This window comes from Malania oleifera, chromosome 11 (genome assembly GCF_029873635.1).
Source record: "Malania oleifera isolate guangnan ecotype guangnan chromosome 11, ASM2987363v1, whole genome shotgun sequence".
In the NCBI taxonomy this organism is placed as follows: domain Eukaryota; kingdom Viridiplantae; phylum Streptophyta; class Magnoliopsida; order Santalales; family Ximeniaceae; genus Malania; species Malania oleifera.
This window is the reverse complement of record NC_080427.1, coordinates 88457292-88601470: the sequence shown is the minus strand read 5'-3', so window position 1 is coordinate 88601470 and position 144179 is coordinate 88457292. Positions and strand designations below refer to the sequence as shown.

Genomic DNA, 144179 nt, shown 5'->3' with positions numbered 1-144179 from the left:
TTATTTATTTAGGAATTATGGCCCTAGGAAGTATTAAATTAATATTTTATTCATGAATAATTTATTGGAATTAGGAATTTAATTTCAGGGTCCGGGTAAGCGCCGCAAGTATTTTTCGGAGTCCCTGTTAGCGTAGTTCAAGAAATCAGGTAAGGGGAAAAATATATATTAAATCAGAATTTTTATGAATTTAATGGAAAAATAAATTGTGTTATATGTACATGTATATGTTTCGATATGGGTAAAATGCCAACTGTTTAAATTATATTTTTTTCTAAGTTTAGGGTTGTTTATTAGATATATATATGCGAAAATGAACTGATGAAAGTGAGAAATATTTTCAGGATAATTAAGTAAGAAATGAAAGGTATTTTTAGTATATAAACATTAAATGTTGGTTGGCTTATTTTACAGGCAATGTATGAATTTTACTGTTAAATTGTGTGGCATGAGATTTTGTACAAATATATATTAAATGTATGAGATGCAGGCTAAGTAAGTAAAGCAATGAAAATAAAATATGATATGGACAATGTTGCCTGTGTATGTTAAATGCAACCACGTAAATGTAAGACAGCTGAAAGAGATCCATGTTAGCAGATCTAGCACACTTCTGTGTAGACTAACTAATGACAGCTAAAAGGAGCTGTGTTAGCAGATTTAGCACGTTTCTATGTAGACTAATTGATGATGGCTAAAGACCAGCTGTAGTACGAAGTAATGAAATGAAATGTTATGCAATGAAATGACTGATGAAATGGCAATGTAATGAAATGACAAAGGCAAATGATGTAAATGGGAAAAAGTCACTTAAAGTGAAACGAAATGCAAAGTTAAGTTATGAACAGGAATGAATGTGCATGAATGTATAATGACAGAACAGAAAGATGTATTATGATATTAGAAGTACGTATGTATGTAAAACATGTTACGATTGGGCGAGGCGTACCTTTCGCCTAAGGGCTTGCTGAGTAAGGCGAGTGCACTAGTAGTTACAGATATGGCAGTAGCCATATAACGTACTAGGGCAGAGGGAACCTACTTGTATGGGCCCGTAGAATTCCCTATCCTTAGGGCCTTTGCCGATAAACTATTGTTGAATGCGTGAGTACGAGATTAATTTATCACTTGAGGGCTTACCGAGTAAGGTGAGTGCCCTGGTATGCTTAAATTGTGACCTTCGGGTTGCCAAATGTATCAGAGCAGAGGGGTGCTACTTGTATGGGCGGGTAATCACCCCTATCCTCGGGAAATCTCGTGGGTTAAACATTCGCATGTGTTTGATTAGGATCAGAGAATGATTTCGAAAATTATGTTAAGGATTTTCAAATGTTAAATATTATGTTATATATAAACTCATGTTGGCCACACACTGCTTTAATATATGGTTTCTTCCCTTACTGAGATGTGTCTCACCCGAATATGAATGTATCTTTTTTTTCAGGATTTCATCAAGATCGAGCTTAGAGAGCTCGAGGTTCTATAACATTATTGGGAAATAGTAACAGAAAATGGTATATTTCTATATTAATTATGAGATGCAAATATTTATGTTTTACGCCCTTATATTTTAAGTCTGTGGAGAAAAAAAAGTTGTGAACATACTGAAATGTTTTGGAGATATATGTAATTATGGAAATGCAAGTGTTTGATGATTTATTATAGATTATAGTTAGAATTAGTAAACTCTGGTATTATGTTATATGGAGATTATGATCATGTTTTTCCGCTGCGTATGTTTTGGAATATGATTTATGAGGATATGATCAGGTATAACGCGTCGGACCCGGGATTAAGGGTTCGGGGCGTTTCAATGGGTCTATTCCAAGATCGACCTCAGGTCAGGTTATCACCATGTGAAAGTTAAAACTGAGGACATCTCAAAGGCAGCTTTCAAGACCATGTATGGGCATTATGAATTCCTAGTTATGCCATTTGGTATGATGAATGCTCATATTATATTCATGGATTTGATGAATAGAATCTTTCACCAGTATTTAAACCAATTTGTTGTGGTTTTCATTGATGACATACTGGTCTACTCAAGGAGTTTTGAGGAGCATGAGATGCACCTAAGGTTAGTACTTTAGATGTTCAGAGAAAAGAAATTGTATGCCAAGTTTAGTAAATGTAAATTCTAGTTAGAGAAAGTTGCATTTTTGGGGCATGTAATATCAGGGGATGGAATTTCAGTAGATTCCAGCAAAATAGAGGTAGTGGTGAATTAGGTCAGGCTGAGAAATGTTCAAGAAGTTAGGAGTTTCTTAGGGCTAGCAGATTATTACTGACGGTTTGTAGAAGGATTTTTAGCATTATCAAGGCCTCTGACATGATTGACTAGAAAGAAAGCCAAGTTTGAGTGGGACGACAGTTGTGAACACAACTTCTAGGAATTGAAACAGAGGCTCATCATTGCACTAGTATTGATTATTCTATCAGGAGGTGATGGTTATGTGATCTACTGTGACGCATCTTTAAGGGGGCTCGGATGTGTGTTGATGCAGCAGGGAAGAGTGGTAGCATATACCTCTAGACGATTGAAAGAATACAAAAGAATTATCCCACTCATGATCTAGAATTGGTTGCAGTGGTTCATGCACTGAAGATTTGGAGGGATTATCTGTACGGCGAGAAATGTGAAATATTTTCAGACCATAAAAGCTTTAAGTACTTCTTCACGCAAAAGGAGTTGAATATGCGGCAGAGAAGATGATTAGAGCTCATCAAGGATTATGATTATACTATCAACTACTATCCATGTAAATAAAATGTGGTGGCTGATGCACTGAGCCAAAAATCCATGATAATAGCATTGTCAGTAGTAGAAATTCCGCGCCCAATCTAGATGAACTTGGAGAGGCTTGGCATGGAGTTAGTAAAGAGTGATCCCCAAGCATTGATTGCCAACCTGGTGGTGTAGCCTATGCTATATGAAAAGATTAAAGCAACCCAGAAGAATGATGTAGAGTTGATGGGGTTAATAGAAAAGGTACAAGCAAATAGGGGGAGGAGTTTAGTATATCAGATGATGGAGCTCTACGGTTCCGTACTTGATTGTGACTACTTGCAGATGAGGATATCAGAAAGGCGATCCTTGAGGAGGCTCACAGGTCTCTATACATGCTACATCCCGGTAACACTAAAGTGTATAAGGATCTACGAGAGTATTTCTGGTGGAACAACATGAAGAGAGAGATAGCTGAATTTGTGCAGTTGTGTTTGATGTGCCAACAGGTTAAGGTTGAGCACTAGAGGCCAGCAAGCCAGCTACAGCCACTTTACATCCCATAATGGAAGTGGGATAATATTTCTATGGACTTTGTGATGGGTTACCTCTGGTGCAGTAGGGACGGAATGCTATTTGGGTGGTAGTAGATCGACTGACGAAAACCGCTCACTTTATTCCTATTAAAGTCAACTACTCCATGGATAGAATGGTAGAAATATATTTTCAAAAGATAGTACGATCACATGGTGTGCTAGTATCTATCGTATCATAACGAGATCCACGCTTCATGTCACGATTTTGGAGGAGTCTATAGGAGGTTCTGGGGTCTCATTTATCATTCAACATGGCATTTCATCCTTGGATGAACGGGCAGTCGAAGAGGAAAATTCAGATATTAGAGGATATGCTACAGGCATGTGTGCTGGATTTTGGGGGTAGTTGGACCCAATATCTACCGTTGGTAGAGTTTGCATACAATAACAATGATCAAACTAGCATCAACATGGCACCTTACGAGGTGTTATATGGTAGGAGATGTCGTTCTACTCTATACTGGGATAAGGTAGGTGAGAGGCGAGTTTTGGGACCAGAAATAGTGCAATAGGCATACGATAAAGTCCGACTTATTAGAGAAAGAATCAGTGCAACTCAGAGTCGGCAAAAAAGCTATGTAGATAATCACTGCCGGAAACTAGACTTCAAAGTAGGAAATCATGTATTTCTGAAAATAGCACCATTGAAAGGTACTATGAGGTTTGGGAAGAAGGATAAGCTGAGCCCTAGGTTTATTGGTCCTTTCGAGATACTTGAGAAAGTGGGGTCAGTTGCCTACCAGCTAGCCTTACCACCAGTTTTATCCAAAATACATGACGTGTTTCATGTTTCTATGAGCTGAAGAAATACGTCTCAGATCCCTCCCACGCGGTCAGTTATGCAGGGATAGAACTCATAGAATCACTGGCTTATGAAGAGATACTAGTGCAGATATTATACAGGAAGGAACATGAATTGCGTAATAAGAGAATTCCATTAGTAAAAGTCCTGTGGAGGAATCATGCAATGAAAGAAGCTTCATGGGAGCTTGAGGAAGAAATATGACGAAAATACCCGCACTTGTTTAGTGGGGACCAACAATAGACAAAAGGAAAAAGCAGTAATAATTCAAGTAAAGTAGATAAGTTTTAATTTATTTCATGCTAAGCAGGATAATGTATGTATAAGTGTTGTTGTAGATTATAGGATAGGTAGTATTTTGGTTTTGGGAGAATTTTTCTTTTATGTATATTATGTAATCTCCAAGAACCCTGAATATAACAATGGTATTCCTCCACCACAAGTGAGGGTAAGTAATAAAATAAGTAGCTCATTTTCCTTAAAGGATGGTGTTCAATATAGATAATAAATCTCAATGATGAAATTTTAGAAGGAGGGGAGAATGTAGAGACCTGAAGAATTAGAGAAATTAAGTAAATAAAAGAAAGGATAGAAAAAGGATTTTTTAAAAAGAATATTTAGTAGGGTCTCGTCAACGAACGCAGAGCGCTCGTTGACGAGCAGCCTTCTTGGGCTCGTCGACGTGGACTCGTGTGTCATCGACAAGAACTTACCGAGAGGGGTTTAGCAGAGCCTGAACTTTGTTGATGAGGGTTACGAGTTCGTCGACGAACTCTCTTCATGGACTCGTTGACGAGATGACGTGTCTCGTCGATGAATTCGTATTTTATAAATATGTCAAACTTGGGTTTTTAGCGAAGGAAAATTTCATGCAAGGGTTTTTCTCTCTAAAAATGTCTCTCCCACCTTCTTTCTAGATTTTCAACTTCGTCCTTTGCGGGTTCGACGATTGAAAGCCGCCACACTATTCCTATGAAGATTCTCTTCAAGTCTACTGGAGTAGTTCGTTGGTTAAGCCAACTTGGGCACCATCCCAAAATATGGGTAAGTTAGTTATTTTAAGTTTTATAAGGTATTTGGTGTTTCTAGACTGAGGAAAATGCTTTAGATAGAATAATACTGAAGTTTTTTTGGGAAAAAATATAATTTCAGGGTGTCGAGTTGGGGAACACACAGATGTAGGTTTGGTTTAAGTTGTGGGCTTCTCAGTAAGCCAGGTAAGGGGATAAATTAAGTCAGCTTTTTTCATGAAATTATTTATTAATATACAATATTTATTTTTAGGAAAATATGTATGTTATAGAACTATATTTAGGAATACTACTGTTGAACAAGAAAATGATTTTAATACATTTTATAAGAAAATATGATTTTAGAACAAATTATGAATTTAGAAGGCTACTTACCTTTGTGTGGTATGAGTATAATATTCCCATGAAAATTATGTTATTTTGAAATATTATGAGTTTTCCAAGATAAGCATGTTAGAGTAGTTTTCAGGAAAAAACTAAAAACAGTACAAGAACTATGGTTTTAGGATTATGTTAAATAGTGCAAGAATTTATGTTTATTATGTTATGAATTATGTCGGTGTAAATGTCATAATTTTTACGTTATGAATTATGTCGGTGTAAATGCCATGATTTTTACATTATGAATTATATCGGCGTAAAGGCTGTGATTTTTACATTATGAATTATGTCAGCGTAAAGACCATGATTTTTACGTTATGAGTTATGCCAGTGTAAATGTCATGATTTTTATGTTATGAATTATGTCGGTGTTGACACCGTGATTATGTATGATATGTAAGAAATCATGGAATATGTTTATGTCAAAAATTACTCTGAAATAAGAAACAGCTATGTTTTAATATGTAATGTATTATATATTATCGGAACTCAAATAGCTTAGTTCAGTTTTATAAAGCACGATACTTATATGTTCACATTTACGTTAGTGCTACCACACATCTTATGTAGAGTGTGGGAGATGGCAGTCGATGTGGCTTTATAGGAGGGTCATAGTTCACCTGGTAATTCGGCACAGGTGGAACAAGCTCATCGTACTTACACACTTATGTTTGACTTAGTATGGTCGGCTAGCCATTACTAAATCCTGCCTTCGGGCCGCACAATCCTGTCATGTGGGGGGTAAGATGTGACAATATCTAACTAACTATCTATTCTAGGTAATAATTCAAGTATGATATGGTTATATAAGATGATTTTTCAGTATAGGAATTTAGTACGTTGAATTATGTTATGTTAAATAATGTTTTATTCAGATATGATACAACTGTTTTTACCAGATATGAATTATGTACTGTTTATATGTATATCACAATAAATATTCATGCTGCCATATGCTAATATTAGTTTATCTCCCTTACTGAGAGGTGTCTCACCCCAGCCATACAAATATTTCAGGAAATTCAGGTAGAAGGGCGAATAAAGCTCCACAGCAGTAGGAGTTGGTTGATCTACTCTGTCAGAAGGGTAAGTAGGTGAGATAGAGTCAGATGGGCTTTCATGATTATGACCCTAGAATACTTTTTGTGTCTTTTTGTGGATGACTGTACATATATATATATATATATATATATATATATATATATATATATATATATATGACAGATTCAGTAGAACTCTGGTATGGTTTCTGGTGTTGTATGGCATGTATGTAAGTTATGTTTTCCACTGCTTAGGTATCAGAGTTGTATGAGAGGTATATCCCTGGTACCCATGGGTCCAGGTTAATCACGACTATGACAGCTTAGCAAGATATCATGATTATTATGTATGTTATTATGAGGGAAAAAAATAAATTTGGAGAAATAGGCAAGTCATTACAACTAATCTAGCCTTGTTACAAACAACAATGCCGTTTTCATCCTTTTTATTCCTGTAAACCCATTTAGTGTCAATTACCGAATGATCAACAGGTCTAGGAACTAACTTCCAAACTTTATTTCTCTCAAACTGACTTAATTCCTCTTGCATGGCTACCACCCATGAATCATCAATGATTGCATCATTAATGTTCTCAGGTTCCTCTTGAGATGGGAACACACAATGATTACACAAGTTCTTTAGTGAAAATCTAGTGGACACCCCTCGTGATGGTTCACCAATTATTTGGTCCTTAGGATGATTCTTTACAAATTTCCATTCCTTAGGCAATTCAGATTGTTCTAAAGAGTCATCATTAGATGGTTCTTTTGTTTCAATGCTCTCATATTTGATTTCATGAATTGTTAGATCTTATAAACTCTTTCTTATGTCTATATCATCAACATCAGTAGTTTTAGAAGAGAATGGATTACCTTCATCAAATACTACGTGTCATGACCCAAAAAATAATGGTATTTAAATAACAAAGAGGAAGAAAAATGGAAACAAAAACAGAAGGAGGCAATAGACTTTAGGAGTAATAATTGAGGAATTTAATCAAGGACTCATCGATGAATACAGGGGATTTGTCGATGAGGATAACATAGGGTCTCGTTGACTAGGGTATGTTTAGTCGACGAGAAAATACCCAAGAGGATATTTGGGCGACTCTGAATTTCGTCGACGAAAGGTAGGGTTCGCTGACGAATTGTCTCTTGACCTCGTCAACGAGGTGACGTGGCTCATCAACGAGGGCCAGTGTATAAAAAAGGCCAAATTTCATTTTTTTCAGCAGAATTTTGACGCTCAACCCCCTCTCTCTCCTCCCTACGGTTCCTCCCTCTTTTTTCTTCGATTTCGGCCTCGTTAGTCACCGGATCGATGATCTGAGGCCACCATGACGCTCTTGGAGAAGTTCTCTCCAAATCCGCTGGAGCGGATCGTTGGTGGAAGCAAGTTGAAATTCATCCCTGAGTTGAGGTAAGGTTTTTTATTCGAAATTTGATCTTTCCACAGTTGAAGGAAATGATGTACTCGAATAAATACTGACGTTTAGTTCTAGGAGTTATCATTTTCAAGGTACTGCTTCGGGTTTCCTATGGGTGCAAAACCAGTATTATAGAGGGGCTTTTCAGTTACCAAGTAAGGGGATAAATTAAAGCAGTTATTTTTCATTGAAATTACTATTATTTAATAGTAGAATAATTTTCAGAAAGCATGTAATTATATATGAGTATAATTGAGAAAATGTAAGCTTGGCAAAATAATGCAATTGTGCATGAAATGTGATTTCAGAACGGAATATATGGTTTCATTTAATTCATGTGGCGTGAATATTATATTATATATATATTATACCACGTTAAGTTAGATTTACAAAATAAAACATGTTTACAAATATTTTCAGAAATAACATGATAAACACAGTAAATTATGATTTCAAAATATATGATATGGTCGACGCAAGGCCGCAATTACTCATGTTATTTGGCATAAGGCCGCGTTTATTCATGTTTTCGGTGTGAGACCGTAATTATTATGTTAATGTAGGATTCAAAAAGTGCTGTTATTTGATTTACAATAAATAGTATATGTTTATGTACTATATGTTATCGGAACCCGGATGTTAGTTTAGTTCAGTTTTAGGAGCACGGTTGTCACGACCTGCTCATTTTCCACATAAATTTTTTTTTATAATAATATCATCATAAAATCAATACCACACATCTCATATTCCAGTTCAGCAGGTCACAATCCACCTGGACCCGTGGGTACCAAGGATACATCAAAACATGCAACAGAAGCCTACGCAACAGAAAATGTAGAATCATTTACATACCATCATATCATACATCACAATGTACCAGAGTTACTACAATCACTGTACTTCCATATATGCATCCCAAAAATGAAATCTAGGGACAAATCCCACAAAAACCTAGCTATCCCTACCAAAAACTTACCCTTCGCAGAGGGTAGATAGACAACACTAATTCTGCGGGGCTTTTCCCGCTCTCCTATCTGGGGCTCCTGAAAAGTTAATAAGATTTAGGGGTGAGACACCTCTCAGTAAGGGAAATAAACTAATACTAGTGTGTGGCAACATGAGTACACTGTGTTCTACATATACCATACATATCATATCCGGTACTGTTTATCAAATCTGGGAAAACATATGAATATCAAAACATGACAGAACATACTGCATTTCATAAGCATATCTCATCTCATATCATAATAATAATAACATAAATACAATCCCCGTAGGTTAGCTGGCTGTTGTCATGTATTACCCCCACATGACTGGGTTGTGTGGCCCGAAGGCGGGACCTGACAATGGTTGGCCGACCATTGCCAAGTCAATAGTCTAGTCTATAGGTCCGATGGGTCTGCCAGACTTGGTCCGTACACCACGGGTAATAACAGCACACTTCTTGAAAAATAACCACATCGACCATCCAATCTCACACCACTCCGTATAGCGGTGTTAACACAAATATCATGATCACGAATACCATGGACACATAGCAACGGTACCGTGCAAGTGTTAGCCTAGACCAAGCCAACCAGGTTCTGATATCATATACATATACTAAAATCATGATACATGAATATCTCATATCATTAATTATTAAATCAATCATATCATTTGCACATATACGTATATCATGAAAATCATCGGCTCGTACACTGGTATTACATATTTTATCATAGCTCGGCCCGTACGCCGGCAAATCACATTACATAGCACGGTCTGTATGCCGGCAAATCACATCACATAGCACGGCTCGTACGCCGAAAAATCACATAAAAATCTCGGCCCGTACGCTGATTTTCCATCATAAAATTAGTATCATTCACATTCCCAGAAAACAGTATTCCATTACATTTTATACTCATGTCACACTAAACATATTTTCCACGTATTCAACATATCATCATTTAAACAATATTTTCCAAACATAAACCATATATATAAATATATTTATTTGTCCTAAAACCAAATGCTAGATATATATTTACATGTATTTTCTCAAGACAAAACTAGCTTAGTTTATCCCCTTACCTGATTCCTGAAAAGCCCCTAAGAAAACCTTTCCCACACCCGCAGGGTTCCTAACTCAACACCCTGAAAATGAAAAACCCCCAGTAATAAACTTTAGTATTTCTACGTATGTAACATTTCTTATAACTACCATTAAGTCAAATTCGGCTTAAAAAGCCTTGCCTCAATTTAGGAATGATTCCCAACATCCTCAATCAACACCCTTGAAAATGAAAACTCCCAATATTAAACTTTAATATTTCAACGTGTATAACACTTCTCTCAACTGTCACAACTCCAAATATTGAGTAGAAGGCCTTACCCTAGATTTGGAATGAAATCCAACTTCGTTTCCTTGACAATCCGCCCCAGCAGACTTGTAGAGAACTCTGTTAGAATTGTCGTAGTAGCTTCGGATCGTCGATCCGGTGACTGGTGGGGCCGAAAAAGAAGAGAGAAGGGAGAGAGAGTCGTAGAGAGAGAGAGAGAGAGGAGAGAGAGAGAGAGAGAGAAAGAGAGAGAGATTTCTTAAAAATGAAGAAATTCCTGGATTTTCCCTATTTATAAATAGTGGAATTCGTCAACGAGCTCGTCCTTCGCCGACGAGTCCTTCACAAATTTCACCGACGAAATCCACCCCTCATCGACGAAATTCAGTCAGCTCAAAAACCCCTCTCAGTATTTTATCGTCGACAAGCCCCTATGTTCGTCTACGAATTCTCTTAAGCCTTCATCGACGAATCCCTTATATTCATCGACGAAGTCCTGCTGATCCCCTTTTTCCATTTTTCCTTCCAAAGTTCAATGTCGTCAACAAACGACCTCCTTCTATTTCTGGTCTCGATTTCCCTCACTTTATTATTTAAATACCATTCTAAATTCGGGTCGTTACAACGGTACCGTAACTTATAGATCAGATAGCTATGTTCAGATTGGTGCTAACCATCCTATAAGGGGGTGGGAGATGGATAGTCAATGTGGCTTTTAGTGTAGAGTTGTAGACGTCCACCTGACAGTCCGAAGCAGGATGTGATAGGCCCATCGTACTTACAAACATTTTTTACTCGGCAGTGGTCGGCCAGCCATTGTCGAGTCGCGCCTTCAAGCTACACAACCTGTCATGGGGGGTAATACATAACATCAGCTAGCTATACATTCTAGGTAGTTTTCATTATTGTAGATTATATCAGATAATACATTATTAGTATGATTACTTGGAAGTATGAAATTATATGTTTATCTAACCATATTACAATTTATGTTTTATGGTATATGAAATGTACGGTATATGTATTACAACATTAAATATTCATGTTGCCACAAAGTTGATTTTAATTTATCTACCCTTATTGAGAGGTGTCTCGCCCTAATTTTAAATTATCTCAAGAAACCCAGAGAGACCGGCGGATTAGGGCCGCCGCGAGTTGAGCTTCCCTGCTAGAAGGGTAAGTTTTGATCTAGGATCAAGAGATTTTTGTTGTAAGATCCTAGGTTTATTTTGATGTTTTGGAAATTGTATATAAATAGAGTATCTTTGGGAATATAGTAGACTCTAGTATTATGTGAATGTGATTTACATTTACTATTACCTAGGTTGCGCTGTGTATGACAGGTGTCCCTGCTACCCACGGGTTCATGTTGACTATTTTACTTATTATGTTCTATTATATGATTAGTTAAGCAAGTCGTTACACTACGTGTATGGATTCTACAACGAATAGTGTTCTTTTGTTATAAACTCTAAATGTTTTTCTATTTACAGCATATCCTAGAAAGATTCCTTAATCTGATTTAGTGAGCCACATGTCACGACTGCCTGGTGATACGTAGCTCATTCTGGGCCGAATATTTTAGAGGCGATGTGGCTCATTCTCCACCATCCAATCTATGTTTTCTCTAGACGGTTAGATCTTCACCACGTTAGTGATCCAAGTTTCAAAGTATGAGTTAACCGGGCATTGACGCGTGTCAGGGTGATGTCAGCATTTTTTATAAAAAAAAAAAAAAGAAAAAAAAAAGGGAATAACCGGACAATGACACGTGTTAGGGTGACGTCAATTATTTTCAAAAATTCAAAAAAAAAAAAAAGACGTCATGTGTCACCACAGAGGATGGACACGTGGCACCCACTAGCTTGACCCGATTCAAACTAAAACTGTTTTTAGTTTTATTTATTTATTTATTTATTTATTTTAATTTTTTTATTAGTTTTATTTTTAAAAATTAGAGAAAATAGTAGAAAATCATAAAAAATCTAGAAAAATAGAGAAAATTTTGGAAAAAATATTTTTGAAGTTAAGAAAAATATTTTGAGTTACTTTAACTCAAAAAAGATGAAGAAAAATCTCTGAAAAATCATAGAAATTTTTGAAAAAAAAAATGTTAAAATGCCTAGAAAAATTTCTACAAAATTTTGAAAAAATCTAGGAATATTTTTGATGATTTTCTCGATTTTTGTGTAGGTATGTCCCTATGATTTTAAAAAGGGTAATGGAGTATTTTAAGACCTCACATGTATCGCCTTGGAGGAGAGTTTATCTAATAAGATCCCCTCATTTGGAGATCTTATTAAATATTACTAAATCGCACAAAGATTTTTAATCTACTTTTAAATTTGTTTATTTATTTATTTATTTATTTATTCATTCATTTATTTTAAAGGAGTTAATTAAAGGTTATTAAATTCTATTTGGGAATAATTCATAATTAATTAAGTAGGGGGTGCGAATACCTTACCCTCGCATAAACAAACTTTCGATCCCAATTCTGGTATAAACAGACCAAGACTGCTGGTTCCTTGACTTAAGTTTAGTCTAATGACTAATTAAATGAGTAGTAATTAGGTGTTCTAACTGTACCAAGAAAAAATAAGTTAGTGGTGACTCCAAAATCTAAATTTTTAAAATCATATATATTTACTCCCTCCCCTCCCTGGGGCCCTCGCCCCTGGACGTTGCGACAGTGTCCACCTCCAAGCCATCAACATCATCTTCTTCCTTCTTCTAAAATCCTTTTTTTTTTTCTTATTTTAAATTCTTAGTTCTTCTTATGGGAAACCACATGGATGAAGGCTCAACAACTTTGAAATTTATAAAAGCCAAAAAGGAGAGAGACCACTTTCTCTATTGGATTTTATTTATATGAGGGAGACATAAAATTATAAATAATGTATTTGATCTTTCTTGAGCCTCAATTATAGCAATTGGGAAAGGGTTCAATAAATTATTCAATCTTTAATTTCAAAAATATGTGCAGAAATAGTGTAGAAAAACAAATATGTGAGCCCAAAATTAACAACCAAAGAAAGCCAACAAAGATTAAGCCAAAAGAAAAAAAAAAATCATCAAAATAAACAGCAAGCATAATGTTGATGTAGGGACCTGCTTAAGGGTAAGATAACCTAATTCTGTCATTTACAAATATTCCTACATATCTAGATTGGCTCCTACAAAATTTGGTTTTCTATGCAAAATGCTTACTGTTTATTTACTCACATTTCTAAATTCTTAAATTGAACAAGACAAGAACATTACATTTTGAATAGCACATTTGGAGTGAACTCAGTTAATGGGCATTCAGATGTTCATCACAAAATAGCTAAACATCCCTTCAAATTACAACTCTTCATTATGGTTTGCAAAAAAAAAAAAACATAGAAATTAAAACAAAAATATATGCACAAACAACAAATATATATATATATATATATATATATATATATATATAAACACTTAATAAATGCTTAATAAATATAAACAGCGAAAGTAAATAAACCTCAGATATTTTTATTATCAGAGTACTAATTAACTTCATTACAAACATATCTCAACTATTATAATTAACATTTTTAAAAATTCTAAAATACACAAATATAACCAACTGGTATTATATTAATTTTTATTCTAAATAACTCTTTTTCTATTCTCGTCCATGCGCTTGCTATGCTTGATTTATGGTACACTTTTTAAAATTATCTGTAATGTAAAATAATAGTTGGGGTGAGACGACGCTTACTAAGTAAGAAAGATTATTATTAGTGTGTGGTCAAGATGAGCTTTCACAATATTATAACTTCGTAAAATGACATTTAATAATGTAACTTCAAAATTGCATTTAAAATAAAAATAAATTTAAAAATTACTGCATAAAATTTTTACCATCAACTATAGCAGTAAAATTTTATAACCATACACTGTAACTGTTAAACTGAACTTGTTAACTTTAAACTGTAACTATAATACTTAATTATACGTATATACTTATTTTATATAAATCATTACGTTCACTTCTATCACATGTACATATATATATACTATAAAAACCTCCCTTAGACTTGTTAATTGTAAGTCATGTACACTCTCATGACTGGGTTGTGCGGTCCGAAAACTAGACTTAGCTGGCTGGCTGACCAAACTATATCAAACTTTAACTTTTAGTGAAATTTTCCCTATTAAGTCCTGACCTAAGATTAGGCGTGCATTCATATGAAATCTACTGTTCTATAAACCATTCTGTAAGTAGTGTAGGTGCACTCTGATCCCTATAAACTTTAAGTTACGGTACTGAGTATTTGTAATCTTGAACTTTCCTAACCATAAGGATTTTTAAAACATACAATTATATAATTTGTGCAATAAAATGTACAACATCATAAAATTTTTACATATAATTTGTGCAATAAAATAAATGTCATAAAAATTTATATATAGTTTATGCACTAAAATGAAAAACACATAAAAATTTTATATATAATTTATACAATAAAATTAAAAATATCATAAAATTTTTTCCATATCTTAATTGTTTAGTAAAACATGCAACGTAATTTAATAAGCTCATGCGACACGATTTTTGTGTTAAAAATATTTTTTTTAACAAAATATCATAATGCTGTAAATTATCCCAAGAGAATTAAAACATTAAAACTAAACTCGGGAATATTTTAAAAACAACTAACATAACCTAACTTACTTACATTGACTTAATCATGTGAAAAGGTCACAACGAACTTTTAACTCTTAAATGAGATCGAAAATAATGGGTGAGTGAGAATTTTAAGTATAACAAAAATTGTCTCTTCACCACTAATTCTTTCACTCACTTTTCCTTCTCTTCTTCTAGAAAATTTTTATGAAAATGAAAGTTGAGAGCTTCCTATTTATAGGCAACAGTGTGGGAGGGGAGGGGAATTGAATTTGTAATAATTTGGGGAGTGAATGTTGATTTTTTGGGTCATATCCGTTTTAATTATGACAAATATAAAGTATCTTACTTGTACATTGAGTATGTGTGTAGGATTATTACTTTACATGCACGGATGGTGCGAATTAAATAGAAGCCATGAGGAGCTAAAATTCAACATCACCTGACGTATGGCATGGTGATACGAAGTGCAAAAGGAATGAAGACATTGTCTATATTGTGTTGTAAATGCATCTAAGTTTTGGGTCTATAATATTTTAATATGGTTTGTAATAATTGCATCTGCATGCATGATAGGGATGAATGCTCAAGATCATAGATGGATCTTAGGGATCAGTCGACCGATGCCCAACTTTTGGGACTAATTAAAAAGCTTAAAGACCTTAAACTGACCTTAGGTCCAAATATATTGCATGCAAAAAAACCCCCACATATCTTAGAAGTATTAATCATATAAGTAGGGTGACTTCAAAAGGAAGTTAGAACTCAAATGCACAATTTTTATGTGTTCGGTCGACCAAACCTGAAAACACATAGTGTAATGACCCAGAATTAAAATAATTAGGAAATATAATAAATAAATGGATTAATGGATAATAAGGGAAAAATGAAGGATTTTTAGAAGGAAAAGCAGGTCTTATTGACGAATATCCTGTCTTCGTCGACGAATGTCCTTCTAAGATCATCGATGAAGTCAGTTCCTCATCGACGAAGCTAGTTCCTCATCGACGAAGGTGTCACGACGTCCTGGACCCGGCCTAGAGAACTAATCTATGGTTTAAAATGGGTTCGACTTGCGAACTGGGAAAAATGAACATATATTTTGAAAATGTGATTTTCCGTGGAAAACATGTGTGAAGGAGTCGTCACTAACCTTTTGAGTATGGTTAGAACACTTGATTGCTACCCCCGTTAGGGGTAGAATCGGTCTGCATCACCAGAGTCGGGCTCGGGAGTACGGTTACGCGAGGAGAAGGTATCAGCACCCCCTACGCACCCGTTCTTACGAACGGTACCAGATTAATCAAATATTATCCCTGAAATAAACTTGATAAGCCTTTCAAAACTACTCCCTTTCAAAAATCAAAAGAATGAAAATACCTCTTAGGTATTTCCTCATAACCAAGGCAATCCAATACTCCGAAGAGTCAATGCCCTTGGTTGCAATCATCGGGAAGAAAAATCAAAAATAGGATACAAAATACGCTCCTGGAGGTTTTGAAATCTATAGGTTTTTCTAAGTAGGAAAAATACTATTCCAGGAGGTTTTTGAAATTTGCTTGGGACTGAAATGATTTTATGTACCTAAAAAGATATTTTTGTGATTTTTCCTAAGCGTGAAAATAATTTTTGTGATTTTTGTGATTTTTCCCGAACTTTCAAAATAACACAAATAAAATCAATTGGAATCAAAATGTGAAAATATTTTTGGAATTTTTGAAAATTTTGTGATTTTTGTGAATTTTCTGGATATAATAATAGTATACAAGCGAAATGGAGAAAACCGGGGTGAACCGATTTCGGGAATGGTGAACCGATCAAACGTTAACCGATTTGGGGGGAAAACCAGTTTAAGGTCTTGGTCGAGACAATTGATTTTTCAGGGTTTTCCAATGTTCTTCCGAATACAACAGAATTTGAGGCAACAACCATGAAAGTCATAGTTTTAAAGATATGACTTTAAAACGTATTTTTGAAATTTTTGAATGTTAGGAAACAAATCTAACCTTTGCAAAACACATTGGAAACTTTCTTGGATTTTCTTCAAAAGTTTTCAAATGTAAACAAGTTTCAAAGCCTTAAAATTTTTTGAATTTTTTTGAGAATTTTTTAGAATTTTGTGTCTTATGAAATTTTTTTTAACGTTTTTTTATGGATTAAAAGGAAGTTATTTAAAATAAAAACCAAAATAAAATCAAATAAACTGGCAAAAGCCAGTTCGGGAAAGGGGGCGGAGATGTAACATAGGAAGAGAAAGTCCATTAGTTTTACCTCCCGTCTTCCTTTCCTCTGGTCTTCCTTTCCTGTTTGTGAATCTGCAAGGGTTAGTCTACAGCGTCTTCTCGAGGGTGGTTCATGAGTTCTAACTTGAGGCACTATGGAGCGCTTTCTTCAGATAGGGTGACTTGACCTGATAGGAAACAGGATCGGTTGTCCGCTTGATCTTCTAAGAGAATGAAACGTAACCTCACTTCTTATCCACAAAAAATAAATAAATAAAACTTCACAAACTCACAATATAAGACTTCAATATTCGAAATCATCTCCTACCATCAAGAAAAGCCTCTCTCCTTGTGCTTAAAATGAGAAGGCTATTTATAGACTTAGTTTGGGGCAAGCATGGGAAAGAAGACATAGGAGAGTAATTATGGGGGAAACAAAGCATGTGGTGAAAAACGATGGAGTGAATATAGCATGGGATGAATGATAAAAAGAGGGAACAAAGCATGGGGTGAGTGATGATGGGGGAACAAAACATGGGGTGAAGAATGATGAAGGGAATATAGCATGGGATGAATGATAAAGAAGGGAGCAAAACATGTGGTGAATGATGATGGAAGGAATATAGCATGGGATGGAATGATAAGGAGGGGAACAAAACATGGGGTGAGTGATGATGGGGGAACATAGCATGGGGTGAAGAATGATGAAGGGAATATAGAATTAGAAAAATGATAAAGAAGGGAACAAAGCATATGGTGAGTGATGATGAAAGGAATATAGCATGGGATGAAATGATAAGGAGGGGAACAAAGCATGTGGTGAGTGATGATGGAAGGAATATAACATGCGATGAAATGATAAGGAGGGGAACAAAGTATGTGGTGAGTGATGATGGGGGGAACAAAGCATGCTTGCATTTGACAAATTAGATAAATAATAATAATAATAATAATAATAATAATAATAATAATAATAATACAGGGGTCTTAGAGGTCGTACGAAGCCCAACGGAGATGTGCGGGACCCATGCACCATGTGGGGCCCAATGGAGATATGTCAGCCCATGCACCATATGGGGTCCATGAGCCGTGTGAGGGTTATAGGGACCCGAGCCAGCATGCACTGGATGTAGGAATCCGAGTTAGCGTACCAAAAGAGGTAACGTGCCCCAAATGTAGGAATCTAAGCTAGCGTACCAAATGGGTAACGTGCACTGGATGTAGGAATCCGAGCTAGCATACTAAAGGGGTAACGTGCACCGGATGTAGGAATTTGAGCTAGCTTACCAGGAGAGGTAGGGCCCATAAACCATGTGGGGTCCAATGGAGACCTGTGGGGTCCACAAGCCATGTGGGGTCCACGAGCCATGTGAGGGTTATGGGAACCCGAGCCAGCATGCACCGGATATAGGAATTCGAGCTAGCGTACCAAGAGGGGTAATGTGCACCTGATATAAAAATCCGAGCTAGCGTACCAAAAGTGGTAACGTGCACCCGATGTAGGAATCTGAGCTAGCGTACCAAAAGGGGTAACGTGCACTAGATGTAGGAATCCAAGCTAGCATACCAAAAGGGGTAACGTGCACCGGATGTAGGAATCTGAGCTAGCGTACCAGGAGAGGTAGGGCCCACAAACCATGTGGGCTTCAATGGAGACATGTGCGGTCCACGAGCCGTGTGAGGGTTATGGGAACCTAAGCCAGCATGCACAAGCATGTTAGATTGTGGGACCTACAAGCTATGTGGGGTCTATGAGCCGTGGGACCTACAAAGATGTGTGGGGTCCACAAGCAGTGTGGGAAGGTTTGACATAAGGTCTCCTCAAAAAGGCCTAGTTAAAATTGGGATGTCTACAGCTGCCCCTCTTTATAGGTCTTGTTGCTTTGGGGTAACTGTAGGAACTCTCCTATGTTATCTATAGCAACAAGCCTATAAAGATAAAAGACACCTATTTTAACCAGGCCATACAACTGACCACGTGTCGTCTTCTAAGTAAGGTTATGTGTCGACCAAAAAAAAGGGAGATGGAGGGTGACCCAGATCGAAGACATAGCCTGATTTGGTCCGTCTTGGGAAAACATAGATCGAACGGCTCACAAGAGACTACGTAGCATATGATAGTGTGTATGAGGGTATGTCACATGTTAGTAGCTGAGTGGCTAGTCAAATGTGACTCGAATCTAGGCGTGGCGCAATCCTAACCATCCCAGGAGAATACAGATCCAACAGTGGTCAGGGGGGCCACGTAGGACTCTTCATGCGTTGGGGAAAATGAGCCACGTGTCGGTGGCCCGATTGGGGGGTGTATGCGAGTATGGATCAATGACGTGGATCGATCCAAGCCGTCCTTGGAAAAGTGGGATTCAATGGTGGAGGTGAGGCATGCTCGGATTGCTAACGTGGAGAGATCCTCACCATCCCGAGAAAAAACACATCGGACGGTGAGCAGCAAGTGGTACTCAGATTACCAACGTGGAGCGATCCAAACCGTCCCTAGAAAACATAGATCATGCGGTTGAGGAGGGCGTGCAACGTGTTAGTAACTGAGTGGCTAGCCAAATGTGACCTGGATCTAGGTGTGGCACAATCCTGACCATCCCAGGAGAATACAGATCCAACGGTGGTCAGGGGGGCCACGTAAGACTCTTCATGCGTTGGGGAAAATGAGCCACGTGTCGGTGGCCCGATTGGTGGGTGTATGCAGGTGTGGATCGATGACGTGGCTCAACCCAAGCCATCGTTGGAAAAGAGGGATTCAATGGTGGAGGTGAGGCATTCTCGAATTGCTAACGTGGAGAGATCCTCACCATCCCGAGAAAAGACACATCGGACGGTGAGCAGCAAGTGGTACTCAAATTGCCAATGTGGAGCGATCCAAGCCGTCCCCAGAAAACACAGATCGTGTGGTTGAGGAGGGGGCGCAGATTCCTGATGCTGATGTGGAGTGATATGTATTGTTGGTGCTCTGTAAGGATCCATATGGATTTGACCCACACAAATCTCCTCTCGTGGCATAATCTGATCCATCCAATGGAGGGATGATCCAATGGCTTATGGAGATGGCTCACGGGCTTCTATGCGCATTAATGATGACGACAACGTACTTGCCATATGTCACCTGGCGAGTGGAGAATCGTACCGACACTCATGATGGCTTCTTCTTTGAAGGAGGCGATCTTGACCGTTGTTGATCCGTGAGGATCGAACAATTATCCAGAGTACTAACCCGGTGAGGTCTGGGCCGTTAATGGGGAATAGAAATGGATGGACACAAGGGAGCCACATGTCTTCTTCTATCGAACAGATGATGGAATGCCACGTGGTCAAATCTTGTGGCTCTGGAGCTTTAGATACTTAAACCCATTTTTTTCATTTTTTTCATTTTTCCATGTCTCATTCTCTCGAATGCCCTCTCTCTCTCTTCTCCCTTCTCTCTTCTCTAACCCTCTCTATTCTTCTCCTGATCTCCTTTATTCTTCTCTTTCAATCTCTCTGTTCTTCTTTTTTAGTCTCTCTATCCCTGTCTCTCAAATGAACCCCCTTCGAAACTCGACTCTCAGACCACCTATTTTTCCTTCTCGTATTAGTAAAGCTCCCATCCTCCTTATTCCTCGGTTGTCAATGAGCTACCAGACAAACAAGTGTGTTCGAAATTGCACAAGGTTTGTTTGGACGATGACAGACAACTTGTTGGCCAAAGGCGTTTCAAGGAGTCACCCGAGAAGATCCAAAAAGTCTAAAAGCTAAGTACCCTCTGTTCTCCTTTTATTTGATTTTTTTTTTTTCAATTTTTCTCCTTTTTAGATCTGGTATATGTGTGATTTGAATGGGGGTGTGAGTGATATTTGTGATGATATGAAGGGTGTTGTTGTCAAGCTCTGCTTTCAGGGATTAGGGTTTCAGGTTGGTTGGTAAGGTTGAAGATGAGTCAACTCGTCTTCAACTTGATGAGTGAGTATTTGGGTTGACGCATGTGAGTCAACCTACTGAGTGTGTGAGTCAATCCAGGGTTAACTCGTGCAAGTCAACCTGGGTGAGTTGAGTGAATTTGAGGGACCTCGAGCGAGCCACATAGGCTCTATCACGTGTCTAAGTCATATGTGGACTTTGGGACTTATGAGAATGGGCTTGAGTGAACCGGGCCTTGAGCTTGATTTCGAAAACTGGGCTTGGATTGAGTTTTAAAATGGGTCATCCCACTTTAGAAAAAAATAGTGCCTAGGTCACTTTTAAAACGGGTCGGCCCACTTTCCTTTTAATAAAATAAGGCCCAAGTTTATTTAAATGGTTGGGCTCAGATTAAGTTTTAAAATGAGCCGACCCACTTCAAAAAAAAATAGAGTCTGGGTCACTTTCAAAACAGGCCGGTCCATTTCAAAAAAAGTAGAGCCTGGGTCACTTTTAAAATGGGCCGGCCCACTTTCCCTTTTTTAAGAAAAATAAGGCCTAGGTTTATTTAAATGGTTGGGCTTAGATTGAGTTTTAAAATGGGTCGGCTCACTTCAAAAAAAATAGGGCCTAAGTCACGAGCCGGTTTCTTTTAAAATAGATTTGGGGTTTTGGTTTTAAAAATGAACAGGCCTGGGTTTTTTTTTTTTTAATAGTTGTTGGGCTTTGTGCAAAACAATTGGCTTCAGGTTCTTTTAAAGTGGGCCCCGGGAATAAATGCGCCCCGTTCTTTCTTTTTTTCCTTTTTTTCATCAGGTTTAGATATTATGACAGCTCCATGTCTTTCAAAATCTGTCTCGGGATTTTTTCGCTACCTTGCAAACAAAATCCTCCACTAATAGCTGGGGGACTTCTCGATGCACATCAACTCTCTCTTCCTCCTATCATTCACACACTTTAAAACATACACAGCTAGGTAGTCTTAATATTGTTCTATTTAACACACTCCCTCTCACACTTAAACACTATAGGCAAACTCCGCGTGTGACCGCAACCCATTTTTGGCCACCCCCTATTACGACAACCGCGCCTTAACCATTTCAAATTTCTCAAAGCTCTAAACCATTTCTCATGGCAGGGGTTTCATCTTCCAGACAGGTTCCTAATTTGAATGTGGCACCACAGGTCCTTCCAGCTCTCTCTTCAGTTCCAAAAAGAAATCCTAAGGAACAAGACAGTACTGGCCATGATGTCCGATGTCGGCGTAGTCAACCAGACACTCTATCACAGTGCCCAACCAATGACCTCGACATCTCACTTAGCCCATCGTTTGCAGAAATAGAACGAAACCGTGACCCTACTCGGGAATGAAACCTACCTTTTACGAACAAAATACCAAGAGGAACAATAGAAAATGAGGGACTTAAGGCAAGAAAATAAGATACTGAAATGGGAGGTCGAGGATTTGAGAAAAATGGTGGCTGTTTACTCCAACGACCTTGGGTCCAAAATAGCTGAGCTGGAGAAAAGCCAAGAGGACATCTAACTGGAGCATAAATGGCTCAAAACCATAGTGCATGGAAAAGACCAGATTTCTCGTTTCTCAGCCTGAAAAAGGAAGTGGAGAGGCATGAAGAGTCGTGATGTTAATGTGTTTATGTTGCCATACGAGGCGTGTAAATGTACACCCACCCCCCCTTTTTTTTGGAAGAGTTTTGATTTGGTTTTGGGAGAGTTTTGGTTTAGTTATTATAATCTCCCAGAACCGTAACTGTAACCACGGTATTCCTCCATCATAAGTTAGGGTAATTAATAAAATTTGGGTGGTTTTCTTTTAAATGATGACAAGATATTACTGATACACCGACCCAAGCTATAATTTCCTTCAAATGGCTTGCTGTGGATGTAGAAATTTGGGCCATGGGGGTACAATGACCCAAAACCTCTATGATGGTTGGCTGTGGATGTGATAATCTGAGCCAATGCAGGTTTGATGACCCAAGCCAAAACTTTTAGGTAGGAAATCTTGTTGTTGGAAAAATGACTACTTTGAGATTTTTTTTTTGAAACATAGTTGTCCCACTGGGGATGATCAATCAGAAAAGAAATCTTGAGATTCCTTTTTGAAGAATAAGCACATGTGCAGGGTTCTAAGTCCTAAAAAATTGTTCCACTGGGGATGATCAATTGGGAACGAAATTTTGAGGTTCTTTGGCTATCTTTAGATTACCCACTTTGAGACTCAATAACCAATGCCTCAATTAATTCTTGGGGTCAACTGCCATAGTTTGAAAGTATGTCAATCTGTGCATGGGGTCAGCTGCCCCATTTTCGAAATCTATCCTTGTGTTTGGGGTCAACTACCCCAGCTTCCAAGTAACTTTTTGTGCGCCTGGGGTTAGCTGCCCCCAGTTTTCAAAGATGTCAAGACAACAATAGCTCGGTCAAGGATGTGAAAGGATTATTCAAAAGTTTATTCAACCAAGCAAGTATGAATGAATGGTGCTCTACTGTTATATGTATGCATGTTACTAAATTGTGATGCTTGAATGCAGGGGCATATTGTTATATATACATGATGCCTGTTACATAATATGTCTGTATGCTGCTACCTATAATGGGAATGTCTTTCCCAAAATGCATGAAATGCAAGAGGATGCAAGAAATGCATGAGGATGCATGGCCTTTCTTCTTGATCCCGGATCTTGGCCACACTTTTAAGTTCTGGCCTGACACGACAGTACCTGACTTCACCCTAATGGAACTCAACAACTACCCCAGTTTCGTTCATTGGCTACTGGTCTTTACTATGTTTCAGATTCCAAAAGGGTCTCGAAATCTGTCCCAGTGTTTTCTTGTTGCGTCTCTGACCATTTTCGAACTCCCATAGGCACTCAAAATTTGCCCCCGTGTCTAACTGTCGGTACTTTCTAAAAGATACTCAACATTTGTTATAGTGTCTGGCTGTCAGTACTTTCTTCAAAATTCGAAAGATGCTGCTCAATTTCTGCCCTAGTGTCTGGCTGTCGGCATTTCAGATTCCAGAAGATACTCAAAATTTGCCCTAGTGATTGGCTGTCAATACTTTCCATGATTTTCAAAACTCGGGGAGTGTTTAAAATCTATCTCGGTAGTTGATCACTAACGCTTCCAGTGATTCCCAAAACTTGAAGGAGTAATCTGAATCCGACCTAGTATTCCTTCATTACTGATGTTTGACATACTTCAGGTTCCCCATTGGTACCTGAACACCCTCCTGGTGTATTAGGTTCCTGATTTTTGACCTCAATAAATGGGGGACTCCTAACAATGAGAATAATTATGCATTTATGTCATTAATGTGTTAAATAAATACGTCAAGCTGTGCGAAATAGTTGTTCTGTTACGTTCAAAATTTATTCAAGGAAAAAGATAAGTTTCACAACAACATTCCCTGTTCCTAAAGGCATCGACATTAACTTATGAAAACTAAATCTCTTGTTCTTGCGACAATTGCCCCAGTTTCAACTAGAAGGAGACTGGCCCTTTTGGTACTGTAAGGTTGAATGGTGCCCTTAGTTCCATTGTTTGCTCAAGGCTCATTTTGGTGCTTTACTTCACGTTTCGATCTTTGGATGGTCTTTAAGACCCGGGACGAAACGTAGGCTCAGGGATTTAGGTTTTCAGAAGAATAAGGAAACCAAGGCTCAAAAACGCATCTCATGGCAACAAATCCTACCCCAGTTTGGGGTGAGACATTTTTGCAAGAGTTTGACCGAACTCGTTTTTTTGAACAAGCTACCTATGTACATTTTCAGGATCAGGTCATTACATTGTTCAGACTCAACATTGAGTTTGACAAATCATTTGAGACAACAATGTATGCCAATCCGGTCAAGACTTTTATTTGGACCGTAATATAGACTTCGGGTATTAGTTTGAGAAGAAAAGGATACAACAAGGCTCAAACTTTGTTTAATCTTAAAGGGGGTCATCCTTTGTCAAAGATCACATCTCAAGCCTGTCCTTTTTTTTTCCTTTTCCTTTTTTTTCTTTTTACCTTATTATGTATTTTCTTATTTTTGCTTTCCCTTTTATGGGGGACTCTTTAATTCTATTTCAGCTTGAACTCCATTTGGGGACCAACTCTCTTTTAAAACTGCCCCAGCAGGGGGTGTGATCATTTGACGGGTTAGTCAAGAAATGAGAATTTTTAGGCTCAAAGGGGATTGCAAAGGGGTTCCTTCGATCTTCTTTTTGGGTAGTGGAAAAGATGGCTTGCCATCCCATTGGTAACCAATTGTTGTCTCGCATGATTTTCCAAACCCTTGAAAACCCCGACCTGGTTTGATTTTTGGCAATGACTTTTTTGAAGAAGACGATTTCGATTTTAAAGCTCGAAAAGGTTCATCAAGTGATTAAAAACATTGGGTTCTTTAAGGGATAACTGGTGGTCCAGAAATGGCCATCCGTCATTTAATCCAAGCAATAAGCAAAGAGAGAACACATGAAATAACACCGTGATCCTTTCATTGATTTCCTTTGGAAATGTTTACAACCATCAGGCATAATATTTCTTTATAGCATCAAAGTTAACAGGGTGCAATAGGTCGGTTCCGTCCATATTTGCCAACAGTAGGGCACCTTCTGAGAATGCCTTCTTTACCACGTAAGGCCCTTTGTAGTTTGGTGTCCACTTGTCGTGAGAGTCCGGTTAAATCTTTTTCAGTACTAGGTCCCCCTCCTGAAACTGTCGGGGCCACACTTTTCGGTTGAATGCTCTTACCATCCTTCTTTGGTACATTTATCCATGGGCCATGGCGGCCATCCTTTTCTCTTCAATCAAGTTTAACTGGTCATACCGGGATTGTACCCATTCTGCCTCAGCCAACTTTACTTCTTTTAGAACTCTTAGAGATGGGATCTTAACTTCTACAGGGACCACTACCTCCATCCCGTACACCAAAGAGAAGGGGGTAGTGCCTGTGGAGGTTCTGGCTGTAGTCTTATAAGCCATCAGGGCGAATGGAAGCTTGTCATTCCTCCCTGTAAGTTTCTGTCATCTTCTCCAAAATGTTCTTAATGTTTTTGTTGGCTACTTCCACCGCTGCATTCATCTGTGGTCTATACGATGCTGATTTGTGGTGCTTGACCTTAAACTGATTGCATAGCTTGGTCATTACTACATTGTTCAGGTTCTTGGCATTATCCATGATTATTCTTTCAGGGATTCCGTACCGGCAAAACAACTCTCTTTTAACAAAACGACTCACCACATTCTATGTGACATTGGAGTACAAGGCAACTTCTACCCATTTAGTAAAATAATCAATTGCCACAAAGATGAAATGGTGTCCATTACTGGCCATTGGTCTTATCATCTCAATCACATCCATGCCCCAAGCTAAAAAGGGCCAAGGTCCGAAGAGAACATGAAGCGAGGCCGGTGGGACTTGGATTCGATCACCATAAAGTTGTCACTTATGGCACTTTCAAGCGTAGTCAATGCAATCTCTCTCCATGGTCATCCAATAATACCTGCTCCTAAGTATTTTCCGTGCCAATGAGTAGCCTCTAGCATGGGTACCACAGACTCCCTCGTGAACCTCACGCATGACTTGTCGGGCCTCTTGTACCTCCACACACCGTAGGAGGGTCATGTCATGGTTTATTTTGTACAAAACTTCACCATCTAAGAAGAAACTCATGTCCAACCTTCTGATAGTCCTCTGATCATTACTGGCTTCCCCTTCAGGGTACTCATTTTTTTGGATGTATGTTTTGATATCATAAAACCACGATTTTCCGTTGGCCTCTTCTATCTCCCTACAGTGGGTAGGTTCAGGTTATACTCTGATCTGAATGGTTTCGATCTTCACCCCTTCTTCTACCTTGAATAAAGCTGCCAGTGTGGCCAATGCATCAGCCATCACGTTATTCTCTCTTGGCATGTGAGAGAAACTAATACTGTCAAACCCTTCTATCATCTTTTGAATGTACTCTCAATACGGTACTAGCTTGGAATCTCGAGTTTCCCATTCTCTGGTTAGCTAGTGGATGACCAAGGCCGAGTCTCCTCTTACTATTAGTCGCTTGACACCCCCATCCAAAGCGGTCTACAAACCCAGTATTCACGCCTCGTATTCGGCTATGTTGTTAGTACAAGGAAAGATGAGCTTAGCTACCACCGGATAATGTTTCCTATCTAGTGATATGAGCACCACGCCTATTCCATGTCCCAAAACATTAACTGCCCCATCGAACAACATCATCCATTCTTTGGGGTCTTCTTCCCCTTGGGTTAGGGAGTCAATATCTTGGTCTAGGAATTCGAACTCCATAGGTTGGTAATCCTCCATAGCCCTTTCAGCTAGGTATTTCGCAATGACACTACCCTTGATAGCTTTCCTGGTGACATAAGAAATATCATACTCTGTCAATAATATCTGCCATCGTGCTACTCGTCTAGTTACTGTGGGCTTTTCAAAAACATACTTGATTGGGTCCATTTTGGAGATCAACTAGGTGGAGTAATACAATGTGTATTGCCTCAGCCTACTGACCGTCCATACCAAAGCGCAACATGTTTTTTCTAGATCTGAGTACTTAGACTCATAATCTATGAACTTCTTGCTAAGGTAATAAATGGCCCTTTCTTTTCTCCCTGTCTCATCATGTTGGCCCAACACGCAACCCATGGAGTTTTTTGAAATCGCTAGGTACAAGATTAACGGCCTTCCGGGCACTAGTCACACCGGTACTGGGGGGTTCAAGAGGTACTCCTTTACCTTTTTGAAGGCCACATGGCACTTTTAGTTCCACTTTTCTAGGTTGTTCTTTCTCAACAGCTTGAAGATGGGTTCGCAGGTGGCGGTTAATTGAGATATGAACCGGGCAATGTAGTTGAGCCTACCCAAGAAGCTTCACACCTCCTTTTCGGACTTTGGACTAGGCATCTCTCGAATGGCCTTGACCTTGTCAGGGTCTACCTCAATCCCTTTCTTACTCACTATAAACCCCAATAGCTTCCCGGACGTAGCATCGAAAGTACATTTTTTTGGGTTTAACTTCAATTCGCACTTCTTGAGCCTCTTGAACAATTTTCCAAGTTTAACGCATGATCTTTCTCATTTTGCAACTTAATGATCATGTCGTCGACATAAACCTCAACTCTCTTGTGCATTAAGTTATGAAAGAGGGTTACCATAGCCCTCTGGTAAGTGCCTCTGAAATTTTTTAGTCTGAATGGCATGACCCTATAGTAGAAAGTCCCCTATAATGTGATGAAGGTCCTCTTTTCCTTGTCCTCAGGTGCCATCCTGATCTGATTGTATCCTGAGAATCTATCCACGAATGAAAATAAAGCATGCCTTGGTGTATTGTCCACCAGCACATCGATGTGTGGGAGAGGGAAATTGTCCTTAAGGCTTGCTTTATTTAAATCCCGGTAATCGACACAAACTCGTACTTTACCATTCTTCTTGATTATTAGGACAACGTAGGCCATCCATTCAGGGTACTGGGCTACCTCCAAGAATCCCACCTCAAACTGTTTCTGTACATCCTCCTTTATCTTGGGTAACATCTCCGGCCACATTCTCCTCAGTTTCTGCTTTATTGGCTTTGAATCTGGTGAAGTGGGATCTTGTGGGTCACTAAATCCGTGTCTAAACCTAGCATGTCTTGGTACAACCAGGCAAACACGTTCCAGTATTCCCTTAGTAATTCAATCGTTTTGTCCTTTTCCTCACCCTTTAGTAGTGCCCCGATTTTCACCTGCTTGGGTTCTTCATCGGTTCCTAGATTAATCACAATGGTGGGATAACTACTGGTCAATGTTGTTTTCATCTGATTTTAACAGTCTTTCGATTTCATAGGATAAGTTTATTTCTTGATCTTCAACTTTGGTTTCATGGATTAGATTTCCAAAGTTAATGCCACTTACTTGGCGAGGGATTTTGGTGTTGTTATTTTCTTTATTCCTGCATGAAATTAACAAACAAATTTTGACAATTGATTTCCAAGATGCACATAAATGACAAAGAATGCATAATTCATTTTCATTAAGGAGCTTCCCCGATTTTTCAGTGACCGGGGGAATACAAAAGAAAAACTTAACTAAACAAATTCTAAATAAAGATCATTACATGTTGATATCCGGTAAACTAAAAGAGCTCCAGTTCTGAAATTGTATTCCTGGTTGGAGATGATGGATCCACTCTACAGAAGTGCTTGAGGGGACTTTAGCATTCAACACTGATATGCTCAGTTGCCGCAATTCTGCCTCCAGGTTGGATTGACTGCTTTTCACGAAAGTCTGGCTGATGGATGGGAGAAACAGTCCTCCCTTGGAGCTTGTTTCACTGGTGAGTCTTTCCACCCTCCACATCTTCTTCTCTTCAGCTTTCTTCCTCCGATCTGCCACTGTGGGTATGTAGCCAAGGCCATATCGGTCTTTCACTTCCTTAAGCATTAGTGGCTTTTGGATTCCTTGTAGGTATTTTTCGAGCCCCTTTTCCGGATGGTAACCCCGCCTGACCATTTCAGATGCCATCATATATACTACGGTGGAGATCTGAGGGCGTGGGATTGCAGATCCCTCATTATGGTTGCGATATTTACAATCTCGAAGGCTCGGAATGAGTCCTCCAACGCCTCTTCTACAGCTTCCATGTAAGGAGTGGAAGTGGGCTTTGTTATCATAACGTCGGTTTCACTATATACATAGACCAACTGGTTCCCTACTACAAACTTCAGCCTCTGGTGTAAGGAAGATGCGACTGCCCCAGTGTTATGGATCCATGGCCTTCCCAATAAGCAGCTATAGGAAGGTGTGATGTCCATTACCTGGAATGTGATGTTGAAGATGACTGGCCCAATCAATATGGGAATCTCAATTGCCCCTACAGACTCCCTACGGGTTCCGTCGAAAGACCTCACTACCAGATTGTTCTGCTTGACATACGAAGGGTCTACCAGAAATTTCTGAAGAGTGGTCATTGGCAAGATGTTGAGGGACGACCTGTTATCGACTAACACCTGAGCTATCATATGGTCCTTGCATTTGACCGATATGTTCAGTGCCTGGTTATGCCATCTTCCTTCCGACGGGATTTCATCATCATTGAAGGTAATATAGTTGGTTGTGGAAAAACCTCCGATCACATGGTTGAACTTTTCTACACTGATGTTTTGAGGTATATAAGCCTGATTAAGTAGTTACAGCAATGCTTCTCTATGAACCTCTGAATTTAGAAGTAGAGATAGAACAGATATATGTGCTGGCATCTTTTTCAATTGGAGAACCAACTCGCTGTGTTTGATACCCCTAAAAAATTCTTCAGCCTTCTAAGGTTGAATTGGCTTTTTAATGTTCCTGCTTGATTCCCCAATTTGTTTTGTATCCGGATTCCCAGATTGTGCCGATGCATATACTCTGCCACTACGGGTTATACCTGCGACATTGTCTGCATCTTCCACATCCTGGGCTTGGTAGTCATACTTCTAGGGTATCTCCTTGTTATCTTGGTATGGGAATGGCCGAGGTACTGAAATAACCAATCGAGTTGGCACCTCGGAGTCATAGTTAGTTACCTTCACTAAAGGTATAAAGGGCCGATGCGTGCATAGGGGGTGCTCCTACTCCTTGTCTCCTATGGTTGAAATTTCCCCATCTTTTTTACTAGAGCTGACTTTTATAACTCTGTCATCCAACATCTTGTACGGGAACATCCTGAAGGTTTTACAACCCTGAACAGTCCTTTTTAATGGATTATGGCATTCACAACATGCAGCCTCGGGGCAAGTGACCTTTGATTCAATCAGGCCTGCCTCCCCAAGCTCTTCCTATACGCAGTCCAAAGTCATGCAGTCCAGGTTGGCTTCTTGTATCCCTCTGAGACTTGCTTTGATTGTACCGACCTGATCTCCCCCATGGTTTGGTAAGGGGTTTCCTTGGATGCCCACTGGTTTGTCGTCAAAGGCAAGCCATCCCGCATCTTTTAATGACTGGACTTTATATTTGAAAGCCTGGCATTGGTCAATGGAGTGACTGGGAGAGTTCGCATGATAAGCACAGTGAGCATTGGGATCGAACCATCAAGGGGGTGGGTTGGTGGCGGGAATGGCCGATATGGTCGTCACCATTCCCCTTTCATGCAATTAGGGGAACAAAACCGCATAGGGCATCGGGATTGGGTCAATCTTTCTGGTGTTCTTGGGCATATTCCCTTCCCAAGCCTGATCATTTGTTGGTGGTGGCCTTGGTTGGGGGGCCGTGAACTAGGGCCTTGGGCCCATATGTAGCGTCTGGTTCACTACGGGCTCCACATAGAAATTTTCCCCAAGCCGTTGGCTTTGACTTTTCTGGTTTTGGCTCCTGATGGACCCCTGTATCATTTGGGTCTCTTATTCCTTCCTACCTTTGACCCACTTCTTGCTTAGGCCATTATCAACACTACTAACCTTTATCCGTCCAGCCTTAACATCAGCCTCCACTCTGGCCCCCGCTGCCACAATGTCCATGAAGTTATGGGGGGTGGATCCTACCAGGTGTGAACGATAGGGGTCTTTCAAAGTCCCTAGAAACATCGATATTGCTTCACGGTCGCTAACTGGAGTATCTACTTGAGTGGCCACGTCCCTCCAACAGTGCACATATTCCCTGAAAGTTTCTGTCGGTTTCTTCTCTATTTCAAAAAGAGACATTCTATTAGGAGCCATTTCCAAGATATGGCGATATCGTTCCTCGAAAGCATCTATCAAATCTCCCCATGTGCAGATTTGGGCCCTGTTTTGTTGGACATACAATCTAGCCACTGTCCCTGTGAGACTGCTTCGGAAGCAGTGCATCATCAACTTCTCATTGTCGGCATAAGCGGCCATTGACTGGAAAAACATACGAAGGTGGGTTCGAGGGCAAGTGGTCCCATCAAACTTCTCAAAATCTGGCATTTTAAATTTTGGAGGGAGGACTACATTAGGCACTAGGCAGTAATCCGAGGGTCTAGTGGTACTGGAGGCCCAAGTCCCTTTTATGGCCCTTAGCCGTTCTTCCAGCTTATCACATCGGTATTCTGTCGCAGTTTTTCTTGTACCTATGCCCACCATCGCCGATGAAGGCATCCCCATTCCTGTTGCTACTGGTACAAACGGGGGCACACCAGGTGGCGGCCTCTCCGAGGCGAACGGTGGCGGGATGACTGCCCATGAATCGTTGTAAAGCCCTATGGATGGCTAGGATCTGCCTCCTCTTATTGATCTTGGACCATTTTCCCCTATTAGACAGCAGGTCCAGTATCCTTTTCATCTGATTGCTCAGCTCTTCTTGCCCCTGCTCGATCCCCAAAACATGGCTTTCCAATTGTTCTGCCATGGCCTTGGCTTTTCTGCGAGTGTTGTAAGGGTGCGTATTTGCCTCAATTTTGCCAGACCTTAGTCACGTCCGGCCTGTTTCCACCCCCTATTCATGAAAAACCCGCATCTTTTAGGACATGTAATGGATGTTTATGAGTATGCATGAAATTATAGGTGAAAAGTTACAATTATGCAGTCCTATGCGCTTTAGCCAAGGTTCCGAAAGAAAAAACCACATCATCATTTCACACCCTTTAACATTTCTTTTAACAGACAATACAAAGAATTTCTGCATAGTCTAAGTGGATGTTGTATTTTGATTCCTCGGTCCACTCCTATCAAGGTAGATCAAATCTTCTGGGGCTGGTTTGGACTTCTTAAGTGCCACACTGTCCATCTCCTGCTTTTGTGCTTTGTACCGGGCTTCCCAGTAATTAGCCTTTGTAACACACGGCTCCAACTTTTCAAGCACTTTGTTATAATGGTATCTTTGCTTGTCATACCACTTCTCCAATTCCTGTATGTACTGTAATATCCTCAAAATTCATACCATTTATATATATATATATATATATATATAAGTGTATCTACATCCATACCTAAGCAGCGGGAACATAAATCATACAACCATTCACATATATACTATACAATACCAGAATCTAGTATATACAGATCATAGCCATACAAAAATACCCCTCCAGCATCATCTACTCAAAAATATACACAACTCTGTCAAAAACTCACCCTATAACCAGGGTAATCAAAACACTCTCTATCCGCGAGCCTGATCTGCTCACCTAACTGGCTCACCTGAAAAAATGTTAAAGTAATGCGGTGAGTCGACGCTCAGTAAGTGGAAATATGCTATTACTAGTGTGGCAACTAAGTTAAGGATACTTTTAAATGGTAACTGAACTGTAATGCAATAAATAATCTGTAAAGCATATCTTTCTTTCACAATTTAAAATATACTATATCATCTGTATTGTCTACTTCATATGGATAATATCATACGATACTCATCATATATTGTAAAACTATATACATATACATAACTGTGCTCTATCCCTGGGACTCTATACGTCATGATTTAACCCCTAATGGCAGGGTTGTGCGGCCCGTAGGCAGGACTTCATCTGGTCGGCCCTCCAGATAAGTCAATATACTCTACTCTACCTCAGCTCGGCCAAATTGCATCCACTCCTAGGCTCGAGACTGGCTACTACCTCATCAAACCGGCCCCCTCCACCCAGTGAACTGGGGAGCTGCAACCTCTCTAAGCACGACTGACGGTACCCACACACTATCTGAGATATGTGGTTGCACTCTATCTGTATATAGCAATGGTACCGTGCTCTGTAATCTATATCTATACTGTATCTGTCTGTAATCTTTCCACAGGGATCTGATACTATATATATATATACTCTTTTACTGTTTTCATCATGTTTCCAAAATTACCATAACGCTATCTTTCTGTACTGTAAATACTGTTATCTCTGTATACTGTTTATGTAGCATCTTGATGCTACCTCTGTATATCTCTCTGTATACTCTGTCTGTATACTCTGTATGTTATGGTAATAGGAAACATGGCATGATATAACTCTGTATATACTGTTCTATATAAAGCTGTAATATATATACTGATCTGAATAAAACTGTATACAAGTATATGTGTATATATATATATATATATATATATATATATCTGTTTCATGAAACTATTCGTATAAAAGCTGTATATGCATGTAAATTTCTCTGTATAATCTCTGTGAATATGTATCTATATCTGTATATTCTATATAACTCCATATACTGGGAAAAACTATATAAACTGTATATATTGTCTATATCTGTGTATTTAGTATAGTATGATACATTATAAAAGCTATATAAATTTCTTCATCTCATGAAAATCTACTCAGGCCACACAAGCATTTAAACTCATATTCTGTAAATACTGTATAATAAACTGGTATAAATATATGACTATGAAATCTCTGATAGCATTATGAAAACTCCTAGCATAGCATATTTCCTTTACCTTAACTCTGAAAAGCACCTATACAATTCTGCCTCTATACTCGCAGGGTCCTAACTCAACATCCTGAAAACACAATCCCCCAAAACAAAATATCAGTATTTTCTTACCTACAACATTTCTCATAACTGAGGGAAAGACAAATATTGAATAAAATGTCTTACCCTGAAATTGGGACGAAATCCAAACCAACTTTTCCAATGATCAGCTCCGGCAGACTTGCAAAGAACTTCGCCAGGAGCATCGTGGTAGCCTCAGATCTTCGATCCGGTAAGAAACAGGCCCGGAAACGAAGAAAGCAGTGAGAGAGGGACGTAGAGAGAGAGAGAGAGAGAGAAATAGAGAGAGAGGAATCCTGAAATTAGATAAAAATTTGAGCTTTTCACTATTTATAGGGCCAGATTCACGACGAGACACGTCACCTCGTCGACGAGTTATTCAATAATTTCGTCGATGAACTTCCACCCTTGTCGACGAATTTCAAGCTGCCCCAAAACCTCTCTCGGTATTTTTTCGTCGATGAGACGTGGCTTCATTAGCGAAATCTCTTATGCGCTCATCAACGAATCCCCTGTATTCATCGACGAACCCTGTGCAAAAATCCCGGGTTGTTACATGTACTGAGATTTTTCTTTAACTTCTATTTTGGACTCTCTTAGCTATCGAATCCTTTGACTAAGTGCCATCTGGAGTCTTTGCTTTTCCATTCTCAAGACCATCAATTCTTTCCCCAACTGTGAGCTCTTAATCTTTGGTCACTTTTTTGGCTTGTGTCGAGGATCAGCTAAGTCTTCCTTTCCTTGTCCTAGTGACTGCACCCTCAAGGATTCCTTTTCAAATGGATGCATGCTTTCTCTTGGCTGTTCCTTCACTGTTGGTGCTTTTGTCTCCTACCAGACCCGCGGGTTTACTCTGTTACGCCTCCATAGTTCATAACTGTCTAAGGCTCCCGAATTCTGGCTGCTGGATTTGACCATGTGCACATGCCTCCAAGACACGACGAACTCTCGGATCTTCCTTTGGCTATCGTCAGCCTCGTATGTGAACTGAGCATCTGCCAACCCTTGGGTTATGGGTATGAACTGCATTACACCTACTTGCCTTCGAAACATAAGTGGAGCATAGGATATCCCACCCCAAGGGCCTAGCAGTGGGACCCAAGGAAGGTTTCCATATCTGTATATTACTTTGGACTGGTCGACCCATTGTGCCTGCCATACGATCCCCTCATGGACTAGATTCTGAAGCCTGCCCTTCCATTCAGTCCTGCTGGTGTGTTCCTCCCAACGAGCTTTCTCAAATTCTGCTAAAGGTATTTTGATCATTAAGAAAGAAGCCCGAAAGCATCCCTGGATGCATGAAAAATGACTTGTCGTCCAAACATAGAGTAATGGCACACAGCAGGTCAACCTAGCATGCCTCCTGGTCCAACATCTATTAAGAGATCGGAATGTTTCTGCAAAAATACCGTAGACTGGGTTAACCCCTTCCTTCACCTGGGCCACGAAGGCAACAATTGCATGATCGATGGTTCCTAGTTCCTTTGGAAATATAAGCAGGCCACATATGGCTAGTGCTAACAAGTGCAGTTGGGCTTCTTCCTTTTCCTCCTTCTTCACCAACTCTTTCAGGTGTTCCTAAGTGACCTTTGAGTCTTCAAGCTTCTGGACCTTCACCTCAGTGGCTTTAAACAAATCCTTGGTGATAGATGTTCGAGCGGGCACATACGTTTTGTAGGGCTTTGGCAGCTTAGCCAGATGTAGCAATGAGATGTATTCCTCTACAGTGGGAGCCAAATCCATCCCACCCATAGTAAAGCAGCAATACGACAGACTTCAGAATTCCACCAATGCTTCAATCATGTGAGAGTTTACGGAAACATGCAACAGAAAGTCGATGTGTTTGTACATTTGATAAAACGTCAAACGACTCTGAGGCGTCCATCCCTTCCAAATATCTCTCAGCTCCTTCAGAGAATTGGATCGGGTAATGATGTCGACCCTGTCTAGTACCTCAACCACAGATTCTTCGCCTGCACTATCGCCCCACTTTCTTTGTTGACTTTCAGAATATAGTTGTACTGCTGACTCGGTTTCATGATGAACTATTATACTCTCTATAAATGATTCGGGTTTTTACCTGAACCTCGACCAAGCAGATGGGAATGCCTAATATGAAATGCAAAATGTCAGTAAACATGCAACACATTTAAAAGCACAAACATATACATATGAGATTATGAGGAGAAGGATGGAGCCTCTGTCCCAACCCCGGGGTAAGTATGTACAAGGGTTTTCTGAGGCCTTAACCTAGGCAAGGAGCTATGGTCAATCATGTGTGGTTAAGCTCTGACTCCTATTAGAAAAGGTCCTCAAATTGAAACTTCATCCTCCCTCACAGAGGTCCAGACGAAGCTCGCACTGAGCGGAGTGGTTCGCGGGTCCCTATAGGCCATGCCACATGGGAACTAGCACTATTACACTCATTTCTAATTTTAAAAAAGGAAAGCACGTGTGTAGAGCAATGAAGGTGTGTGAGTTTAACCATTTCAACCTACACCTTCTACCCCTCATCCATCCATTATTCATAATTAAACACATTCTTAACAAAACAACGAAGGAAAGATAGCAACATGCTTATTCAAAATACAACTGATCACATGCTTAGTCAAAACAAAAGGAACTAATCACATGCTTATTCAAGTACCAAAGCAAGCAAGGCATTCACAATTATTCATGCATATGCAACCGAGTTATCAATTTGTACAAAAATGAAAGGGAGTAATCAAGAAGTCTTATTTAAATTTTAGATCGGGATAAATCTCAATTAATCACTGGCTCGACCCTCAAGTCGTATTCCCTAGTGGAGTCGCCAAGCTGTCGCGACGTCCCGGGCCCTGGTTAGAGAACCAATCTCTAGTTAAAAATGGGTTCGGCTTGCGAATTGGGAAAAATGAACATGTATTTTGAAAATGTGATTTTCCGTGGAAAACATGTGTGAAGGAGAATCCAATAGGTATTCCCTCAAAACTAGGGCAATCCAATACTCCAAAGAGTCAATGCCCTTGGTTGTAATCATCGGGAAGGAAAATCGAAAATAGGATACAAAATACGCTCTCGAGGGTTTTGAAATCTATAGGTTTTTCTAAGTAGGAAAAATACTATTTCGGGAGGTTTTCGAAATTTTTTCGGGATTGAAATGATTTTCTATGCCTAAAAAGATATTTTTATGGTTTTTCCTAAGCGTGAAAATGATTTTTGTCATTTTTTGTGATTTTTCCTGAACTTTCAAAAGAACACAAATAAAATCAGTTGCAATCAAAATGTGAAAATATTTTTGGGATTTTTGAAAATTTTGTGATTTTTGCGAATTTTATGGATATAATAATAGTATACAAGCGAAATGGAGAAAATCGGGGTGAATCGGTTCGGGAATGGTGAACCAATCAAACGTTGACCGGTTTGAGGGGAAAACTAGTTTAAGGTCTTGGTCAAAACCATTGATTTTTTGGAGTTTTCCAATGTTCTTCCGAATACAATAGAATTTGAGGCAACAACCATGAAAGTCATTGTTTTAAAGATATGACTTTAAAATGTATTTTTGAAATTTTTGAATGTAAGGAAACAAATCTAACCTTTGCAAAACACGTTGGAAACTTTCTTGGATTTTCTTCAAAAATTTTCAAATGTAAACAAGTTTCAAAGCCTTAAAAAATTATGAATTTTTTTGAGAATTTTTTTGAATTTTTGTGTCTTTTATGAAATTTTTTTTAATGTTTTTTTTATGGTTTAAAAAAGAAAGTTATTTAAAATAAAAACTGAAATAAAATCAAATAAACCGGCAAAAGCCGATTCGAGAAAGGGGGCGGAGATGTAACATAGGAAAAGAAAGTCCATTAGTTCTACCTCTCGTCTTTCTCTCCTCCGGTCTTCCTTTCCTATTTTTGAATCTGCAGGGGTTAGTCTATAGCGTCTTCCCGAGGGTGGTTCATGAGTTCTAACTCGAGGCACTACGGAGCGCTTTCTTCAGATAGGGTGACTCGATCCGGTAGGAAACAGGATCGGTTGTCCTCTTGATCTTCTAAGAGAATGAAACGTAACATCACTCCTTATCTACAAAGAAAAAAAAAAACAAAACTTCACAAACTCGCAATATAAGACTTCAATATTCGAAATTTTCTCCTATCATCAAGAAAAACCACTCTCTTTGTGCTTAGAATGAGAAGGCTATTTATAGACTTAGTTTGGGGCAAGCATGGGAAAGACGACATAAGGAGTAATTATGGGGGAAACAAATCATGAGGTGAAAAATGATGGAGGGAATATAGCATGGGATGAGTGATAAAGAGGGGGAACAAAGCATAGGGTGAGTGATGATTGGGGAACAAAACATGGGGTGAAGAATGATGAAAGGAATATAGCATGTGATGAATGATAAAGAAGGGAACAAAGTATATGGTGAATGATGATGGAAGGAATATAGCATGGGATGAAATGATAAAGAGGGGAACAAAAGATGGGGTGAGTGATGATGGGGGAACAAAGCATGGGGTGAAGAATGATGAAGGGAATATAGTATGGGAAGAATGATAAAGAAGGGAACAAAGCATGTGGTGAGTGATGATGGAAAGAATATAGCATGGGATGAAATGATAAGGAGGGGAACAAAGCATGTGGTGAGTGATGATGGAAAGAATATAGCATAGGATGAAATGATAAGAAGGGGAACAAAGCATGTAATGAGTGATGATGAGGGGAACAAAACATGCTTGCATTAGCCAAATTAGATAAATAATAATAATAATAATAATAATAATAATAATAATAATAATAATAATAATAATAATAATAATACGGGGATGTTAGAAGTCGTACAGAGCCCAACAGAGATGTGTGGGGCCCAATGGAGATATGTGGGCCCACGCATCATGTGGGATTCATGAGCCGTGTGAAGGTTATGGGAACCCGAGCCAATATGCACCGGATGTAAGAATTTAAGCTAGCGTACCAAAAGTCGTAACGTGCACCGGATGTCGGAATCCGAGCTAGCGTACCAAAAGGGGTAACATGCACTAGATGTTGGAATCCGATCTAGCGTACCAAAAGGGGTAACGTGCACTGGATGTAGGAATCCGAGCTAGCGTATTAGGAAAGGTAGGGCCCACAAACCATGTGGGGTCCACAAGCCATGTGGGGTCCAAGAGCCGTGTGCGGGTTATGGGAACCCGAGCCAGCATGCACAAGCCTGTTAGATTGTGGGACCTACAAGCCATGTGGGGTCCACGAGCCATGGGACCTACAAAGATGTGTGGGGTCCACAAGCAGTGTGGGAAGGTTTGACATGATGTCTCCTCGGAAAGGCTTGGTTAAAATTGGGGTGTGTATAGAAGGAATCCTGAAAGAGAATTTCGAAACTCTTAATTTTGGAGGTGAAGGTATCTTCTCGTCGACGAAGTCTCTACAGTGCCTCGTCGACGAATCCACGTGTCTCGTCGATGAAACCCTGCCTATAAATTGAATGTTCTTCATTTTCAGCGAGAAATTCACGAACCCTCTTCTCTCTCTCTCTCTCTAAAACGATCTCCCACCCTTCTTTTTTCGATTTCAGGCCGGATTTGATCCAGTTTTATGATTCGGAACCACCACAAGGTTCGTAGGATCATTCTCTGCAAGGCTGTAGGAGCTGATCGTTGGTTTGAGAGGTTTGGGAAACGTCCCAAAATCAGGGTAAGTGAGTTATTTTGGGATTTCCTTAATGAATAATGTTATCTGAAACCTAAGAATTAGTAAATAGGTGTTTTTATTAAGATTTGAGTTAGTTGGAATTTATTTTAATTAAATTAGGATTTTTGGTTCGGGGCCTAGGTGAACGCTATGGGCATCAATTCGAGGATCCTATCAGCGTAGTTCGAAAGTTAGGTAAAGGGGAAATTAATGTATTAATTCAGGTTTTCGTGAATTAAAATGGATTATGTGTTATATATGTGTTTTTGTGTTGATTTAAAATGCCAACCATGTAAAACCATGTTTTTTTAGCCTAGGAATGCTTATATAGCTATGTATATGTGAAAGTAAACGGATGAAAGTGCAAAGTAGTTTTCTAAGGAATTTATGTAAGAAATAAAATGTAATTTCAACATATAAATGTTAAATGTGGGTTGACCTATTTTACAGGATTATATATGAAATTACTGTTAAATTGTGTGGCATGAGATTTTGTGCGAATATATATATATATATATATATATATATATTAAATGTATGAGAGTAGGCTAAGCAAGTAAAGTATTGAGAATAAAGTATGATATGGACAATGTTGTCTGTGTATTTTAAATGTAACCATGTAAATGTAAGACAACTGAAAGAAAATCATGTTAGCAGATTCTAGCGCATTTCTATGTGGACTAACTGATGGCAGCTAAAAGGAGCTGTGTTTGCAGATTCTAGCGCATTTCTATGTGGACTAACTTATGATGGCTAAAGACCAGCTGTAGTGCGAAGGAATGAAATGAAAACGTTATGCAATGAAATGGCAATGGAATGAAATGTGAAATGTAAACGATGAAAATGGGAAAGAGTCACTTAAAGTGAAATGCAATGTAATGTTTAAGTTATGAATATGAACAAGTGTGTATGATCGAATAATGACAGAAAGAATGATGTATTATGATATTAGAAGTATTTATGTACGTGGAACATGCATTGATTTTGGGGATTTTGAGGATTTAGGAAATGATCTATACCAGAGTATAGGAATAAGTTAGGATGAAGAATAGGAAATAGGTTTGGCGTAGGAAAGTATAGAATTTTATTTTGTAATTTAGAGGCAAAAATACATCGACAATTTCCTGTGATTTTTCTGAAGCAGTCGACGGCCTTAGAAAAGCCATGGTAAACCTTAGATGTTTTTGTTTCTGAATTATGAGACTGGTCTTTATATGGAGATTTTAGATTTTTATTGGATTTAATTTAATAATTATGTTATTTGAGGTTATGATATGGAATTCTTATCTCTTCTCTATCCTATTTTTAGGATGGATTCTGGAGATGAGAATGTAGAGGCTGAAGGAATGGAGGATTCAGTGACCTCTAGCGAGGAAGAAATAGATACCTCTAAGGTGCTGCGAGGTATCATCTATCAAGTTAAAGCATAAATGAAGAAGGATCCAAAGGAACAAAACTATCTACCTGTAGGACCGAGCTGCACCATAAAAGAGTTTATAAGGATGAATACTCCAGCCTTTACAGGAGGACCTAATCCAGTGGTAACAGAGAATTGGGTACAGGAGATAGAGGAGATCATGGTTGTACTCGACTTCACGGATTAGCAGAAGGTCTATTATGCTGCTTTCAAGATGACAGGAGAGGCGAAGCGTTGGTGTCTTTCTGCGAAACTGCTAGAGGATCAAAGGGTCGTAAAGATAGCTCTTACCTGGGAGAGATTCAAGCAGCTCCTCTTTGAAAGGTATTTTCCTTCATCTATCAGAGAGGAAAAGATTAAGGAGTTCACCAATCTGACCCAAAGGAATATGACAGTTGCGGAATATGCGGCTAAATTTGTGGAACTGTCGCGTTTCACTCCTCTTCTAGTCCTAAATGAAGTAAGGAAGGCTGAGAAATTTGAGAAAGGCCTGAGGCGCAGGATCTACGAGCTGGTGGTCGGGCGTCAGGTTCAAAGTTGTTCAGAATTAGTTGATAAGGCTTCGGTGCTAGAAAAAAGTATTTAGAGCAGCACTGAGTCTTCAAAGCAAAAGAAGAGATCTGCACCATCTAGTTTTCAGTCTAAGACCAGTCAAGGATCAGCAAAGAAAGGGAAGGAAGCAATGGGCTTTGTATGTTCGAAGTGTAATAATAGACATAGGGGCGAATGCTGGTTTGGCACTTCGAATTACTTCAAGTGTGGTGAGCTAGAGCATATCAGGAAGTATTGCCAAGAACCATTGCCTATGGTATCTATTTAAACCAGGATTGGGGAAAACAATAAGTACCGCTTGGAAGAGGTGCTCCACCATGGTTGTACACACTTCGAGCTGAGGAGGATGCCATTAGAGAAGCAGGTATGAGTTTAAATTTAGGACAGTGATGATTTAATTTAATGAAAAATGATTGAATGATTTATATGATGAGATATATGTTGAGTTTTTATGATGGTAGTCAGCAAATGAATTCAAGTAGAGTGAAAGCATGATTAGTTAGTAAAATTTTAGGGACGAAATTTCTTAAGGATGGGAGAATGTAATGACCCAGAATTGGAATAATTAGGAAATATAAAAAATAAATAGATTGAATAATAAGGGAAAAATGAAGGATTTTTAGAAGGAAAAGCAAGCCTCGTCGACGAATGTCCTGTCTTCATCGACGAGTGTCCTTCTAAAATCATCGACGAAGTCAGTTCCTCGTCAGCGACGGAATCCCGAAAGAGAATTTTGAAACTCTGAATTTCGGCGACGAAGGTATCTTGTCATCGACGAAGTCTCTACAGTGCCTCGTCGACGAATCCATGTGTCTCGTCGGCGAAGCCTTGCCTATAAATAGAATGTTCTTCATTTTCAGCTAGAAATTCACGAACCCTCTTCTCTCTCTCTCTCTCTCTCTCTCTCTCTCTCTCTCTCTCTCTCTCTCTCTCTCTCTCTAAAACGGTCTCCCACCCTTTTCTCTTTGATTTCGGGCCGAATTTGATCCGGTTTGACAATCCAGAACCACCACGAGGTTTGTAGGATCATTCTCTACAAGGCTGTAAGAGCTGATCGTTGGTTTGAAATGTTTGGGAAACATCCCAAAATCAAGGTAAGTGAGTTATTTTGGGATTTCCTTAATGAATAATGTTATTTGGAACTTAGGAATTAGTAAATAGGTGTTTTTCTTAAGATTTGAGTTAGTTGGAATTTATTTTAATTAAATTAGGATTTTTGGTTCAGGACCCATGTGAACACTGTGGGCATCAGTTCGGGGATCCTATCAGCATAGTTTAAAAGTCAGGTAAGGAGGAAATTTATGTATTAATTTAGATTTTCATGAATTAAAAAGGATTATGTGTTATATATATGTTTTTGTCTGGATTTAAAATACCAACCATGTAAAACCATGTTTTCTGAGCCTAGGAATGCTTATGTAGCTATGTATATATGAAAGTAAATGGAGGAAAGTGGAAAGTAATTTTCTAAGGAATTTCTGTAAGAAATAAAATGTAATTTCAGCATATAAATGTTAAATATGGGTTGGCCTATTTTATAGGAATATGTATGAAATTACTATTAAATTGTGTGGCATGAGATTTTGTGCAAATATGTATATATATATATATATATATATATTAAATGTATGACATGCAGGCTAAGCAAGTAAAGTATTGAGAATAAAATATGATATGAACAATATTGCCTGTGTATATTAAATGCAACCATGTAAATGTAAGACAACTGAAAGACAGCCATGTTAGCAGATTCTAGCGCATTTCTATGTGGACTAACTGATGACAGCTAAAAGGAGTTGTGTTAGCAGATTCTAACGCATTTCAATGTGGACTAACTGATGATGGCTAAAGACCAGTTGTAGTATGAAGGAATGAAATGAACACGTTATGCAATGAAATGACAATGAAATGTCAATGGAATGAAATTTGAAATGTAAACGATGAAAATGGGAAAGAGTCACTTAAAGTGAAATGCAATGTAATGTTTAAGTTATGAATTTGAACATGTGTGTATGATTGAATAATGACAGAAAGTATGATGTATTGTGATATTAGAAGTATTTATGTACTTAGAACATGTTATGATTTAGGCGGGGCGTACTCTTCGTTTGAGGGCTTACTGAGAAAGGTGAGTGCACTAGTAGCTTCAGATGTGGCAGTAACTACATAGTACTAGGGCAGAGGGAACCAACTTGTGTGGGCATGTAGATTTCCCTATCCTTAAGGCCTTTGCTAGTAAACCTTTGTTAAACTGTGTGAGTACGAGATCAATCTAATACTTAAGGGCTTACTGAAAAAGGTGAGTGCTCTGGTATGCATTAGTAGCGACCTTTGGGTTGATTATGTATCAGAGCAGAGGGGTGCTACTTGTATGGGCGGGTAATCACCCCTATCCTTGGGTAATCTCGTAGGTTAAATATTTGCATGTGATTGTTTAGGTTCAGAAAATGATTTCAATGGTACGTGATGATTTGCACATGTAATTAAAATGATATCTATTTACCTCATGTTGGCTACACGCTGTTTTAATATGTATGTTTCTTCCCTTACTGAGATGTGTCTCGCCCGAATATGATTATTTCTTTTTCAGAACATCCACGAGGTTGGGCTTAGGAAGCTCGAGGGTATTTAGTCTTTTTTAGGAATATAAAGAAACAGGGTATATGTTGATGACCTTTTGGATGTAAATATTTATATTTTATGTCTTTTAAGGATGTTGAGGGATGAACAATTGTTAAAATACTGTAATGTTTTGGAATTATGTATTTATGGAAATACAGGTGTTGGATGGATAATATGAAATTTAGATAGAGTTAGTAAACTCTGGTACTACGGTATTATGGTTATATGGAGATTATGATTATGTTTTTCGCTGTGTATATTATGGATTATGAAATATCAAGATTTTATCAAGTATAACGCACCGGACACGAGTTTAAAGGTTCGGGGTGTTACAAAATGATATCAGAGCAATTACCTAGCCAGAAGTGTGATGAGATTCACATCGCCTGGGTTTGGAAATGTGGGTTCGCAACGAGGACGTTACGTTCTATAAGTGGGGGAGAATGTGATACCCCATGGAAGAAAGGCTTAAAAGGATTAGATGTTATTACCTACATCAACAAGGTGCACCTTTCTTTTCGGGAGCCTTCCCATAAGAAATCCAAGGTTAAGCATTCTTGGCTTAGAGTAATCTTTGGATGGGTGACCTTCTGGGAAGTTTTCTCAGGAAGTGTGTGAGTGAGGACAAAGCACACTGAAAAGGACACGTGTTGGTCTGTGGGGACAGTCATTAGCCCGATAAGGCCCGCCCCCTATTGTATGGTCCAGGTGAAGGAGGAGAGATGCAGTGCTCCATGGCAGACCCAGGTTGGGGCGTTACACATAGCACTTTGATCGACCGAACCTCATAAGGGTCAAAAGTTTGACCATTTGGTCAACCGTCACTAAAATGTACATCAACGCCTTAGTCAACCAAACTAGCATGTGGGAAAAACCCAACGCCCTAGTCGACCGAACTTGAAATAGAAAAATGGCCCAGTCGACCGAACATCCAACTTCGTTCAACCGAACTTAGCCTGGTCAACCAAACCTCGGAGGTTCCAAAATCGCCTCAAGTCTGGTCTGTTGACCCTATGGGTCATACTCGATTTTGATAATGACAAATACTCTTTGTATTTTATGGCTTTAAAGTTTGTGTGCAAGATCATACTAACTGGATTATATTGATGGCATATGACAACTTGAACAAAATTGAAGACCCCGACATATTTATTTAATGTAATTTATATTTATCATTTTGGATTTGTAATAGTAAATAGGAAATGGTCTATAATAATCAAAGCATTACATGCATGATAAGGTAGATAAGCTCAAAGGATTATTGAATGACCTTAGGGATCCCCGTCGGTCGACCGACACCAGATTTTTGAGGTTATCTCACAAAGACCATAGATTGTCTTTAGGACCCTAAATATTGCATAAAAATGTCCTCCATAGTCTTGAAAATAATCATCATATGAATAGGGATAACATTTTAAAGGGAAAAGGACCCAAAATATCCAAATTGGCACGTTCTGTCAACCAAACTCGGTTACTCTAAGATCTTCGGTCGACTGAACTCCCACCGAGTCAACAATTTGACCGCTCGGTTGACCGACCAGAAACATATAGCAACTACTTGGTCAACCGAACCTCTACCAGGTCAACAAGTTGACCTCTTGGTTGATCGACCAGAAATATATAGGCAACATCCTAGTGGACCGAACCCCCACGTGGGAATTTCCAACCGCCCGGTCGACCGAACCGCGTGTATTTAGAAAATCACCTTTGAACCCCTCAAGTATGGCCGACCATCTTTTTAGTTCAAAATACTCTCGGTCGACCGAACCCAGACACCCTGTCAACCGAACCTTAAGTACGGTCGACCGGTGCTCTCGGGTTGGCAAATTTTACCGAGGTTAAAAACATTGTTATTTTTATTAACCTCACCTAATTTTTTTCTAAAATAACTAATATGTCCTGAACGGTTATAATTTTGGGAAATTCTATATATACCCCCACATTTGCAAAAATTAGTCAGGGATTAGTAAATACAATTAGCAAAAAACTCTCTAAAATTCAAAAATCCCTACTCTCATATTCAAGCTCCTACATTCATTCTTACTCATTTCTTATTGCTAAAATCATCTTGTAAGAGTGTTCTTGTAATTTCCTCACTAAGCTTACACTCTCATTTATTCTTGTTGATTGAGATATTTTATTTTGAGAGTAAGCACTAAAGTTTTTCTAGGAGACTTCGTTTATAAGTCTTCCATAGAAAAACTTCATTGAGCTTGTGAGTTTTGTATATTCGTTGCAATACTCAAAGAGTTCATATTGAGTTTTGGTTGCAAAAAATATTTTACAAATTGTTTTCAAATATCTCCTATGCTTATCTTTGAGAAATATTTTGAGATATGAAAAGTAAGGTATAGTCCTAAGAGGGGGGTGAATTGGGTTTTAAAATTTTTCTTTTAAATCTTTTTAGGAATTCTTAACTTATCGTTGATTCTTCAAATTTTCAGCAAAAGCTTATTTCTTAATTCAATCCACAACCACACAATCATTCAATCATCCAATTAATCAATCAACCAAACCAATCAACCACAGTTTGAAAGCAAACAACCAAACCAAGATTAAAATATACAACACTTTGATAATGTAAGAACTTGAGATGGTTTGTTTGTTTATATAAGCCCTGTGGATATGAATTTGAACCAATCCCTGTGGTGAATGTGAAATTGTTCCTTCAATGCAAACCTCAACTTAATTTCCAAACAACTCAGAATTTTTAATAAACTATTTAGTTAATTTGTCTTTGGGTGTTTAACCAAGTAACGTACTCCCATATGGTTTGCACAAAGAATGGTTTAACCAACGTACTCCCTTTTGGTTTCTGCAATCCCAAATCAAAAATTAAACCTCAAGTTTATTTAACTTCCAAATTATGTAGTTTGTATGATTACCAATTAAACCATCCATGCAATTTAAATTTGCTGAAAATAAAGAGTAGGGGAAAGAAAGAATAAGGCCGGGATTTTTGCGAGGTTTGACTTATACCCAGCCTACGTCCTCGCCTTTGGAAAACCACCAAAGGATTCACTAAACCTGTTCCTTTACCAGGCAGAACAAACCTTTACACACTCCTTCAATAGGTTAGAGCCCGCTCTCCAAACGATGTACCCTCGTTCGATCACTCCTTCAATTAGGTTAGAGGCCGCCTCTCTAAGCAATATCCCCTTGCTTAGCCAACGATCCAAACAATTCTTGGAATCGTCAATCTACAAGATACAAATCAAATATTTGTGTGCAAATAATTGCTCACACAAAGAGTTGATTAGTAGAACAATTCAAAACTATATACTTCTATAAAATTCACAAAATGAAATTCAGATTGAAGCTCTAGAAATTTTTCACCGTATGATTCTTTCAATGGATGAAAGAATTGATAGTTTAAGCACAATATCAGTGATAAAATCAGTAAGACTTCAGTATACTTTGTGCAAGATGTAAGCAATAAAGAGATTTTAGAATTCCAAAATGCTTAAGAGAGAGTTTGATTGTTGAATTGATTTCTTGGTATCCAAATCAATGTAACTTGAGGGTATTTATAGATGTAGAAAGGTATCTAACTTGTTCCCCAAGTTTACTTGGAGTAGGGTCCATGTTTATATTAATTTGGGCCTCAAGTAATTTAAATTTCAAAAATATATCCATTGAGTATTTTGAAATTTGCCGAATGCAGACGACTGTGTGATCTCTGGCAGTCAGTTGTCCAAGTATTTCAAGTATAAATTTTACAAATTGTACGGTGGTAGTTGAAATAACCCAAGAAATTCTTCTAGGCCTCGTCGGCGAATATAGCGGTTTCATCGACGAGAGTTCTTCAGGATCTCGTCGACGAGAAGATATCGAGAGAGATTTTTGGAAGTCTGAAATTCATCGACGAGGGTGTAGGTTCATCGATGAACTTTCTATAGGACTCGTCGATGAGGTGACGTGTCTCGTTAACGAATTCGGCTCTATAAATAGTGAAAACTTGAATTTTTAACAGAATTCTTGCGCAAATTGCCCTCTCTCTCTCTCTCTCTCTCTCTCTCTCTCTCTCTCTCTCTCTCTCTCTCTCTAAAACGTCTCCCACTCATTCTCTCTTCAATTCAAGGTCCATTTCTCAAAGGATTGAAGATCTGAGGTCACCACGACGCTCGTGGTAACGTTCTCTTCAAGTCTGCTGGAGCTGATCATTGGAGAAGTTAGTTTGGAATTCATCCTAATTTCAAGGTAAGACAATTTATTCAGTATTTGCTTTTCCTATAGTTATAAGAAATATTGTATGCAAAGAAATACTGATGTTTTGGTCTGGAGAATGTCGTTTTCAGGGTGTTGAGTGGAGAACCCTACGGATATAGGGCTAGAGTATAATAGGGACTTTTCAGAGATAAGGTAAGGGAAATATGCTATGCTAGGCAATCCTAGTATGTTTTCAGTATAAATTATGCGTTATTACCAGATTATTATTCACAGCAGAAATTTATACAATTTATCAAGTATGTTTAATATGTTTTAAATTACTGTGTGGCTTGGGAATATAGATATAATACAGAAACATGTTTTACAGTATTTTTCAGAGTTATGTTATACAGAATATACGGACAGTGAATATGTTTTTGCAACATATTTAGAATACCATGATTATACAATTTTATAGTACCATGACATATAGATTTACAGTTAAACTCAAAAACACAGTTGATATAGATATAGATTACTACAGCGTCATGGTTAATACAGTTATTATAGAATCATGGTTAAACAGATAGTTGTATATAGAGATGTATTATATAGTATCAGACCCTGATAGACCATTACAGATACAGTTTACAGAGTATGGTACCGTTGCTATATACAGAATAGAGTGCAACCACCTATTTAGATAATATGTGGTAGGTAGGTCGATCGTGACCACATGTGGATAGGCTCCCCGTCATATATAGGTTAAGGAGGGCTGATTAGACTAACGGAGTATAGTGGTTTATCCTGGTAGGCCAGCCAGGTTAGATCCCGCCTACGAGCTGCACAACCCTGTCATGAGGGGTTAAATCATGACATACAGTTATCCATCCAGTGAAGTTTTCAGTTATTATTATGTATGTACTGTTTTACAAAAATAGGGAATATACTTATATATATTAAAAGTATTGTGTATAGAAACCTAAAATATAGATATGTTAAGCAACATGGAAAAAGGTGGTGGTTTATATTACTTGTACTGCATTTGCAGATTCAGTTATACATAATTATATAGAAACATATTTTCCTAGTATTGTAGCTCATTTTCCACAAAGTAGTAATAGCATATTTCGTCTTACCGAGCGTCGTCTCAGTAGAGTGAGTATTTTTTGGAGTATTTCTGTATAGCCCTAGCTCAGTTGAGGGTATTTTGGGAAACAGTCATATATGTATAGTTTGGGAACATTGTAGCTCTCTGGTATTGTACATATTTATATAAGATGGTGGTTGTGTGATTTTAGCTTCTTGCTGCTTAGGTGGATGATTAATTTTATATAGGAAGGTATCAGAGAAATGGAATTTCACAATAATTATTATTATTATAAAAAGGAAAAAAACTTAGTTAATTTAGCAGGTCGTTACAGTTTGGTATCAGAGCCTAGGTTGCTAGGTTCTGTAGACTTTAGAGTTTAGCGGAAGCAATACCAAAGTATAGGAAAGGTTTGAGGTTTGTTCTATAGTCTGGGTACAGGAATACCGTGGTGGTTTCTGTGTTTTTTCTAAGGTGACGATTTTAGGAAAACCATAGTAAATTATTGTCTAGTCGTGTGTCTAGGTTACAGAACTGGATATTGAGTTAAGGTCAGGAAAGGTAGTTAATTTTGAATTGGTATTGAATAGGTTTATGTAGGAGATAACGTTCTTAAATGTGTTTCTTGTTTTCAGGATGGACCCAGGAAGCAGTGGTACAAATGCTGGGGGAGACAAGTGAGGACCTTCCAGCATGGGTGGTGATACTGACGCAGTACTGCACAGTGTCACCTAGCAGGTGATAGCTGAGATGGCCAGGAGCTGAGGGGAGCGTAGCTGCACAATTGAGCAATTTAAGCGAATGAAGCTCCCATCCTTTGCTGGAGGAGATGACCCGATTGTAAATGAGAATTGGGCCTAAGACATCGAAGAGACGTTGGTAGTACTTCCTTGTTCGGATGAGCATAAGGCAGTATTTGCAGCATTTAAACTGACAGGGGAGGCGAAGCGCTGGTGGAGATCAGCGCGATTGATAAAGGAGCAGAGGTCGGTTCCAGTACCAGTGACGTGGAACCGATTCAAGGTGTTGTTCTTCAAGCGGTATTTCCCTACTATGGTTTGGAGCGCTAAGGCAGTAGAGTTTATACACCTGCTACAGGGGTAGATGATCGTATCTCAGTACGCGGCTCGGTTTATCGAGTTGTTGCACATCTAGCACCAGATGAAGAGAAAAAGGTAAGAAAGTTTGAAGAGGGACTAAGGCAGAACTTGTTTGAACAAGTGATTGACTTCAAGGCTCAGACATTTACGGAGGTTGTAGACAGGGCTGCGATCAATGAGAGTGGTATACAGAAGGGTATAGTGGCCTAGAGTCAAAGGAAGAGGCCTATGCCTTAGGGTTTTCAGGCTGGCTCCAGCAGGGGTCCATGGAGAGGAGGTCGTGATAGGGGAGATCCGAGGCAGATGACAGGACCTCGTGGGAATCAAGGTACACCGATTGTCCCAGTATGTCAGACGTGCGCGAGACGTCATTTGGGGGAGTGTCGGGTAGGGAGAGATGTATGCTATCATTGTGGGAGACTCGACGACATGGCGTGTGCATGCCTAGGACTGCCAAACCAGGTTTCAGCTCCCAGGCCCTATCGGGAAGGATATCAGGCACCTCGCGGAGGTTAGTAGAGGAATGTGGCCTCGGTGAGCGTTTACGCGTTGACGCCGGGTGATGCAGTGGCTGCTACGGATGTGGTGACAGGTACATTTATTGTTTTATCACATCCCGTTATTGTTTTAATTGATTTAGGTGCTACTCATTTATTTGTCTCTGTATCCTATGTTAAATTATCTGGAAGTGAGACTCAGTTATTAGATAGAGAACTGTTAGTAGCTGTGATGACCTACTTATTTTCCATATTATATATATATATATATATATTGACTGTTCTGATACCCCTTGCTATGGAACTCGAGCCTCAGAAGGCACCGGGGTGAATCTGAATATAAAATTATACCTATGCAGTGAAAACGTAATCCATACACATCATACAATACAAGAAATCAGTATTTTTATACCATAACTATATAATAAATCCCTCTCCAAAATACCTGTCCCAAAATAGAAAACCCTACACAAACTTACCCTCTAAACCAGGGTAATCAATATACTCTCTATCCGCGAACCTGATCTGCTCACCCAACTGGCTCACCAGAAAAATGTTAAACTCATAGGGTGAGTTGACGCTCAGTAAGTGGAAATATGTTATTACTAGTGTGTGGCAACTAAGTTAAGAATACTGTTTAAATAACAACTGAACTGTAATACAATAATAAATCTGTAAAGCATATCTTTCTTTTTACAATTTAAAATATAACTATATCATCTATGTTTTCTACTTTTTATACTGCTAATATCATATTATACTCATCATATACTGTAAAGTTGTATACATATACATAACTGTGTTTTATCCCTAGAACTCTATATGTCATGAATTGACCCCTCATGACAGGGTTGTGCGGCCCGTAAGCGGGACTTAATCTAGTCGGCCCTCCAGATAAGTCAATATACTTTACACTACCTTAGCCCGGCCAAACTGCATTCACTCCTAGGCTCGGGACTGGCTACTACTTTGTCAAACTGGCCCCCTCCACCCAGTGAACTAGGGAGCTGCATACTCTCCGAGTACGGTCGACGGTACCCACATACTATTTGAGATATGTGGTTGCACTCTATCTGTATATAGCAATGGTACGGTGCTCTGTATTCTTTATCTGTATCTATCTGTATTCTTTCCTCAGGGATCTGATACTATATATATATATATATATATATATATATATATATATATATATATACTATTTTACTGTTTTCATCATGTTTCCAAAATTACCATAACGCTATCTTTATGTACTGTAAATATTGTAATCTCTGTATACTGTATCTGTAGCATCTTGATGCTATCTTTGTATATCTGTCTGTATTCTCTGTCTATATACTCTGTCTCTATACTTTGTATGTTAGGGTAATAGGAAACATGGCATACTATAAACACTATTTATAATGTTTTGTATAAAGCTGTAATATATATATATATACTGATCTGAGTAAAACTGTATACATGTATATATATATATATATATATGTATCTGTTTTATGAAACTATTCGTATAAAAGTTGTATATGCATGCATATCTTTCTGTATAATCTTTGGGAATACATAACTATATCTATATATTCTGTATAACTCCATATACAGGAAAAACTATATAAATTGTGTATACTGTCTATATCTGTGTATTCAGTATAGTATGATACACTGTAAAAACTATATAAGTTCTTCATCACATAAATATCCACTTAGGCCACACAAGCATTTGAAACTCATATTTTGTAAAACTAGGTAATAAGTTGGTATATACATATGTGAAAAATCTCTGTTAACATTATAACAATTCCTAGCATAGCATATTTCCCTTACCGTAGCTCTGAAAAGCCCCTACTAAATTTTGGCCCTATACCCTCAGAGTTCTCCACTCAACACCCTGAAAATCAAATCCCCCAGAACAAAACATCAATACTTCTTCGTATATTGTATTTCTTATAACTGATGGAAAGGCAAATACTGAATAAAATGTCTTACCCTGAGATTGGGATGAAATTCAAACCAACTCCACCAACGATCAGTTCCAGCAGACTTGCAGAGAACTTCACCAGGAGCGTCGTGGTGGCTTCATATTATCGATCCGGCGTAAAACGGGCCTGTAATTGAAGAGAGAATGAGGGAGGGGCGCAGAGAGAGAAAGAAGGAAGAATTGCACCAAATAATTGCTGAAAAATCTGAGTTTTGGAAATTTATAGCCCTGGGTTCATCGATGAGACACGTCATCTCGTCAACAAGTCCTTAAGGAATTTCATCGATGAACTTCCTCCCTCATCGACGAATTTCAGGCTGCCCTAAAACCTCTCTCGGTATTTTCTCATCGACAAAGCTTGCCCTCGTCGACGAGGTCCTATTGTACTCTCGTCGACAAATCCCCTGTATTCGTCGACGAGACCCTGATAAATTATTGGGGTATTTTCTTAAAGTACGATGTCGTCGACGAACGCTCTGTGTTCATCAATGAAGTCGACTGCCTCCATTGGTTACTGTTTCCATTTCTCTCCCTCTTTATTATTTATATATCATTATTTTTCGGATCGTTACATTCTCCCCTCCTTATAAAATTTCATCCTTGAAATTTACCATCTATATGTCCATCTATACACTACATCATTCTATAAAGGAAAAAGGGTCTACATATTTTATTTCCTGCCCTCGCTTGTGGCGAAGGAATACCGTGGTTACGTTTATGTTCTGGTAAATTACACATATAAAACTAAAAACTATCCACTAACTAAAATCAATACATGTACCTGCAAAAGAAACTTATCTAACTATTACTGAGTACCTTTATACCTCTTGGAACAACTATGGGTATTTCTGTCTAATTTGTTCCTCGAGCTCCCAAGAAGCTTCCTCTATGGTGTGATTCCTTTACAAAACTTTAACTAACTGTATTTATTTAGTGCGTAAAGTCTAAACTTTTCTGTCCAAAATTTGTACTGGTACTTCTTCATATGCCAATGAATCCTTAAGCTCTATCTCTACATAGCTAATGATGTGGGATGGGTCTGGGATGTATTTCCTTAACATGGTGACATGAAACACGTCATGACTTCGAGCCAAAGCTGGCGGAAAAGCTAGCTTATAGGCAACTGACCCTATTATCTATCAAGTATCTCAAAAGGACCAATATACCTAGGGCTCAACTTGCCCTTCTTTCCAAATCTCATAACTCCTTTCAAAGGAGCTATCTTAAAAAATACTCGATCTCCCACATCAAATTCCAACTCTCGGCAGAGAGTGTCTGCGTATAGCTTTTCTGCTGACTTTGTGCTGTACTGATTCTTTCTTTAATTAGTCGGTCCTTGTCACAAGCCTACTATACTATCTCTGGACCCAAACTTTGCCTCTCGCCTACCTTGTCCCAAAAAAGAGGATAACGACATCTCCTACCATACAATGCCTCGTATGGAGTCATGCCGATACTAGCCTGGTAGCTGTTATTATAAGCAAATTCAACTAACGGCATAAACTGAATCCAACTACCTCCAAAATCAAGCACACAAGCACGAAGCATATCCTCTAGTTTCTGAATCGTCCTCTCAGTCTGACCATCTGTCTGGGGATGCAAAGCAGTGCTAAAAGCTAACTGCGTACCCACAGCCTCCTGAAAACTTTTTCAGAATCGTGAAGTAAACCGAGGATCTTGGTCGGAGACTATGGATACCAGCACACCATGAACGTGAACTATCTCCTGAATATATATCTCTGCAAGTTTGTCCATGGAATAATTAATTTTAATAAGAATGAAATGAGCGGTTTTTGTCAAACGATCTACAACCACCCAAATCGCATTCAGTCCCTGTCGTACTGGTGGTAACCCTGTAACAAAGTCCATCGAAACGTGGTCCCATTTCCATTCTTGAATGAACAATGGCTGCAACTGTCCTGCCAGTCTCTGGTGCTCAGCTTTAACCTGCTGACACGTCAAGTATTGCTGAACAAACTCAGCTATCTCCCTCTTCATTCCACTCCACCAGAAATACTGTCGCAGGTCACTGTACATTTTAGTATTGCCAGGATGGACCTTGTATAGGGATCTGTGAGCTTCCTCCAGTATAGTTCTCCTGATTTTAGTATCTGCAGAAACACATAGCCTAGTATAGAGTCGCAGAGCTCCATCATCTGATATGCTGAACTCCTCTCCCTGACCATCCCGCACTTTAGCCATCACCTCTGCCAACTCTGCATCATCACCCTGAGCTACTTTAATCCTCTCGTATAGTGTAGGTTGAACCACTAGACTGGAAATAACTGCCAGAGGACTGTCCTCTACCAATTCTATACTGAGCCTCTCCAAATCCATTAGAATTGAGTGCTGAATCTCCATAGCTGCCAGTACGGGTCTCCTTGATTTCCTGCTTAGAGCATCTGCCATTACATTTTCTTTTCCTGGGTGATAACTAATCATGCAATCATAGTGTAGAAACCCAAACCTGTATAAGCAGGATTCGTCGATGAAGGATCACATGCGTTGACGAAGTCCTTCATAGCCTCATCGACGAAATTCAGAGCCTCGTCGACGAGAGAATGCCGAGGGGTTTTGAGAGGTTCTCGGGTGACATTCGTGGATGAAATTCATGGCCTCATCAACAATTTATGTGGTGGATTCGTCGATGAAGACGCCACCTTGTCGACGAATTAGACCGGGTCAAAGGCCCTATAAATATCCCATTTGAGTTCCTTAGGAGCTAAGATTCACCCAAAAGCTCTCTATCTCTCTCTAAGTTGTGAATCTCTCTCTCTCTCTAGGATTCTTCGCCGTTCGTCGTCCGTTTCCAAAAACGGAGGGTATTGTGTGGATCAGAAGAGAAAACTCTACAAGTTTAGCAGATCGAATCATCGTTTTGGAGATTTTTGGGTCTTTCCCAAAAATCAAGGTAGGGATCTGATCTTAGTTTTGATTAGATATTTGGATAGTAGTCAAAGTTGTAGTAAGATTTTGTTCTGTGGTTTTTGGTTTTTGGGATCTTAGGTGGTCGATTTGGACCGTGTTCGTATGAAGTTTCGTTTCGAGTACAAGGTAAGGGGAATTTGATTACAACGGCATTTTTAGAAAACTAAACCGCTAAAAAGCTAGTTTATGTTATTATGTATGATTTAATTGTTTATTTGCTAAATTCTCTCAAGTAGAAATGTCGGTTTTATGATTTTATGGTTTTTGGTAAAAACGAGGATTTCGGCGTATGATCTCCAAACTTTACAAAAATCAGTTATTTGCATTTATACTATAGTAGGAGATGCTCGAATCCTTTACTTATTCATTTAAATGATGTTTACTTGATTTCAATCATTTGGCGGGTTTTTGGATTAAACTTGTGTGATATATGTTGAAATGGAAATGAATGGATTTTCTATACTATTGATATAGAATATGGGAACGAAGTTTCAATTTGTTATACTGAGAATGTGATAAACGGAGGCCGGAAATACATTGAGCTGAATCAGTAAACAAAGAGGGGTAAACCGAGTGGAAAGGCGCCAGTTTGAACCCAATGTGATTATCTTAAGTCGTGAAAAATACTGGAATTGCACAGGTTACTGTTTTGCTATAAATTGTATATATGATACTGAAACCATAGCTTGTGACCAAAAGAGGTTGAAAGAAACTTTAGTAAAAGGGGTTGAAAAATACTCCAGTTCGGGGGTTGAAATAAACTCCTAGGGCTTGGTACCGATGCTGGCAGTACAGTGCAACCATACATGAGAAATTAGTATGGGTACGTTAGATGGTCGACCTGCGAGGAGTTAGTAAGCTGCTGGTAAAAATAAACCAGGGGGCAGTAGGATCATAAAAGATGCTCGACTTTTGTCTGCACGAATAGGAAACTGTCAGAGGCAATCAATGCACAACCTGTGCCACGGGGTAAATAAGCAAACTGTCATACCAAGCTGGAGTTGTTCTAATAGTCATATGCATGATTTAAATATTTGATGTGCTGATAAATGTTATATGATATAGTATTATAAACAAATGTTTTGAATGCATGAGTTCTTATTAAAATATGCATGTATGTAGTCACACACTGTTGTAACTCCTTCTCCCTTACTGAGAGGTGTCTCACCCTATCATACAACCTTTGTTTTCAGATCCATTAGTGCGTCGGTCCTAATAGCTAAAGGGACTGGGGAGATTATTTTTGGTTTGCTTACGTAAGCATATGAATCTTGTAATAAACTTAGATGAAGTACCTTTTTGGAGGGTTGTAATAATGAGAATTATTCTAAGTCCGAATTTATGTAAATTATGGATGTATTAGTAAGCTCAGGTATAAGTCTAGTAGAAATCCCAATGGATGTTTATGTTTTTCAGCGACATTTACATCGTGATTATGTATGATTTATACCAGTATGTCCCTATTTAGGGCGGGTTGTTTCCATATCTTGAACAGGTATAGGTATTTGATATAAGTGAGTGACACTTGGGTCCATATATAAAGGGTCGGGTTGTTACACATAGTCTTTAATAAGCTTTAGCCACCTTCATTGCCTCATATTCAACTCTTTCTGGGTAAAGAAATATTTCAAACTCTTATGATCTATAAAAATCTAGCACTTTCCACCATATAAATAATGTCTCCAGATCTTGAGAGCATACACCACTGCAGCAAGCTCTAAATCATGGACAGGATAATTCTTCTCATATTCTTTAAGCTATCTAGACGCATATGCAATGACCCTACCGTACTGTATCAACACGCATCCAAGACCCTTCAAAGAGGCATCACTGTATATTACGAATCCATCCTCCCCTGAAGGAATAGCCAGTATTGGAGCTGAAACTAACTGTTGCTTTAACTCTTGAAAACTCAGCTTACAGTCATCAGTCAATTCAAATTTTACATTTTTTTCTCGTAAGTCGTGTTAATGGACCTGATAGCCTGGAGAAACCGTCCACAAAACGCTAGTAATAACCTTCTAATCCCAGAAAACTCCTGACTTCCTGAATATTTTCGGGCCTTTCCCAACTTACCACTGCCTCTATTTTATATGGATCAACTGATACACCTGCTTCTGAGATCACATGGCCGAGAAATGTGACCTATTTTAACCAAAACTCACACTTCTTAAATTTTGCATATAATTTCCTTTCTCTCAATAACTGCAACACCAGCCTCAAATGATGCTCGTGCTCCTCAAAACTTCTCGAGTAGACTAGTATATCATTAATAAACACAACTACAAACTTATCCAAATACTGACGAAACACCCGATTGATTAGTTCTATAAATACTGCTGGTGCATTAGTCAATTCGAATGACATCACTAAGAACTTGTAATGCCTATACCTGGTACGAAATGCGGTCTTCGAAATATCTTCTGCTTTAACTTTCACCTGATGGTAGCCTGACCGCAAATCAATTTTAGAGTAAACCTGGGTCCCTTGGAGCTAATCAAATAAATCATCGATCCTAGGGAGATGATATTTATTCTTGACTGTCAGTTTTTTTTACTCCCTATAATCAATGCATAATCTCATGGTTCCATCTTTCTTTTTCACGAACAGAACTGGCGCATCCCAAGGCGACACACTGGGCTTGATGAAACCTTTATCCAGCAGTTCCTGTAATTGTTCTTTCAATTCTTTTAACTCTACCGGGGCCATACGATATGGTGCTTTCGATATTGGTGCAAATCTCAGAAACAAGTCTATAATGAACTCAATCTCATGATCTGGTGGCAAACCAGGCAATTTTTTCTAGAAATACATCTAGGAATTCCCTCACTACTGGTATGTCAGCTTGTCCCAATTCTTCTTTTGGCAATTCTTTTATGTATGTGACATACCCCCAGTAACCATCTCGTAGCAGTCTCCTCACCTGAATAGTAGACACCAGTTGTGGCGAGGCACGCACGTGTGAACCCGTAAATCTAATTTCTGACTTACGGGGGTCTAAAAATTACTTCTTTCTAATGGCAATCAATACTAGCGTGATAAATAGCTAACTAATCCATACCCAGTATCACATCAAATCCCTACATATCTAGGACCACAAGATCGGCTAAAAGCACTCTCTCATGAATACTTACTGAAAAATTCCAAAGTACCCTCCTGCATCTAACCATAGATCCGATCGGCGTACCCACAGACAGTTCTACATCCAGTAGCTGAGTCTCTACCCCAGTTTTTCTGACATACCCTGCCAATATAAAGGAATGGGTGGCACCTGTATCAAACAAAATAATCATTTTATATGGTAAAGCAGTAAGAGTACCTGTGACCACGTCTCCAGCCGTCTCAGCGTCTCCCGATGTCAACACATAAACCCTCGCCGGTGCAGTGTTCCTCTGCTGACCACCGTGGGGCACCTGATATCCACCTCGAAATGGTCTAGGAGCCTGTGCATAATTCGACGGCATCTGACATGATCGAGCCATATGGCCCAGCCTCCCACAGCGATAACAAACATTCTCTCCCACTCGGCACTCACCAGGATGTCTTCGTCCGCATCTAGGACGAATGGCAGGAAGCTGTCCCCCCTGAAATCCCCTATGCTTTACCATTTGCCTTTGGCCTCCGCCAGATCTACCTCCTCTCCAAGGGCCTCAGCTAGGACCCGCCTAAAAACTCGAGGGCGCAGTCTTCTTCCTCTGACTCTGTGTCTCCGTCTCTCTAAATAGACTCTCCTCTGCTATAGTGGCCTTATCAACCAATTTTGCAAAATCCTGGATCCTCAATACCGCCACCTATCTATAAATGTCTCGTCTTAGGTTCCTCTCGAACATTCTAGCCTTCTTCACTTCATCAGGGACAATATACGGGCAGAAATGCGAGAGCTCAATAAATCTTACTGCATACTGCTGAACAGTCAATGATCCCTAGGACAAGCTCAGAAACTCCTGTACTCGAGCCTCTCTGACTGAGGCAAGGTAATATATATTGAAGAACACGTCCCTGAAACAAGCCTAGGTCATTGGCACTAGTATAGCCCTCTGCTCCTCCAACAACCTGGTGGCTACCCACCATCTCTCAGCCTCCCCTGCCAGCCTATACGTAGCATATAAAACTCTCTGCTCTTCAGTGCAATGAAGTACTGTCAAGATCTTCTCTACCTCCTCCACCCAATTCTCAGTAACTACAGGGTCAGTTGCTCTAGAAAAAGCTGGCAGATTCATCTTCATGAATTTCTCTATGGTGCATACCTGAATAGGAGATGGGCCTCCCTGCTTTCTAGAACTCCGCGCTATCTTAGCTATGACTTGCTTAGCCACACTACATAGCACGGCATCTGAATCCCACCTGCTGCGCCAGAAGGACCAACACCATTATCCCCACTAGCGTGAGCGCTATTGCCTCCTGGGTCCATCCTACAAATACATAGAACACCGTTTCAGAATTCTATTTCCCTACAGACCCAACTTATTCAACTAAAACTCCAAATTCTCTATTAACCATCCCTCCTGATCCTAACCCCAAAATCCACTCCAACAACCCAAACACATGACTCGTTGACAGTTTACTATGGTTTTCCTGAAATTGTCACCCCAAGAAAAACATAGAAGCTACCACGAAATCCTGTATCCATATCACAGAATAAAACCTCAGATCTTTTCTTATATTCTGGTATTGTTTTTTGCTGCACTCTAGAGTCTACAGAACCTAGCAACCTAGGCTACGATACCAAATTGTGACGACCTGCTTATTTTCCACATATATATATATTGACTGTTCTGATACCCCCTGCTATGGAACTCGAGCCTCGGAAGGCACCGGGGTGAATCTGAATATAAAATTATACCTATGCAGCCAAAACATAATCCATACACATCATATAATACCAAAAATCCGTATTTCTATACCATAATTATATAATACATCTCTCTCCAAAATACCAGTCCCAAAATACAAAACCCTATACAAACTTACACTCTAAACTAGGTAATCAAATATACACTCTATCCGCAAGTCTGATCTGCTCGCCCAACTGGCTCACCTGAAAAATGTTAAAAGTCATAGGCTGAGTCGATGCTCAGTAAGTGGAAATATGCTATTACTAGTGTGTGGCAACTAAGTTAAGAATATTGTTTAAATAACAACTGAATTGTAATACAATAATAAATCTGTAAAGCATATCTTTCTTTTCACAATTTAAATATAACTGTATCATCTGTGTTTTCTACTTTTCATACTGCTAATATCATACTATACTCATCAATATACTGTAAAATTGTATACATATATGTAACTATGTTTTATCCTTGGAACTCTATATGTCATGATTTGACCCCTCATGACAGGGTTGTGCGGCCCGTAGGCGGGACTTAATCTAGTCGGCCCTCCAGATAAGTCAATATACTCTACACTACCTCAGCCCAGCCAAGCTGCATCCACTCCTAGGCTCGGGACTGGCTACTACCTCATCAAACCGGCCCCCTCCACCCAGTGAACTAGGGAGTTGCATACTCTCCGAGCATGGTCGACGGTACCCACATACAATCTGAGATATGTGGTTGCACTCTATCTGTATATAGCAACGATACCGTGCTCTGTATTCTTTATCTATATCTTTTACTGTTTTCATCATGTTTCCAAAATTACCATAACGTTATCTTTCTGTACTGTAAATACTGTAATCTCTGTATACTGTATTTGTAGCATCTTGATGCTATCTCTGTATGTATTCTCTGTCTATATACTCTGTCTGTATACTCTGTATGTTATGGTAATAGGAAACATGGCATACTGTAAACACTATATATACTATTCTGTATAAAGCTGTAATATATATATATATATATATATACTGATCTGAGTAAAACTGTATACATGTATATGTATATGTGTATATATATATATATATATATATATCTGTTTTATGAAACTATTTGTATAAAAGTTGTAAATGCATGCATATCTTTCTGTATAATCTCTGTGAATATATAACTATATCTATATATTCTGTATGACTTTATATACTGGAAAAACTATATAAATTGTATATACTATCTATATCTATGTATTCAGTATAGTATGATACACTGTAAAAACTATATAAGTTCTTCATCACATAAATATCCACTCGGGCCGCACAAGCAATTGAAACTCATATTCTGTAAAACTAGGTAATAAGCTGGTATATACATATGTGAAAAATCTCTATTAATATTATATCAATTCATAGCATAGCGTATTTCCCTTACCTTAGCTCTGAAAAGCCCCTACTAAATTTTGGCCCTATACCGGCAGAGTTCTCCACTCAACACCCTAAAAATCAAATCCCTCAGAACAAAACATTAATATTTCTTCGTGTATTGTATTTCTTATAACTGAGGGAAAGGCAAATACTGAATAAAATGCCTTACCTTGAGATTGGGACGAAATTCAAACCAACTCCACCAACGATCAGCTCTAGTAGACTTGTAGAGAACTTCTCCAGGAGCATCGTGGTGGCTTCAGATTATCGAACCGGCGTAAAACAGGCTTAGAATCGAAGAGAGAAGGAGGGAGGGGTGTAGAAAGAGAAAGAAGGAAGAATTGCACCAAATAATTGCTGAAAAATCTGAGTTTTGGCAATTTATAGCCCTGGGTTCGTCGACGAGATACGTCATCTCGTCGACGAGTCCTTAAGGAATTTCGTTGACTAACTTCCTCCCTTGTCGACGAATTTCAAGCTGCCCCAAAACCTCTCTCGGTATTTTCTCGTCGACGAAGCTTGCCCTCGTCGACAAGGTCCTATTGTATCCTCGTCGATGAATCCCCTATATTCGTCAACGAGACTCTGATAAATTATTGGGGTATTTTCTCAAAGTACGATGTCGTCGATGAAAGCTCCGTGTTCGTTGACGAAGTCGATTGCCTCCTTCTGTTACTGTTTCCATTTCTCTCCCTCTTTATTATCTACATATCATTATTTTTCGAGTCGTTACAGTAGCTACACCGTTTAGGTCAGTGATGAGGTGTAAAAGGACGCTCAGAGGCTATCCTATAGAAATTCAGGGGAGAGTGCTACTAATAGATCAAGTTGTGTTTAATATGTGTGGGTTTGATATAATACTGGGAATGGATTGGTTGGTAGTTAATCACGCTAGTATTGATTGCCACCAGAAAGAAGTAATTTTCCGGCCCCCTGGAGCGAGAATTCTGGTTTGTTGGTTCACATGTACGTGCTCCATCGTAGCTAGTATCAGGCATGCAAGCAAGCAGATTGCTCATAGACGGAAGTCAGGGGTTTGTGGCTTTTGTAAAGGAATTGTCAAAGAATGAAGCGAAGCTTGATAGTACCCCAATCGTACGAGAATTTCCAGATGTTTTTCTAGAGGAGCTACCTGGGTTGCCTCCTGAACGCGAGGTGGATTTTTCTATAGGTTTGCCTCCAAGGACAGCGCCGATCTCTAAGGTTCCCTACCGTATGGCTCCAGCTGAATTAGGAGAATTAAAGGATCAGTTGTAAGATTTGTCGGATAAGGGATTTATATGACCCAGTGTACCATCATGGGGAGTTCCAGTATTGTTCATAAAGAAGAAAGACGACTCTTTAAGGATGTGTATTGATTATGGATAAATCAACAAGGTTTCTATTAAGAATAAGTATCCTCTACCTCGTATAGACGATCTTTTTGATCAGCTCCAGGGTACGGGGGTGTATTCCAAGATCGACCTCAGATCAGCTTATCATCAAGTGAGGTAAAAGTAGAGGATGTTGCAAAGACAGTTTTTAGGACCAGTTATGGGCACTACGAATTCCTCATTATGCCGTTTGCCCTGACGAATGCCCCAGCTGCGTTCATGGATTTGATGAATAGAGTCTTTCACCAGTATCTAGATCAGTTTGTGGTGGTTTTATTGATGATATATTGACGTACTCGAAGAATTTTGAGGATCATGAGGTGCATTTGAGGCAGGTATTATAGACACTCAGGAAGGAAAAGCCTTATACCAAGTTTAGCAAGTGTGAGTTCTGGCTTGAGCAAGTTACATTTTTAGGCCATGTGATCTCAGGGGATGGTGTTTCAGTGAATCCCATAAGGTTGACGTGGTGGTGAATTGGGGCAGGCCGAAGAATGTGCAATAAGTTAGAAGTTTCTTAGGACTTGAAGGTTATTACCGTCAATTTGTGGAGGGATTTTCAGCCTTGTCAGGACCTCTCACGCGTTTGACCAGGAAAAATTCCAGATTCGCGTGGGATGAAGAATGTGAATAGAGTTTCCAAGAATTAAAGCAGTGGCTTGTCACTACACCAACACTGACGATTCCATCAGGAGGATATGGGTATGTGATTTACAGTGACGCACCTTTGAAAGGCTCAGTTGTGTACTGATGCAGCATGGTAAGGTGGTGGTGTATGCATCCAGGCAGTTGAAAGAATATGAAAAGAACTACCCTACTCACGATCTGGAATTGGCTGCAATGGTCCACACACTAAAGATCTAGAGACAATACTTATATGGTAAGAGATGTGAAATATTTTCTGACCATAAGAGTCTAAAGTATTTCTTTACACAGAAAGAGTTGAATATGCGGCAAAATAGGTGGTTAGAGCTCATCAAGGATTACGACTGTACCATTAGTTACCACCTAGGTAAAGCAAATGTGGTGGCTGATGCTTTGAGCCGTAAATCAGAAAATACGGCACAACTAGCCGCAGTAGTTCATCACTCAATTCGGATGGACTTGGAAAGACTCAGCGTGGAACTAGTGGAAGATGATCCTCAGGCGCTTATTGCCAGTCTAGTTGTACAACCTACACTATATGAAATGATTAAAGCTGCTCAGGGGGATGATCCGAAATTAACAGGAGTAATAGCCAGAATACGGGATGGTCAAGGAGAGGAATTCAGTATTTTTTACGATGGGGCTTTGAGATTTCGCACCAAATTATGTGTGCCTACAGTTGACATCATCAGAAGGACGATTCTAGAAGAGGCACATAGATCTCTATGCACTGTTCATCCTGACAGTACGAAAATGTAGAGGGATTTGCGGGAGTATTTCTGGTGGAGTGGCATAAAGAGAGAAATAGCAGAATTTGCACAGCAGTGCTTGACATGCCAGTGAGTTAAGGCTGAGCACCAGAGGTCGGCTGGTCAGTTGCAGCCACTTTTCATTCCTAAATGGAAGTGGGACCATGTATCCATGGATTTTGTTACTAGGCTACTGTCGGCGCCACATGGTCAAAATGCCATCTGGGTAATTGTTGATAGGCTGACAAAGACAACTCATTTCCAGCCCATTAGAGTTAGCTACCCTATGAACAGGTTAGTAGAGATTTACATGCAAGAGATTTTTCGACCCCAAGGAGTGCCAGTATCCATAGTCTCGAACTGTGATCCACGTTTTACATCGTGGTTTTGGAGGAGTTTGCAGGAGGCACTAGGGATTCAATTAGCATTCAACACCGCTTTCTATCCTCAGACAGATAGTCAGACAGAAAGAACGATTCAGGTACTTGAGGATATGTTGCGAGCGTGTGTATTGGATTTTGGGGCTAGCTGGACTCAGTATATACCATTGGTGGAATTTTCCTACAACACTAACTACTAGGCTAGCATTGACATGGCTCCTTATGAAGCACTTTATGGTAGGAGGTGTCTTTCCCCTTTATATTGGAGTGAGCTGGGTGAGAGGCGAGTTTTGGGGCCAAAAATAGTATAGCAGGCATACGATAAAGTTCGGCTCATTCGAGATAGAATCAGTGCAGCACAGAATCGGCAGAAAAGCTACACAGATACTCGCCGCCGGGAACTGGAATTTGAAGTGGGTGATCATGTATTTCTGAAAATAGCACCGCTAAAGAGAATTATGAGGTTTGGGAGGATGGGTAAGTTGAGCCCTAGGTTCATTGGCCCATTTAAGATACTCGAGAAGATAGGGTTAGTTGCCTACATGCTAGCTTTGCCCCCAGCGTTAACTAGAATACACGATGTGTTTCATGTGGCTATATTAAAGAAATACGTCCCAGACCCATCCTACATTATCAGCTATACAGAAATAGAGCTTAAGGATTCATTAGCTTATGAAGAAATTCCTGTACAGATCTTAGATAGAAAGATACAAGAATTGCACACCAAAGAAATCCAGCTAGTAAAAGTTTTGTGGAAGAATCATTCTATAAAGGAAGCTTCTTGGGAACTCAAGGAGCAGATGAGACAGAAATACTTGTAGTTGTTCCAAGAGGTTTAGAGATAATCAGGTAAAGTATAATAGCTAGATAGTGTTTCTTTTGCAGGTACATGTATTGATTAGATAAGAGTAGTTATTAGTTCTATATGTGTAATTCCCCAGAATTTGGAATGTAACCACGGTATTCCTCCACCATAAGTGAGGGCAAGTGATAAAATAAGTAGACCATTTGCCTTTATGGGATGATAGAAAGTAATACAGATAGTAAATTTCGAGGACGAAATCTTATAAGGAGGGGAGAATGTAGTAACCCAAGAAATTCTTCCAGGCCTCGTCGACGAACATAGGGGTTTCGTCGACGAGAGTTCTTTAGGATCTCGTCGACAACCCGTCTTGTTAACGAGAAGATACCGAGAGAGGATTTTTAGAAGTCTGAAATTTGTCGACGAGGGTGTAGGTTCATTGATGAACTTTCTACAGGACTCGTCGATGAGGTGACGTGTCTCGTTGACGAATTTGGCTTTATAAATAGTGGAAACTCGGATTTTTAACAGAATTCCAGCGCAAATTACCCTCTCTCTCTCTCTCTCTCTCTCTCGCTCTCTCTCTCTTTTTCTCTCTAAAACGTCTCCAACTCCTTCTCTCTTTGATTCCGGGTTCGTTTCTCGACGGATTGAAGATCTGAGGTCACCACGACACTCCTGGTGAAGTTCTCTTCAAGTCTGTTGGAACTAATCATTGAAGAAGTTGGTTTGGAATTCATCACAATTTCAGGGTAAGACAATTTATTCAGTATTTGCTTTCCCTACAGTTATAAGAAATGTTGTATGCAAATAAATACTGATGTTTTGTTCTGGAGAATGTCGTTTTCAGGGTGTTAAGTGGAGAACCCTGCGGATATAAGGCTAGAGTACAGTAGAGACTTTTCAGAGATAAGGTAAGAGAAATATGCTATGCTAAGCAATTCTAGTATTTTTTTAGTATAAATTATACGTATTACCATATTATTATTCACAACAGAAATTTATACAGTTTATCAAGTATGTTTAATATGTTTTAAATTACTGTGTGGCTTGGGAATATAGATATAATATAGAAACATGTTTTATAGTATTTTTCAGAGTTATGTTATACAAAATATACGGACAGTGAATATGTTTTTACAGTATTTTCAAAATACCATGATTATACAATTTTACAGTACCATGATACAAATTTACAGTAAATCTTAGAAACACAATTGATATAGATACAATTTACTACAGAGTCATGGTTAATACAATTATTACAGAATCATGGTAAAATAGATAGTTGTATATAGAGATGTGTTATATAGTATCAGACTCTGATGGACCATTACAGATACAGTTTACAAAGCACGGTACCATTGCTATATGCAGAATAGAGTGCAACCACCTATTTAGATAATACGTGGTAGGTAGGTCGATCGTGCTCACGTGTGGACAGACTCCCCCTTAAAAATGGGTTGAGGAGGGCTGATTAAACTGACGAAGTATATTGGTTTATCCTCGTAGGCCAGGCAGGTTAGATCCCACATACGGGCTGCACAACCCTGTCATGAGGGGTTAAATCATGACATACAGTTATCCATCTAGGGAAGTTTTCAGTTATTATTATGTATGTACAGTTTTAAAGAAATAGAAAATATACTTATATATATTAAAAGTATTATGTATAGAAACCTAAAATACAGATATGTTAAGCAACATAGAAGAAGGTGGTAGTTTATATTACTTGTACTGCATTTGCAGATTCAGTTATACATGATTATATGGAAACATATTTTCATAGTATTGTAACTCATTTTCACACACTAGTAATAGCATATTTCATCTTATTGAGCGTCGTCTCATCCCATTAAATTAATATTTTTTAGGTGATCCAGCTTGGTGAGCAGATTGGGCTCGTAAGTAGAAGGGTTTCAGTACCGTCCTGTCAGTAGAGTGAGTATTTTTTGGAATATTTTTGTATAGCCCTAGCCCAGTTGAGGGTATTTTGGGAAACAGTCATATATGTATAGTTTGGGAACATTGTAGCTCTCTGGTATTGTACATATTTATATAAGGTGGTGGTTGTGTGATTTTAGCTTCTTGCTGCTTAGGTGGATGACTAATTTTATATAAGGAGATATCAGAGAAATGAAATTTCACAATAATTATTATTATTACAAAGAGGAAAAAATAAACTTAGTTAATTTAGCAGGTCGTTACAGTAGTTGTCTGTCATAGGGGAGATAGTTGTTTGTCACTAAACAACCAAGTTTTTTGAAACGAACAGAAGGGTGCCAGATGACTGACAAAACACACCCAATTGTCTCAGTTGTCACTGATAGACGAACAGTCATCTGTCATGCTTCTGTCTACTTAGTTAAGGTTCTTTAATATGTCGATTGACTATCATAGATAGGCAGTCATCTGTCAATCAGATTTTCCTTCTTTAAAATGACCTTAAGAAGACCCTAGGTTCCAACACTTACACTTTGCATTGTCCCCATCATCACATATATTATCTAGGGAATCTTATGTTTTGAAATTTGGCTTAATATACAAAATCTTGTGACTTCGAGCGACCGAACTTGGCAGTGTATTTTGCCTCGATCGATTGAACCGCTAACCAGTCAAAATGTTGACCTGGGTTTGGGCAACCAAACTCAAAAGGACTGTAGCATCCTCGATCAACCGAACCAGTACTATGTACTTTTCCATCGTCCCTGAGCGCCCGAACCTACAGTTCATTTTACCCTCGGGTGACCGAATTGATAAGTTTGGGCTACCGAACTTAGGGACAAGCGACCAAAACGCATACATAATGATTTTCTCCTTGGTTCAGCCTACCGAACTTAAAATCGGGCTACCAAACAATGAAAATATGCATTTTTCATTGTGTCTATTTGGGCGACCGAACCATAAGTTCGGTCGATCGAAGCTCTCAAGTTGGTGAATTTTTACTCGAGAAAATTAAAGGTAATTGGGGTTAATTTTTCTAAGCACAATTAAAATATTTTGGAAAATTAAAGGTAATTGAGGCTGTTTGAATATTCTGATTGGCATCTTTGAAGCCCTAAGCTTGCAATGAGATATTTTATATTGTGTTTCAAAAAAAACCTTATTTATACACTCTTGTGCGTATTTGAGATTATCCATAATACTGAGTGTTGATTGCATATAGTCACATCATTGAGCTTATATTTCCTATATTATTGATGTGTGTTGATTGATTGTCATTTGGTACATATCTGCTTGATTGAGCAGTACAATCACTGTAATTGGTCTGGTTTGTACTATATTGGTTATATTCGAGGCATCGGCCTGAAGAGGGAGACTAGCCATGGTAAATAGTCCCGAACTGGCTTAGAACCGGTTTGGAAAGTTAGGTGTACCATCCTGATGAGGTGTAGGTTGAGGTCAGTCTCGTTAATTGACTTGGTTATAACCGGTGCCGCTCTACTCATTAAGTGAGCATTAGTGGAATCCTCGGTCTTGCGAGTTAGAGGCGGGGACGTAGGTAGTATTAGCCAAACCCCGATAACATACCATATGTGCACTGTTTACATTTCCGTAACTTGTATTCATGTACGTGTATGTTATGGTGTGAATGCCGTGCATGATTTAATTTCGCACGTTATATTTATCTGCATATTTGGAACAGCATAGACATACCCTAGGTTGTGAATATACTATTGTTATTTGGTTTAACCTATGAAGAAAGTTTAAAATTTCAATTTACCCCCCTCTTGGGAATACACCAAGGCTAACAATCATCCTCAGTACTTCATTGATAATATCAAAAAGGGAAATTTATTTTAATACTTTATGGCAAGAATTAATTTCAAAACTAAAACTTTATAAATGTATATATATATATGTTTTTGAATTGCATAACTAGTTAGGTGATTTCACATGAAAATGTATACAAACCTGTTAGACAAAATTATTCGCAAATCCACTATTTACTATCATATGCTGCATGTTCTGAACTCCATTATGTTTGCGAGTCTTATGTATTGTTCTAACTGCAATGATTTGTGAATACTTTTAATTTGATTTGGCTTGTTATGACATTTTAAATTTAAATGACCAATTATTTTGTTTTGTGTACTCAAATTGCCATATTTTAAAAAAAACAAGTATATTCCTTTTGCCCAAATACTATATTAAAAAGGGGGAGATTTTTTAACCAAAATGAAAATCATTTTACAAAGGGAGAGTGCTATTTTAGGCTAAGACTTCTTTTATAATAATCAATTTTTTCCTTAGCTTAACCGTTTTGCTGATGACAAAAGGGGGAGATGTTTTATGAGAGCAAAATGATAGTTGTACTTAATTGCACAACTTGAAAAATTCTGAAGTCTTCATGCTTGTATGTGAACCTTATTGAATATCATTCTTTTAATGCATATTGTTAGGGTGAGCCTTGTCAGGCAAACCCAAATTTTGCTCTTGTGTTTGTCATTATCAAAAAGGAGGAGATTGTTGACTTTTTGAGTCCGTCTCCTATTTTAATTATGATAAACCATAATATCTCATATGTGTGCTAAGTGTATGAATAAATTTACCTTTCTAAGCATGGATGACAGATGAGAAATAGAATACGAGAAGCACTTAAACGAGTACATCATTCGGCGCATTCCATGGTTACCGAAGAGTAGAGCATGAAGCCTTTGTTTATTTTAAGTTGTATTTTTATATTTATCATTTGGGTTTGTAATAAGTTATATCGGTCTGTAATAACTAATGCACTGCAAGCATTGTTTGCAAAATGAAAAATTTTGTTTCAAGAAATTTTTTTGTCTCTTTCCTTTGTCTCCCTCACTCTCCTTTGTTTCAAGAATATTTTTTTTCGTGATTTGTCTTTCTTTCCATTGTTTGCATAACATGGGTTGTCTTCTTAAGCAATGACTTTGACCATGATCTTGTGGATTGTTGTTTCCATCAACGACAATTGAGTCCCAATTGACACCCATTTTGTTTTTGATTTTTTTTTACATTATCTGTGTGTGAGATCTATTTTGGTTTTTGTTTTGTGGGGCCATATTTTGAGTCATAAAACTATCATGCCAAATGTCACATGGTTAAAAGCCTGAAATAATACCCCCACTAACTTGCAAACTACAACTCTAAAGAAATCTAGCAAATATCAACAAATTTGGTAGATTTTGTAATCAAATTCACATGTGGTATTGTCGGGAGAACAATCTAAGGAATGGAAAATAAAATGAGAAAGACTCATTGCCTAATTGTTCAAAAGGATTGAGGTTAAAAAAAAAAAAACCAAACAAATGGTTGTATGACTCATTGATGATATTTTTTCTTCAAATATTCAAAACTTATAAAGTATTTATGTTGTGTTGGTCAAGCAGAATAATCCTTTAGTTATGCACCGATCAAGAAGAATAATCTTTATGTAAATTTTGGTAACTAATTTGTTTTATGTACCCAATTTTTGAAGATTTGGTCATCTAAAAAGGAAGGAATGTAAATATTGCTCGAGTTGAATATAATATTACCTTATCATAACTCCATTATGACTCTTTGTGTGATAAAATTGCTCACAAGACGTATGATGATTGTCGTAACCATGATCATAATTTGCAACGAATAATGCTATTCAATTGCAAAACAAAACTGTGGGTTATTCCTATTTGTAAAGATTAATAGCCATGTCATTATCTTTTGTTCATTTTTAAAGAATTTGCAATTATTTTGGAATTATTCGACATTCTTTATGTTTTCTTAGGATTCGTTATAAGATATTATTATAATTTTTTTAAAAAATAAAAGAAAAATGAAACAAACAACCAAACACATCCTTAGCTTTTGTTTTTAGTTTTAGCATTAGAACCAAACATGTTGACAATTTTCAATTTTAATTTTATTTATGAATTTTAGTTTTTGTTTTCATAAATTTTGACATTGATGCAAAATGACCCCTAAACTAAAATAAAATAAATGGCAATTTGGTAAATTGAAGATTTACCATTTTGTTCATTTTAACTTTTAAAAAATTATTTGAAGAAAACATTTTGACCTACTGTAACATAATTAACACCCATCCCATAAGTGCATAGGCACATTGAGGTTAATTCGCTTTTGTAACTTTTATAATTTAATTTTCGTGCTTAAGAGTAATTTTTTATGACATTGATTTTAGACATTTGTGAAAGTGTTTGTACATTGATATAATTATTTGTTTATAAAAAAAAATATTTTTGGTGTTAATAATTTTAAAAATTCGCCTTTTAATATTCTATTTTATAAGGAAAAATGTTTTAGGTGTTAAGATCATTGATTTAATGTTATCATAAAATAATTTTTAGCAATGTTATTATGAAATTATATTTTATCCAACAATTTATAGAGGAAGTAAATGATGGAGATGCATAATTTTTTTTTTTTTTAATTTGGCTCAAAATTTTTATTAAATTGTACAAACAAATTTAAAATAAAAATATAAAAAAATTAATTACTTTTATAAAACCTATAAATATATAACTAGTCATAACTTATCTGTTAAATTCTTAATTTTAAATTGTTAATAACTAGTCATAACTGATGTTTATTTATTAATTTTAAATTGTTAATAACTAGTCATAACTTATGAGAATTGTTAAATTCTTAATTTTAAATTGTTCTCAATTCAGATTTTTCATGAAAAAATAAAAAGAAATGGAGACGGAAAAAGAAAAGAAAAGAAAAAGAAAAACCGACAAAAAGAAAAGAAAATTCCATGATCTCAAGTACACTCTCGCCGTTCTCCCAATGAAATCTTTATAAATACCTAAAAGCTAAACCTGAACGTCGAACGCGAACCCTAGCACATGAATCTCGGAAAGTCTGGGCATGGAGGTCGATCCTGCTGATGTCGAATCATTGAAGCAAAGGGCTGAAGCATTGCATAGATTGTCCACTGGTTCTCTATCTTCTTCCATATCTAAGCTTTCGCACTCTTTGCGGCACATTCCTGCCAAGAAAGACTTTCATTTCTTCTACAACTTCGAAGAATTCAAAACTCCCGTGAAGGAAATCGCGGATAAGTCGCAATTCCTGCTCGAAAGTGTTGGTACGTCGACGCATGTCCTGGGCAAAAGCCTGGTTTATCCTGACGAACTCGACGATGCATATGATTGGCTGGTGAATGTGAACGATGAGGTTTTTGAGCGGTTTGATGTGTCGGTGGATGAGTTTCAGGGTGCGAGGAAGAACGAGGTGGAAGCCGTGGGGCTGCCACTGGCGTCCGATGGTGGGTTTCAGTTGGTTGGTGGGAAGAAGAAGAAGGGTTTTGCGGAGAGAGAAAATGTAGTGAGTGTTGATGTGAGTGCGGGCTCTAGTGCTACGGAGGTGAAGGTAGCATCGAGAGACAAGGTGGGGGCGAAGCCAAGGGTGCCATTTCACATACCCACAATTCCAAGGCCGCAAGATGTTTTCAATATATTGGTTAACAATTCAAATGAGCCATTTCAACATGTTTGGTTGCAGAAGAGTGATGATGGCACACGATTTGTACACCCATTGGTGAGATTCCTAGCTGATGAATTTATTGAGTAGTCCACTTGTTTTCTCTGTTGTTATGATTGTGTTAAATTTCACGATATTGAGAAAATTCTTGATGGATACATAGCAAAAAATTGTGTGCCCACAAACTTATTTCGGTTCTGTTTGATGTTTGTAGTTTGCATCCGACAAGGTTAAAATTTTTTTGTCAGTGGTAGGTTAACTTCTGATTCAAATGTCAATTCCGTGATCATGACCTTTTTTACAGCTCCCCTCCCCACTACCCACAGACCCAAAAAAAACAAATCATACTTGTCCTCATGGATTGAAGCAAGAACTTTTGCCCATATAGGGAACCAATCTTCCCAAGTTGATTTTTTTGGAAGAGCGTAAGACCATTTGACAACTTGAGCTACAATGAAGGCATTGCACTTAATTTTATTGTGCTTGATCATGTGTTATTGCAAAATGGCTTTAGGTTCAATCTTAAATTTCACTCCATCTCCCAGCATGGTGATGTGTTATAGGATGAATATTTCACACTTTTGTGAAGGACCGTGTGGCGCTAGCTAAAGCACTCTTATTTAACTAGTCAACCTAAAGTTTACTACAGTTTACCAACATAACACTTTCATTTTCATTCAAAGAAATATAAGCGAAGCATTAAGCAATTCATGAAAGCAATGACATGCAAACAGTAAATATTGAAGCAACATTATTCATTAAGCAACACCTCTGTTAATAATGTGTGTCTAGCGAGGGAGGCAAGTAGGCTAAAAACGTTTACAATGACTAGTGAGTTTTACAGAATGATGAACATGATGAACACTCACCCTCCCCTAAAGAGCTTTCTTTGCAATTCTCACTTTGGCACTAGGAAATATCAATGTGTTCGAGGAGTCATACTCCCCTTTTTAACTTTGGGAAAAACTATATTTGAAAAATAACCCTACACTAGTATATACATGATGGTAACCCATACCAAGCACACAAGGCAAGTGGTCACAGAAAAGCATAATGTTCGAGGTGTCATACTCCCCCCTTTGACTTAGGAAAAAACTATCTTTGAAAAATAACCCTATATTAGTATATACATGATGGTAACCTATTCTAAGCACACAAGACAAGTAGTCACAGGCAAGTATAATGCCTTGAACAAGCTTGGCTTGTGACGCTCCCCCACTTATGTGTTCAAGGTCCTCATAGACTTTGACGGTAGGTACTTTTCAACTTTGCACACGAACGGTTACATCTCTTCCATAGAAATTCAGCTAATTTCTTTGTAGCCAAGGCTTTTCCACTTCACTAAGAACTTCTGTCGCTTCTTCCTTGAGGCTGTGAACTTTCTATTTGCAAGAATTTCTTCAACTTCTCGGTTGTTGGGTTGCCCTTATTTCACTTCTGCTTTGGTTGAATGACTTCTCTTTGGGTCTTCGGTGTTGGCATTGAATGACTTGAGACAACTGACGTGAAATGCAGGTTGCACTTTCATCTAAGTCGGAGAATCAATCTCGTAAGAGGCCTTCCCTACCTTGGCGAAGATGAGGACTGGTCCTTCCTATTTATGAAGTGGTCTCCTATCTCGTGTAATGACCTGATCTGTTCAGGATTGAGCTTAACAAACACTTAAGTCACCCACATTGAAGTGCAACAGTCTTCTCCCCTAATATGCCCACTTATTCATTCGCTTTGAAGTCCCAATTCTTTTGGGCATTGAAATAGAACTGAGCCATATCAAGTAGTTGCACCCAATTCTTCCGATTGACATTGACAAAATGGCGCAAGTACTCTTCTAGTAGCCCATTGAATCTCTTTGTTTGTTAGTTTGTCTGTGGATGATAACTCGAAGAGATGTCAAGCTGTGAATTGATGATTCTGAAAAGTTCTTTCTAGAAGTTGCCAGTGAATCTTGAGTCTCGGTCTCTGATGATATCATGGGGAACACCCTAATACTTCATAGTATGCTTGAAGAATAGTTGTACCATCTCCTTTTTCGAACACTATTTCGATGCGGGTACGAAGGTACCATATTTCAAAAACCTGTCTATAACCACAAGTAAAGACCTTGCATCTCTCCCACTTTGGGTGGGTTGTTGATGAAATCCAGTGAGACACTCCCACGGTTTGGTTGGTTTTGGTAGTGGCTCCCATAGTCTTGCAATCTTCTTCCGCTTCACCTTGTCTTGTTGGTAGGTGAGATATGTATGGGTATAATCAATCACATTGTCACGCATGTGTGGCTAATAATATTTTTGCTTCAGTAACGCCAAAGTGCGTTGCCATCTTTGATGTCCGACCCACATGGTATCATGACACTCTCTCAACAATGTCTTCCTTATATCTCCTCCAGCTTGAGGTACAAAGAGCCGACTACCATGGGTTATCAGCAATTCGTCTTCCATTTAGAACTAGCGTGCTTTGCCCTCTTCTATCAACTTTATGAGGTTCTAAGTAGCTGGATCTTTAGTTAGGTTCTCCTTGATGCGCTCCCACATTGTTGTGGTAATTGTACTCTGCGTTAAGTGTGTTACCATTTGTAGGGCTGCCATCTTGGCTTTCTTGCTTAGTGCATTTGCAATTTGGTTCATGTGCCCCACCTTGTGCTCAAATGAAAAATCAAATTCTGTTAAGAATTCCTGCCATCAGCTTTGCTTAGGTGATAATTTTGGCTGTGTGAAGAAGTAGCTAACACCTGAGTTATCCATTTTTAGCGCAAACCTTGGCCCAAGTAGTCAATGTTGTCACACACGGAGACAATGGATCACCGCTAGCATCTTCTTCTCCTAAGCTGTGTACTTTGTTCCACTTCACTAAGCTTATGACTCTTGTACACAATACGACGTCCCTCTTGTAAAAGATTCCTCAAAGGGCGTAGTCTGATGCATTTGTGTGTACCTAGAAGGGTTTCATGATGTTCGAAAGAGCAAGTACCAGATCTCTTATCATGACATCTTTCAAGTCATAAAAGGCTCTCTAGCACTTTTCTGTCTAGTTCCACCATTGACCCTTCTTCAACAGTTCAGTTAAAGGATTAGTTCTTCTTGAGTACCTCTTTACCAACTTTCTGTAGTATTTGATAAGATCAAGAAAGGAATGCATCTCCTTCATTGTCATTGCGATCTTCCATTCTTGAGTGGCTCTTACTTTCTCTATATCCGTCTTGATATGGCGTTGTTCAATTATGTGACCAAGGAATTTTATGCTCCGTTGAGTAAAAAAGCACTTTTTTTTTTCTTCATATACAAGCTCTTCTCCTTCAGCCTATCGAACACCTTTCGTAGATGCTCTTTATATTCTTCCAGAGTAGAACTATAAACAACTATACCATCCAAGTATTTCATGACAAGCTTGTTGAGATACAAAATACCTAGTTCAAGGTACATAGTGTCACAGGCGCATTCGTCAACTCGAATGACATCACCAAGAACTCATATGCCCTATACTGCGTCACACAAGTTGTCTTTGGTTCATCCCCATTAGCTATTCTCACTTGGTAGTAGCCTGACCTCAAGTTAAGTTTAGTGAAGTATTTTGCATGACTCAGCTGATCAAATAAATTGGCAATCAATGGAATATGATACTTGTTGTGCGCTGTCACCTTGTTGAGCATGTGGTAGTCTACACATATCTGCATGCTCCTATCATGTTTCCTCTGCAACAACACCAGTGCTCCGAATGGTGCTTTCGAAGGACGAATATATCCTGCTTCTAGTAGATCATCAAGTTGCTATCTTAGCTCTGCTAGCTTTGGTGGCGCCATTCGATATGATCCCTTAGAAGGTGGATTCATTCTTGGGAACAACTCAATCTCATGCTCCACACCCTATTGTGGAGGCAAGTTGTGAGGTAGCTTATCCGACATCACCTTCTTGTACTTATCCAACACAACTTGGATGGTCGTAGGCATCAACTTTTGGTCAACTTCTTTATCTACCACCAGCGTGGCTTGATACATTTGTTCACCCCTCCTCAATTCTTTCTCGAGTTGTATGGCGGAAGGGAACTTCTCATCGTCACCTTTCTTTGCAACAGCTTGCACCACGCAAGGGTGGTCTCCCATTAGACATAGAGAATCGACAAAAGGCATCGACATTGCCTTAGTCTCGCTTAGGAATTCAATTCCTAAAATAATTTGGAAGTCATCTAATGACACTACTGTGAAATTTGCATGTTGTGCCCATTGCCCAAGCTTCATAGAGATTTATTTGGCTACTCCCAGGGGAGGCTGGGCTATAGAGTTCATTGCTATCATATGTCCTGAATGCTTCTCCAAGGATAAGTTAAGTCTCCTTGCTTTTTCTTGTGAAATAAAGTTACGAGTAGCCCCGTTATCCACCATAGAACGGGTGTTCTTCCCATTGATCCTCAAGTCCACAAACATCAACCCTTTTGCCTGTGTAACTTTTGGTTTTTTTGCTTGCCTCTCCAATGTGTTCACTAGCTAATATTGGACCCATCATTGAGGTATCCTCCTCTTCCTTATTATCCTCTAGTGCCTACTTCATAATGGAAGCTTGTAAGGCATTAAATGATGACTTGTGAGGGCATTTAGCAACTCTATGAGAACTTCAACGTTAGTAGCATGAAATCTTACCTTTACCATTGGGTGTGTTGGATGCTCGAGATGATGAAGCTTCCTTTGAATGTTGGCTCCCCCACTATTGGATTTGCCCTTCTTGAAGGACTTTCCACTGTTTCTATCCAAGCCACACTCATTGGACGAAGCAGAATTATCTCAAGCATGGTCAATCAAGTATTTTGCGGCAGCTTGTATGGTAGACAAGTCTTGAGCTCGTTGTCTATGAAGTTCCGTTCTTACCCATGGTTTCAACCCCTCAAGCAAATAAAACAATTTGTCTTCTTTGACATTTCTCAGATATGCAACATCAAAGTAGAAAATTATTTCACATATTCCCTGATTGATCTAGTGTGCTTGAGGTCTCAGCTTTGTTCTAGCATTGTACGCAACGTTCTCAGGAAAGAATGGGGCCTTGTGTTCTCTCTTCAAGTTTGTACTACAATCAAGAACACAATGTCCACTCTTGACCTCATCGTACTTGGTACGCCATCACAACTTAGTGTCACCAACCAATACATAGTTGTAGTATTAACTTTCACCTATTTTGAGTCCGTCCTCATAGTGCGAAAGTATTGCTCCATTTCAAACAAGAAGTATTCAACTCCTTGTCATCATGGACACCCCCAATACGTCTTGGATCCTGGTATCTTAGTCCTGCTAGTGTTAGAGTTTCCTATAGCAAGAATCATCACATTCACCTTCACAGTAAGATTAACTATCTTAGCCTGCAAGGTCTCTACAGTGTGGTGAAAGTCCTCTAACAATTCCACAATGGAACTTTGTTGATGTCTTTGTTACCAAATGTAACAATCTTGAGCCCAACTCCAATGAGGTGCTTTTTATAGGACAAACTCGTGAGGCCTATAGGACAAAGTGGACAATACCTCACCAGAGTTGGGCCTAAGACCATTACATTTGGTATTAGAGCCACCCTAGGGGTACTATCATGTGGGTGGATTCTACACAGAGGTGTAAGCTACATTGACGAGGGCATCAAAGATCTCGACAGGATAGCATGTCACGGTCCTACATTGGATGTATGGTAGGGAAATCTTGACCTTATAAGGATGGTTTGGATTCAAACTATGTGAGGCTCCTTTTATAGGACAAACCCGTGAGGCCAGAGGGCCAAAGCGGACAATACCTCACAAGAGTTGGGCCCAAGACCATTACATGATGGTAGGCCCCGGAACAATGTCACCATTTAGTACTTAGTTTCTTTTGAAGTAGAGAAACATGGAACATATGGCAAACTTTGGAAATGAGTAGTGAGGCGACTTTTAAGCAGAATGTTTGACCTTAGCAAGAAGTTGAAAGGGGATGCAGCACAGCCTAGAAAGCATAAGCTACACCAGTATTGTGGAGGGTTTGAAAGCAAAGAGGGAGGTGAAGTGGTTAGGGGTGGAATAGGTGGGATATGGAAGGGTTTAAGTTTGAAGAAGGGGCAGTACTGTGGTTAGCAGCAAAGACAGGTTGCAGTACTATTATGGCAGCAGGGAAGGTAAGGGTTTTTGGTTGATAGGATGGAGTTATGATGCTGGACAGTAGTCCAGTAGAGGAGAAGAGAGAGAAATGAGGGAGAGAGAGAGGAGAAGCGAGGAAGAAGAAGAAAGTAGGAATAAGGAAGAAGATGAAGAAGAAGGAAGAAGAGGAAAAGAGGAAGAGGGAGAAACACAGTTCTGAATTCAAATTGATACCTACCTGATAATCATACAATGCACAAAGTACATACACCCAGCATTTAAAATACAAAATATAATTAAAAATAATCCTTAAGTATCTAGGATATTCGACTAACCCTAAATTTGCAAAAACTCCTAAAATATGTAGATTTATTGATTTAAAATAGAGTCTCTAATTTTAAGTCTTCAAACAAAATATGATCGCCCAGAATTATTTGCGAGCAGATTCTCCATTAGGTTATGGTGATAAAGGTAGGGAAATATTGCAAGGTTTTAGCAGTTTAATTGGGTGGAAGAATGGAATAATTGTTCAGGCTCGGAGGAGAGTGGAAATAGAAATTCAGGAACAGTAACGGTGCTTCATGAACTGTACTAGGGGAAGGGGAAGAACAAAGTGCTGTTAGAGAAAGTGAAAGAGGATCATTGTAGGTGCACACATACCTTCAATAACTGAAACAGCTCACAATTTCATTATTCAAATTCCTACCAAAATTTGAAGATTACAATAACAAACAACAACAACAACAACAACAACAACAAACCTTTAAGGGCCGGCTACATGAATCATTTTTCGCCAATTCACCTGAAGAGAATTTTCCTTTATTAGATTACGGGTTATTAAATCCTTCCTCACTACCTCATTCCAAGTTATTTTTGGGCCTACCCTACCCCTTTTCATGTCAGCAACACTAACTCACTCCTCCTCACAGGTGCTCTACTAGGCTTGTGTTGAAAATGCTCAAACCATCTTAGCTGCCCCTCCTTTATCCCGTCTTCAAGCAGTGCTATACCTAAATTATTGCGTATATGCTTGTTCCTTATTTTATCTTTTAATGTTATACCACTCATCCATCTTAACATTCACATTTTAACAACTTTTACTTTTATACATGTTGTTCCTTAGTTGCCCAACATTCTGAACCATAAAGCATAGCGGGCCTCATAAAATATTTAAGGGTATTCTATGATCAAACAACACGCCTGATGTGATCCTCCATTTTATCCAACCTGTTCTAATTCTATGAATTACATCTTCTTCAATTTCCCCTACTACTTGCATAATAGATTCAAGATATTGAAATCAATTAGTTCTATTAATTTCTTGATTATCAATTTTAATCTTGTCTCCACTACTACTCCTTGTATTACTAAAATTATATTTCATATATTCTATCTTATTTCTACTTATCTAAAACTTTTAGACTTTAATGTCGTTCTCCAAAGTTCCAACTTAGATTTCACTCCGCTCCTACTAAAATCAATCAACAAAATATCATCTGCAAACAACATGCATCAAGGGATCTCATTTTGTATATTTCTAGTGAGTTCATCAATAACTAAAGTAAAAAGATAAGGACTCAAAGTAGAACCTTGATGCACACCTATTGTGACTGGAAAATCTCTAGATTCCCCTCTTACAGTTGTAACACTAGTCACTACTCTATCATACATATATTTAATGACCTCAGTATATGTACTACTACCCCCTTCTTTTCTAAGACCCACCAAAGAACTTCCCTAGGTGCTCTATCATATGCTTTCTCTAGGTTAATAAAAAACGAGGCTTCCTTAAACTTTTTAAAAGATAAAAAGCTTCTGTTGTTGATCTCCCAGGCATAAAACTAAATTGATTTTCTAAAATCCTCGTTTCTTGTCTTTTTCTTTGTTCAATTACCCTTTCCCATAATTTCATCGTATGATTCATAATCCTAATTCAACGATAGTTATTATAATTTTAAATATCACATTCGTTTTTGTATATAGGTATTAACGTACTTTCCTCCATTCCTTCGACATTTTCTTGGTTTTTGTAATAATGTTGAATAGATTAGTTAACTAGATATTTCCTTCAATCCCTTAAACATTTCCAAACTTCAATTGGTGTTTTATCTGGTCTTATAGATTTCCCACTTTTCGTATTTTTTAACACCATCTTAACCTCAAGGACTCTAATTTTGCGAATAACTCTCTTATTTTTAGTCTTCTCCTCATTTGTCACTTCCAAGTTCAATCTTTCATTCTGGTTTTCATTAAACAACTTATCAAAAGTATCTTCACCATCTCTCTTTTATGTCTTCTTCTTTAGTTAAGACTTGTCATTTTCATCCTTTATGCATTTTACATCATCTAATTCTTTGCATTTTCTTTCTCTAGCTTTAGAAAGTTTATAAGTCTCTTTTTACTTCTTTTGTATTTGGTCTAGTATATAAATTATTATAAATTCTGTATTTAACTTCACTAGTAGTTTTTTTTGGCATTTTTTCTCGCCTTTTTATATTTTTCAAGATTTTATATATTTCTATAATTTTGGCATATTTTATACCAATTTCTTTTTGTCTTAACAACTTTTTGGACTTCTTGATCCCATCACCAACTTTCTTTACTACCCGAGTAGCTTCCTTTAAACTCTCCTAAAACCTCTTTTGCTATCTGTACAATAGAATTAGCCATTTTGTTCCAAACGGTATTTGCACCTACTTACCCCCTACTGTCCAATCACATTTTTGATCATTTTATCTTTGAATTTTACTATATTATCTCTCTTCAAGCTCCACCACCTAATCCTCTTGTGTTTATTTATGTTACTTTTTTTCTTCCATTTTTAATATGTATATCTAATACTAGGACTCTATGTTGTGTGGTCAAACTTTCACCTGGGATAACTATACAATCCTTACAAGATAGATGATCCCTTCCTAGCTAAGAAAAAATCTATTTGTGTTTTTATTAAGCCCACTCTTGAAAGTTATCAAGTGTTCTTCTCTTTTTATAAAACAAGTATTCAATATTTCAATATAACCAAATTTTAAGACATGGCAAAATCTAAGATTGTATCATAAGCATCCTTTTTATGTCTATATCCATGGCCACCATGTATCCTCTTAGAGCCTATATTTTCCTTTCCAATGTGTCCATTTAAATGACTCCTATGAATGTCTTTTTAGACGTTGGTATCCCTTGTAAAATACTGCCTAACTAAAATTTGAAGATTGCGCTGGCTAAATTAAAGATTTCATCCAAAGTACGATGTGTCTAAGGACCCATAAACTATTGTTCTAGTTTTTATGATTGCTTATATGACTAGTTTTTTACCTTCTAATATTTAAATGAATAGAGAGCTGTGATTAAATTCTTTCAAGAGAAAATAAGGGCTAGGATTTAGGGTTTTTTGCAACTTAGTATCAAATCAGTTTTTCAAAGTTGATCTATAAATTCTTATTTGAGTTTTTTTTTTGTGATTATTGGATTGCAATGTCATGTGCCAGTTAGGTAATGCAGGATCAGGTGATTGGGGAACGTGCCATGTAGGTTGAATGGATTTTTCTAAGGTAGTTTAGGGTTTTCCTCAAAAGAATTTTGTGAAGGTTCTAGAATTATTTTGTAAGTTGTAATAGTAGATATTTTAGGGAAACCTTCTATGGGTTGGATCTTATCCATGTTGGAGATGAAAGGTGATGTTTGACGCGAGGGGCAAGCAAAAATATTACTTTGCGTGTTTTATTAAATTTATATTTTCGTTTTCTTATGTAGAGAATTTATTGGGACAATATTTTTTAGATTTTGATGCCTTAAGATCGGATTTTCAAATCACTGGAAATAATCTCTCCAAGTGTGGAGAGAAGATTGAGTACATCTTGCCCTCCTTATACTAGTATACTCCCAATGGCATGGGAGCCTTGTGCTTTGGGTGTTACATTATCTAGGAAAAAGTAGTATTTTAGTTAGAAAAGAAAAATACAATAAGAAGTGAAAATAATAATTTTGTTTGGCTCTTTTATCAAACATTAGTTGGAAGGATCCTAATCCGTTGGTTGAGGAGGTGGATGGGCTTGGGGAGCGAATTAAAGGTGCTCTTCACCTCATTTTTCATATGATTTAATCCAAGTGCTATACTCTCTCCTTAGAAGTTCTAAAAGCCCCCTCTCTTCTCCTCGAGCTTGGGTTTTTGTTACTTAACTTATTTGCCTATACGATCATAGTGTTTTTTTATTTTTGGTGTGGAAAAGACAGGTTAAGGCTTGCTTAAGTCAAGAATTTATTGCATTAACGATGCGTGGATTTGGCCGGGCATGCAAAAAACCCTAGGTGTGTAGTGTTTGATGTTAAAACCTTATAGTTGATGATTTGATGTGAATGCTTATGAAAGTTGGCATCTGAGCACATTTCAAGTGTGGGCGTAGTCTTAAGGAGGACACATGTTGAGGGTTGACAAATCAACTGTTGCTAATATCAATCATGGAAGGTAGCCTCATGTGAGCAACTCATAGAAGTGGCAATAGGCATCCAAAGCAAGGGAGGCACTTAGAGATTGTGATACTAACGGAAGATGAAGGCAAAAAGTGAAATAAGAAAGAGAAAGGATGAAGAGAATGCGGAGGAAGAAGAATAAAGGAGAGGCAGGAGAGACTGGTATAGTGAGGGAGAGGGAAAACAGGGGAGCTTTAAATTCATTCTAAACTGCAAAACTACTCCATGCATTCAAGTGCCAACTACATACACACCTCACACCTAACTAAAACAATACTTGTCCAATAATGCCCAAAATAACATCAAATATACAACAAACAAAGGTTAGTGCATGTATGCTGAATGGATTCTAAATGGTGCTGACCGTACTTTGCCATATTCTCTTGGTTGAATGAAACCCCACTCTAATGAGCGTGAAGGAATACTCATGAACAGTATCTTCTATAAGCATTGTTACATCCAAAGTGGGGTTGTGGCCTCCCCACTCAACGGGATATCGATGAGAAAAGTCTTGATCCTATTTTATCACTAAGAAATGGGAGGATCCTGAGCGATTGCTGAAATGGAGCCCTAGAAGATAAGATAGGCGACCCAAAAGTGTCATTTTTAAAATGTCAAATTCTCAAGTTCGTGAGTAGTCAAGATCAAGCAAATATCGACTAAATATGAATTTCTTAAGGATGGAAAATGGGCTAATGGCACTGCTATGGAGTTGGAAATTTCTGAAGTTGTGTTTAGGTCTAATGGTTGCCATGATACTATCACCCACATTTAAATTCTTTAACCCTATAATACACATCTGCAACAAGCTTATAATCCATATTACTCATTTGGTCGGGAAAAAAAATGCTAGAATCTTTGAAGGTGTTGCCACTTCCAGTAATATGCTTTCGAGCTTTATTTTTATAAGCATCCCTTCTATGTTCAAGAAATGGATTCTTTCGGCATGTTTCTTTGGAAGACGTGCAGTGCTTTGGTTGGCATTACTCTATTGATTTGCCATGTATTGACTTTCTTTTTGTTTTGCTACTTTCCATTCATGATGGAAATATGTCTTGTTCTCCCTTTTCTTTTTCTTTTTCCTTTTTCATTATTGTACTCCTTTCTTCCTTCAATGCAATTCTTTGTTTATCAAAAAAAAAAAAATATTACTCATTCCAAGTTTACGCTTGACCTTCGAATGCAAATCACGGATGCAATGAATGAAGATAAATGCATTTTGTGGTAAAAGGGACAAGATGAAAGAGCGCATTGGGGTTTGTAACCAGATATTCTAAATGATGTAATGGCCAATTAAAGGTGTCTGCTAGAGAGCAAATAGGTGCACATAGATGCAATTTTGTCGAGTGGGTAAAAATAAACAGTGGTGTCCTACTTGGCTACCACCTCATTCAGATGGATAAGACTATTTTAGAAGAAAGCAACTTAACAATGATGTTTCCTCTACAGTCAATTGAAAAGAGGAGTTTAAAACCTCCATGTTAGTTGAATATGAACTGACATAACATAATGAAGGTTGGGATGTAATTATTCTTTAAAAGCTGAAAAAAAGATTATAAAAATAGACTCTGCAGATAATGTTTAGTTTTGCAGCTCAAAGCTCGTGAGAAAACACTGATCTTTTGGCTAAATGGTTGTGATGGTTTCCTTTGGAGGTGCATTCCCTTTGGCACAGGGTTATAAAAGTAAGCTTGGCTTACAAGAAAATGAGTGGGATGCCAATGGGGTCTTAGAGAAGTTATTTAGAGAGTCCTTGGAGGTTCATTTTTGCAAGTTTACCCTTTCAATATCCTCTAACAAAGTTTGGATTGGGTAATCATATTCGGTTTTGGGAAGATGTTAGGGTGGGGGGGTGTTGCATTGTCGTGTTCCTTTGCTCAATTGTATCGTCTTTCTTCTTGTCACAATGATGTGATTTCCTCCTTTATTGTTTATGATGATGACTGTTGTTCTTGGGATTTTTGTTTTAGAAGGGATTTGAATAATAGAGAGTTGGAGGAGCTTTCTCTTTGCTTATTGTGCTCTAGGGTAATATATCTCATGTAGGAGTGATGGTAGAAATTGGTGTTTTTTTGGATTCCTCATGAGATTATTTGTGTAGATCCTCTTTCTTTCATTTGGTTAAGGATGATGTGTTTTCCTCTTTATCAGGGCATATGGAAGGCTAAAGTCTTGTGACTCTTGCCTAATATAAAGGCATTTGTTTTGCTGATTGTCCTGATTAGAGTCAACACCAACAATTTGCTGCAGAGTAGGAGGTCTTCTAAGGCTTTATATCTAGATATGTGTCTCATGTGCGGAAGTAGCTCCAAGGATGTTCCTCATTTGTCTCTACAATTCTCATTTGCATGGGGTTTTTGGAGTACTTTATTTGGACTCACTTGGTGAAGTATGGGTGTGTCAAAAGTTAGTGGATCAACTCTTTAATATTTCTTTTGAGTTTTGTCAGTTTTGGGAAGGGTAAGGATGTTTGGAGGTTGTGGAGGTGTGGTCTTTTGCTGTTCTTGGGCAATTTGGTTGAAAAGGAATTCTAGAATATTTTCTGGAAGGAGATTAATTGGATCTTCTTGGGACAGGGTGTGGTATTTGGATTCTCTTTGGGCTTATAGTGTAGGCAGTTTTAAGGGATGTGCTTTTGAGGATGTCATGAGACTGGGTGGCATTGTTGAGTTGATGCTGGTTGGGGTTTATTTTTTTATTTTTTATTTTTTTTCCCAATTAGGAGTATAGAACTGAAGCTTCAAACTCCAGGGAAGTCAGGTGTAGATTTCGCTAAATTTGCTCATTGATGGGAGGTTGGGATCCATTTTGCTCTAGTTCTAGAAGACTTTGGACCAAACATAAACCTTTTGATGCCTTTGGGCGAATAAAAACATGTATTGGGCCACATTATTGAAGCGTAAAAAGGGCAAAAAAACCCCAATCCAGGTAATAGAGTAGGATCTGTACGATTCTACGATTCCAATTCAATGATTCTGCCAATTCTTTTACGATTCTACCATGATTTTACATGATTTTGATTTTTGTTGCGGCTTAGATCGTTTGTGTGAATCGGGATCGTAGAATTGTACGATCCAATGATCAAGATTGCAATTTTAATAACCATGCTGTCAGTGCTATTAATTTCTTGATTACCTAGTTTAATCTTCTCTTTGTTGCTACCCCTTACCTTACTGAAATTACATTTCAAAAATTCTGTCTTATTCCTACTTATCGTATACCCTTTAGACTCTAATGTGGCTTTCCAAAGTTCTAATTTAGAATCCACTCTGCTCCTGCTATTATTAATTAACATGATATCATCTGCAAACAACATACACCAAGGGATCTCATTCTAGATATTCCTAGTAGTTTCATCAATTAGTAAAGTAAAAAGAAGAGGACTCAAAGTAGAACCTTGATGAGCACTTATTGTGATTGGAAACTCTCTAGAATCTCCTCCTACAGTCCTAACGCTAGTCACTACTCTATCATACATATCCTTAATGGCCTCCGTATATCCACTGCAAACTCCCTTCTTTTATAATACCTACCAAAGCACTTCCTTAGGTACTCTATCATAAGCTTTCTCTAGATCAATAAAAATCATATGCAAGTCCTTCTTTTCCCTAAACTTTTCCATTAAACTTCTTAAAAGATAAATAACTTCTATTGTTGATATTCCAGTCATAAAACCAAATTGATTTTTTGAAATCTTCATTTTTAATCTTATTCTACGTTCAATTATCCTTTCCCATAATTTCATCGTATGACTCATAATCTTAATTCCACAATAGTTATTACGGTTTTAAATATTGCCTTTGTTTTTATACAAAGGTACTAACATACTTTTCCTCCATTCTTCTGATATTTTCTGGTTGTTATGATATTTTTGAATAGACTGGTTAACCAAATAATTCCTTTATCCCCTAAACATTTCCAAACTTAAATTTGTATTTTATTTGGAACTATTGATTTCCCACATTTCATCTTTTTTAAAGCCATCTTAACTGCAAGGTCTAATTTTACGAATAAATCTCCTATTTTTTATCTTCTCTTCATTTGCCACTTCCAAGTTCAATCTTTCATTTTGGTTTTCATTGAACAACTCATCAAAGTATCTCCCCCGCCTTTCTTTTATGTCTTCTTCTCAAATACCTACATTATCATTCTTGTCCTTTATACATTTTACAGAACCTAAATCTTTGCATTTTCTTTTTTATAGCTCTAGCAAGTGTATAAATATCCTTTTCTCCTTTTGTATCTAGCTTAGTATAAAAAGTATCATAAGCTCTTTGTTTAGCTTCATTGATAGTCTTTTTTGCATTTTTTCTCGATTCTTTATATTTTTCAATATTTTCTATATTTCTACGATTTTGCCATATCTTATACCAATTTATTTTTGTCTTAACGGCTTTCTGGACTTCTTGATCCCATCACCAACCTTCTTTACTATCCAACTATCTTCCTTTGGACTCACCTAAAACTTCTTTTGCTATCCTTACGATAGAATTCGTCATTTTATTCCAAGCAGTATTTGCATCAACTTTATCCCTTATTGTCCAATCACGCTCTTTATTCATTTTATCTTTGAATTTTACTATATTATCTTCCTTTAAGTTCCACAACTAGTTCTCTTGTGTTGATATATGCTACTCTTTCTCGCCCATTTTTAAATATCTAATACTAAGACTCTATGTTGTATAGCCAAATTTTTACTTGGAATAACTTTGCAGTCCTTACAAGATAGCAAGATAGATAGTTTTCGTTCTTAGTTAAGAAGAAATCTGTTTGGCTTTAATTGTACCCACTCTTGAAATTCATTTAAGTGTTCTTCTGTTTTTATAAGGCAAGTATTATAACCAAATTCTAAGACATGTGAAATCTAAGATTGTATCACCGACCTCATTGTTATTTCCATATCCATGACCTCCATGTATCCTCTCATATCCTATATTATCCTTGCCAATGTGACCGGTCAAATTAGCTCCTATGAATGTCTTTTCAAACATTGACTTCCCTTGTAAAATACTACCCGTATCTTCCTAAAATTGTCTTTCAGATTTTCTGGTAAGTCTATTTGGGGAACATATGCACTAATGACGTTCACTATTTCTAGGCCTAAAACTATCCTAATTTTAATGATCCTATCTCCTATTTTTTTTAACATCTATAACATTATCTTTTAGGTCTTCATTTACAATAATACCCACCTCGTTTTTATGTTTCTCTCTACCACCAGTATACCAAAGTTTAAATCCTTATTTTTCAGTTTCTCTAGCTTACTCTCCTACCCATTTCTTTTGTTGATGGCAAATTAAGTTGATTTTCCTTCTAAACATTATTTCCACACTTTTTCCCGTAAGAGCCCCTATATTCCAAGTTGCTAATCTTATCTTAGTTTCTTATACTAACTTATTAACCCTCTCCCTTTTATACTTACATGGTCTATTCCCTTGATCTAGGTGAATTTGGTAAGAATTCATGATAATAAGATCTTACAAAGTTTTACATTGGCTGTCAGCTACCTAACACAACCCTACTCTTTTATCTGGGCTTGGGATGGGGTGTGTGAACAAAGAATTTGTGTTACAAAGGAGAAGTACACGTTTGCATATTTTTTAACAAACTTATTTCACATATATAATTTTCTAAGTCACACGCTACAACTAGTAAAAACCACACACAAATATAATGCATTAATGAAATACAATTTTGGGTGTGAATCCAAGCTAGACAAGAAACCATGTAATAGTACTTTTTGGAAAAAATATTGTTATATTCCAAGACCTGCAAATGAAAACACAAAAAAAAAAAAAAAAACTCCAAAATGCATATATTAAGCCTACAAATCTTAAACGCAAAAATCACCACAGCTAGCTAACCAACTATTGAAAAAAAAAAATTAATAATAGTAATAATAAAAGAAATAATAAGAGAGGAAAAGATCTCATCAGTGGCTAAAATTTCAAAGGTAAAGAAAAACTGCCTGAAAATACCCTTTGACGCAAGGAAATGAATGTTGGTAATGAGAATCAATTGAAGACTAATTAAGCAACGAGGGGTTGCAAGAATTCTTCAATCTAGAATCAAGCAATGCCCCAATATAAACTCCACAGAATCCAATTTAAAAATCTAGATTTCGAGTGAAAAAAATCATTGGGCGTGACATAAGAAACTCTTAAGAGTCAATTTCAAACAAAGTTGGATGCCGTAATGTAACTGTGATGGTAGCCAGTTATGAAATACTGCTATAAGTACCCTTGACACTGAAAATTTAACATCAAAAGCGAATACAAAAATTCATGCCAAAATCAAATTGATGAATATGTAAAGCAATGAGGGATTTCAAGAATTCTTCATAGCAAAATCAAGATTCAGCAATGAAGTTGAACATTCAGCTGCTATAAATGCTTGCTGGTAGAGTGGATGGTGATGCTCATTGAAACAAGTCAGATAAAAGAGAGAAAAAGAGAGTTGAGGAGTCCCCCAAAATCTTGATCACTCCTGTGCCTTACGGTTCAAGAAATTCCAAAATTTTCGCAAGAAATTCGAAGCGGTCAAGCTCCTCCAAAAATCAAAACCTTGGTTCTGATAGAAGATTTTGTACCTTGAAAAATTCAAGCTTGAAATAGAGAAAACATAAAAGATCTAAAATCTTCCATTTGTTCAGCACCTTGAGAAGTCCCGAATCTGTACAGCGACGAAGGCTGGTATGGAGAAATCCCAAATCTGTATGGCTGCTGCAGCGTGCAGTGGAGTGGAGGCGTTCGGCGGCGTGTGTTGTCTGCGGCTAAGGGGAGCTTCGAAGTTGATGACGGTGGAGTGAAGGCATGCATCCACTCCAAAAAAAAATGTTTGAAATTCATAATTTTTTGTTATATATAGATCATTTCTATCTATAACAACTCCTATTTGGGCAGATTGAAGAATTCTTGCAATTCCTTGTTGCTTTAACATTCTTCAATTGATTCTCATTACCATCATCAATTTTCCTGCATAAAAGGGTGTTTTTCAAGCAGTTGTCTTCACCTTTTTAGTTTCAACCTCTGCTGAGATCTTCTCCTCTCTTGTTATTTCTTTTCTTATTAATGTTATTAAATATATATTTTTTTCAATAGTTGGTTAGCTGTGGTGGTTTTTTGTCTAGGATTTGTAGGCTTAATATTTGTTTTTTGTGTTTTCTATTTTCGTTTGCAAGTCTTGGAATATAACAAATTATTTATTTATTTATTTATTTTTCAAAAAGTACTATTGCGTGGATTTTAGTTTAGCTTGTATGCACACTCAAAATTGTATGTTTTAAATTTTTTTTAATGCATTTTATTGTGTGAGTAGTTTCTACTAGTTGTAGGGTGTAACTTAGAAAACTCTCTTTGTGAAATAAGTTTGCTAAAATAAAAAAAAAAAAACAAAAACATGTACTTTGCCTGTGTAACACAAAGTCTTTGTACACAGCCAGTCCTAGGCCCAAATAAAGGAGCAAGATTGTGTTAGGTAGCTGACAACCAATGTAAAACTTTGTCAGATCTTTTTATCGTGAATTCTTACCAAAATCACCTAGATCAAGGGAATAGACTGGGTCAGTATAAAACGGAGAGGGTTAATAAGTTAGTACAAGAAAATAAGATAAGATTAGCAACTTGGAATATAGGAACTCTTACGAGAAAAAGTATGGAAATAGTGGAAATAATGTTTAGAAGGAAAATCAACTTAATCTGCCTTCAATTGACTAATTGGGTAGGAGAGTAAGCTAGAGAAATTGAAAAATCAGGACTTAAACTTTGGTATACTGGTGGAGAGAAACATAAAGGTGGGTATTATTGTGGATAGAAACCTAAAATATAATGTTGTATATGTTAAAAAAATAGGGGACAGGATCATTAAAATTAGGATAGTTTTAGGCCTAGAAATAGTGAACATCATTAGTGTGTATGCTCCCCAGATAGGCTTAGCAGAAAATCTGAAAATTCAATTTTGGGAAAATACGGATAGCATTTTACAAGGGATACCAATGTGTGAAAAGACATTCATAGGAGCTAATTTGAACGGTCACATTGGTAAGGATAATATAGGATATGAGAGGATGCATGGAGGTCATGGATATGGAGATAAAAATGAGGCTGGTGACACAATATTAGATTTTGCCATGTGTTACAATTTGATTATATTGAATACTTGCTTTATGAAAAGAAAAGAGCACTTAATAACTTTCAAGAGTGGATACAATAAAAGCCAAATAGATTTCTTCTTAACTAAGAATGGGGACTGTCTATCTTGTAAGAATTGTAAAGTTATTCCAGGTGAAAGTTTGGCTACACAACATAAAGTCTTGGTGTTAGATATGTATATTAAAAAATGGAAGAGGAGTAGCATAAATCAACACAAGAGGACTAGATGGTGGAACTTGAAGGGAGATAATATAATAAAATTCAAAGATAAAATGAACAAAAGCGTGATTGGACTATAGGGGATAAGGTTGATGCAAATACTGGAATAAAATGAAGAATGCTATTGTAAGGATAACAAAATAGATTTTAGGTGAGTCCAAAGGAAGATACTTGGGTAGTAAAGAAAGTTGGTGGTGGGATCAAGAAGTCCAAAAAGCTGTTAAGCCAAAAAGATATTGGTATAAGATATGGCAAAATTGTAGAATTATAGAAAATATTGAAAAATATAAAGAAGCGAGAAAAAAATTCAAAAAAGATTGTCAATGAAGCTAAACATAGAGCTTATGATACTTCATGTACTACACTAGATACAAAGAAAGGAGAAAAAAGACATTTATAAGCTTGCTAAAGCTATAGAAAGAAAATGCAAAGATTTAGGTTTTGTAAAATGTATAAAGGACGAGAATGATAATGTCTTTATTAGAGAAGAAGACATAAAAGAAAGGTGGCAGAGATATTTTGATAAGTTGTTCAATGAAAACCAAAACGAAAGATTGAACTCGGAAGTGACAAATGATGAGAAGATTAAAAATAGGAGATTGATTCATAAAATTAGCGACCTTGAAGTTAAGATGACATTAAAAAAGATGAAAAGTGGGAAATCTATAGGATTAGATAAAATACAAATTGAAGTTTGGAAATGTTTAGGGGATAAAGGAATTATTTGGTTAACTAATCTATTCAATAATATTATAAAAACCTCGAAAATGTTAGAAGAATAGTGGAAAAGTATGTTAGTACCTCTATATAAAAACAAATGCGATATTGAAAACTGTAATATGAAATTAAGATTATAAGTCATACGATGAAATTATGGGAAAAGGGTAATTGAACATAGAGTAAGATTAGAAATGAAGATTTCAGAAAATCAATTTGGTTTTTTGCTTGGGTGATCAACAATAGAAGCTATTTATCTTTTTAGAAGTTTAATGGAAAATTTTAGGGAAAAGAAGGACTTGCATAAGGTTTTTAGTGATCCAGAGAAAGCTTATGATAGAGTACCTAGGGAAGTGCTTTGGTGGGTATTATAAAAGAAGGGAGTTTGCAGTAGATATACGAAGGTCATTAAGGATATATGTATGATAGAGTAGTGACTAGCGTCAGGACCGTAGGAGGAGCGTCTATAGAGTTCCCAGTCTCGATAGGTGTTCATCAAGGTTATACTTTGAGTCCTTATTTTTTTGCTTTAGTAATTGATGAAATTACTGAGAATATCCAAAATGAGATCCCTTGGTGTATATTGTTTGCAGATGATATCGTGTTAATTGGGAGCGGAGCGGAGTCTAAATTAGAACTTTGGAGAGCCACATTAGAGTCTAAAAGGTTTAGGATAAGGAGGAATAAGACATAATATTTGAAATGTAATTTTAGTAATGTATGGAGTAGCAATAGAGAGAAGATTAAATTGGATAATCAAAAAGAGATTAAGAACACTGATATATTTAGATATCTTGGATCTATTATGCAAGGTGAAGGGGAAATTGAAGAAGATGTGGTACATAAAATTAAGATGGGTTGGGTAAAATGGAGGAGTGCATTAGGTGTGTTGTGTGATCGTAGAATACCGTTAAAAATAAAAGAAAAGTTTTATAAGACAGCTATAAGGCCAGCTATGCTTTTTTTTAGAATGCTGGGCAACTAAGAAACAGCATATATAAAAATGAAAGTTGTTGAGATGCGTATGCTAAGACGGATGAGTAGTTTAACAATAAAAGATAAAGTAAGAAATGAACATATATGCAAAAATTTAGGCATAGCACCGGTTGAAAACAAGATAAGCACCGGTTGAAAACAAGATAAGGGAGTGGTGACTTTGATGGTTTGGGGCATTTAAAATGCAGGCCTAGTAGAACACCTATGAGAAGGAGTGAGTTATGGTTTTTGGCATGAAAAGGGGTAGGGTAGGCTTAAAATTACTTGGAATTAGGTAGTGAGGAAGGATTTAATAGTCCTTAATCTAATAGAGGAAAATGCTCTGGATCCGGGGAATTGACGGAAATTAATTCATGTAGCCGACCCCACCTACTAGGACTTATGGCTTGCTGTTGTTGTATATAGATCATTTCTAAAAAATGGTTAGTCTCATTTTTGCTCAAACTATGTAATTATTCTGTTTTATTTTAATTTTCTCTTTCTTTGCTGCTTTTCAATTATGCTTGCCAACATTTAGAGTCATTTTATATTGCTAACTATTACTACTATATTTTCATCGGTTACAGGAGAAGATCTCTATTTTTGATTTTATTGATAGAAATATCAAGAGCATTGAGCCAGCAAAACCGCCGCCAATAGAGTCTACCCCCTTCAAGCTTGTAGAAGAAATCAAAGACTTGAAGGCTTTGGCTGCAAAGTTGGGTGCTGTGAATGAGTTTGCGGTAAAATTTGACTGTCATGATTAGCTTTTATTTACATATTTATGTGGTCCAAATGGTCAGAATTTTCCATATGTTTTGAAAATGTCCTTTCCAAGTCGCAAAGATGAGGATGGGGCATCCTCCAAAAGAAAACAACAAATTGATATAAGAAAACAAAGTCAACAATGCTTTCATTACATGCTGAATATTGGAATGGGGGATTGCTTATTTGAAACCAAAAGAACAAGACAACAAGGAAGCCATGAAGATTTTCTCTCTCAAAGCAGCTGTGAGGACAAAAATCTCCCCATACACAAAATTCCTCTTCATTCAGATACACAAAACTACGTCAAAAACAGCATCGCACAAAAAAATGAAAAACTGGCTCAGAGTGTAGTGGATTTCTTCTTGCTACCGTTCCTAATGAATCAACTGGTATTGGACTGCTCTCAAAGTCAAAGGTAATGGGGATTACTCTTAACTAAGCCTAAAGGCTGCCCTGCTTAAGCATGAAATTCATTGGAAAAGGCGACGGTAGCAAAGGCAGAAGGAAAAAGCTTAGTCACCAGTTTCAAAAAATTTTAGCATTATTCCCCCTGACACTTGTACACGGCAAAGACTCTTGAAACTGTCTGTATAAATCCATTGCTCGTAAAGGAGAAAGAGCTTCCAGATACTCCAAGCCACAGAAAAATGCGAAGGAGATGATGGTGAGTCTCACAACTGCAAAAGAAAAAAAACGCAGAACACATTCAGATGATGAACTTTTTGCATTGTGTGCCCCATCTGTAGCAAATTGTTGGTGTCAACTCTGTTAAGGATGGTTAACTAAGAACACCCGGATTTTACTTTCTGGATACATCCATAGGAAAGGGATTGTGAGAAGGCGAGTGCATTATATGAGAATAAAATTCACCAGGAAAAAAATCTCTTGAGCTATTTGTGATCTAAATCCTCCCATCCCTTCTAAAAGAAGGGTGTAACTACAGCAAACTAAAAGTAGAAGATAAATCCTTCCCTTGCCTATCATTGAGATTTGTGAAAAAAACAAAAAAGTTCAAGAATTAGAATCCTCATCTGTTACAAAAACAGCTAGAAATAGGAGCATCATGAAGACCAGAGAGATGATATAGATGTGAAAAAACAATTGACAAAAGCTTTTGCACCAGATACTTTTCTAATGCGTGTGTTTTCTAATTTTTTAATTTTCTTTATTTTGGTGTTTGCCTGTACATGGAACATGCTTTAATTGAAATTGACTTTGCATTATTTTACCATTTAATTTTCTCGTTCATAAAATTTTTATGTACAGCATGTCTTGGCTGGTAAAATACAACTCAACAACCTTCTGTGCTAAGAAACATGAAAATAAGACATAGAATTCATGTTGTATTTTGTAGGAGGTCATGAATCTGCCTAGGATTAAATGAAGATCATAATTATAGTCTTCCTCAGTTTTAGTATTGCTTTCTTGATATCTCAGTTATCTTCATCACCACTAGATTTTACAAGTCTGCCCATGTTTACTCTTAGCAGCTTGATAATTGTGGAAATGTTTGTCATCTGCATTTCTAGGGTTGGTGCATTTTAATGAAATCAAAATTTTGGAAAATTTTCATTATGGATTAAGGGGCACCTTCTGATTGAGGTGCATCTCTTGACGTCTGTGTAAGTTCAAATTTGAGAGTGTAGGATGATTTTTCAATTGATGTGGAGGTCGAATGACTTTTGTGTTGAGATGTGTTCTCCCGTGAGTGAGGCGACAGTCCAGCAGTGGCTTGAGTTTGCAGCAGCAGCAACCAGTTGCAGGAGAAGTAAAAGTCTTTTTGTAGCCCAGGATTGAGCAAGGTGGGCCCAATATAAGAATTGTTTTTGAGTTGGGCCATTATTTATCTTCCTTCAATGTTTGGCTTGGCCTAGTCCAAGATTGTGTCTTCTCAGCCCATGAACATTCTAAGCAGTTGACCCAAGCCTGAGGTTTGCTAAATCTTTCAAGTGCAGCCCAAGCTCTAGTGATTAAATTGGGTTAGCCCTAGTATTCCATGAAATGGATTTTTAAGAAGGTCCAAGATGCAACTATTTTGTTTGCCCAGCAACAGTCCTGGGAAAGGGGGGAGGGGATCCAGACCAATGGAAACAAAATGTGAAGCTTTTATCATTTACAACAGAAATTGGCAATGGTGTTAAGCTACAGGGTCTACCAATTTGAAGGACTTTGCAAGGTTGGCTGACCATCTTGATGCGTAGGTTCCCTCTACTCTTGGGATTTATGGATTTTCCCAAGCACAAGGGGATGCCAATCAAATCATCTAACACAAATCGAAAACCATCTTCTAAGCTGAAGGGGAATCTTTCACAGCCTCTAAAACTTTTGTCGTTATAGGTCTTCTCTGGTGAGACTGATTGATCTTCCCCATTATGCCTGCTGCCTCTAAAAATGGATTTGATAAATAGATTGGGGAAGTCTGCTGGGAAATTAGAATGTTTGAATGGATTTAAAAGCAGGTACATTCAGATGGATCTAACATGGCAGCCTCTTGGATGAGGGTAATGCTGCAGGGTTGATGGGGAAGATCTTTACAGAGCAATGCCTTCATCCAAATTGCATGCTGAAAGAGGTCTGAAGTGAAATAAAGATGGAAGTTTTCCCTTCGGGGTGATTAGATAATGTAGAGGTTCTGCAGAGAAGGGTTCTGAGGATAGCTCTTCAATGGAGAATGAAAAATGAGGTGTTGAGTAAGATGAAGAGAGTAAGTTTGGTAGTGAGTTTGGGTGTGATGCCGGTTTATTATTTGATGAATTTTTTGTACATTATGGTTGTGATTTGTACTCATTTGACTCCATAGTTTTTCCCATTTGTCAGTTACAGTAGATTTGGAAGGGTTTCTTATTTTCAATGAAGAAGAAAATTTTTTGAAAAATATATAATGTTGATGTGTGGGGGTGGAAAATAAAAAATGATCTCAAAGGGGGTGTTATTTTGCCCACTGCACCTTCATTAATTGAGGTTTGTGCAAAGGATATTGGAGCATAAGATCCTCTGGAGGAGATGAGCCCAAGGTGGTTGCTGTTGGAGGGAAATAGGTTAGATTGTGATAAGGGCAAGAAGAAAAATGCAAAGAAAGTTTGACAGTTTAAAGTGCTCTATAAACTATGATGGGTAAGGGTTTGAGGAAAGGCTTCTTGAATAAGTTGTTTTTTTTTTTTCAAATTTTTTTCTTCCTTTTCTTCTTGAAGAGGCTAGAGAGTATATATTGGGGGCACTGAGGGGATCCCAACCTAAGAGCAAACAAAATAAGCCATTCAACAAAAAGATATTGGCCAAAAAATAGACAAGTTTAAAGAGGATAGTATTGAGTGGAAAGGTGGTAAAATGACAACTTTTGCAGTTAAATCATGCTACAATCCGCTAATAAAGGGGAGGTGAAGCTTCTTGGGAAGCTATACTCGCAAGGACATTGGGGGGCTGGGGGTGCTGGATTTCAGATAGCTGTTGCTATATGTGCTAGAAGTATGGAGAATGTCACCTTCTCCTCCCCTGAAAAGTGGTGCATTGGCTTGGAACTTTCTATAGCAGTCGTTCGGGGATCATTGGGTCATGTTGTGCTGTTCACTTCCTGCTGGAGTGTTGGAACTCTGAGGATATACCAGGAGAAAAGAAGTACGTTTGGGGTCTGATTAATTCCTCTATGTCTTTTTTCTTTTTTCTGTGTACATAGAGGGGAAGAATTAACAGTCTTCAATGGGATTGAGCAATCTACTCAAAAGCTGAAGATCATGATAACACAGATGCCCTTTTCTTTGGGAAACTTGGATTCTGTATCCTGACTGTAACCTGGAAATACCAGGAGAAAAGAAGTACGTTTGGGGTCTGATTAATTCCTCTATGTAATTTTTCTTTTTTCCGTGTACATGGAGGGGAAGAATTAACAGTCTTCAATGGGATTGAGCAATCTACTCAAAAGCTGAAGATCATGACAACACAGATGCTCTTTTCTTTGGGAAACTTGAATTCTGTATCCTGATTGTAACCTGGACTGAATCATATTGAGACTTCTTGTCCTCCCTTAGCTAGTATATCTTTCATCCTTCAGTAACAAATTTTCTTTTGTCAGCAAAAAAGTATTTAGAGCTTTCACATTCAGAAGTTGAACAATTTCTGTAACCATTTATATCCAGCAGGTTGTGAGAGTCATGTTAGTAGTTTCAACATTTATCTTGAATGCACCTGCTGGATATAAATGGTTACAGAAATTGTTCAACTTCTGAATGTGAAAGCACTAAATACTTTTTTGCTGACAAAAGAAAATTTGTTACTGAAGGATGAAAGATATACTAGCTAAGGGATGACAAGAAGTCTCAATACGGTTCAGTCCAGGTGCATGAGCGATATGATGAAACTTTGTGATAACTATTTAAAATGTAGAATGCACTTCATCTTCTTGCATGAATTTGATGTGAATGGATTGCACATGAGCATTTGTTTTGCCTTATGCTGACTTGGGTGTTGTGGAGGTTTTCTGAAGAGTTTGGAGAAGCATTAGTAGTGTTGCCTCCTGTTTACAAGGATATTGTGGGGGTATGCTAAAGAATACAGAGAATCATGGCCTGGTTTTTGGTGAAATAACTTCAATCATACATCTTATGAAGATCCCTATGGGGTTTTCTTGTGCTTTATCCAAAACATATGAATGCCATACCATCTTGAAAATTCTTATACTTGTATCATGCTACACTGTACTTGATTTTTCTCAAAGTGCTCGTTTTCATTTTTTTTTTTTTTTTGGGGGGGGGGGGGATATTGAGACAACATGTCTATGACTATATATCAGTTATGGTATTTTAAATTTATTATTTATATGGCAAAAACTTATATGATCTACTTTTGAAAATTTTTAAAGAATTTATTCAGGATTATTTGGTGTCAAGGGATGGCTAAATTTGTGATTATTTTGGCGTTTGTGAAATATTGGCATTTCAGTGTTAGGATTACTTTTCTCATTGCAAACTATGTAAATGGTTCTTTTTTAAGTACAGTTCCTTTATGTTCTTTTACTGCTGTCTAGGTTGATTTGGAACATAATCAATATCGGTCTTTTCAAGGATTGACTTGCTTGATGCAAATTTCAACTAGAAGTGAGGATTTTGTTGTAGATACGCTAAAGCTCCGCATTCATGTTGGTCCATATTTGAGAGATGTTTTTAAAGACCCTGCCAAGAGAAAGGTTCTTCTCTTAGACTGGTTATGCATCTTTGGCATTGTCGCAGATATACTTCATTGTGAAGTGATATATTTATTTAATTAGGTTATGCATGGAGCAGATCGGGATATTATGTGGCTTCAGCGGGACTTTGGCATATATGTTTGCAATTTGTTCGACACTGGACAGGTTTTGCTTTGAAATAACTACTTAATTGAAGACCCTATGTTTTCATTTTAGCTTTACTTTCTTTGTGGTATTAGAGAGAGGATCTTATGGAATGGCATGAACTGTTGTGTTAATTTAATAGTTTCTATGTGGAATAGCTTTTGCCCCCTTAACACCTTTATGTAATTTACCACCTTCTGCTAAGCTGATATGTGAGTTTGTTTTGCTATTTTAAATCATCTTGGCTAAGTGATTTCTAGTTCATTTTCCTTTCTAATATGTCGATTTTGATTCTTCTGGTGATGTGCCAATTAGAGGGTCTGGTTCTAGTAGCTGTTTTCTTGTCTCTTGTACAATTTAGTTATAATGATTTAATATTTGGCTTCTCCATTTCATTTGTTTAGAAATATTTTCTTTTCTTTCAGTCTTATGGTTTGGTTTTCATCATCTTTGAATATTTTTCTAGTAGAGTGGCAACAGTTAGTTATTATTGGAAGTGGTGGCAATTATTACTTCATATTGTTATTTTTGTGTGTTTTGACCATTGAGAACATTTTCAGTGTATTGTTATGAAGGCCTATACTCAAATCCCAAACATGCTTTAGATTTGCATGGGTCATAGTCCATTTCCAACTTTATGTCCATATCCTGTTTTGAGTTTCTTTCTTGCACTTAGTTCCTCGAGAGGATAAAAGTTCCATGGTTGCAGGCTTGCTGCAAAGTGTCATGCAAAATGTCAGTGGAAGTAGGCCTTTCCTACATTGTCTCACATGCACACAGCCATGCACTAAAATGTAGACACAGGCTGTTGTTCTTTGCCTCAGCTGTTTTAAAGATTAATTGTGTTGGGATAATAGTGTTAGAAAAATAATTTATTCTGTTGGTGGAGCCCCATCGGACGCATATGCATGGACAACTTGTTATCCTATCTGTGACAGAAGAGAAGCATGTTGGTTAGACCAATAAATTATAATGTGTTCTAGGACTTTTTAGTTGATTAAAATCCAAAATTGAGGCAACTTTAAGGCTTTGTTTCGTACGATTTACTGATAAGCATTGGAGTATTGAATTATTTTTAGGTAAAAGTATTGAATGTTAAAAGTATTTTTGGTATATTTTTTTACTTAGCCAAAAAAAGAATAGTGTTTGGTATTTTTGTTAGAATCTAAATATTGATTTGCCCATTAATATTCTTTAAAATAATTTATTATAAAGAATCTTATATTTGTATGTTCTTACATAATATATTATCATATAATCATTAGTTAAGATATTATATTATTATAATATTGTAAACATATGTCATAATAATATATAAATATGTTTGTTTAATATTAGATAAGGTTGAAAATTTTTGGAAGTTGGATTTTTAAGTGGAGAAAGCTTACGCCAGTATCATGTCAGAAGAGAATATTATTGCCATTTCTAGTTTTTTAGCGATTAAAGATGAAAAAAAGTCCTCCACTTTTTTCTAATCCATTTTGAAACACGCACCATAAGGCTCTCTAGTCTCCTTATTGTCCTTGAATAGAGTAGGATTTGTTGCTAAAGACTTGTTTTGATGCTTCTAGTGTCATGAGCCGTGATTGCAAGATCTCGGTTTTTTCATCGATTGGAAATCCTTTGATGTTGCTCTCGATGGGGAGGAGGAGAATCTTCTCAAAATCACTGAGTTTCAAAAGGGAAGGAGGATCTCAATATTCCTTGCGTGGAACAAATTGAGTGGCTCTTAGTGGCGAGCTTTGATTTATGGGGAAATCTAGTGAAGAGGTGTATTTCCCGTTCATGGTTAAGCTGTTTGAGGTTGAAGGAGAAGTCACTGTTGCTTCAACTTCAGGAGAACAAGTTCAACATGTTTCTCACCTTAATAGAGATTATTGACGGTGGGTGGAGGCCCATTGCTTTCCCAAAGGGTTGGCCTAAAATCTTCAATGCCACTTCCGAGTTGGGAAGTAGAGTGGTCAGGCAACCTCGCTATTTGAAGTCAAAACCTTTTTTTGAGTCATTGGTCTCTTCCCAATCTCCTCACCAGCCCCATCAGCAGGAACCCCAACCTTTCACCACTATGCTGGCTCCTTTCCCTGAAGGGGACTGCGTCTGCCCTCATTGTGCAGGCGACATGTTCTTTTCCATCGAAAAAGCTTTACTGCAAGCTCCTCTATACCCAGCTCTTGCTCTCATTTTTGGGCTCTTAATCTCTTGGGCCTCTCCTTTTCTTTCACATACCTATAGCATTTATGCCGCTCTCTCTTGAACCAGGCCTTGTGCATTTTGTGGAGTCTCATGTCAGGGTTAGTTTTAAAGAATCGAATCGTGCTTCTACACTTGATCTGCTGCATACTCCCAAGATCAAGTTGTTTGTGGTATAATTGTGGATCATCCAACTAGGGGCTCTTTAAAGTTTTGAGCTTGGACAATAATTTAGCTTTAGTTCCTACTTCTTTCTTCATATTTGTTCATTGGAGAATTCTATCCCCTCCTCCGTCCCTCCTTCGTCCTTGAATGAATTTAACTGGTTGAACTTAAACAGGGAAAATTTTTAACTGCAAATGTTTGACTGGGTCCTTTGCAATATGAACCTGGTTAGCAAAGTCTTTTGGATTGTATTTCGAAGGTTTTGAAGAAGACAAGATTGCCCCTTTTTGAGGGAATTGAAAAGAAAAGAAGAGGGGAAGAAAAACCCTAAGGCAGTAGCAGGAGAAAAGGCACAAGTAGAGAGCTAAAAAGACTAGAATGTTCAATTTACTATGATATTTGGGAGTGTGTGTAGATTTATGGGAGAGGTTCTAGCAACGAGATTTGTGATTTTCATCTATGCTAAAGGAGACTAATCTCTTGGAATATGAGGGGTTTGAATGATAAAACCAAAAGGTTAGTTATAAATTTGTTTCTCAAGGAGTGAGAAAGGGGATATAATTTGCCTTTAGGAAACAAATGATGAGTCTTTAAATAACTGGCGGATCAATAATTTATGTGGAATGATCTAATTATGGATATGCTGGATCACTCTATCAACACCTTCTTAGTGTCTTACTTGTTTAGGACTCCAAAGGACAATCTTTTGTGGATTTTTACTAGGGTTTACAGGCCAAGTGAAGGCCCTTCTAGATACCTATTGTGGAACGAACTTGTGGAGGTTAGAGAGATGTGATGCCCCCGTGGATGATTTTTTTTTAAGGGGGGGGGGGGGGTTCAATCTTGGCAGTGCCTCAGAGTCTTCTAGCATGCAAGAGTTTCATGATTTTGTGAATATGCTCTCATTGACCTCTTTATTATAGGGGGTTCTTTCACATGGTTGAATTCAAGGGAGGCTTCCTTGCTTTCAAGGTTTGATAGTTCCCTTATATCCTTTGTTTGGGAGGAACATACCTAACTACTCAATCTCTTCCAAGGTTATTAGAATTGTGATCCTATGTAGGATCTTGGGAGGGGTTTGCTAAAAGAGGAGAAAAATAGAGCTTAGTAGCTCATCTTTGAATGATTATTTCTTGAAGCTTTTCAAGAAGCAAATATGTTTTGAAGGATACCTGGTTGAAGAGGATTGATGTGTTCGACAGAAAGAAGAGGACTGAGCAGTGGAGTGACGAATGGTCCCTTGTCAAATGCTGGAGAGCTATCAAGTTGCTTGAGCACCAAAGAGCTACTGATTGAGTGCTAATTGAACACCAAAGTAAGGGTTATTGCTGATCGAACAGTAGTCGAGGACTGATCGAACATCAAAGGGCTGCTGTCGATTGCTAATTGAACACTAAAGGGTTGCTGCTAATCAAACACCAAACTCCAAAGGGTTGTCTGGTGGTCGAACAAAAGTCAAGTGATAGGAGCGATTTTTCCCTAGATTTGAAGATTTTGGGCCAAATGTAAACGCTTTAGGCCCTTCGGGATAGGAAAAAGACATATTGGGCCTTATCATTAAAGCCCCAAAAAGGAAAAAACCCAACCTAGGCAGCAATGTAGGATTGGTACGATTCTACGTGCGATTCTATTTCTACTATTCTATGATTCTCGAACAATTCTGCTTTGATTCTATTGGTGTCCTATTTCCCTTACAAGTTGGATCATTGGGGTGAAACTTCCATGTCACAATTTTAAATACCATGGTCTCTTCTCCCTAGACACATTTAGGATCATTTCCCCATCTTACTTGACATATGAGGAATAAGGTAGGGGTCAACCCCCTTCCGTTTTGAGAACACTTGGCTCAATAATGAAGGGTTTGATGATTTAGTCAAGAATTGGTGGCTTGAGTAACAAGTGGAAGGGAAGGCGAGCTTTGTGGTTGCTTCTAAACGTAAAATGCTTAAAGAGAAATTGAAGTGGTGGAATAGGAAGAGTTTTGGCAACATCACTATAAGGAAGAAAGCGATTCTCAATAAGATTAAGGAGTTGGATGATCAAGAGCTCAAAGAGGGAATTAGTTTAGAGTGTAGATTTAGAAGGCTTGCTCTCAAAAAAGGTTTTTGCTAAAGTCATTACTTTGGAGGAAATTGCATGGAGACAAAAATCCATGTCCCTATAGTTGAAGGAGGGTGACAAGAACACTAGATTTTTTCATGGAGTTGCTAATGCGCATCATAGATTTAACATGCTTACAAGAATTGAAGTGGAAGGAGAAATCTAGAGGAGGAAATGGATTTTTCATTCTCATGTTTAACAAAAGCGTAGATGTCACATCGTTCAACTTGATAGTATCTCGTCCATGTAAAATTGTCATCGCCAAATTATCATAAGAAGATGGTAAGGAGTTCAGCAATAGCACAACTTTATCTTCCTCCTCAACTTTAACACCAAGGTTTCCTAGCTGCGCAATTAAAACATTAAAAATATTCAAATGTGACAAAAAGTTTGTACCTTCGCTCATCTGGAGCGCAAGCGCATACAACTGTTTCTTTAGGTACATTTTATTCGTCATGGTTTTTGACATTTATAGTCCCTCCAATCTGGTCCAGATTTCGCTGGCGCTTTCCACATCATTTACATTGTTGAGGACTTCATTTGATAGGTGCAGTCGAATTGCACTCGCAGCTTTCTCATCCATAGCTGCCTAGTCATCATCTGACATGGATTTTGGTTTCTTTTCATTACCATCTAGTGCCTTTTTTACGCCTTGCTGGATGAGCACGTCCTTCATCTGCCTTTTCCATGTAGAGAAATTATCATTGCCGGTGAATTTATCCTTGTTATATTTTGCCGCTGTAATTTCTGAAGTTACCGTGAATAGCAACCCATGTGAATAGTATCACCCGTGAATAGTAAACCACTACCCTTGCTCTGATACCACTTTTTGGGCCCCACAGTACCCACTAGGTAAATTAGGTAACTTTAGAAAGGTGACTAAAGTGGGTAAATAAGCAGTAAATAAGGACACCGAAATTTTATGTGGAAAACCCCTCAATGAGAAGGTAAAAACCACGGGGCGCACCGAGCAAAAAACTCCACTATAATAAAGGGGCTTACAAAATGACAGTCCCAAACTTTTGCCCAAAATTTGAGACACCCAACTAACAAGTGGTACAAGGAACTTTGGATAAACCCCAAACCCAAAAAGTTATTCTCACAATTTTTACACCACACTCATAAGGTATGGAGCACCTCTCACAAAGAATACCCCAAATAGTACTCAGAGAAATTCTCACACTGCAGCTCCCCCTTGTGTTGCTGCTCTCTCTTGAGATTTCTTCTCAAGGTGCATCAAGGCCCAAGCAGATGCCTCTATTTACAGAGACGTTCAGCCCACAAAGTGAGAAACTGAGAATAGCTTTGACATGGAGTCTACTTTTCTTCCTCATCCATATGCTCCTCATTTTCATTCAGCAAGGTCTTCAGCTGCTGCTATCATCCAACCATTAGCCTCCTTTGTTGAAAAACAAAAGAAATTGTCCACAATAATGGGCTGGGCCAGACTCTATGATTATATAATAAAATCATTCTTTATTGGCTGGACCCCAACAGTTGGTTCCCTTGTGTCACGAACGTAGAGATCACAAAGACCAAAAGAAAATCAGGCCATCCCGAAATGCGTATGACTTCCAATTTGAGGTGTAAAATGCAAGTTTTTCCCCCCTGAGGTGTACGCATTTTAGGCTTTTCGCCTTTTCAATTACGCCTTAGGGCGCACCTTACGAATGCCTTTTAAAACACTAGTTTAATTCAATGAACTCTCCATTTTCTGATAAAAAAGTTATATATTTATTATAAAAACTTCTTTACTTCTTCCCCTTTTCATGGATTACTTGGTGGCTTATTAACTCTGACCTTGCCGGAATCCTTGCAGTTTTTCCCTGTGCTTCCCCCTTTTATGCTTTTTCTTAGAAAAAAAAAGGCAGCCTGGTGCATAAAGTTCCCGTGTATGCAGGGTCTGGGGCAGCCCTTTTATGTTTTTCTGAGTTATCTAATTTATGTTATTGTTATGTTTTTTCTGTGTGGTTCACTCAGGAGGTTGTTCTTATCTTAATCTTTAGGCATCAAGGGTATTGAAGTTGGAGAGAAATAGTCTGGAGTTTCTTTTGCATCACTTTTGTGGAGTTACCGCTGATAAAGAGTGGGTCCTTCATACCCTTAAGCAGGCATCCATATGATATGCTGTAACTTATATGTTAGCCACTTTCTCTTATGTCATGAAGGTTTTCATGTTATCAACTGTATTCTTGCAGATACCAGAATGCCGATTGGAGGTTACGCCCTCTTCCTGTGGAGATGCTCAGGTACATGTGATTTAGAATGCCATCCTAATTTTGTTGCTTTCTCATTTTTCATCCAATTTTTTCTTAAAAAATTCTGGATTATTGTTGATTTAAATAACACTCGTAATTACTAACTAATAGGAAAAATTGACTGGGAATTGAGACTTCTTGTATGCTGTGAATGGATGTGAAGCATAGGAGGGGTTCATTTCTCTTATTTCTTTGTTTTTATTTGTTACTTGCTATTGGTTAGAGTTTTTTATTTTCTGATTTATTTTCTGTAGCTTTCTTTTGAATATGCCTAGTATTCTTCTTTTATCGATAAATTTATTATTTGTAATCCTTTCAAGAGATAAAGATTACAACTGGAATTGCAGCTATGCATAACCCCATTTGGGCAGTGTAATAGTAGTGATTACTCTTATTTCTATCATTATTATTACTACTACAATTATTAATCTCTCTCCCCAAAGCCCAAATGGAAGTTATTTCAAAAAAAAAAAGATCCAAAGAATTTGGATGCACCTAATGCTCTTGAAGAAACAGAAGAGTCAATTCCACATAGTCCATGCTTTTTAGCATTGCATAAAAATATGAGGAACGAGATTCACCGCTATTCGAATTCATCAAACAAATGTTAGAGGATAATTCCTTGTAAGGCCTTCTAACTTGCAAGAAATTGCTGGTTTTTGGCTATTGCCGTCCAAACAAAGGTCCTCACCATAGGAGGAAGCTTGGAATTAAATCGAGAACTCTACAAAGTGCAAATTGTGCAATCAACTCTAGAGGAAGGTTGAAATTAATGCACATACAGTGAGAAGCAATGTGATCTTGACCAATAACATTTTTTGAAGAAATGGAAGTTCCAAGAAAAAAGTTCCGTCCCCAACAACCAAGAAGTTAGCAACTGGAACATTATGAAGACTAGAGAAAAGCAATAAATGCGAGGAAAAGCTTCCGAAAAGGAACACTGTCCTCTCCAAATATCCTCCCTGAAGATCGACTTGATACCTGTTACCCACTTTATATTTGATCAAACAAAAGAACAAATCAGAAATCTGAGGAATGAATTTCCAAGGGCTCCTGTGGGTAACTATTATCTCCTGATGCATCCGTTCCATTCTCTTTAAATATGGATCTTATGCTTTGACTTATGTGAAGGGGAATTAACTTCCGAATGAAAACACCATGATCTTTTCCTCAATAGAGGAATGTTCACCAAATTTCCAAGCCCTAAATCCCCCATTAGACCAACAAATGACCTCCCAATTCAACAAATGGTCCCTCTTCTCACCTGCCCTCCAAGAGAGAAACTATCTAATCACTATAACCTCTCTGCAGTACTTACAAGAGTCCTAAACAAGACAATAAATACAGGAGTGTAGAGTACAAAGGTGCTTGACTTGTAGCAGTACAGTCACAGATCACCCAAACATAAAAGGCATCTTTCCAACTATCCTGAAGTTTAGAAATGTTAGCAACTATCAAATCCCAACTCAAAAGGATTACAACCCAAAGGAAGTCTGGAATAGGTAAGAAGGCAATTGAGAGTAGATCGTCCAATTGACGATGCCAAATCACTTACTTACGAGTACTGAATTTACAGAAACAGTTTGCATCTTTCAATTAATTTTTTACTTTATCAATAATGAATTGGTTGGTATTTGCACTCCACTTGTGTAACGCGAATTGCTTTAAATGTTTTCACACACAGCTGGTCCCAAGCCTAGATAAAGTAGTAGGGTTGCGTTAGGTAGCTAAAGTGAGTATAAAACTTGTTAGATGAATTCTTTACAAAGGCGAAGTTGGGCTTTGGTGACCCCAAGATCCCAAGTTCGATTCCCCACTTGTGGTTTGTCTAGTGAATTGACAGGGATGTGTCAATGGGCGAGCGGCAATGTTTTCATTCCCTCGGTTTGGTGTCACCTGGGTGGGTCCAAGGGCTCGCCTAAGTTGGAGTTTCCGGTCATTAAAAAAAAATTTAGTGGGGCATCCTGTACAAGCAACGTGTTGCACTTATGCCACCCAAGTGCAACAAAAAATGGATGAGGGTGGGCTAGATTGGGTCATTCTAGACAGTAGACAGCTAAGAAGTTAGCGTAGGAAGCTCGGATCAAACTAACAACTTGGAATATAGGAGCACTTATAGGTAAAAGTATGGAGATAGTGGATAAAATGATCTGAAGGAAAATTAACTTAATTTGCCTTCAAGAGATGGAATGGGTAGGGGAGAAAGCTAGAGAAAGACATAAACATTGGTACATTGGAAAAGTTAAGGTGGGAGTCATTGTGTAGACAAAGACAAAAGATATTGTCTTGATTGGTAAAAGTTGGAGCACAGTGGAATCTAAGTTAGAGCTTTGGAGATCCGCTTTAGAGTTTAAAGGTTTTAGGACTAGTCAAAATATGTGAAATGAACTTCAATAATGTAAGGAATATAGAAGATAAGGTTAAACTTGATAATCAAAAAATTAATAGTACTAGTAGATTTCATTATCTCTGATCTGTTATGCAAGCAGAAGGAGAAATTGAAGAGGATGTGATACATAGAGTTAAAGCAAGATGGGTAAAGTGGAGGAGTGCGTCAGGCATGTTATGTGATCATAGAATACTCTTAAAATTAAAAGGAAAGTTCTATAAGAAGGCTATAAGATCATTTATGCTTTATGAATCAAAATGTTGGGCAACTAAGAAACGTACAAAAAGTAAAAATTGCTGAAATGTGAATGTTGGATGGGTGGTATAACATTAAAAGATAAATTAAGGAGCAAACACATGCAATAAATTATGCATAACACCAGTCAAAGAAAATACAAGGGAGGGGCAGCTGGGATGGTTTGGGCATTTGAAATGCTGGCCAAGCAGCGCACCTGTGGGGAGGAGTGAGTAAGTTATTGTTTCTGGTATTAAATGGGCTTAGGGTAGGCCTAAAATAACTTGGAATCAGGTAGTGAGGATTGAGGAAAGACAATAGCTCCTAATCTTGTAGAGGAAAATGCCCTCAATCGGGTGAATTGGCAGAAAAGGATTCATGTAACCGACCTCACCTAGTGGGATTAAAGCTTCTTCTTGTTGTTATTATGGACATTAGGATAAGACTATCAACCTTTTGATGAAAATATTATAGGAACTATCTTTACAAAGCCAGACAAAATACCCTGCACAATCAGCTGAGCTGCAAATCATCCAATCCAGGCAATTAAGCAACTAGAGTAAGAAAAAAACATCATATGGGATCAGCTTAATGAACCCCTCCAGAATCTGGAAATCACGTCTTGGTTCACCATTAACAATATCCAAAAAACGTAGTTGAGCAAAATAAACCCCTTATCCATCTCCTCCAGCGAAGGCTGAAACCTTTCCTCTAAAGAACCTATCAAGAAAGTTTCAGCTCATTCGATCCTAAGCTTTATACCCCATTTGTATTCCTCCTAGAGTCCTCCACATCATCATGAGTCACCAAGATGCATGCATTATCTACCTACCCAACAAAAGCACTTGGTGCTGGAAATAGTATCAACTGAAACACCACTCAACCTATCAGCCAAAACCTCATTAATTTTCTTATGAACACTAATGAGTAAGCTAATGGGCCTAAAATCTCTCACTTTTTAATAGATTGATCGTTATTAAGGACTAGAGTAATGATGATAGAGTTCATGCTCTTCCCAATCACCCCATTCAAGAAAAATTCTTGGAAAACTTTTAACAAAGCCCTATTTCACCGCATCTCCTAAACCCTGAAAGCTATTGTAAAACCTCTAGTGTCGTATTTTGTCCAGTCTCAATATGGCATTTCTTATTCTCCTTCTTCAAAAGGTCTCTCAAACCATGCAACTTTATCCTTGAAAAATAGGGCTCCATTCTTGCTTGAGTTGTTGTGGCTTGTTGGGAAAATTGGGTTTGACCATCATAGCCTTTGTCTGTGTAGAAGTTGATTTGAACCATTGACACAAGGATTTTCTGTCTTTTGAATATCTGAGCTATGTGAATGATTTTTCCTGAACTCTATTTTGTTTCATTGAATAGCTCTAGTTGTCTGTTTTTAAGTCTAGCTCCATACCCTATCTCTTTGTAGGTTTGCTTGATAAAGAAAGAGTGCATCCACCAATACTTGGAGGCAACGGCTGCCCTATTACTGGAACCTCATGATGGAAGTAACAAGCAATAACTTCCCTTGCAAACCCATTTGGAAAACAGCAGTCCCACAGAGGCTTCTTTCTTTGCCCTATTACTGGAACCCCTCACGATGGAAGTAACCAGCAATAACTTCCCTTGCAAACCCATTTGGAAAACAGCAGTCCCACAGAGGTTTCTTTCTTTGCGTGAGGGGCAACACCTGGGAAGATTCTAATCTTTGATAACCCGCAGAAAGGGGAGCTGCCCCTCATTATTAGGTGCTCTTTATGTTTGGATAAAGCTGAAACTGTTGACCACATCTGCTTGCACTGCCCCTGGACTAAGATTCAGGTACTTCTAGAACTTGGGTGCTTTGACCAGACAGCAGTGGTTTACTGCCAGATCAGTGGAGGAAAGAGTTGTGGTCCTGGAAAGGTATTAGACCCAGCAAGAAAGTATGAAAGCTTTGTCCCTCATTCCCCTTGCCATCTTTTGGTTTGTGTGGAGGGAAAGAAATTTGGAGCTTTTAAAGGATTGGCATGCCCGTATTGATTAGTAAAGATCATTGGATTGCTAATGTGCTGAGCTGGTGTAGTGGGTTTTTATTCAAATGATTCTCTTGTAATTAGCAACTCTTTTGACACCCTGTTGTGTGGGTCATAGCTTTTAAAACTGGACCATACTGGCCTGTTGGACTGGGTTGGACTGGGTTGGACTAGAACCAGTAAGCTCACTGGTTCAGATTAAGTGCTTGAACTGGATATGGAGTGGACTGGTATCAACCCAGTCAAACTCGGGTGACTTCAAACCTGGGAAGCTGACTGAGTTGACCTGGATTTCATTGATACTTAAAAATGGTGTTTTGAGAGGCACCTGGGATAGAACTCATGTCCTCTAGCATGAGCTGCAAGGGCCTTGCCATGGGAGCCATGCATATATATATATATATATATATATATATATGATTTCTGAGCCTCTAGATTCAACCCAGCGCTCGTGGAACTGGATTTTTTTTTTTTAAAGCTTTTGCCTTCTCTCTCTCTCTCTGGTAGATGGAAGGAGCCCATGCAGGCCTCACAAATTTTGTCCTCTCTCTTACTTTACTCTCTCTCTGGCATATGGGTCTTTTTAACAATATTGACTTTTCCCCCTTCTCTCTCCCAGCACAGGTAGAGGGCCCCATTAATTTTTGAAATCATATATAATTTATTTTTTGAATTCCTTTCCCTTAGCCTCATGTGGGCCTCACTAAAATTTTTAAATATATTCATTTTACTTCTCTCTCTCTCTCTCTCTCTCTCTCTCTCAACATTGCTCCCATTAATTTTATTTATTATTTTTAATTTTTTTATTATTAGAGAAAATTAAAAAATCCCAACATAAATGAATTCCCTTGAAAAATGATTCCAACTCAACAATTTTTCATCACCCTTTTTTTGAATACTTTTATATTATACAATTAATTTAAATTATTAATTCCTACTTTCTTTATCATTGATTTATATTTACATGCTAAAAGTATAGAATTAATTTCAATTTATATTATTGAAAAATATTGATATATATATATATACTGTATTATATTTCTATTTACATACATTATATACATTAAAATTAGCACAAATGACTGAAATTATTTTAAAATATTCAATATAATATATGTAAAATCACATTTTCTCAACTAAAATTATAGAATTAATTTTAGTTGATATTATTCAAATATATATAAATATATATGCCGTGTTACATTTATGTTTACAGATATATTTTATGCATTAAAATTAAAATATGTTATTGTTTTCTCACCTACCTTCCACCAAAAGGTTCCAATATCAAAATATTACAATTATATATAAATATATATTTATATATAAATACATAAATGCTTGTAATTTAATTAATGTTTAACTTTCCATATCTTATAAAATAAAATATTTAAATTTTACTCAAAATTACATTTTAAATCCTCATTCAATATTGTTGTGGTTTATATTTGCATTTTAATTTTTCTCAATTAATTTTACATTTTAATTGATTTGCCGCAAATAAATTTATGTCATATGTACATGTCCATAATATTTTTAAAGTTTTATGTACTACATGCAATTTTTATAAATATTATATTGTTCATATAAGTTTATCAATATTTGTCAATAAGGTTGAACAAATAATATAAAATAATATGCTAAATTATGATATTATTCTTAGGATTAATTATCGAAATACATATGTTTCCCGTCCACTCTTTCTCACAGCAGGGCCCCATGCAGGCCTCACTATTCTTTATAAATACAATTTTCTGTCTATCTGGAAGATGGAGGGGCCTACACAAGCCCCACAATTTTTTTTTTAACATTCATTTATATTTTTCTTCTATCCTTTCAGCCCACTGCCTAACAGCAGAGTAGGGGGCCATATGGCTCCACTATTTTTAAAATTCAATTTTGTTTTCCTCTTTGGCAGATGCAGGGGCCTCATGTGGGCGCCGTTATTTTTTTTAATATTCATAATATTTTCCCCTCTATATAGCTGAGGCAGGGGGGGGGGGGGGGGCACGCGAGTTCTGCCAAAATTTTTAATCATTTAAAATTATTTTTTAAACACCTCTCTTTGGCCTCACTCAAGCTCCACTATATTTAGATTTTTTTAAAACCTATTCTCTCTCCCTTCTTGGCATCTAACCCCATTAAAATTTTTATTATATTTTAAACTCATTTTTCTCTTTTATTAGACAAAATTTAAAAATTTCAATATGAATGAATTTTACTAAAATATATATATTTTAAATGGATTCCAACTGAACAAATTTTTTTATCACTTTATTTATCAATAATTTTATATTTTGAAATTGATTTAAATTATTACTTCCTACTTTTTTTTTTTATCTTTGGTTTATATTTACATCCATTAGAATTATAGAATTAATTTTAAATAATATTATTCTATAATATCAAAATATATATGCCGTGTTACATTTCTATTCATATATATTATAACATTAAGATTTGAATTATTTTCAAAATGTTTTGCACAACTTCTCATTTGTTAGAAAATAAAGTATTTAAATTTTACTCAAATTTTACATTTTAAATTCTCATTCAATATTAGTATGATCTATATTGTATTTTATTTTTCTATGTTAATTTTACTTTTAAATTGGTCTGCTGCAAATAAATTTATATCATATATACATGTTCATAACCTTTTTAAAATTTTATGTACTACATGTAATTTTTATAAATATTATATTATTCATATAAATTTATCAATATTTGAAAAATCCGTTGAACAAATGGGTTTAAAATAATCTGTTAAAATTTAATTTTATTGTTAAAACTAATTATAAAATTACATATAAAATTATATGTATAAGAGAATCTATAATTTTCATATTTGGTTATGAAAATTAAAAGAGAAAACAAAATATGTAATAAATCAATTGAATAAAATTTTTATTTTACACATTATTAACCTTTTTTTCTTAATTTTAAATAAATATTTTTTTAATAGTATCTAATATCCATAAATAATAATGGAAATAAATTTTCTACTTAATTTTCTTTCTTCAAAATAAATTTCTAGATCCAAAAAAAATATTTTCATCATAAAAGTCTCTTTGTAATACACAAACGTAATATATATATATATATATATATGTGTGTGTGTGTGTGTGTGTGTGTGTGTTGTGTGTGTGTGGGTGATCATGTTTTAGTCTATACTTGAGCAACTTTCCCTTGATGCCCTTTAATAAAGTTTTCTCCTGAGGAAAAGGCCAAGACTGCAGTGGAGGCATTCCTGATGGTTAGAATTGGGTGCAGTAGGACAGGACTGGTTTATGGAAGTGTGTTGTGTCTGCACCTTCTGGACTTTGTGGATTGAGAGGAGTGCTACAATCTTTCTTGGGAAATTAATTTCTCCCCATTTATTGCAGGATAGAGTTGTTTTTCTTGCTTTTTTTTTTTTTTTTGGGTGCATTCTTTAGGTTTCTTTTGAGGAATTTATTGACTAAGCTCCAATGAGATTGGAGTGGGGCTTTATTTGTAACTATTTGTTTGGTTCCTTTGGGAGGGTATTGTATCCTCCTTTGTTTCTAATTCCTGCTCTATTAATGGTATTCATTTTCTATCCAAAAAAAGAAAAAAGAAAAAAAGAAAGAGTGCTAAGATACATACTCATCACTTTATGAAGGTTTGGGATTGTCAGGAGTTGGATGGTGCTTGTGCTCTTGCTTACACAAAAAGGGCTCAACCAGTCACAGCTGCGACTGAGATTCCTTCTGAACTCCACAAACTTTTGAAAGACTCGAGACATACATACTAAGAAATATCTTGTGAATAATCATCAGATATGATTGCATATAATGCTTACCTAACTATGATCGAGTGGAGACTGCTAAAGATTCATGCGTGGAATAAGGGGATGACAATAGCATGTCGTCATAGGAGATAACAGGGTTGAACAGCCCTCTAAGCTAAGACTAATGAATCTACAACTGCATTCCTTAGCAGACGTCAAATAGAGTCGTGTGCAAGATAGGACTATTTACCTTGCTTAGCAAGCTAATAGTCAAGGGATTTGGTCTAACAATATGCTGACAAGAAAAGTCCTTGCATCTAATATGGGTATAAGGTGGGGGCAATTCGTCTCCTCTAAGCTCATGCCATCTCTCCCTGCATCCTGCTTTATAGTAAAGGAATGGCAATCGTACAATTTAATTATGTAAGTGAACAAGCTGAGCTTTAAAACCTGAAGGAGAAGGTTTTTGCGGCCCAATATGATAAGAAGTCTGTGGATGCCCATTGTTTGAGCTGTGAGGCTTTTTAAGAGCCTTGTTAAGGCTCAACAAACTTCTAAGATCCTCACAAAAGGTGCATTAGTCCTTCTTGTGTTGGGTTTGGTTTGAGGGAGATTGCACAAGTGGACTTGTACAGAGTTTGTGATTCTTTGAGTGTTTCTTTTCCAGTGAGAGATGATAGTTTGAGATCATGGCATGTCTTGTGGCTCTAGCAAGTTGGCGCTAGTACACCACTGTCACCTGTTGACACGACAACACCACAGCCATCACCACTTTCTGCCACTTCCACTACTGTTATCACCCTTTGATGCCATCCCTACCACCAACACCACCACCACAACTTACACCACTACCACATGTCACTGCCACAGCCATATTTTCTGCCACCACTCACCATAAAAACTGCCTCTGTTGCTGTGGACAACATCACTGTCACTATCACCATTTGTTGCCTCTGCTGCTGCTACCCCATTCACTCCCCAATGTGCCTGATTTTTTTATTGCTTCTAACACCATCACCACCACCATTTCTAATAAGTTAATATTCATTTTCAACAAACGGAGCTCTTCATATTTTCAAAATTTTCTGTAAGGAAAACTTAGAAATGGAGGTGAAAGCTGGAAACTGAAAAATGGAATATATTTATTGCAAATAAACAGGCCATTAGAATTCTTGACAGAAGAGCACAACTGCACAATAGTGAGGCAGGCCCCTAATGAAAAATTCGTGCACTTCCACCCATTTAATGGCTATTCTATTTGCAAATCAATTCCAAATGGAAATAGAATGAACATTATTCTCTAGCATCATTCCTAGACAACTCAAGAATTCCTGAATGTTACGCTCCAACCAGAAAAAGAGGCATAATGAGGGAAATCTTGGGAATACAAACCTATACAAACCAAACATAACTTGTCAAATTGATGCCGCGCTTTGACATGGATTATGGTTGGACCATGTTTCTGCTCTCACTCCTTTATTCTTTGTTTTATTTATATCTGTTACTTGCTTTTTCCGGATGATGGTTGGGGGTGTTCTATGCTCTTTATTGCTTCTTGAGTACAGATTATTTAATTGTCCATCGTCCTCTGATGAAGTTTGTTTGTTGACAGATATGCTAGAGAAGATACACACTATCTTTTGCATATTTATGATTTAATGAGGATCAGGTTGCTCTCAACATCGACTGAATCCGAAAATTATGATGCTCTTCTTGTACAGGTGCACTGTTTGTAATCTGTGAATATCTTGTGCATTGTGTGTTATATGCGACAGTGAGCAGTCATTTAATTTTTAACTGCTTTATTTTGGTTGGTATTTTGAGTATGACATGGCACGTGTATGATCTACTGGACACTCTTTAATATCACAGAGTTATTGCGTGTTGCAGAAATTGTTTAATGTATCCCACACTTTATATTTATTTCCTACAGCTAGATGTAATTTATTTTTGGGTTTTTTTCCTTTATAAATTGGACTCCTGTTTATTCTGGGTTGTAGATAATTTCTTAAGAATGTTATTGCAAATTTAGCAACTAGATTTGTGGCTCAAATTTGTACTCCATTTATTTCTAGTCCATGATTATTGGTACTTGTTGAATTATCCAATAGGGTGAAGCGTGATGGCATTTGTCTTCCGTTGTTAGCAATGTTAACATAATGCGAGGTGACAACAATTCCATCCCCCTTTAGGAATTTAATTTTGAACTATATAGTAAATTGCACATACTAAAAACGATACAACATTTTATCAAAAATAAAACTTGTTATATAAACTTTAACCCTGAATAGCTTAGAGAGCCTAATCTCAGAACTCAAGTTATCATGGTTTCTTGCCACTAGGGGGTGAGGCACAAACCTTTAGGAATTTAATTTTATAATATATAAATAAATTATACATACTAAAATGATATAATTTTATCAAGATAAAACTTTTTATATAACTTTAATCCTAAATAGCTTAGAGAGAATCTAAACTCAGAAGTCGAGCTATCATGGTTTCTTTCCCATGCTTCATGAGGTTGCCACTGTATACCCAACTAATGAGCATAAATATTTGTACGCTCCTCTGGTAGCATTTCCTGGTTAAAAAGAGCCACATGTTGTCAAAAATATTAAAACACAAATCCGTCATCTTTCTCTTGACTGTCACTCTCAGTTAACTCCCAAATGCAATCAAATAATGAGATCAGCCAAGAAAGATCATGCTTCAGTCTTTGAGGTTCCCCAAAGTGGGTGAGAGGTTGCTTGGAGAAGAGAGAGGCTGCGAAATGTTATGATCTGGAAGAAGAAATCTGAAGCTGATACAGTGCCAAAGATCTGATTCTGGTCCTTGACATGGGGAAGAGGTCACCTGAGAAGACACAAGCTGCTGGAGTATGGAGATCTGGGGAAGATCTGAAGTTGGTTGCATGCAATACACACACCGGTTTATTTTACATTTCTAATATATAGATGTATGTCGTAACTTCCCAAATGGTATAAGCCTTTCCAGGTTATGTAAAAGACAGTTCTTATGTTGAGGGTTACTCTAATACTGGCAGGCAAATGCTTTTGAGAAGAAGTGCATTTACAAATTACAACTACACCTTGAGGCATTTTTCATTCACCTTGCTTGAGGTGCATCCTTTTTACACCTTTCAAAAAACTGGTTGTTAGGAAATGAATGAATATCATTATTTCTTTATTACTACTGATTTGTCTATTTTCCCTTATCTAGCAAATTTTTTTTTATAGAGCTTGATGAGGTTTGATTTAATTTTGGTCGTCAGGCATGTCCCTAAGCAATTTGAAAATCTTGTTTGATATTTTAATATTCTATTGATATAGTTTGTGCTTCTATGTAGAAGTCTACGATTATTGTGTCTTAGAGTCATGTTTTGAAATTATTTAGTTGTTTCAAACTGTTTTGTGTTTTTCAATACATGTAACCCAGCAAGAAGCCTTTATGCACAATAACTGTAATGACTTGCTTAAATAAATGGTTTTTTTTATTTTTTTATTTTTATAAACTATAACATTCTAAATGCTCTGATACCACACAGGGGGTAAACCCAATCATTAACCTAAGCAGCAAGAAGCGGAAATCGTATAAACATAACCATAAACCATTATATACAATACCAGAGTTCTGAATTGTTTTCCTAAAATATGCAAATATAACTGTATCCCCAAAATACCCTCAACCATGTTGGGATATACAAAAACACTCTCAAAACATACTCACTCTCTGACAGGACAGCACTGAAGCCCCTCTATCTGCGAGCCTGGTCTGCTCGCCTACCTGGTTCACCTAAAAAATGAGTCAACACTGGGATAAGCCAACGCTCAGTAAGGCGAAATATGCTATTACTAGTGTGTGGCAAATGAGTTACAATATTATGAAAATCTATTTCCTTATAAACATGTATAACTGAATATGTAAACACAGAATAAGTAATAAAATACACCACCCTTTTTCCATGTTACTTAACATAACAGCGTTGTAGGTTTCTATTCAAAATACTTCTAGTGTACATAAGTTATTCCCTGTTCCTGTAAATACGTATATACGTAATAGTAACTGAAAATGTTCCCTGTGGATAACTGTGTGTCATGATTTAACCCCTCATGACAGGGCTGTGGAGCCCGTAGGCAGGATTTACCCTGGCTGGCCAACCAGGAATAAATTACTATACTCCATCGGTCTGATCTGCCCACCTCAACCCATATCTGATGGGGAGCCTGCCACGTCGAGGGCCTAGGTGATCGATCTACTACAACGTATTATCTAAATAGGTGGTTGCACTCATAATGTAACATAATATCTGTAGTAACGGTGCCGTGCTCTGCTATATGGTCCAACAGGGTCTGATACTATATAACATATCTCTATATACAACTATCTGATTTACCATTATTCTAAAATAACCATAATAACCATGATATTGCATAAACTGTACTGTGTTTCATACATCATAATACTGGAATTCGTATAATCATGATACTGAGATTCGTATAATCATGGTACTAAAATTCATATAATCATGGTACTGAAATCCGTAAAATTATGATACTAAAATTAGTATAATCATAGTGCTAAAAGCTGCAAAATCATGAAACTAAAATTCGTAAAACATATTCCCGTACTATATTCATATTCTCAAGCCACACCATACTTTAATACATAATTTTCATAACTTAATAAACTATATAATATTTTAAAATTACCTAGCATAGCATATTTCCCTTACCTGACTATTGGAAAGCCCCTATAGTTTACTAGCCTTACGCCCGCAGGGCCTCCTACATAACATCGTGAAAACAACATTCGCCAAAACAGAATATCAGTATTTCTTCGCCTTCATCATTTTCTATAACTGTCAGAAGGCCAAAAATGGGCTAAAAGGCCTTACCCTGAATTTGGGATGAATTCCAACTCGATCCCACCGACGATTTGTCTTAGCAAACGTGAAGAGAACTCTGCCAGGAACGTTGTGGTGGCTTCAGATCTTCGATTCGGCGACTGATGGGGTCAAAATCGAAGAGAGAAGGGAGAGAGAGAGAGAGGAGAGAGAGAGCGCACTGAAATATGAATAAAAATCCGAATTTGCTCTATTTATAGGACCGGATTCATTGACGAGACACGTCACCTCGTCGACGAGTCCTTCAGTAAATTCGTCGACGAAACCCTGTATTCGTTGTTGAAATTCAGAGTAACCCAAACCGTCTCTCGGTATTTTATCGTTGACGAAACCCTGTGTTCGTCGACGAAGCTTGGCAATTTTCTTTTTGTTTCTGTTTCTATTTCTCTCCCTTATTATTATTATTTAAATACTATTATTCTTCGGGTCACTATAATAAAGGTTAAGAAATTGTATTCCTTAATTGATTTTTTTTTCCTCTTTAGCTAATAACTGACCTATGATGGTTGTACTTGGAAGTTCTTGAAGGAGAGATCATACATGCTAGTCAGATTACTAGAGTATAAGAGTTGTATATAGTTCCATGTCCCCTCAGGATACCAAGGTGAATGCACATCTTTGCAACTTGGGATTCCATTGAATTGCACAGCAATGAGACCATTAGCACATTTTCCTTCCTCCTGCCACCACTAGGTTTGGACTTATATTTGATAATAAAAGAAAGTAAATTAGATTGAGAAAGAGAAGTTACAATGTAAGGGGACAAGAACAGCAAAAAAAAAAAGAGTAAAAAATTAAAAATACAATAATAAAAAATTAACAATAAACAAAAATAACAATTAACCAAGGAAACCCCCTTTCAATCCCTTTCCATCATATTTCACTTGGCTCTTTAGATTTGCTAGCTCCCTATGACCCTTTTTTGCCTTGTACTTACCCTGACAAATCACACTTCCGTTCCTCTAGCATCACACATTTTGAACTCCAATTTATCCAAGATCTCTTGTGCTTTTAAATCCTTCATAGAAATCGCTTTAATTGGTGTTGGTAAAATCCCATCATTGCACTGCATTTTATTACCCAATCCATTGTTTTCAAAAATAGAAATCCCCTCCAATTCTTCCAGCAGGGCTGGATGAGCATATGATTGGTCCCTGAGATCATCATAGGAATCAGAAACAGCCATATTGTTCCCGAAATTCATCCAACAGAAAACGGCCATTACATTTGAGCTCACTTATGTCATTACTATCATTATCTGAAAATTTTCGTCATTTCTTCACATCTTTTCCTTTGCAAGCTCCATTACTCCCTATATCCTTCCTCTTATCTAGTGCATCTTCCATGATACTCAACTCTCTTGCAATACCCAACTCTTTGGCCTTATCTCATTGGTTTGCTCTTTGTTCTCTTCATATAATTTCTTCATTTCTGCACCTTTCAGAGCAGCCTTCTGACAGCTGTACACCATAGGGCCCTTAGATTTTTTCAGATTTAAAACCTGAAATATCAGATTATGTACCCAAACTTTTTTTTTTTCCCTCTATTTCTCCTGGATATACCAGCCTCTAACCCTTCTGTAAAACCCAAATCAACCTCCAATCTGATGCTTTTGTTATTATCGTCAATTTCTTCCTGACTGTTATTGAAACCAAGCTAAAATCATCCTGATTATGCACTAAATGCTGATATGCTTTTAGTTTGTCTTGAAGAACTGGAAAGGGTATTTGGATTTTGTTAACGGTCTGTATATTCACCTCCCCCTTATTTGGCTTCTGCAAATTTTGGCCAGGGCAGCGAACTGGATTAATGATGGGGTTAGACATGGGAGCGGAATGGCCGCTCATAACCTTGCAATGGGCTGCCTTAGAGGCAAGGTCCAATTGAGTATTCCTCTGTTGGGGAGATCCGCCTTTTGAAACCAAAGAAAGGCCCATAGCTTTATTATTTAAACATTGGGTCTATTCTATTAAATGGCTCGAATTTTCTAAAAAAGAAGCCCCACCTTAGTCATATACTTGGCCCAAATCCAAAATGAGAACAAACTGTCCCAACTCAACCTTCGTACCCTCATCTTCCTTGATTGCAACCCTAGCTGCCTCTTCGACACTTGCAGTGACTATTGGAACACTGTGCACTACTCCTTATAGATGTTCTCCTTCGAACAAGGAGCTAGAGTCGATGGCCTTAAGCCTTGAAAGCAAATAGAAACGATACAAGGAGAGATTTATGCTCTGGGCAGAAGCAGCATTATCATAGGAAAAGATCCAGCAAAACTTAAAGTTGTGATATTAAGCTTCTTGCATTTGCTCTGAAACTTCATTTTTACCATCAGTCCTCAAATTTTGAGTCCCAATTTTCATTACCATGACAAAAATCAGGGGATAGGAGTGTCCTTGCTTTAATCCCCTTCTTTTCCTTAAAAATTTTTTTGGGGGGGAACCTTAACTGAGTTTGAGGATAAACATTAAACAGTGAGGAGTAGTTACACACTGTCACACTCCTTAATCCAAGAAACAAAGACAGAAGGGGTACCAATAGCTTCTAAAATTTGAAAACAAAGTCCCAATGAATTGAGTCCAAAGCCTTTTTCAAATCTTCTTTGGTAGCCAACCTGGGGCTTGGAGTGCCTTGGCTAGCATGTGACAATTCTTGTGCAAGAAGAAATTGTCTTGAATGGCAATGTCTTTGACAAAATAAGTTTGATTTGGGGTTATAAAAGAACTCCAATAGCTTTTTATCCTATCAGAAAGGATCTTTGTAATGCATTTATACAAAATTTTGCAACAAGCCACTGGTCTTAAATCATCAGGAGATGAAGGGTTAGCATTTTTTAGGAGCAGAGCAAGCAGAGTTAAATTCACTTGCCTAAGGAGCTTTATGTCCTTAAAAGAGGACATAGCGTCCAAAAAACCTACCTCTGCAATTCTTCGACAAGCCTTGGAAGATCTGGCATTTTACCAATCCTTGGGGATCATTTGAGAATGAAAACCTTTTTCTGATTTCCTTTTATATGACTGCCTTGGCAAGTTTATGCTCTTCTTGCCTAGTAAAATTGAGAAGGGACCTCAAATAGGAAATATTACAAGGAATACTGTACTCATTTTCAGAACCAAGAAGATTGGAATGAAAATCTAACTTTCTCTTTGTTCATTAGAACCACCTTGCTGAAGTCTAGTTTAATCTAGAGAAATCATCAGTAATCACAGGAGTACAACTATTACCACCCAAACTCATAGTTTGTTGGGACCTAAAAAAATCTACATGAAGTAGTTGTAATGGTCTACATGTGCCTTCCTAACCAAAATTCCTAGGTTGTCGTTGTCATGCAGGTGGTGTATGACATCCATGAAAAAAAAATTGTCTGCCATTGTGTATATACTACTTAAAACAATTTAAATTTGAACTTCAAAGTACAATACATGATAGGCTCACATTCCTGTGTTGAAGTTATCTCAGTGCATTTCTTGGAATATTTTGGAATGAAATTAATAATTTTGAAAGAAGTGAAAGTTTGGTGGGTTATCAAAAGCTGGTTTTAGTTAGGGGTCAAGTCCTCTGTCTTTTTTGTTTCCTTTTTTGTTTTTTTGGGGGTGGGGGTGGGATGTTTGTGTATGGCTTTAAAGGCAATACACCTCACTATTCCTTGGTGAAAGACAATGATATATTAAAATATTGCGTGGAATGCTATTAGTGTCAACGGAACAACAAACAGCAAAAGATTTCTTTCCTTATTTCAGCCCACAATTATTTTCTTATTTATCTGTTCATTATTTTGTACAGTTAGGGTATATTTAGTTTATCGTTTACATGCATAGGGCTAGAATCATGCTAGAACTTATTTACTTTCCATGCATATCATTCTTGTAAAGTCTATATATAATATACAGAACTCAAGGCCAAACCATTCAGCCATTCACACAATACTTTGGCATGGTTTTAGAGCCTGTCGACTACTAATTTTTTTCCCCTTCGAATTAATTCTATTTTTTTTTTTTTTTGTCTTCTTGGTTTCGAAGGCGTCTCTTGTTTCTATGGCTGTTGTGGGTTTATTCTCTTTTGGAATTTTTTGGTTCTTTGTCTTTTGGTATTTTTGTGGCTGAGTGGCTGTCGGAACAGCTTTTTGTTGCTATTCTGGTGCTTCTTTGTCCTTGTGGTTCTCTGAACAGCAAGTTTCTTGGGTTGCAATTTATTTTTAGTGTAGGAAGGTCGATTAGAACAGCTTTCTGTTGTTGTTTCTGGTGCTTCGGTTCAAGATTTATTTTTTAGTGTAGGCAGGTTGATCTTGGTTTTCTTTGTACCTGCATTGATTTATTTTTTGGGCTTCTCAATTTTCCTCTTTTATTTAGCATGGACTCTGCACCTGTGTGCCAAGTTTACAGACAACAATTATTCTACGTGGGCTTTTCAATTTGAACTTTTCCTGAAGGGAAAAGATCTTTGGGCTCGTATTGATGGCACAGATTATGTACCTAATCCTGATAAATCCAAGGATTCGGCGGCTTCTCCTTCATGGTTTGTGCTTGATGGCAAGGGATTCAACGGTTTGTCCTTATGGGCTGTGCTTGATGCTCAGATTATGTCTTGGCTTCTTGGCTCGATTGAGTCATATATTGTCCCCAACTTATGACTTTATCCCATCGCTCAATCCATGTGGACTTATTTAAAAATAGTATATCATCAAGATAACGGTGCTCGTCGATTTTAGTTAGAGCATGCAATTGCCATGCTTCAACACGACAATCGTTCCATCCAAGATATTCAGCGTTTCTGACTCTTTGGAACGAATATTCTGATCTAGTTACCACGGATGTTCTTGTTGCCTCTCTTCCCATTATTCAACGTCTTCATGAGACTAGTCGTCGTGATTAGTTTTTTATGAAACTCCGCCCCGAGTATGAATTTGTTTGCTTTTCTCTGCTGAATTGCTCTCATGTTCCTTCTCTTGATGTTTCTTTTGGTTAGTTACTTTGTGAAGAACAACGACTTAGTACTCAAGTTACTTTGGCACAATCTCATGGTAGTTTAGGGTCTGTCCTTGTGACTTATGCTGCTCAACGACGAGGACCGCCTGCGCATTCTAGCACCTTGCAGTGTTTTTGCTGTAAAGAATTTGGACATATCGCTGCTAATTGTTCCAAGAAATACTGCTTTTATTGCAAGAAGAAGGGTCACATTATCAAAGACTGTTGTATCCGACCGCAGAATCGTCAGACCCAGTCATTACAGACTTCTGTTATTGGATCCCCCACATTGACTTTTGTGGCCCCTAGCTCTTCTTTAGGTGACTCATCTATTCCTGCACCTCCTATAGCGAATTACTATACATCTGAAATGGTGCAACATATGCTAATTTCGGAATTATAAGCAATGGGGCTCCAAGGTAACAATTCTAAACTCTGGTATGTGGACTCGGGTGCCTTTAATCACATGACGAATAATCCCACTACTCTGTGTCATGTTCGGTGCTACACTGGTCAATTTTCTATTTAGACTGCCAATGGTAGTTCTTTGCCAATAGCTGCTATCGGAGATGCCTCTTCTGAGTTCACTTGTGTTCTTGCTCCTCAGCTTTCCAGGAATCTTATTTCTGTTGGTCAATTAGGTGATAACAATTGTGTTGTTAACTTTTCTGGTGATGGTTATGTTGTGCAGGACCAAGTAACGGGGGAGCCGATCGTAAAGGGACCTAAAGCAGGCACTTGTTTCCACTACTTTTGCCTCTTCCAGCACTTTCTCCAGTTTCTTCTATTAAGTCTTTTGCTTGTAATAATGTTTCGGATCGTAGTATGGTGTGGCATCGCCGTTTAGGCCATCCCAATACTCGGATCTTGTCTCATGTATTGAACTTTGGTTTACTTGGTAATAAAGAACATTCTTCTTTATCTCTTGAGCGTGCTTGCAAACTTGGTAAAAGCAAAACTATTCCCTTCCCTTTGCATGCTAGTGGAGCTTCTCAGTGCTTTGATCTTATCCATAGTGATGGTTAGGGACCTTCCCCGATTAGTGCACATGAAAAATTTAAAAACTATGTGACTTTCATTGATGATCATAGCAGATTTACTTGGGTCTACTTTCTTCGCTCTAAATTTGAGGTTTTTGGTACTTTCACGGAGTTTTTAGCGAATGTTGACAATTTTCTGCTTCTATTAAGTCATTACGCACAGATTCCGGTGGTGAATATTTGTCTACTGAGTTTCAGGAATTTTTTGGCTTCTAAAGGTATTATTCATCAACGTTCATGTCCCATTACTCAATAGAATGGAGTAGCCAAACACAAAAATCGTCATCTCCTAGATGTGGTACGTACTCTCTTGCTAGAATCCTTTGTTCCATCCTTGTTCTGGGTTGAGGCTCTGAAAACTGCTACTTGATTAATCGTTTACTTTCTCAAGTCCTACTCATGGAGTCTCCCTATTTCTGCTTATTTGCTAAGCATCCTAGTTACGATAACCGTCGTACCTTTGGTTGTGTATGTTTTGTTCATTTACCTCCTCATGAGCTCAATCTGTTTGATGTGCATTCTTGGGATATAATGCGTGTCAAAAGGGATTTGTTTGCTATGATTCTACATTACATTGTACATGCATTTCTAGGAATGTTATTTTCTTTGAAAATCAACATTTCTTTCCTGTCTTCTGTACCCTCCTCTTCTACTGTGATTCTCCCCTCCTTTGAGGAGCAGTTCTTGGATCCTCATCAAGTCAGTTCTCGTTTTAAACCAGGTATTGTGTATATGCGACGCTCTCGCCCACAGTCTCTTTCAGTGGCTCATTCGATATCTGATCCCACCATGCTCCAAATTCAGTTAGCTGCAGCACCTCTAGAGCCTTTGGTACGTCGCTCTTCTAGAGTGTCTGTACCCCCGGATTGGTATGGGTTTCCATCTTCCAGTTTTGGCAATTCTGTTTTAGCTCTTACTGCTACATTGTCCAATTTAGATATTCCCAAATCCTACTCACACGCTGCCAAGCGTGATTGTTGGCGGCAAGTTATGTAGAAAGAAATTGCTGCTTTAGAGGCCAATCACACTTGGGACATTGAGCCTTGTCCTCCCACCGTTGTTCCTTTAGGTTGTAAATGGGTTTACTCAGTCAAGGTCTGATCTGATGGAAGTCTGGATCGTTACAAAGCTCACCTTGTTGCACTTGGGAATAATAAGGAATATGGTGTCAATTATGAAGAGACCTTTGCTCTTGTGGCTAAGATGACTACTGTTCGTACGATTCTGGCTATTGCTGCTTCCAGTGATTGGCCACTACATCAATTGATGTCAAGAATGCTTTTCTTCACGGGGATCTTAAAGAGTGTATTTATATGAAGCCACCCTCGGGTTTGTTTCCCTCTCCGACTTCATATGTGTGTAAGCTTTGTTGCTCTCTTTATGGTCTCAAACAAGCTTTGAGGGTCTAGTTTGATAAATTCCGCACCACTTTATTACAATTTTCATTCAAGCAGAGTAAGTATGACGCTTCATTGTTTATTTGGAAATCAGACATGGGTATTGTTGTTCTTTTGGTTTATGTTGATGATATTGTGATTACTGGTTCCAATTCTGCTTTACTTGCTCAACTCAAGACTCATCTCTCAGAGTCCTTTCATATGATGGATTTTGGGTCTATCACATATTTTACTTGGTCTTGAGGTGAATCGTAGTCCCTCTGGTATTTCACTCATTCAACATGAGTATGCTAGTGACTTGGTGGCTATAGCTGGCCTTCAAGTGGGTACTTCTGTTGATACTCCCATGGAATTAAATCTCAAACTTTGCAAAGAGGAGGGTGGCTTACTTGTTGATCCCAGTTTATACCAAAAGTTGGTGGGTAGTCTTGTCTATCTCACTATTACTAGACCAGACATTTCTTTTGTTGTATAGCAAGTTAGCCCGTTTCATCAGGCCCCTTGTCATCTACATTTGGCTGTTGTCCGTAGGATCATACGCTATGTTCAGGGCACTTCTACCCGTGGTTTATTCTTCCTTGCATGCAATTCTACTCAACTTGCTGTTTATAGCAGTGCTGATTGGGCTGGTTGTTTCCACACATCACTTCATCACTGGTTGGTGTGTGTTCTTAGGTGATGCATTGATCTCTTGGAAGAATAAGAAGCAAGACAGAGTTTCTAAGTCACCGATGTAATCTGAATACTGGGCGATGTCTCTTGCTTGTTCTAAATTTATTTGGCTTTGAGGTTTGCTTATTGAGCTAGATTTTTCTGAGACCGATCCTACTCCTCTACATGCCGATAATACGAGTGCTATCTAGATCACGGCCAATCTTGTTTATCATGAGCGCATGAAGCATATTGAAGTTGATTGTCACTCTATCCGTGAAGCATTTGAAGCTCGTGTTATCACTCTTTCACATATTTCCACTGAATTACAAATTGCTGATATCTTCATCAAGGCTCTCACTCGTTATCGACATTGCTTCCTAAGTAGCAAATTGATGCTTGTTGATCAACCCCCATCAATTTGAGGTGTCTTTCAACGTAACAGCAAACAACAAAAGATTTCTTTCCTTATTTCAGCCCACAATTATTTCCTTATTTCTCCATTCATTATTTTGTATAGTTAGCATATATTTAGTTTACATGTATAGGGCTTGACAGATTATAGTTTACGTGTATAGGGTTAGAATCATGCTAGAACTTATTTACTTTCCATGTATAGCATTCTTGTAAAGTCTATATATAATATATAGAACTCAAGGCCAAACCATTCGGCCATTCACACAATACTTTGACAATTAGAATTACAAAGGGCATCAGTCAGCTAAGTTATATGCATGCTCCTGTGCCCCTTCTTTTGGGGCAGTTTATGTGTTTGAGACCTTGAGTCTATGTTCAGTATCAGCCCACTCTTTGTTTTTTTTTTTTGGCGGTGGGAGGGTGGTCTTATTTCCTCATTTGTACAACTATTTGTAATTGACAATAGTTTACCATGTTCATTGAAAGTTGTTGTTGCCTAGGTCTACGAGCGCAGTTATGATGTATGCATGCAGCTGTACAAGAAGGAGCTGTTGACGGATAGTTCATATCTCCATATATATGGGTTTGTCATTCTCTATATGATTTTATGAGATTACCAACCGGCATGCTTGTTTAACTTTGTTTTTTTTTGTTTGTTCCTTTGTTTTCTCTCCACTATAATTCTCCTTTTATTCTTCTTTGTTCTGATTTATGTTCTCTAAATTTGGAAATTCAGTTAATTTCTGTATTGATACAGGTTACAGGGGACCTCTTTTAATCCTCAGCAACTTGCTGTGGTTGCAGTAAGTCACTGCTTATTTTGATGCATATACATTCCTTTTGTTGCCAAGACCTTAGTCTTTGGTTGGATTGGAACCCACAACACATGTTCTGCTTTTGCACTTATCTGACATGTAGTGGCCTTGCTAGTAGGACTGTACACGGTTTGGTGCGGTTCGGTTTTGGTCAAAACTGAAAACCGAACCGAAATTTTCGGTTTTGGGATTTCCGAACTGAAACCGAAACCAAAACCGAACCGAAATTATGCTTTAATTGAAAACCGAAAACATGGCGGTTCGGTTGTGGTTTTATGGTTTTAAACCGATTTTTTTTTGGAAAAAAAATCGGTTTAAAACCATAAAACCACAACCGAACCGCCATGTTTTCGGTTTTCAATTAAAGCATAATTTCGGTTAACCTTTATTTTTCATAAAGCTGTTGAAAATTTATTGAGCATTTTAATTTTTATAGGGACTCATAATTTTAGCAAAATAAAATTTGTTGGGCACTTTTAACCAAAATAACCTTTATTTTTCATAAAGTTCTTAAAAATTTATTGAGCATTTTATTTTCTATACTGGCTATATGACTATATTGCATGCTATATTTTTACTAGTCATATTTTATATATATATCTTATATAAATCGGTTTTTTGGTTTTTTTCGGTTCGGTTTCAACATAAAACCGAAACCGAAACTGAAACCTAACATTTTTATTTTTGAAAATCGCAACCGAAAACCGAACCGTTTATGGTTTCGATCCGGTTTTCGGTTTTTCGGTAATTTTTGTACACCCCTACTTGCTAGCCTTTAACGAACATATAACCCTTGTGAAATTTTGGACTCTGAAATTTAATAATTAGTACTTGGGTAGATTGCATGTTTTGACATTTTTTGGGAGATTCTTTTTGTAATCAACTTTTTTGTACTTGTATACCCCCCTGGCTCCCACAGTGGAGGACTCTCGGTCTCTCTATCTCATATCTTACTTGGCTTGCAGGGCCTTAGTGAATGGAGAGATGTTGTTGCCAGAGCAGAAGATGAAAGTACTGGCTATATATTACCAAACAAAATGCTTCTTGATATTGGTATCAGAGAGATGCAATGAATTTCTATCATCTTCAGTTTTTATCTTCTATGTTACTTTTTTCATGTCAACGTGTTTACTTATTTCTGTATTTGCCTGGGTTAAAAGCCAAAAAGATGCCTGTTACGACGAGCAAGCTGCGCTGGCTGGTTAAATCAAAGCATCCGTATGTTGAACGCAATCTTGGTTCTGTAGTCAGCATCATTAGGCATTCTATCCAGAACGCTTCTGCATTTGAAGCTGCTGCTGAACATTTAAAGGGAGGGCAAATAGAAACAGTAAGATCTGCATGGACAAATTTAATGATAATGACATACAGTGTTACACTCAGTTGAATGCCTTTTGTGAATTTTCCAATGACATGCCCCAAATGATCAGATTTGAAGCTTGCAACTCATTTCTTCTTGGAGCATGGCCATTCCCCTCATATTGGCCATGCCACTAATTGTTTGTAATCCAAAATCATGCCATAGATTTCAAGTGCAGATAGGTTTAATGACCATTAGTTATATATATTGCAAGTTACTTGTACAATGTTGGAAATTCAATGTAAACAAAGAGAGAGAAGTGGTTGTTTCACATCCATAGTAAATAAATATGGACAATGACATAAGCAAAAGCATATTGCACCAGTTTCTTATTCAATCCGATCTTTAAATGCAAATGTTCATTTGGTTATAAAATGAAGAAACCATATTTACTCTGCATATTAGGTTTATTGTGTCCAGGCCTTGCAGCATAGCAACATATGAGCCACATTTAGTCATCATGTCTTTTATCAAGTGGACCTTTATCATGATATCTACTGATCAGTGCCCATTTTTATGGAATCTGTTTAGACCTCCAAAAATTAGGACCTTAAATTTGTTTGTCTTTGCTCCAATCAGTTACTGAATTTGGAATGTCCAGCAATGGTAACTGTTACTTTTTGCTGATTTACATATTAAATTAAAAAATGAAGTCAAATGGCTCAGCCAAAAACCTACTCTGGAGACTGAAAACTAGAAATGCAGACAACATATTGTTGCCACCTGTCTCTTCCTTGTATTGCAACGAAAATAGGGGATTTGTATAGAAATGATACAGAATAGTCCCTAGGTGACCAGCTGGTAATACTTTATTATCAATTGTGTAGTCTGGGTTTTTGAAATTAGGATATTGGGTTTGTGGAAGATGCACAGGCACAAGTGCATAAGATTTTTAGCCCTTCTTGCTTCAAATTTTCGGCTCCATTTGTTATTTTTCTATAGACCCTTTTTACCTTTGTAAATGTAGGCATCTGAAGCAAATATGGTTGATAGTGATGGATCTGAACCCTTGCCGCTTGGAGCTTCTACAGTCTTGAAGACTATGAATGTCGGAGCAAGCATTGATGGTGCCAATGCAATAAATGGTACTACGTGTGCACAGGGTCTTGCATCTGTGCAGCTTCAAAAAGAGACTCTAAAGCTTGAAGGCAGTGTGGCTAATTCTGATGGAGGTGGACAAGAAGTCTCTTCTGAACATGGTCAAACTGAGAAAATAAAAACTGACATGATTGGTATTCCAGGGCACGCCCACCCAATGGGCAGCCTGACCATTCCAGGGCAGAACAGAGCCACAAATACTGAAATGAGCAAGTCACCAGCAGAGAAAGTTGTAAATCGTTTGTTCATGTTGAATGTTTATGCTGTCATGGATTTTAATCTAGATTCATGAAGCGAGATTATTGTTCTCCTTTGTAGGTTGCTGGGGCTACTGTTCAGCTGCTAAAGAAGCCTACCTGTGCTTTCGGAGCAATGCTCGGGAATGTGGCCCCAAAAAAAAAGTCTAATCTTGTTAGAAATGTCAGCATTCCTTCATTAAACTTGGTTTGTGATTAATTCTGTCTGGGGTGTGTGTGCGCGCGCGCGCGCACGTGTGTCTGGGTTATATAATGCTTTCAAACTTGTCGAGAAATTCGCATTAACTGGGCACTCCTAACTGGAATGGTGATCTTAGATTTGATATGTTTTAGCTTGATTGTGTGTTGTAAAAAATTTTTATGCAATGATCCTGATGTATTTATTTTTTATTTCTTAGGAGAAGGAACAGATCAAGCTGGAGCAGATCAAATCTGCAATGAACCTTCAATTCTTTCCATTTTCTGGAAGGGCTGAACAATTGAAACCACTTGTAGGATCTACCGAAGGCTGTGAGACTCGGCGTTTTGAGATGCATAATCCAGAAGAGAGAATATTATTGGATGGTTGTTCTGATGTGGACAAACCAGGACATGGTGATTCATATGATACGAAACAGGATTATGAGCCTACATCTCTCTCTGATTTATCCTCCAGCTTCCAGAAGTGCTTCCAACCAATTAATAAAACTAGAAAATGCAAACAAGTTGAGAAATCTCAAGAATCTCATGGTCTGCCCCAGATCAAGCCATTTGACTATGAAGCAGTGAAGAAACATGGTAAATTTGAACAAACTGGGGAAGAATCAGGTGCAGTTAGTGATCGCCATATGGCTCAACTTGATTTGGATGCTAAGAAGAATTTAGGTGTTGATCTAATCCAGAGAGGAGTTGAAGGGTCAGAAGATTTTCCACTGGGCGTGCGGCGTCAGGCTTTCCCTGCAAGTGGAAACCGAAGTGCAACTTTTTGTTGATTTTGGACTGTTCATGCTTGCTTTAAATGAAGGTGTAGCGTTTCATTTTTAAAAAATATATGTATATTTTCAAGACTTGACCTTTAAAAAATTAAATTGAAAGGAAATCAAAGGCTTAAGGAGCTTTGCTATTGTTTGTCAGGGAAAAAAAAGTGACTTGAACTGCCAATTGCGTCAAAATTTTCATTTATTTGGATTTGTCGAGGATGCTGACAGGATCTGATTTGAGTTGGCCGAACTATTTCAAACCGGACAGTTAAGTCTCCATGTTAATTGTGGGGTTGTTGATGGGCAGGTTTTGTTTTGGTGACAAACCCAGTTCATACTAATTCAATTCCTCTGTACAGATGCGGTAGCAGCCAACCGGGAGTATCAACCCATCCAAAGTAATTTGAAAGATCCTTTATGCACGAACAAAAACTGAGAACCCATTCCAATTATTGGGTACCATGTTAATTGTAAAATGATATTTCAAATAATTTATCTGAATTACCATTTCCCTTGAGCTAGGGTGTGTAACAGGACCGAGGGAGGGTGACGCATTGTTAAAGCTTAATCAAATTGATGAATGAGGAAAGCCGAAGGCTTGCTGCTTTCTGCTATTAGTCCATCACTTGCCCTTCATCTTTAATTTATTGATCCTTCCCTTCACGATAGATACAGCAACTTCATTTATGTACTGGGATGAATGTTGATTAGGGGCAAGGTAGAAGCAAGCTCCTAGAGCTTGGTATGAAAGATTGAGTGGCTTTCTACTAGATAATGGATTATCGAGAGGAAAGATGGATAGTACTCTTTATCAAAACTCAGTCAAATGATATGCTTATCATTCAAATTTACGTTGATGATATTATATTTGGTGCTACGGATGAGGATCTATGCAAAGAGTTTGCTAAATGTATGTAAGATGAATTTGAGATGAGTATGATGGGTGAACTTACATTTTTTCTTGGACTTCAAATCAAGCAAATCAAGAATGGAACATTCATAAACCAATCAAGGTATATAAAAAACTTGTTCAAGAAATTTGATATAGAAGGTGGCAAGGCTTTGGGAACACCAATGAGCACTTTCACAAATCTTGAGGAGGACGAGTAAGGGAAACCGGTAGATATCAAGTACTAGTGAGGTATGATTGGGGGCTTGCTTTACTTAACAGCCAATAGATCAAATATCATGTTCAGTGTCTGCATGTGTGCTATGTTTCAAGCCTCACCTAAGGAATCACACCAAATAGTTGTTAAAAGGATCTTAAGGTATCTGATTGGTATTATAGACTTAGGCTTAGGGTATCCAAAGGACACATCATTCAAAATAACTAATTACTCCAATGCGAACTATGCTGGGTTCAAAATTGACCGCAAGGGTATAAGTGGTACGTGTTACTTCCTAAGACGTTATCTGGTATCTTGGTTTTCAAAGAAATAGAATTTTGTTGCTTTGTCTACCACCGAGGCTGAAAATGTTGCCGCAGGTGGTTGTGCTCAGGTCTTGTACATGAAGCAACAACTTAAAGGATTACAAACTGAATTACGAGTGTGTGCCAATCAAGTGTGATAATACCAGTGCTATAAATATCTCTAAAAATCCGATATCACATGAAAAAACAAAGCAAATAGAAATAAGACATCATTTTCTTTGAGATCATGTGCAAAGGGAGGATATTAGCCTTGAATTTGTGAGTACAGATGAACAATGGACCGATATATTCACGAAATCTCTTCAAGAAGATTGTTTCATTTTAATAAGACGTGAATTAAGCTTATTGCATGCTAGAGAAGTTGTTTGAGGATAATTAGTTCATTAACTTAACTATTTCGGGGTAATTTTAAGTAATTGAAAATTTCAGGACATTCGGGCGACTGAATACCTTATCCAGTCGACCGAACGCTTACTGTATTAGGCGTTTTTGAAAATTCAGGGCATTCGGTCTACCGAACAGTACACTTAGTCGACCGAATTGTGAGGATTTAAAAATTTACCCTCGCATAAAAACCCTAACTTTTTGCCTCTTTAGTTCCCCAAACTCTATTTCTCTCTCACCCGAAGGTGCGACTCTTCCCGTTCCACTTCTCTACAATTAGAATTCTCTTCTTAATCTCAAATTTTCCCTTCAGATCCACGATTCTCTGCATTTGAACTTGGAAAGTCAAGGTGTAGTCCCAAGAGGGGAGTTAAATTGGGTTTAAAAATTTTATTTTAAATCTTTTTATGAATTCTTAAACTCTTTTAATTCTTTCAATGAATTCTTAACTTTTTGTTGATTTAGCAATCACACAAAAAACTTAGTTCTTTTTATTTAATATTCAACCACACAATTAAACAAAAACTTAATTAACCAATCAATCAACCAAACCAATCAACCACAACATATTCAATTAAGATATAAGATTCTGATCTTATACAAGTTTCAATTTTTATGACCCTGTGTATGTTTGTAATCCCTGTAGAGAATGAAATTTGATTCAATGCTAACCACAACTCAATTTCCTGATTAACTCAGAAATTAAATAAACTTCTAGTTAATTTGACTTTGGGTGTTAACCAATCAAAGTACTCCTGTCGAGGTTTCCACAAAGATATTGATAAACCAACGTATTCCCTTTCGGTTTCTGTAAGCTCAAAAACAAATTAATTTTTAGATTATTTAATTTCCAATCCACATAGTTTTTATGATTGAGAAACTTAAATCATGCACACAGTTAATGAATGCTGAAAATTAAAGAGAGTAAGGGAAAGAGAAGGAGACCTGGGTTTTTACAAGGTTCGACTTATCCCCAGTCTACGTCCTCCCCTTAGGCAAACCACCTAAGGATTTCACTATACCTATTCATTTCCGGGCAGAACAAAACCGTTACAAGCGAATCCCACACTTAAACACTACTTCACTAGGCTAGAGCAAAGCCTCTCCAAGCGATACCCCACGTTTGGGCACTCCTTCAATAGGCTAGAGTAATCACCTCTCCAAGTGATACCCCATGCTTGGGCAATGATCCAATAACCTAGAATCGTCAAAAATACTGCAAGAATACAAGATAATCGCTGCGTACAAGAACACTCTCTCAAATAGTAAATTAGTACAATTTCAGCACTGTATACTTCAAAATTTAAATATCAAGATGAAATAAGATGAAGCTCAAGTATAGAATTCACCAAGATTCCTTCTTAGGATAAGGATCAGCAGTAAAAATGGATTAGGATGGATTAGCACTTCAGTATTCTTCAGCAAAACAGATGAGCAAGAGAGAGCTTTTGAAGAGATTTTAACTTGAAGGCTTGAGTGCTAATTATAATGCTTGGTTCACTAATTCATTGGGTTAAAGGAGTATTTATAGAGTTTTTAAAGTGTGTTTCCTTGTTGCCCTAGTTGCTTGGTGTGTCCCCTAACATTTAAATTTGAAAACCTAATTTTTCGAAATTTTCCCGTTGAAGTTTGAATTTCAAACTTCTGTGGGTCAGTCGACTAAGTCACTTAATTGGACCTATTTTTGTATAGGTCATTCGGCTGGACAATCGGCTAAGTCCATTCTGTCTATCTAGAAATTAAAAGATTTAATTGTTAGTCGGTTGACAAAACAAAGTTTAATATGGTCAGTTGGCTAGACAATTAGTCGGTTGACAAAACACAGTTCAATATGGTTAGTTGGATGGACAGTTAGTTGGCTAACAAAATTTAGTTCAAAATGGTCAATTGGCTAAACAGTCAGTTGGCTGACAAAACTCAGTTCAAAACGGTAAGCTAGTTGGACAGTTTCAACTTTTCAAAAACTTTCATTTTTTAAAACTTTGATCCCTTATTGTCCAAATCATGTCCAAAAATTTTACTTTCACTGCTAGCAACATTGCTGCACAATTCAACCTTGATAGTGGAGATTTTGAGTGTCCTAGAGTTGGACCTACCTAGATAATGGAACATGATTTTACACCCCCAAGCCTTTCGTCCTCCTATTTTAACTAAATAAAGTAATAATTTTTGGGCTTCCCCCTTGTACAAAGAACTAATTGTAGAGGCCAAAATTATCCATTTGCTTATTACATATAACATCCTTCCTAGAATCGGGTCTACGGATCACGTGTCTTATCAAGACTATTTTGTGATGTGGTGTATATATACTAGAAGGTGTCTTAATCTTCTCTCTCTTATCATAAAATGGATGATTACCAAGGAAGAAACTTGAATAGTCATTCTCCCTTACGGAGGGGTTCTAACTCTTATTTTTGAACATCTTGGCGTTGTTCATCCTTCTACCTTATTTGTTAGACGAAAAGCATATGATAAATTCTCATCTACCAATGTGAAACAAATAGGCTATGAATTAGCTAGAGTCCTTGGTTTGATCCCTAAAAATCGTCAACCTCTGCGAGATGATGTGAATGTGTGCATGGAGGAGGAACGAGAATAAGCATGTAGGGACGATCCATCTTTTGAGGAGCCACCTGCTCTTGCTGGTACAACCATTGCTCCTCTTGATTATGCCTCCCTCCAAGGAAATCGTAATGATCTTTGTCGACATATGGAAGTCCAAATTGACACAATGCAATTTGATATCCACTCCAACTTTTGGTCCTTCCACCAGAGACTCGAAAGGCTTGAAAAAAAATGTGTGGTGCTTCCTCGTCTAAAGGGAAAGCACTTATGGAAGCAAGCTTAAGTGAAGAGGACAAAGAAGAGGACGATGACGATGAGGATGAGGATGAGGATGAGAGCTCATCCAGTGGAGATGATATTGATGAGGATTAGATGAAAGATTGTTAATTTTTTGGATGAAAAGTTATTGTATTATGACTGTACTTGTTTTGTTTACTGTTATTTTGAAAACAACTTGGTTATGTAATGATTCCTAATATAACTATATGCTTGGTTTGCAACCACTATGAATTATGTGCTGGAAATTCTGACCGTTTTATGCATACTGATTGCTTAATACAAGTAATCCTTGCTAGTTGATGATATTGGCACACTTTGGCTGATTAATGTATGATTGTCACATACTGTTGATGGTTATATCTTTGTGAACTGCTACTAATTGGCTATGTGAAATTCCTGGTTGAGGAAACTGAAATTAATGATTATATATATGGATTTTCAATGGGCTTTTATTGAGCAGAGTGTAAAATTGCATTTAGACAACTGAAATGGCTCAAAGTTGTATGCTGATTTTTGTTAAAACTTTATGCAGTTGTCAAAAGGGAGAGAATTTTTTGAGAAAAATGCAAAAATTATTATAAAATACCTTTTTGAATTCTAAGTAAAAAAAGAGAGGCTTATGATTTAATACGGTTACATTTGGGATAAACAGAATACTTTTTGAAAGCCAATAAAAAATTGAGCTTAAATGCCACTAAATTAAAAATTCTAAGTCTTAATCTCAATATGCGTAACATGTTTTACATTACTTATTCTTATGTTTATGCATATTGTGAGGGGGAGCCTTATCAAGGCTATCTCATTTTACACCTTGTTTGTCATCATAAAAAAGGGAGAGATTGTTGGCCTACCAAGGCTTAATCTCATTTTGATAATGACAAACCAAGGCATCTAATTGTGCCGTTAAGTGTGTATATATGTATTATAGTATAAAAATACAATGAAAGATGTAAATTAGAAAGCCATGAAGCACACAAGTAAATGAAAGATGACTATTGACATGAAGCTTGGGTGAAGACCAAGCTTAAGGACATGAAAACCTATATAGGTTGTTATGTGTATTGTACAGTAGGAAATCATGTAAGTACATCTCATGCTGGTTTTTGTTATGAAGCATTTAGGTTATTTATTTGGACCCTAGATACCTTTTAAAGTGTTGGAAAATATTTTTTACAAAGTCCAAATGTTATTTCAAAAGATTAAAATCATTTTTTTGAATAAAATATATAAAGGAATTTAAATTTCAGGATGTTCAAGCACCTGAGGTGTCATGTTCAGTTGACCAAATACAGAAGTCTGAACAAACTGGTCAGGCATTAGGGAGTTCGGGTGACCGAACCTTAGGTTTCGTTGACCGAATGACTATTGCCATTGTTAAGTTCCAGACACAGTTGGTTAGGTGACCAAACCTCAATGTTGGAATCTGTATATTCCAAAAAGGGGGGGGGGTGAATTGGGTATTAAAAATTTAGTCTTAGGTTCAATGTCCAGCAACAGTATAATACAACCTAAGGTCTGTCTATGCAATCCTAAATGTGCAAATAAATATAATATATGGAAATTAAATCATGCGCAACATTTACAGTCTAATGAAAATAACATACATGTGCAGTAAATAAATTGCGGAATAAAGTGCACACACGATACAATCAGGGTTCGACCAATACTGCCTACGTCCCCGCCTCAGCTCGTAAGCCCAAGGATTCCACTATGACTCACTTAAAGGGTGGAGCAACACCTAATACAATTAGGTCAAATTAAAGCAGGGCTAACCTCAACCTTTACAACCAATACTTACACCCCTTTAGGCCATGCCTGGAATACAACTAGTAATCAATACAAAATTGCATGCAAATAAAGATGCTTCTAATACAAGCAGATTTGTACCGACACGTACAAGCAATAATCAATGCACTTCCAAAAGATAAGAACTATAAGCTCAGTGCAAATATGTGAAATAACACTCTAGGTAATGTCAATAATCAATCAAGTGTGAGAGTGTATTATCAATCTATCTTTGAAACAATATATAAATATATATCAACCACAAATAGGGTTTCAAAGATTTCCAAAGATATAACCAAAATATCTCAAAATAATTTTTTCAAAGTTTAAGCACAAGAGATATTTTCAAAGCAAGCTTGTCAAAAAGTTTTCTACAAAACACAAGACAAACTTAAGATTTTTGCAATAAACAATGCAAAGACTCACAAGCTAATAAAAAGTTTTCCCCACAAAATGAATATTGATTAACTCAAGGGCTTAACTCTCAATAAAAAATCAACAAACAATTTGTGAGTATGAGAGTTTGAGCAATAGTAGGACTTGTAGGATCACTTAGAATACTCTCACTCAAAAATATTTTGCAATAGGATGAGTAGGGGAAGAGTATATGATTTATGTGTGAAGAAAATGCTCTCAAAATTTCAGAGGAAATTTTTCTTAATCAAATTGCTAAATTGGAGTGTTAATCTATGAAAATGAACACATATATATAGCTTTTCCCAAAAAAATAACCGTTAGGATACAGAGGGGATTATTAAATTTGTTTTAAACCAATTTAACTTAAATAACCCCGTGTTATTGCAGTTAAAAATATAGCAACCTGAGAGTTTCAGTTGACTGTACTAAGGGTTCGGTCAACCAAACTCAACTTGGTCGACTGAATCTCGGAGGTTCTGAAAATCGCCTTAAGACTGGTCGACCATCTTCCCAGTTCAAATCCATCTTGGTCGACCGAAATGGGGCAACCAGGTCGACTGAACCATAAAAATGGTCGACTGACCCTCTCGGGTTGCGCGGATTTTACCAAGGTTAAATGCTGTTAATTTTTATTACCCCATTTAAACTTTTCCAAAAATACCAGCTAGGTCCCAAATGGTTATAATTTCAGAGATGTCTATATATACCCCTTCATTCGCATGGATTAGCACAAGATTAGCAAACACGATTAGCAAATTCTCTCTGAAATTCAAAAATCCCATTTTTCATATTCAAGCATCCTACTGCTATTCTTACTCATCCTTATTACAAATCTTGCTAAGTAAGAGTGTTCTTGTGATTTTGTCATTAAGCTTATACTTTTATTTGTTCTAGTTGATTGAGATATATTTTTATTTGACAGTAAGTTAAGAGTTTTTCTTGGAGACTTTATCAATAATTCTTCCTTGGGAATACTCCTTAGAGCTTGTGAGTTTTGCATTATCATTGCAATACTCAAGGGCTTGTATTGCTTTTTGTTTGTGAAATAATTTTTACAAACCATTTTCAAATATCTTTTGTGCCTATTTTTGAGAAAAATATTTTTTGAGTTATTTGTTTGCGTTGTGAAGATCTTGTTGCTGCATTGAGATTGATATTATTATCTTGACACAAAGATCCTAACACATACACTCACGTACTGATTGCTATATTTGCATTAATTTTTGAGAGTAGACATTAAAACTACACTGAACTTATCATATCTTATCATATAGTAGTGTGTTGATTATACTGGTACAAACCTGCTTGATTGAGAAGCATACGTTTTGTATGTAAACTATATTGTGAATCTGTTGTATTCCAGGTGTGGCCTAAAGGGGTGATAATCTAGCCTAGAATGATTGTATAGGTTGAGGTCAGCCCCGTTAATTTGACCTGGTTGTAAAGGTTGAGGTCAACTCTGCTTTTATTTGACCTAGTTGTATTAGATGCCGCTCCACCCGTTAAGTGAGCCATAGTGGAATCCTTGTGCTTGTGAGCCAAGGTGGGGATGTAGGCTGTATTGGTCGAACCTCGATAACATATTTTGTGTCGGATCTCTGTTTAATTTCTACACTTTCAATTTCGCACATGTACGTTGTACTTGAACTGATGTGAATGTTTTAATTGCTTTAAATATTTGCATACATACTTGCTTGGGGAATTGAGTCTATTTTAGAAAGACCCTAGGTTACGTAATACTGTTGCTGGATTAGTTAAACTTAGGGGAGAAATTTTTAAATCTCCAATTCACCCGTTCTTGGGATTGCACCAAAGTCATCAATCTCTATCCATTTGATTGTCTTATGTTCTTCCAAAACTATTGAAATTTCTCAAGTCTTCACTTCATCAAACTATGCTATCTTAAACTTGCCTTGATTTAGACCATCTAGTTCAATTTTGAGAAGGTTCATTGCTCAGTCTACATGCTTGTAGCCTCTTCAAGTGGCCCTTTGGAAAATGGCATAACCTTAAAATCTCCTTTATTTTTTTTATTTTATGAGTGAGCAAAGAATGCAAATGTTTATTTTATTTTCAAGTGAATCATGATTTTCTCAGAAGATTCAATGAAAACAAGCCATGAGTATGATGCAATTTTCTAGTGACCATCTTTTTATCAAACTTGTATTCGGCTATAATAGCATAATGAATGATCTATTAGACAATGACTTCACCCTAATTTGAGTTGTTTACTGAAATCTCGATTCTAGAATTCAATCTACTAGACATCCATAAGTGTCAACCTCCTTTAAGGTTGTTGAACTAGACTTTCAAGTTTTCGCTTCAAATTTTTCTATCGTTTCTCTCTCTCTCTCTCTCTCTCTCTCTCTCTCTCTCTCTCTCTCTCTCTCTTTCTCTCTCTCTCTCTCTCTCTCTCTCTCTCTCTCTCTCTCTCTCTCTCTCGCCCCTCTATTTCTCTCTCCTTATCTTTTTTGCACGACCTTGGTTCTTTTTAATTCCATTTCCAGATTTCCTCAAAAGTTGGAGCTGACTTGAAATTGCCTTCCTAGGTATTCCAATTTTGATCAAATATTGGTGTGTACTTACAAAACCTTTTATTCACTATCAGTTCACTAACTCTTGGAACCTTGGTTTGAATTTTTGTGTGTAAAAATATAATATTTTGAGTTTAACTATTAAAACTTTGGACCTTAAGGTGGTATTGATTACATGAATGAAACATAATCTAGGTTTTAGGGTTTATGAAAGATAGGAAACTAGGCTAAAAAATCCCATTGATGCCCCTGCCCTATGTAATGTAAGGACACTTATTCTGATGATCTTTTGGTGACTTTGATTGAACTTGTGGTGAAAAATTGACAAGCTTCCTACGCACCCATCTTAGGATCAAGTCATTACATAGTTTAAGACACCCTATTTTGATTGTTCAGTTGAGATGAAGGCCAACAAACCAATCCAATCAGCACTCCTATTGGAATTACAAAGTAGGCCAGATTTATGGGCTAAAAACGAATGGGATCATAAGGCTCAAAGTATATATTTTTTAAGGTTTCAAACTTGTCAAGTGATCACCTTTAAAAGGGCTTGAAGAATTCACTTTTTTCACCTTGCCACTTGGAACTTGCTTCCTCTTCTTCAATCTTTTACTTATGAGCAAGCTTTTATTCATTTTATTTTGCTTTTTCTTATTCATTATTTTGATCTTCATTTTTTTTTTTTTTACTTTTCCTTATCCTTTTCTCCTTTTGATTCCTTTGCACTGATACCCTTAAAATTGCCCTTGCGGGGTGATCCTTTGATGGGTGATCAAGGAATATGTATGGGCTGTACTAGGCTTAACAAAGGATAATGTTCCTTTTTAATAAAGTAGTTGAAAGGTGGCTTACATTTATATTGGTATTTATAGATGTCTCAATTGAAATGTCATCGACTAGCCCAGGGCCCAAATCGCAAGGTGGTTATTTTTGATAATCAAAAAGAGATTAGTTTACTTGTTTAGGT

At 37.5% G+C, this 144179-nt stretch overlaps 1 protein-coding gene across 13 annotated transcripts; it reads left to right on the top strand.

Moving 5' to 3' along the window:
* Positions 1–73440: 73440 nt before the first annotated feature.
* LOC131168002 (protein RRP6-like 2) lies at positions 73441–134333 on the top strand. 13 transcript variants are annotated; one of them, XR_009140207.1, is made up of 16 exons: positions 73453–74217; positions 95354–95509; positions 100555–100713; positions 100795–100878; positions 107319–107398; positions 107511–107561; positions 117568–117676; positions 129828–129910; positions 130085–130130; positions 131108–131195; positions 131303–131472; positions 132470–132829; positions 132919–133020; positions 133256–133860; positions 133971–134083; positions 134176–134333. XR_009140207.1 is itself a non-coding variant. In XM_058127131.1 (15 exons), exons 1-14 carry the CDS (start codon positions 73546–73548, stop codon positions 133826–133828), a joined length of 2733 nt encoding a protein of 910 aa, XP_057983114.1. In that variant the 5' UTR covers positions 73453–73545; the 3' UTR covers positions 133829–133860; positions 133971–134333. The 13 variants fall into 13 exon arrangements, 6 of the variants coding, with proteins under 6 accessions (XP_057983113.1, XP_057983114.1, XP_057983112.1 ...); XR_009140204.1 differs by having other exon boundaries at positions 132470–132832; XR_009140202.1 differs by having other exon boundaries at positions 132470–132832; positions 132919–133044.
* The last annotated feature ends 9846 nt before the right edge of the window (positions 134334–144179 follow it).

Excerpts from the sequence above, each read along its gene's own strand:
- LOC131168002 (XM_058127127.1), top strand. The coding sequence starts at position 73,546 with ATGGAGGTCGATCCTGCTGATGTCGAATCATTGAAGCAAAGGGCTGAA. Across the intron at positions 95,510-100,554 it reads GTGCTGTGAATGAGTTTGCG|GTTGATTTGGAACATAATCA; the intron begins GTAAAATTTGAC and ends ACTGCTGTCTAG. Across the intron at positions 100,714-100,794 it reads AAGACCCTGCCAAGAGAAAG|GTTATGCATGGAGCAGATCG; the intron begins GTTCTTCTCTTA and ends TTATTTAATTAG.